Below are 144,179 nucleotides of genomic sequence, written 5' to 3'. Positions count from 1 at the left end.
TTTGCGCATGCAGAAATCATTTGATGGTCACCGAATATTGAATGATTTACGCGCTGGACGGCTGCATGTGAGGGGATGTGTTCTTGTATGCATCTCCTCGCAAGTTAGCAAGGGAATCTGAATGGGCATTCATATCTATGTATCTCGTGTATACAGATACAAGATAGATGATAGATAGTGGTCGGCCTGGCACTCACATAAATAGGTGTAGCTGCTACAATGCATATATATATATATGTATGTGTGTGTGTGTGTGTATATGTATATATGTGTATGTGTGTGTGTATGTACATATATATTATAACCTATAGTGTCCAAGCCTGCTGGCACTCACAAAAAAGTATATATATATATATATATATATATATATATATATATATATATAATCTCTATATTTCTATACTTTTTTGTGAGTGCCAGCAGGCTTGGACGATATATATATATATATATATATATATAATATTTAGAGCCACGTGAAGGTCCCCAACAACCAACCCGTCACCCCTATAATGACCTTTTAACAAGGTGGTCACTCACACGTAGTGGCGCCATCCCACTGTTTCACTGCTGCCGGAGGATGGGGTCCAGGAACCTCTCCATATCCAGGCCAGGCAGCAGCTAACATGCTGGCTGTCCCCTGCCTGTGCCGCAGCAGCGCTGTGTGACACCCACGAGGACACGCGCTGTCATCAGTAACTAGCAGTCAGACGCTGTGACTGCAGTGCTGTCTGCCGGGAGGGGACTGGCAGCTCGGAGACCGGACCCCGCTTTTAGTGCACTCACTGCACTGACACAGTCGGTCGCTGCAACGCAGCAGCCCTTTGGGAGACGGGGATGGGCTGGCAGGGGGGCGTGCTCACTGCTCCCTCTTACCCGTCCGGCACTGGCTGCCTGCGACTTCTCCCGCCCGACTCCTGCTGCTGGCTCCGAGTAGTGAGTACAGCAACAGGCGCAGCCAGGTGACAGAGAGGAGGGGGAGAGGGTACCGCCAGGCAGTTATTATAATGCAGGTCTGGACTATCAGAGGCAATGGAGCCAGTGTCCCCTGTAAGGCTGACGCCCGGCGGCAGATGACTCCATTGCCTCCGGGAGTTCCGCCACTGCTTATTACCAGTTATGTATATAGCGCACACATATTCTGCAGCGCTTTACAGAGAATATTTGAACACTCGCATCAGTTCCTGCCCCAGTGGAGCTTACAATCTATATTCCCTACCACATGTACAGGTACTCTTTACCTAGAAGGGCGCCAGCGATTGAAATCGCGGTCGTCGGGGGTAAAAATCGCGGTCATCGCGGGCATCGCGGGTAAATCGGGATGGCCGCGATGCCCGCGATGACCGCGATTTTCCCATAGGGAACAATGTTAAAAAGGCTGATTGACCGCGATTTCACTGTTAAATGCCTCAATGGACCCGATTTGGCCCTAGGAATCAATGTTAAATGGGCCACAGAGCCCAAATAAGCACAATTAACCCTTAAATGTCCCCCCCAATTTTTAACGCCACCCCACGATCCACGCGAACCCGAAGCGTGGCGAGCGCAGCGAGCCCGCGAGGGGCGGCGGTACGCGTCCTCCGACCTTTTCATGCCCTACTATCCACTAGGGCGTGGAGTGAGAATATAATAGTGTGGCGAGCGCAGCGAGCCACCGAGCCCGAAGCGTGGCGAGCGCAGCGAGCCCCGCGAGGGGACGCGGATACCTTCACAGGTAGACGCGTCCCCTCGCGGTCTTCACAGGTGTCGGCGTTGCCACGGACACCTGTGAAGCCCGCGAGGGGACGCGTATAACTGTGAAGGTATCCGCGTCCCCTCGCGGGGCGCGCTGCGCTCGCCACGCTTCCGGCTCGGTGGCTCGCTGCGCTCGCCACACTATTATATTCTCACTCCACGCCCTAGTGGATAGTAGGGCATGAAAAGGTCGGAGGACGCGTACCGCCGCCCCTCGCGGGCTCGCTGCGCTCGCCACGCTTCGGGTTCGCGTGGATCGTGGGGTGGCGTTAAAAATTGGGGGGGACATTTAAGGGTTAATGGGCTCTGTGGCCCATTTAACATTGATTTCTATGGCCAAATCGGGTCAATTGAGCTATTTAACAGTAAAATCGGGTCCATCGCGCCTTTTAACATTGATTCCTATGGGAAATCGTGAGCATCGCGTCGCGGGCATCGCGGGTACATTTATGGCCGGCCGCGACGCGACCGACACGATTTCCATGTTTAACATGGGTTTCAATGGGAAATCGCGGGCATCGCGTCGGTCGCGTCGCGGCCACACATAAATGTACCCGCGATGCCCGCGACGGGCGCCCTTCTAGGTAAAGAGTACCCATGTACATGCACACACACAGACATTCTAGGGTTAATTTTGTTGAGAGACAATTAACCTACCAGTATGTGTTTGGAATGTGGGAGGAAACCGGAGTACCTGGAGGTAACCCACGCAAGCACGGGGAGAATATACAAACTCGGCACAGTTAGGGCCATGGTGGGAATCGAACCCATGACCTCAGAGCTGTGAGGCAGTAGTGCAAAAAATGCAGTTAAAAAAAACTTTTTTTTTTTACCACATTACCATTGTGCCCAGTGTGTGTGAGGAACGATGATGTGATGATTGCTTGGTGGAAAATCACTTATTGCATACAGACTGAGCAGTTTTCACCTGTCCCAATGATTTTCATAGGTGGTGAACCACTTTCCACAGTAGGAGACTGTGGAAAGTGGTTCACTCAGTTGCTAAAACTGGCTGCTCGATGACAACGGCTGGCGATGATGTGGTAGCGCGCATCAGTGCTCATCGTTCATCGTTGGGCCATACACACTGGGGGATTTTTACATAAAAGTTGCGCAAAACACCAACACTGAGCTACTTTCAGCTCAAAATCGCCCAATGTGTATGGGCCTTTACAGTACAAGGCAATCTAGGACAAGTACATGGTAAACATGGTTGCATCAGGAGACAAGACACCGAAGTAATTATGAAGGTGGCAGAGACCTAGGGATAGGTGCTGTTGAATTGAATAAGGTTAGTACATTTAGGAGAGATTTTCTTTATGATATATTAATCTAATAAAATACTAAAATACTGTAGCATATTGTTCAAGAAGATTATTATTACATTGCTTACTAAGAGATTTTGCTCCGATATCAGGTACTCTGAGTCAAGGAGCCCTTTTTATATCCACACAACAGTAATTATAGATGGACATTTGGAAGACTTTAAACAAGTCTGTATGAAAAGTGCTACCTAAAGGAGACACTCTCTCTGGAAGGTTACTGGTATTGTCAGTGGGCATTGCTAAGGCCCCGATTCAGTCACTATGCCTACAACCTCTAGACACTAAACCATAACCTAGTATTTGTCCCTCTGATACTTTGTGCCTACCACACATTTTTACAACAATGGATTTTTAACTTTTAGGCTATAGCCACATATAGTGGCCAAGCGGATCCCATTCAACGGTGGGGCTGCAGCCACTGGGTCCTACTGCAGCAAGATGCAGTAGTTCAGGACAACGGAAAGCACACATACATTGGAATGGCTGTGCCGCACTGTGTGCCTCTTGAAATCCAGTCATCAGTGGCCGGATCCTGACCTGCAGAATCTGGCCATAACGCTGTGCGTGGACCCACACAGCCCCCTTCTGGCCAAGCGGGTCCCGCTAAATGGGACAGAACTTCATGTGGCAGCTTTTGTTAAACAAACTTTAAAGTAATGTGACCCAATAAACATAATCAGAGTTATCATTAGCGACCTACATAGGTGTAGCACTCACCATTATCTACTGAAAATTCTTGAATAAATCATATACAATGTAAAGTAAGGAGAATTTACGGAATAGGATGATCAAAGAACATTGTGGTTGAGGCCTCCCCTGCGTCATGTCACGTACTTGCTTTAGGTATTTTGAAAAAACCTAATAATAAACTTGAAAACACTTGTAACCTTTAAACCTAACAGGGTGAGTAAAAGTGGCCACAGACAGTGTTTTTGCCCAGGGATTGTGAGGATGACAAAGGTTGCAGCCACAGGGTTGACACCCAGCAGGGGCTTCTGATTATGGCCTACTCGGACATTCCAGAAATAGCTCTGGTGATCCCTCGGAGTTTAGAAAGAAGCAGGTTCAAAGAGCTAATTAACCCCTTAAGCAAAACTATCTGTAGACATGAATACAAGTACATCAAGAAAGGTTCGACATGAAGACAGCAACATCTTTCAATAAATAAATATAGACCTTTATGTACATGTATATATGGGAAGAATGAAAATAAATCTCACATGTCCTCAAACGTGAGATAACAGACTTATTAGATTCCTTAAGTACTGATAACTGTTGTTTATTTATTTTTTTGGGCATATCAGAGTTTGTAGATAAAAATGTAATCCTTAAGTAAATATTGATTTGTTAATGAGTTCTCTAATCATCTCTATTCTTCTTCACCTTTATCTTCTTATTATTATTATTATTAGTAGTAGTAGTAGTAGTAGTAGTAGTAGTAGTAGTAGTAGTATTTAACCCGTTGAGTGCCAACATCTTTTTAAAAGATGTGCAAAATATCTGTTAAAAATGACAGCATCGCTAACATTTGTTATATAAATTCAAATAAAAAATGTGTGACTAATGATTATATTTCCTATAAAAGTTAAACATTATAGGTCATTATGGTGAATAAAAATGTTTGCTTGCCAATTTTCACACCTATTTTGACAAATTCACTTGGCACGCAAAGCGTTAAAAATCTTCAGACATACTTTTGAGCAATAATGTAGATGTTGCCAGACTTGTTCCTCAAGGCACTCTAACAGTTCAGGTTTTAATGATTTTCGTCGTGGTTAAATCAAATTGACTGAGGTACTAACTAAGTCACCTGCAGCCAAACATGGATATACTTAATACCTGGACCATTAGAATGTCTTCAGAACTGATTTTAGGAACCTCTGCACTGTTGTATATTCTGGGCCAAATAGGATTGTGTTGGATTTCGTAATATATATCATACCACACTTTTTTTTTGTTAAATGTGAGCAGAAACTATAAAGGCTGTGTTTAAGAAAATAAAACTGTCCTGATACAGATTGGTAATACCCAAAAAATATAAATCCTTTGTATTTTCATTTACATAAATCAGTCAAACAGATTATATTGGCCAAATTGGATATTTTGATCAGTCTTTGGACAGTAGTGAACAGCTATGGAATTCCTGTAAACTGAGATTATTGTCACAAGGAAAAAAAGGGATGTTATACAGTGGGGCAAAAAAGTATTTGGACAGCTACTGATTGTGCAAGTTGACCCTCTTAGAAAAATGAGAGAGGTCTGTAATTTCCATCATAAGTACACTTCAACTGTGGGAGACAGAATGTGGGGGTAAAAAAAAATCAGGAAATCACATAATTTAAAAAAAAAAAATTATTTGTATATTCTTGTGGAAATAAATATTTGGACAATTAAAAAGTTATCGATACTCAATACTTTGTAATATAACCTCGGTTTGCAATATAGAAGTCAATCGTTTCCTGTAGTTCTTGACCAGGTTTGCACACACTGTAGCAGGTATTTTGGCCCACTCTTCCATGCAGATCTTCTCTAGATCTGTCATGTTTTGGGGCTGTCGCTGGGCAACACAGACTTTCAACTCCCTCCACAGATTTTCGATTGGGTTGAGGGCTGGAGACTGGCTAGGCCACTCCAGGACCTTGACATGCTTCTTACAGAGACTTTGTCATGCTGGAAGACCCAGCCACGTTCCATCTTAAATGCTCTTACTGAGGGAAGGAGGTTTTTGGCCAAAATCTCACTATACATGGCCCCATTAATCCTCTCCTTAATAAAGATCAGTCGTCCTGTCCCCTTTGCAGAAAAGCAGCCCCAAAGCATAATGTTTCCACCCCCATGTTTCACAGTGGGTATGGTTTTGTTTGGGATGCCACTTATCATTCTTTTCCCTCCAAACACGGCGAGTGGAGTTTATACAATAAAGTTCTATTTTGCTCTCATCTGACCACATGACATTCACCCGATCCTCATGATCACTGGCAAACTTTAGATGGGCCTGGACATGTGCTGGTTTAAGCAGTGGACCTTTTAGTCACTGCAGGATTAGTGTGTTACTAATGGTAACATTTCTGAGTGTGGTCCCAGCTCTCTTGAGGTCATTGACCATGTCCCCCGTGTAGTTCTGGGATGTTTCCTCACTGTTTTCCAAATCATTGATACCCCACGAGGTGAGATCTTGCATAGAGCCCCAGGTCAAGGGAGATTGTCAGTGATCTTGTATTTCTTCCATTTTTTAATAATTGCACCAACAGTTGATCTCTTCTCACCAAGCTGCTTGCATATTGTCAAGTAGCTCATCCCAGCCTTGTGCAGCTCTACAATTTTGGCCCTGGTGTTCTTAGACAGCTTTCTGGTCTTGGCCATGGTGGAGAGGTTGCACTCTGACTGTTTGAGGGCACGGACAGGTGTCTTTTATACAGATAACCAGTTCAAACAGGTGCAATTAATACAGGTAATGAGTGGAGGATGGAAGAGCTTCTTCAAGAAGAAGTAACAGATCTGTGAGAGACAGAAATCTTGCTGGTTGGTAGATGTCCAAATATTTATTTTCCAAAAGAAAATGCAAATCATTTTTAAAAAATCATACAATGTAATTTCCTGTTTTTTTCCCCCCACATTCTCTGTCTCTCACAGTTCAAGTGTACCTATAATGGAAATTACAGACCTTTCTCATCTTTTTAAGTGGGTCAACTTGCACAATTGATTGTCCAAATACTTTTTTGCCCTTTTTTGCCCAAATACTGTTCTACAATAGGTATAACATTTGCCCACTTCTCTTCGGGATGGGTCCCATCTTCCCCTTATTAGATACCTAGAGCACAGAAAAAGATAGAGGTGGCGCTGAATGAGATGAATGTCTGTAAGTAAGTGTGAGACTTATTACATATACTTACGCTTATACTAATTGAATATGCATGCATGAAAGTTATTTAAATTTACACACAAATCTACGTATTCCCAAATGGGAAATGAATAGGTGCAACTGGGCAGCAATGTGGTGTATTTTATTTATTTATTAACAGTTTCGTATATAGCGCACACATATTCCGCAGCGCTTTACAGAGAATATTTGAACATTCATATCTGTCCTTGCCCCAGTGGAGCTTACAATCTATATTCCCAACCACATGTACACGCACACACATACATTCTAGAGTTAATTTTGCTGTGGGCCAATTAACCTACCAGTATATTTTTGGATTGTGGGAGGAAACCGGAGCACCCGGAGGAAACCCATGCAAGCACGGGGAGAATATACAAACTGTGCACAGTTAGGGCCATGGTGGGAATTGAACCCATGACATCAGCGCTGTGAGGTAGTAATGCTAACCATTACATCATGTAGTTCCAACTCCCTAATAATATATTTAATGTAAGAAATACATCGACTAGATGAATATGCGTCGTACAATGTACTGTAAGTAATAATTTGTATGATTATATTGGTGCAGCCTATCACAACAACTCATTCAGTACCATGGACAGGTCATAGGCAGGGCCAGTTAACAAAAAATGTAGACAATGGAATTACAGCTCCAGGCCCCCACATAAAAAACAGGCCCATCATCATGACAATGGCCCTTATTCTGGTTGGTGCGGTAATATCCGCGTGCGTTCGTCCCGCCGATGTTTTGTGTCTGCGCATGTGCAGAGGCGTCTCTGCGCATGTGCGAGCGGGGCGTACGGCCAAATCCCGCATGAAATGTGAACACTCCGAACAGGGGGTGGAGAGGGGCGTGAAGGGCTATTTGGGCTCATTACCATATGCATACGCCCCGCGTTTCATGGGCGTTCCCATGCAAACGCTGGGCGTACGTATGGTAATGTGGCCGTGACGCACGTGTAGGTGGCGGACATATGACATCGCCGGACCATCGAATGTTGGGGGATGTTCCCTGAGATGGAGGAGGCGTATTCCGTGAAAAATACACGTGCGGTCCGTTCGGCCAGCTTCTTACCGCGTACGGACGGAGTTGGCGATCCGTATGGAAGGCGGGGTTTCGCACGCACGGTCCTGGCCGCATATTCGGATCCGGCCGCACCGATCAGAATAAGGCCCAATATGAGGAAGACCAGCTGACTAGATGGCCACATATAAATAATAATTATTGGTACTTGTGAGTTATCCGGGCGTCCGATTTTTTGATTGTATGCCTTAAGTTAAGGCATACAATCAGATGCGATGCGATATCGCATCGCATCGCATCGCATGCGACCATCGGATGCGATGACCCGATTTTTCCATAGGAATCAATGTTAAAATGATTCCTATGGAAAAAGGGGTCCTTTTCATACCCCTACTATCCAAGTGGGCATGGAGTTGGATATAAACCTGTGGCGAGCGTAGCGAGCCACCGAGCCCGAAGCGTGGCGAGCGAAGCGAGCCCCGCGAGGGGACGGTATTCTGTGTCCCCTCGCGGGGCTCGCTACGCTCGCCACGCTTCGGGCTCGGTGGCTCGCTACGCTCGCCACAGGTTTATATCCAACTCCATGCCCACTTGGATAGTAGGGGTATGAAAAGAACCCTTTTTCCCATTGAATTCCATGTTAAAATGGACTCAGTCCATTTTAACATTGATTCCTATGGAAAAATCGGGTCATCGCATCGCATCGCATCGCATCCGATGGTCGCATGCGATGCGATGCGATGTCCCGATCCGACCCGATTTAAAAATCGGATGCCCGGATAACTCATAAGTACCTAATTATTAGTAACAGCTCCTTTCCTTCTCAGTATAGGCCTATGAACATCTAAGACACAGACTGACGAGGCCCATAAACTGGCCTGGCCCTGGTCATGGGTTATAAAAAATAAGGTTTCTTAATGTAGTGAGAGATGCAGTATAAAAAAATCTAAATGTTATTTCTTTTTATACTAAATAAGTAAAACTGGGAAGGCAGTGTAATAGTAAAAAAATAGTGTTATTTAATGCATGGTAGCACATCTGTAAATATTGCTAGCAGCCAGGGACAACAGGGGAGGGAGGGGACGCAGTGCCTCCCCTGTCATAATAAAAAAAAAATACAAAGAAAACACTTATGACACATATTCTGTTGAACATTTACTAAGATGTGTATTCTACTTCACATGTGATGTTGCTATGGGCAACCAATCAGCATCTACTTCTTATTTATTTAGCACCCTCTAGAAGATCGTAGACAGGATCTGATTGGTTGCCCATAGCAACATAACATGTGAACTAGAATACATATCTTAGTAAATTTCCCCCTCTGTGTCATAAGTGTATGCTTTACATTATTTTAGTCATTTTAATCCATTTTTTTGGTGTCGGCTAAGTACAGTGCCTCTCTGTACACAGCCATCACTGCACATAGCAGCATATATGAAGAATTATGTTTTGCAGTACACAGCAAAAACTTTGCTTCAACCTGTTTGCTGCAATGTGCTGCTCAGCATGTTATTTATCTCAGCCAATGTTACCACTAGAATTAACGGTACTTGTGTAGTATCACGGCTCCCACGATGGGCATCGTATATGAAAAAATGGCATCGCATCGCATGCCATCGCATGCGATGCGATGCCATTTTTCACAGAAATCATTGACGTGTTAAAATCATGTTAAATGCACCGCAAAGGGCATTTGTTACTGTAGCACCCCCACTAGGAACGCACTATGTACGCGTCCTACAACCTTTTCATACCCCCACTATCCACGTCGGCGTGGAGTTGAGAATAGAAAGTGTGGCGAGCACAGCGAGCCACCTTCCCCTCGTGGGCTTCACAGGTATCCGTGTCCCCTCACGGTGCTCGCTATGCTCGCCACGCTTCGGGCTCGGTGGCTCGCTGCACTCGCCACACTTTCTATTCTCAACTCCACGCCGACGTGGATAGTGGGGGTATGAAAAGGTCATAGGACGCGTACCGCCGCCCCTCGCGGGCTCGCTGCGCTCGCCACGCTTCGGGTTGGCGTTGATAGTGGGGGTGGTACATTGTGAAAAAAGACATTTGGGGGCCATTGAACATGTTTGCTACTAATTTAAATGCATTTGGATGCATTTGTGATCAAAATCGCATGCCATCGCATCGCATGGCATCGCATGGCATGCGATACGATGGCATGGCATGCGATGGCATGCGATTTTTACAACAAATTCATAAAAACCCCGGGAAAATCGCATCACATCGCATGCCACTACATATGGCATGCGATGGCATGCGATGGGAGCCGTTATAGTATACAAGTACCGAATTAACTAACATCAGTATGTACTGAATAAGAAGAGAGCTGATGGGATTTATTTTTCAATGAATATTAAAGTTCTCAAGATGAAAGCTACAGGGTTTTTCCATCAGCTAATGCATCAGGAAACCACTTTCTCCAGTGTAACAACCCAGAGAAATACCTGTAACTATTACAAAACCAGCTATTTATATCCTGCCGGTAAATTCAATAGGACATATTATGTCTAGAACATAAAGTACATTGTAATCTACAGTATGTACGATGTGATAATAATAAAGAATAATGTGACTTGAAGAAACATATTTTGTAATTATATATCAGGGTTGCCTACCCTCCCGGGTCAAAATCGGGTCACCATCCCGGCAGGTAGGACTGTGCGTCTGATATAATCAAGCCCCAACCGCACCTCAACAAAATGCCTCAATGTGCAGGTCTGCGGGAGGGGCAGAGCTAAAATTATTAAGTGCATGGAATCAGATGTGTTTATTTTCTCATATTATATGGATTGTGATTGGCTCCCACCATTGGCCAATTGAAAAACAATGGGTTATAGTTAGTTACCATAGTCAGCTTGGTCAGTACTATCACCAGGTGTTCCCATTCCCACCGCCAGGGAGAGAACACAAAAAATATATACTTTTGTGCTGAAGGACCCTGACTACTCTCATGTTCTGATCTACAAGATGATTAGTGTAGGGCCATATTTAGCATATTTAGCATATTAATTACTGGCTGGACAACAGTGCCCTGGCATATACCAGAAGGTGAGCATTAGAACATAACATGTATCAAAGAGCAGAATACATGAAACAGCTCACTGCCAGGTCCAGGTTTATATTTGTATCCCAAGAACAACTTACAAATACAAAGCAATCCTTATCCTATTGTATTAAATGATTAGTAAATAGTGTGCTTATATTAATATAAGGAATATATTAAGGCATTCCACAACTGCGTAACACCTGCACAAATATATTACATAAACAGAGCAATTCTTAATATGAAAGTGATAATGGCCCTTAATCAGATCTGATCTCAGTACAAATTTGTTCTCAAAATGGGCAAAGCCTTGTGCGCTGCAGGTGGGGCGGATGTAACATGTATAGAGAGATTTAAATTTGTGTGAGTTATTTTGTTTCTGTGCAGGGTAAATACTGGCTGCATTATTTTTACACTGCATTTAGATTTCAGTTTCAACACACCCCGCCTAAATGTAACTCTCTCTGCACATGTTACATCTACCCCACCTGCAGTGAACATAGTTTTGCCCATTTTGAGAACAAATTTGTACTGCAATCAAATCTAAGGGCCAATATGTAAACATAGTGGGGGGGATATTATTTAATTAATTTAGTAATTTGCATCAAGGCAATAGTCAGTTACTCAATTACACTGAGATCCTAAGAATGTACAGTAAGTTATGTTGTTCACTATTGTTGCATACTAAGTAGCTACATTATTAAATTCCACCAGCAAATAATGTACAATTGTTACCATGACAGTTGACAACTCAGCAACTTCTTATATTAGTTCAGGTTAAGCATTGTGTATTTCAGCATTGTGCTAGTGCTATGCGGCCTGCGCCCTCCATGCATCAGAGGGGTGAAACTTACTTTTCATAGTCGTTCCTGCAGTAAAGCTTCTTGTTTCGGTAGAAGCAGCTACTCTCCAGTGGTTCCCTGCAGGCGCAGCACTGAGCGCACTGTTCATGCCAGAGGCTGTCACTTATCCGCAGGAGGAAGCGGTCACTAATGGCCCTCTCACAGCCCTCACACACCCATTTCTGCTCCACAGCTCGCCCTGAAAACCACAAGGATAGCAGCTTTAGATTCGGTCTCATTTCACATAGCATCAGTCATCACCACCTGGATAAATACATACTGCGCTCCAGAGACAGGTAACCAGTTGTGGTAGAACTACAAGTCCAAGCATAGTCAGACACTGGTACCTCCAACGTGACGAGTAGATGGCTTCACAGCTGGATAGCCACCATTAGATTAAGGCTGATGCAATGTGTGACTAATACACAGAGGTACATTTACTAAGATTGGAGTTCTATAGCAACCAATCAGATTCTATTTCTTATTTATTTAGCACCTTTTAGAAGATAATTGATAGAATCTAATTGGTTGCTATGGGCAACATTTTATCTTCAATCATCTTAGTAAATTTGCCCCACAGCGCTCTATCAGCAATAAAAGATTTCAACTAGCAATCCCAAGTAGTGTCAAATATTAATACTAATTATTATCATCATCATCATCAATATATGGCATCATCATTTGGTATTATGAATAATGGCAGACCGAAGATAAGAATTATAAGTAATTATACCCATGAGCTATTAAACCTTCCATAATCACTAATACATATAATAAGAAGTATGACCAGGACTAGGGAATGTATATGACAGATAGATAGATAGATAGATAGATAGATAGATAGATAGATAGATAGATAGATAGATAGATAGATAGATAGATAGATAGATAGATAGATAGATAGACTGTATATACAATAGGCTTTAATAAATGCCACTTAACTATCTTTGGTGCTCTCTGCTCACCTAGGGCCTGATTCAGGTTCATTCGCAAAGCACATTTGGTTTGCAAATGGACAAAGAGGATGTGCAGAGAGAATTAGATTTGGGTGAATTATTGTGTTTCTGTGCAGGGTAAATACTGGCTGCTTTATTTTTACACTGCAATATAGATATCAGTTTGAAGTACACACCCCACCCAAATCTAATTCTCTCTGCACATGTTACATCTGCCCACCTGCAGTGCACATGGTTTTGTCCATTAGCAAACCAAATGTGCTTTACGAACCCCCCCCCCCCTAATTCCACTCCTGACCGTGTTTCATTTAAATTATGGAAATAAATATCGCCATCATTGTTAAGCTAGCAAACTCTGATGAAGTCTTCCTCTGGCCAGACCCTGCACTGACAGAAATATTAGAATTGCTCTCCACTCTCTGCCACCAGGTATCATTCATATTATACACACAAACTGTGCTCTGTCCATGGGTGGTTTCTTTCGATAAATGTATTCAGCTCCTACATATATGGTACAGATTATTTTTCCACATAGTTTCTATAATTGTCTAAGTGCTCCAATAATACATCAAGACATCTACCCCCAAAAGAAATCAGTTTTAAGCACCAGAAGCCAGGACAGCTTGCTGAACTTCCACCCATGTGCTTCTTCAATGGTCCAAGGAGGAGGAAATCACTAGGGCCCTTATTCTGATCGGTGCGGATATTCCCGCATTCTTACGGAGCGGTCCGCACGCCACGGTGTTCTGCCGCATGCGGCCATCGTCCGTAGAAACGCCCACGGGTCCTCCGCATTCGGACGGACTCACTCTTTAAGAACAGGGCGTGTTTACGGACGACATACAAACCATGCGTGTGCGGGAGAAACACTCCGATTCTGCACGGTATTACAGAGTATTACAGAGTATGCTCGGAAATACCGCATCCGAACGGGAGCCAAGCGGTGCTACCGCCCGTAAGCGGAGTATTTACGCCAAACAACCCACTATTATGTCAATTCTGCAATACATCACATGACCCACTTATTCAATTACCTATCCTCTTAAAAAATTGCTTATTTGGAATTGGAATCAATTAGATGCCAATATATCCTTACAAGCATGCCTAACACATGCATTGCACACATTAACCCTTACAGCAATTGAAGCAGCAATGGTTTCAATTAAAGCACTGACAAGCGTCCTATTAGTGAGTAATGAGTAAAGGAGTCGATTTTATTGGGTTCAGGTGTTAATGCTTGTAGTCATTAGGCGGTCCGTTCGCCTCCCGCAGGAACGAGTGGTGTCCGCAAAGCAATAGTGGCCTTTTGGACACCGCACATTTCTTCCCTTTTTGTTCGCGTGCATTCGGAGTGCTATCCGAATGTACGCCCCCCAACATAAGTGTACTCCCCCGTGTCCGCCCATGTTTCCGCCCCGTTTTGCCCACTTTGAAACTACGCCCATGTGTCATTCCGCATGACGCCCATAATACGCCCATATTTCCCGAATGATTGCGGTGACCAGTTTTGTACGGGATTTGCCCGAACAGGTACGGAGTCAAGGCGTGGCACATGCGCGTAGCGTTCTCCACGCATGCGCAGACGCCGTAAAGACGCGATCCGAAAGTATGCGGTAAAGTACGCATCAATCAGAATAAGGGCCTAGGTTCTAGGTGAGGACTGTAAGGAGGAAGGTCCAGTAACTCCAAATGGTAGCGCTATAACAACTCATGTGTGCGGCTGACAGAGTGTGGCCTGATATTATCATGCAGCAACAAGATGCCTGTTCGTAGCAATCCAGGTCGTTTTGGACTAATTGCCCTCTGTGTCACAATAGCTCTGCATTCACAGTATCTCCCTTGTGAGGAAACCAACAAGATTCATGCCATTGTGTTCCCAAAACACAGTCACCATGACTGAATTGTCTGGAGTAATCTGAATTGCTTTGAAGGTGGGGACTTTGCGTGTTTCTATGTCATGAATCCTTGTTTCATCTCCAGTGTCACATGATGCATACACGTTTAATTTCCTGTAACAATACGGTGTAACTCTCCCTCCTCATTGTAGGGTGTCAAGTGCATGAGAGCATCAACACTTTTTCCTGTACCCTAGTTGCTCATGATTGATTTTGTGTACAGTACCCAATGAGATTTTCAGTTTGTCAGCAGTATCACTAGCACAAATGCAAACCTTCAATGCGGCACAAATATTCCTCTATGGTGGACATGGTTGGCCGGTTGGATCGCTGCTCGTCTTGTGTGCTCCAGTATGCAATGAGTGAAACAGGATGCACAGTAGATAATGGCATGTTGATGTTTCAGTCCCCTTATGGACCTTTGGGGGTTATTCTGGTTGATTTGGGGGTTATTCTGCGAATTCGCAGCCTTGTGAGTGCACCAATCCCCACCTTGCGAATGGTTGGCTGGCGCCACCTATTCGCAAGTGCAACTTGCTCCAAGGGGTTTGCGAATGCATGTTGCACGGTAGCATCCATTAGCAGGGCAGGGGGAACCGCCCACATCTTTCAATGGTCGGAGTCGAATACCCAACACTCAAAATGACAGATTAAGAGGGTGCTAAATCTCAACTACATTTTATCAGAACAAATGCAGCAATTGTTACAGTAACAATTCAGTATACACAGTATCTACATCAAACATTGGAAACTTAATTACTGATCATTTGGTTCTCCTTGAAGACAAGAACTGTGTATAATCAGATTTCCAACTGAATGTGTGAACAAGGCACTTTTAACACTTTTATTTCTACACATTTCATCCTTATGGACAGGGGTAAATCAAAACAATTACTGTTAGGTTAGGACCATTAGTGAAAATATTGCATCACTATTCGGGGCTCTAGAAAAAGAAAAAGTGTGTGTGTGTGTGTATATATATATATATATATATATATATATATATATATATATATATATATATATATATATATATATATATGTACTGTACATACATACATACATACATACATACATACATACATACATACAAACTCATACATAAACTATAGATAACACAAGCATAAATACTTAAGCACTCTTGATGCAGAAGGTGCTGCAAGCTGCTGCTGCTAGCCCCCTCCCTCCATTAGTAAGAATAAACAGAGCAATATTAAAATAAAATAAATAAATAGCTACATTATACTCTCCGGAGACAGGGGGGGGTTGTACATCTCACATCAGCCCTCAATGACTGGTGTCAGTTATTAGTACACTCCCTCCTTGGTCTTTCCAGTCCCGATAAGTTTGTGTCCTGGAGGAATACGCGCTATGCAGACTGGTGGGTTATAGCAGACAGCATAAGCAAGTGCAGCTCCATGGCAGCTTCATACCGACTGTGTTCCCCAGGATATACGGATGACAGCAGTATATGGCGTATATACAGCTGTCTCCTACTGTACCTGTCCCCAAGTATATAATACAGCATAGATAGATTGTATATTGGTAGCTTATTTCCTATTACTAGTATATGCTGTATGACAGGAGGTGGAATGTTTCTGCCTGATTTTTAAACAATACAGAATCTCCTTTAAAAAATGGAAACGAGATATAATACTCAACCAGACATTCATTACATAAATGTTTCTAGTTTAAATCACTTTTAACACATGGGGGATAGGGGAGAGAGAGAGAGAGAGAGAGAGAGAGAGAGAGAGAGAGAGAGAGAGAGAGAGAGAGAGAGAGAGAGAGAGAGAGAGAGAGAGAGAGAGAGAGAGAGAGAGAGAGAGAGAGAGAGAGAGAGAGAGAGAGTATGGGGGGGGGGGGGGACACGTACGTATTGCACCTGTCTTATTTTTGTTTATTTTTTTTTTGGTTGACGGTAAGTATTACTATGCACAGTACACAGTGCCCAGTACACCTTCAGTATCCGTTTTACATTGTCCAGAATTTAGTTAGGCAGTGATGCTTTTTCTTTCAGGAGTAACTTTCCATACACTAAATTTGTTTTGAAATTGTATAGAATTACCCTGCATCTTACACACTTGAATTAAATATTCTATTATAATTAAATATTCTATTATCTATCTATCTACAATACCTATCTATCTATCTATCTATCATCTATCTATCCATCTATCTATCTATCTATCTATCTATCTATCTATCTATCTATCTATCTATCTATCTACCTAATCAACGATGTATACACTTCTCCAAATGTATAATGCCTGCATATTTGTTTTTATCTTTATTTTAACTTGACTTAACGGCTGTTCTATAAATCATAGTAACACTACGGTTTCACTGACTTGGAAGTGATTACTTAAAACTGAAAAAGTAGTTGAGCACATTTATAGATCATACCGCATATACTATAACTATGGAGGCATTTATTATTTATTACAGAACTCACCAGCAGACTGAAATGATACAGTGTGATATAATTACATAACCACATGATCTGATGCACAAGCATTATAAGCATCTAACGTGTATATGGTTGTGTGCCTGTGTGTGTGTGTGTGTGTGTGTGTGTGTGTGTGTGTGTGTGTGTGTGTGTGTGTGTGTGTGTGTGTGTGTGTGTGTGTGTGTGTGTATGCGTGTGTGTGCATATATGTGTGTATGTATATATATATATATATATATATATATATATATATATATATATATATATATATATATATGCGTATTTGCTTGTTCTGCAGAGATTTGGTTTGAGCGAAAAATTTCATAAAAAAAGATAATGGATGTCACCCGTGGGCATGCGAGAGGAGAAGGGTTAATCTTTTTTTATTAAATGTGAGGGGCCCGAGGTGTGATTCGTGAACCCTAGTGCACAGCTTTATTACGGAGGGAGCAATAACCGGAGACCTGCGGAGGCACTTGATAATACCACGTCTGTCTGTCTATTTGTCTTTATATTTTTGTTCCTTTCATTTAAAGTCCATTCATATGAGAGCAGCTAGTTCCAATTAAGAACATTCGTATATTAGTATAGGTACTGTGAAAATTGTGAAAGAAGATGTAAAAATGTATAAATAGCGAAATATCACTAATATTGCTTCCAATTTACATGTGGATATACAAAAATTATGTAATGGACACAAGAAAAGTGTTGTCTGTAATTCTAAACGCTTTGGATCTCACAAATTATCTAATCTATCTATCTATCTATCTATCTATCCATCTATCCGTCTATCATCTCCTTTACAATGATTTAAATACAAACGTATTTTAGTTTATTTGCACAAATAATCTAACTCTGATTATGACTGTATTACTACTTAATAAAATAATATAAGTATCTCTCTTCTGTGTTATAACTGTGCCCTATTTAATTCGTTTAATTGCAGAATTTAGCTCATACACGCATGTGTAACTTATGTTGGATACATATTATTTCTTGATCTATCTGACTTTCAAATTAATACACAAGTACATTTTAATATGTATTTATATATATATATATATATATATATATATATATATATATATATATAGTGACATTATTTTATATATATATATATATAATGTGACATTATTTTATATATATATATATATATATATATATATATATATATATATATATATATATATATATATAAAATGTGACATTATTTTAGTTTTGGAGATTTTCTTGTTTTATTAAAATTAGACTGGTGTGATCACGTATTTGTAATTGACAATATTTTTAGCGCTTATGTAAATGTTGGTACTGTATTAGTAATTTGCTTTAGGACACACGCAAGTCTCCCCCGAGAAAAGGCACAAGCCACAGTTGATCCGTATCATCTAGTGCACACAATCTGGATCCAATACAGTAAATATACCTGAGTACAGGACACCGCTGACCCTTACCAAATAAGGTTGAGTTGTCAATGACATTTTGTATATTCTCCTCCATTTTCAGCCCATCAAGCATTGTGTCACACTGAGGGAACCAAGAATTATATTATTACATGTATAATAATACCTTATACTGTACGTATGTTATCTACAACAGTGTCGTTATAGCAAGTTATATACAATTCTATTTGTTTTTAATCTTATAAATATCATATTTAAATTACACAATACATATCTTTCTACTAGAAGATGTCGTATTATTTGTCCTGACAAGCGCACAAATTATATTTGAAAACAGTATACTGTATTAAACCCCATCCATGATAGATAGATAGATAGATAGATAGATAGATAGATAGATAGATAGATAGATAGATAGATATATTTGTACAGATAGATATATTGATGTTTAAAGATAGACAAATAGATAGATTTTTACAGATTGATAAAAATAGATAAATAAATAGATATTCATTTAGATAGAGATTTTTACAGATATATTGATTTTTTACATATAGATAGATTTGAGATAGAGATAGATTGCTAGATAGATTTTTACAGATAGATAGCTATAGATTCGTTTTTACAGATATATAGATAGATAGATTTGTACAGATAGATAGATAGATAGATAGATAGATAGATAGATAGATAGATAGATAGATAGATAGATAGATGATAAATAGATAGACAGATAGATTTGTACAGATAAATAGATAGATTGCTAGATAGATTTTTACAGATAGGTAGCTATAGATTCGTTTTTACAGATATATAGATAGATAGATTTGTACAGATAGATAGATAGATAGATAGATAGATAGATAGATAGATAGATAGATAGATAGATAGATTTTTACAGATATATAGCTATAGATTCGTTTTTACAGATATATAGATAGAGAGATAGATAGATAGATAGATAGATAGATAGATAGATAGATAGATAGATAGATAGATTTGTATAGATACATAGATTGTACGAATGTGCAGAATAATACAATACAGGTGCTATGTGATATAATAGCAGGTGGGATACTTGTGTAACCGATTGTCCCGATCAGTAATTACCATTCTACATAGCCAGATTTATATTAAACGTTCAGATTACTTTTTCCTTATAACATACAATGCTCATGTAACGCTCCCACGTGCTACACATACTGTACATGCTGAAGTTTTGTTTAAAACAATCGTCAGTCTAACCTGATAGAGCATGAGACTGATGCTAGATAATTGGTGATACACTCAAGGAGAGACAGAGTAAATGCTTGTATCCCTGAGCCACTTACCCAGATGATGTATATGCCAGGAGGAGGACAGCTAGGGATGTGATACTGCTAGAAGGAGCTGCCTCTGTCCTGAGACGTGTCTCCTCCTCCTCCTCCTCTTCCCGGGTGCAAGTTATACAGGAGCCCGGCCCCGCTGTGTCACCAGCCTCTGACACTGGTCACTGAGCCTGCTAGCCCCGGCTGTCATCTGCCTTATATACTGTATGTGCGCTTACATACTGCTGCCATACTTCTTCCACCCTCATTACTTACCTGCCGGCCACTTTCCTCTCGCGTCTCATCCTTCTGTGTTCATCATGTGCAGCCCATCGTCCGCACTACTCTCTCTGTCTCTCTCTCTCTCTCTCTTTCTCTCTCTCTCTCTCTCTCTCTCTCTCTCTCTCTCTCTCTCTCTCTCTCTTTCTCTCTCCCTCACTCTCTCACTCTCTCTTTCCTTCTATCTCTCTCTTCCCCCTCTCTTTTTTCCTCTCTGTCTTTCTCTCTCTTTCTCTCTCCAAACTTCCTGATGTTCCTTCCAGTCTTCCTTCTGTCTTTCCTCCTCTCGCACATCCACCCCGCCTCCCCTCCTATTTCAGCTGCAATCTTTCTTTTTCTATGCTCTTCCAACTCTCACCTTCCCTCCCTTCCCTTCTTCCTTCATCTCACACCTATTGTATACTGTACTTACTGTAGATCTGATGTTCCTCGGTATGTACAGTATGTCTCTTTCTTATTCATTCTATAATCTCTCTGCCTGTTTCCAGGAATGAATGCCAGTCACCTGCCAAGAGTTTAAACACTCGCTGTAACTCTGCTGAGACGGGAGCACAGTCACAGATACTATTATAACAGCATGGAATAAAAGAGGCATAGAAACTATTTACAGTTATACTGTATACACGGACTGCACACACAAGGTATACTGCTTGATTCATACACATACATGTGTGTGTGTTGGGGAGGGGGTAAAGACATGTAGGTATGGATGGATGGATAGATAGATAGATAGATAGATAGATAGATAGATAGATAGATAGATAGATTTAGTGGCGGAGCCGGACGCGCAGGGGGACCGTCGGAGATAGCCGGTGATGTACTCTGCATGGCAGAGCGGGTGGGCAGCGGCGGGTGACGACGAGCAGCACTGCCGCCGACATATGATGAATCATGTCATCGGCGCCGCCGCTTGTCACTTGCTGCTGCCCACCCGCTCTGCCATGCTGCTATTTAAAAGAACGTCAGCCTGCTGTGCCGCCCTTGATTGGTGCCGCCCTGAGGCCCGTGCCTCACGGGCCTAGGCACAAATCCGGCCCTGGGAAAGGCACACTCCCTCTCTAACCATATGCACTGCAGGTGGGGTTGATGTAACGTGCAAAGAGAGTTAAATTTTGGTGTTTTATTGTTTCTGTGCAGGGTAAATACTGGCTGCTTTATTTTTAAACTGAAAATTAGATATCAGTTTGAAGTACACTCCCACCCAAATCTTAAGGTGTGTACACACTTGTACAATTTACACTATATCACAATTTAGACTATGTATACAATTTAGACTATCTACATACACCTTAGACTATCTAGTGCAGATCTGCACTAGATAGTCTATGCAGCCAAGACTTTCTGGCTGCAATACGGGAGCGCGCATCGGGATCGCATCGGGATTGCAAGGGTTAAAACCCATAAAATCTGCATGAGATCCAGATGAGATTTTGACTATATAGTCAAAATCTCATCTGGATCTCATGCAGATTGTACAAATGTGTACACACCTTAAAGGCCCCCATACACTAGGGCGACTTGTCCTTAGGACAAGTCGCCCCCGACTTCCCCCTGAGCTTCCCCGGCTGCTCCCTGGGGGAGCTTGATTAGATTGGCACTTGATGTGCCATTTTTTACATGTGATAAATCGTCTCGATTTATCACATGTAAAAAACCCGGGGAGCAGGGGGGGCTGCTGGTGGGAGCAGGGGGGCTGGGGATGCTGCGGGGACACAGACGCTGTGGGGGACACAGACGCTGCGGGGGACACAGGCGGCATAGAGCCGGGCAGAGGGAGCCGGGAGCTGTCAGTGCTAGAAAAAAAAGCCTACTGTATACAATGAATGGGCAGCCTGTGATTGGCTGAGCGCTCTCTCAGCCAATTGCTGACTGGCTGAGAGAGCGCTCAGCCAATCACAGGCCGCCCATTCATTGTATGGGCTTTTTTTTTTAATTCAGTGCTGACAGCTCCCGGCTCCCCCCGCCCGACTTTATGCCGCCTGTGTCCCTCGCAGCGTCCCCAGCCCCCCCTGCTCCCTCCACCGCCGCACCGCCCCACTAGGTCCCAAGTCGGGTGGTCGGACGTGCAGCAGGTCCGACCACACGACGCAGATCCGATGCGCACGGGACCGTGCATCGGATCTGAGGGGACATCAAAACTAGCCGATTTTGGTCCGATTTAGGCCAGATCCGACTGATCTGGCCTAAATCTGACCAAAATCGGCTAGTGTATGGGGGCCTTTACTCTCTCTGCACATGTTACATTAGCCCCAGCTGCAGTGCATATGGTTTTATCCATTAGAGAGTGATTGTACCTTTCCGATTGAATCAGAATAACCTCCATAGTTTCACTCGCTGCCAGCAAATGGCAGTGTTTCGGTTACGCATGGACACTATTTATTAATTTATTTATTTACAGTTTCTAATGTGTACACCAGGGGTTCCCAAAGTTTTTGAATCACGGCACCCCAAAGCATCAGAAAATTTTTCGCGGCACCCCTAGGCTAAAGATTTCTCATTGAGAAAGTCAGTAACAAATATTAAGTTAAATAAATTGTGTTTATATCTCATCCTTAAGATCAGTTATGTGGTAATTGACAGGATTCACTTCTGTTTGTCCACAATTTGATTATTATAATGGACATAAAGGACTTGAATTGGTCCTGGACCACTAACCCAGGGCACCCCTGCAAGTCTCCCAAGGCACCCCAGGGTGCCACGGCACACAGTTTGGGAACCACTGGTGTACACACTTGTTCAGTCTGTGACAGGGCATGTACAGGCGCAAACTCATTCATATTAGGGAAAAGATTCAAATATACTTGGGAGAGACGTATTCAATTGTGAGTGACAGATAGCCAAATAGCACATAGCGATAATGGGTCACCTGCGCTGGCAATCCACCTGTGGTTGGCTTTTGCTGAAATTGGCATGTGCTTTCTTCATCTCATGGGCATAAAATGCAGTTTTTGTATATTTAAAAATAATTTTGTCTTCGTTTTGCTTATTCAGAATAGGGAGTTTCACAAGTTCTCTATGGGTGCGGATTGCTAGGTTTACAGAGTTTAGTGACTGTTACATCTGGAAGGAACCCCATCCCTTTAACAACTGGGACCGCTCGTTGGAGACCCCCATAAACTAGCACGAAGAAAGTGCTATCTTCCAGGGTGAGCATAATTTAAAACCTGTGACTGCATACTACTCTCTGTGATTTAATACACCGGTCAGTCCGTATACAGTAAAATCATATTCTGTATAAACCGGACCTTTTTCTTCTTCCCCCATTTGATACTGCAAACTACCATCATTTGCATATTTAAGTTATATTGCTGAAAATCCGCAAAAAGCTACTCTAGCTAATATAATTGGGATCCCGACTCTTGTTTTATTTTATACTGTTTTTATGTATTAAATGTATGTTTATGTACTACTATATATTTTTTTCATATAAAAATTTCAAAAGATTTTTTTGTGTAAGGCATTCATCTTTACTCAGCCAAATCAATGTGGTGTTATCAATAAAATATTCTTTAAATCAGCAGCGCAATTCACTTCAACCCCCCCCCCCCCAATTTACAGAGTTTAGGTCGACAGTCAATAGGTCAACATGCAATAGATTGACCCTGGAAAAAAGGTCGACATGCAATAGAAAATATCAACATGGACACAGGAAAGGGAGACACAAGTTTTTACATTTTGTTGGTGTCTACGCGGACATATATTGACATATATTGACATTGGTCCCCAAATAGTGTAACGCTTTGCTTGCCATGCTTCGGGTACGGTGCCTCACTGAACTTGGCACGCTATCATAATTTCAATCCATGCCAATATGGATCGTTAAGTAAGAACAGGTCGGATAAAAAAAAAAAAAAAACATGAATAACTCATGTCAACCTTTTTTGAGTCGACCATTGACACGTCAACTTCTTGTACGTGTCGACCTTTTAGCAGTGTCGACCTATTGCATTTCAACCTCTGTCATGTGTCGACCTATTTCCTGTCCACCAATAGTGGTCGAACCTAGTGTTTGTTGACCTATATTATTCTGTAGTTATTTTTAGTGAAACCACTAGAGATTAGAAGCTATTATACTGTATTCAAATTCACTGAATAGCATTTTATAGAGACAACATTCAATTAACATTGTAGAAACAGAGCACTGTGGAATAGAAGCTATGCTACACTGTTGCTGCTCTGTTACAGAAAGCACCATTTTGTTTCACTTTTAGGAGATACAGTATATTGGGCAGTATTCAATGAGGCTGATTTGCCATGTTCTATGGCGAATGTGTGCTATTTTCGTGCTATAAGGTGAATCTTTTTACTTAAAAAGTGATTCACCCTATTCAACGTGCACTATTCGCCGATGGTGAACAGTGAATGACGGACAATTCGCCGTCTGATAGTCTCTGCAATTCGCTGTGGTTTTTCAATGGGTTTTTCCATGTGATTCGCCGTGAGTGTATTCAATGATCAGATGGTGAATTGCTTTCTAAGTGATTTTCACTGTGTGTCACCATGTAGCAATCACCATCTTTTTATGGTGAGCTGGAATGTGAACTTTTAAAATATTTGTATTTTTTTAATTTGGTGTAAAAAAATCAGGAACTTTATTATGTGAAGGGGCATGCTATTTTTATTCATGTGCACATGAATATATATTACATTTTTAATTATTTTTATTAAATTATTTTTATTATTTTTTTTTTTACACATAACAGCCAGCAGGAGGCCGGGAGCCGAGAGCTGCTCATTACATATTCATATATTCACTTCACACTGCTCCTGATCATTACATATGCATGAGTGGGAGCAGTGCAAGCAGCTCCCTACCCCAGTCCCCTGCCAGCTCTCCCGGGAGCCCTGCTTCTGCCCCACAGTGTCCGGCTCATGCATGGAGGCTTCCATCTCCCTGCCTGCCGCCATCCCCCAGCTCCTCCGCCATCCCCACCGGTCCCCCTCGCCACCCCAACCCCCCCCCCCCCCCCCCACAGCGTCTCCTTGAAGTGAAGATGGGCATGGAGACGCTGCCCGGGTGCCGTGATACTGGGACGTGCATGCGCGTGAGACACACGCGTGTCCAAGTCCCTATCACTGGCGCTTGCCAGTGAAAGGAATCTGGCGGGCGCCAGGCAAAGATGTAGCATGCTACATCTGTATGTTTGGTCATGCATTCAGCATTAAAGCCATCTTCGCTTCACATTTCACTCACAGCTCTCCCATGCTCAAACATTCAGCAACCAACTTCGTCCACATACTTCATCTCCATCTTTGGCCACCAGCCCCTAGTAGCACATTGGTCACATACTCACTACTTACATTTATGCTGTAATGTGTATTAAACTTTGGCGTTCACTCTATTTTTGTTGTTAATTACTGTAATGTTAAGTTTGTCTCCATGTACTGTTCCTTTGTACACCACTGTGAAACACTTGTGGTGCCTTATCTATACCATCCGCCGGTCACAGTAGCATCTTCCTCCGACCAGCGAGCCCCCCCAGGGCTGGACGCGGGAGCCCCGTACACACAGGGATATAGTCACCAGCTACCATATCACCGGAAATAATGGCTGAAATCGCCCCATTGCACTAATGTAGATAGTGCGAATCTAATGTTTTCACTGCTGCATTGATTCAATCCAAATTCAATTTTAATCTCCTCTAAATCGAATAGCAAATCGAATGGAAAAAAGTGAAAATCGTGAAAGGAGTATAAAAAACTTCAGAACAGTTCGAATAGTCCAAATCTAATTTAAATCAAATTGAAAACGGAATCAAGCCGTGTGTATGCACTATTAGTCTATTTATCTATCCATCTATATCTCTTTCAGAAAGGTGGTGTGGTGGGGAAAAATTGTGCAAAAATTTTATTATAACGACCACCACCCCCACCCGACCCTGTGGCTACCGTACAGTCAATCTTTCCATGAAAATCAATGCATTTACCTGTTGTTTTAGCGGTCAGACCTATCTGAGTCTAGTAATTCATTTTTATAATGAGGGGTGGTTGGTTACCGTAATAAATTGGAGGGATGCTAAATCACCATACAATAACAAGAATTTAGAATTGCTGCTAAGTTCGGTTAGCTCATAGTTTGTTTTCTAATAGGAAAAATTTAACAGGTCATTCTAGGTCGCAAGGGGTTCTAGTGTAGAAATACCCATCAGTCTCTCACAATGTAGCTAATTCTCGCCACACACTAAGGCCCTTATTCTGGTTGGTGCGGTAATGTCCGCGTGCGTTCGTGCCGCCGATGTTTTGTGTCTGCGCATGTGCGAATGGAACGCACGTCCAAATTCCGCATGAAAAGTGTACACAGGGGGTGGAGAGGGGAGTGAAGGGCTGTTTGGGCTCATTACCATATGTTTACACCCCCGCATTTCATGGGCGTTCCCATGAAAACGCTGGGCGTACGTATGGTAATGCGGCCGTGACGCACGTGTAGGGGGCGGACATATGACATTGCCGGATGTCAGCTGCCCGCCCAGATCTCTGCTTTTGCACGGAGAAATGCCCGTGTGGTCTGAGGTTGCGGGAGCTGGCGGACCACTCGGTCCTGCATTCGATGGTCTGCGACCATCGAATGATGGGGGAGGTTCCCAGAGATGGAGGAGGTGTATCCGTGAGAAATCCACTCGTGCTCTGTGCGGTCAGCGGCTTACCGCATTCGGACGGAGTGAGCCATCCGTACGAAAGGCGGGGTTTAGGACGCACGTCCTGCCCGCATATTCGGCTCCATCCGCACCGACCAGAATAAGGCCCTAAGTAACCTGTTCAACCCCACGGGGCATACACGAGGCAATTACAGCCCCATTTCTACACAATCTGACTAGATTGCTTAGAATTGAAACACAGATTGCTCCATGTCTATGGCCACCAGCACAGCGGGTGAACACCGGCATGGAGCAGGGGAACACCCACCATTTTCTGAGCATCCCCATGAAAATGCTGGGTGTTCCCCTGGGGACGCAGGCAATGTGTTAGCGAACACATCCCCTCGCATGGCAGTGAAGGGATATGGGCATTGGATGGGGTGGCCTTTGGGCGTGGCGGCGTTAAGGTGCTTGCTAGCCAGCGAATATAGGCTGCCTAGCGAACCAATCCTGAACATAGGGTTCACTAAAGCATGTTAGCCCAGCATCATACTAAAACAGTATTGGGTTCACTTTACCACCATACAGTAATAGTGGTGGTCTGTGTTGACAACTATTGATAATATTAATTTTTTCATCAACACCTCTATGAAAAATAAAACACAAATTAATTAAAATATACAAAATAATTATACAATTATAGAGATAATTTACATTAATTATTTACAGACAAATTATAAAGTTTTAAAACTAACTTAAATGTTGCAAGAATAGAATCATTTAGGGAAGGTAACAAAAAAAGATTACCTCAAAATAATTGCTATGGTATCAGTAATACATTGGAGTCTTAAGGCCCATACACACTGGGTGATTTGGAGCTGAAAACAGGTCAGTTTTGCTGTTTGAGCTTTCAGCTCAAAAGTCGCCCAGTGTGTTCAGCCCGGCCATGAGCAGTGAGCGCTGATGCACACTCCCACATCATCACCGGTCGCAAGCCACCGCTCATCTGCTGCTATCTAGCTATGGAAAGCCACCCACCCCTGGAAAAATTTATTGGATGGGCAAAAATCGCTAAGTGTGTATGTACTGAGCGATTTTCAGCCCAGCGATTTTCCTCATCATCGCAAAAATGCCCAGTGTGTATGCACCTTTACTGAGTTCTAGTTTTACTTACTAAGGGATTAAGAAATATACACATTTTTAGTAATATATTTATAGACTGTTGGCAAGCCTACATTTTTACGTTATCTGGATGATAGGTACATCCTAACTAGGCTAACAGTCATACTGCACGTCATCCGCATATGGTCAAAAGGTGACCCCATATGTTAGACCTGAACTAGTTCGATATGGTCAAAAGGATGACATAGTCAGTAGATCAACTCATTGAGCCATACCCAAGTTTTCTTATGCCCCATATGAAGTTTAGATTTGGCTTCTAGTAAACCGAATCCTGTAAGTTATGACTTGTGATAATGATATTAAAGAAAAAATAAAATATCTCTCAGTAACTGCTCTTTTGGAATAAATATGCCTAATTGGTACTCTGGATACCTTTGTCCATATTTAATTTTCTCCCTTTTTTCTGTCTTATACATGAGCAATGATCAATGAACAATTTGAATTTAGCTGTATTGTGACATATTTATTTCAGAATATCAAATTGTGTTCATTTAAGCACCCTGCACCTTTCAAAATCCATGCAGTTCCTCTTTCCTGCCTGAGGTGTCACTGTCTGCTGTGGTGATTCTAGCAGTCTGATCTGTATCTCAATACAAACCAGACTGTACCAGAAGCAGCAAAGCAGTCAGCGACACCCAGGGGTTAAAGTGGGCCGGAACGCACCGGAACTGAGTTCCGGCAGTTCAAATTGAAGCCGGAACTCAGTTCCGCCTCCTTCGCCCACCCAGCCTGCTGCTGCTGCCGCCCTGCCGAGAATCCATATGGATCTCTCAATGCGCGGGGACGGGACACGCCGATGTGGGTGCTAGTGCTACTGCTGCGGCTGCCGTGACTGTGTCTATGTGCACCGCTTGGCGCTCACAGTCACAGCCGCCTGTCACAATAGAGACTCTATTGAGTGACAGGCGGCTGTGACTATGAGCGCCGAGCGGTACACAGCGCCGGGCGGGGACTGACCTGACTGCCTCCCCCTCCTGCTGTTCGGATTGGCCACCAAGGGGGGACAGAGGAGGGACCTGCGCTTATGCGCAGGCTGTCACGGCTGCAAGCTCGAGCGTAGTGGACGCTGTGTAGCCTCGGTTCCAGCGCTTACCACACGCTGCCTCCGCTACTAGTAGCCCCCGCCAGGAGACATCATACATGTTGGACAAGTTGTTCAACTATATTACCCCCCCAACAAGTAAGTCTGTGCTTTTGGCTTCTGTGGGGAGGTGGGTGGGGGACGCGGAGGGATTGAGTTAGGGAGGGGGGGGGGGGGTGGCGTTGGCGGGCCTTTTCTCTGGCCTCGGCGCCATTTTCCATTTTACTGCGCAGTGCGCACTCAGTCTGCTTCTCCTCCACCTCCTGCTCCAGCCTCAGGCTCTGTGACCATTACCATTTTGTTGGTGAGTTAGTGTACAGTACACTAACTCACCAACAAAATGGTAATGGTCACAGAGCCTGAGGCTGTGTACTACTGACTGCACAGCTGTTATCTCAATGATGTGGGGCCTGGGGGAGCAGCAGTATGTCCAGATCAGTGCAGGCCAAAGCAGCGGAGAGAGCAGGAAAAAGATCAAGGTGAGGGGCCCTGTGCTGGCCATGACATCATTGGTTTTATAATTCTGTCACTTTAACACATGTGCCAATGTTGTATATGATGTCCTTATTCTGCAAATGATGTCATGTTGGGGTGTGATGCAGGGTATGTGACATGCGGCATGATGTAGGGAACGGAACCTTGCAGCATGGTGTGGGGTTGTGCAGTGTGATTTAGGGGATGGAGATGTATTGCGTGATGCATGGGGTTGGAGATGTGTGGCGTGATGTACTGTAGGTGACAGGGACATGCAGTGTTATGTAGGCGGTGAGATGTAGAGTACATAGACTTGCAGTGTGATGTAGGGTACAGGGATGTGCAGCGTGATGTAGGGTACAGGAATGTGCAGCATGATGTAGGGAATGGGGATGGGCAGCGTGATGTGGGAGACTCGGACGTGCGGTGTTATGTAGGCGGTGTAATGTAGATGTGCAGTATGTAATGGCTATTACGGTGTGCATAATCCCCATGTTCCACAAAGCCATGCCCTAAATTTTTCAGCGCGCCTACGGCGCGCATTGTTATGGTTCTTACTTTTTTGGGGCTTGTTTGCCACTTTTCACCATAATTTCAATTAGAGGTGGCATTATGTGCCCCACATGATTCTATTCATGGGTGTGTGTATGATAGACCAGAAATGTAAAGCTTGTAGGGTGGCGCTAACACCCTAGCACCCATCCTGGCTGTGACATATATTGTTGGGGGGGCGCGAATGGCAGCAAAGGTGAGTTCCACCACCTCCCCTGGACCACTTTAAGCACTGGCGACACCCCAGGAAGGAGAGAGGAACTGTGTGGATTTTTAAAAGGTGCAGAGTGTTAAGGGCCCAATACACTACAATTATATGTCTGACCATGAAGTCGGATGCGATTTCCTTCCCGGGAGTGATTCCATACGATTTTGTACTTTTGTGCTATTTTTTCATAAGATATATCACATAAGAATCTAGCCATGAAAAATCGCATGCGATATATCTTATGGTATACAATTGTACCATAGATATATCTGATGGGCTAGATTAGGGCCTGGGGGATTAGAAATGCTAGTCAAACTTCCTGCGATACATCGCACGCACAAAAAAAACACTCCATTTTCCATCCGATTCCATGTGATTCTGATAAATTAATAGTGCAGCACTAGTGTTCTAGGGGCTCCTATCCAACACTCACTGAACCCTGCTTCGGATCGGATTGGATGGAAAATACATATGATTTGCCACTTTACAAAAAAAATATTGTCCTGAAAGATAGAAATCAAATTAAATTGTGCAATATAGTAGTAGTGTATGGGAGCCTTTATAATGAACACTATTAAAGGTTCTTTCTAGTAAAGTTTACTATGGGCCTGGTTCTGCAGAGAATAAAGCAGGCATGGACTGGGGCATTCATAGGACTTTTCGCGTGCTCCGGGCAGCTGAACAGAATGCTAAGTGGGAAAGCTACTCAGTTAGCGCCGGTCTCACTGTGGGTCCAGACCAGCTCATCATGCCATCGGCGATTGCCAGAAGAGACAAATGGCTATACAATTTTTTTTTGCATGCTGGGCAAATACTGCCTGTTTTTGCATGTAGCCCACAAATACTGGATAGCTTTATTTTTGCACTGTAATTTAGAGTTGAGTTTGGACAAGCCTCTTTCACATCTTAATATCTCTGCATAGTTTATATCTGCCCTACCTGCAGTGCAGCATAGCTTTACCAAGATGTACAGTTGCCCTTTCTTACTTTATTCCCAACTCAAATTCAGGCTGCTGCCAGGACCCCATGATTTTAGTGGCCTTTGAACAGGGGCGACCATTGATAATGAAACTGCTAGTGGCCATCGATGATCACCAACCATGCAATGGGAAACCATTGAAGGTTTTATCCATCAATGGTCATCCCTGTACTCTCAGTGAATAACCCGCGGGCCAAACACATCCTGGGGGCAGGGCTTCATGGGTGTCTGGAGCAGAGCTATGCTCCGTGTCCAGACACCTTGAAAAATAAAATATTTGTTTATTCTGTGCACTCGATGGAAGGAAACCATCTTGTACTCTCCCATTGATGGCAAAACATTTTGTCATCAGTCATAAACCATCAATGATTGAAAAATGATTAATGGCTGATGGCCATCCCTCTGTTTTTGTCTCTATTCATAACCCTGCCTGTATGTGTTTATATACATAAACATGTCTATATATATATATATATATATATATATATATATATATATATATATATATATATATATATGTCTCTATACAGTATGTGACCCTGTTTGTATATATTCAATTATTTTTACATATCCTCTCTGTCACCTATAGCCAGGTGCAAACACAGATAATAACTAAGCTGCACCCACTTGCAGCAAAATGCCTATATTGGGGTCGGGCCAAAATTACATCATTCTTCGAGGACAAAGCAAAGGAAAGTAAGAAACTTTATATCCAACGTGGGATGCAAATATACTTATTTTATAGCATGCAATGTATATACGGGCTGCTTTTGCATGTAGCCCACAAATGCTAGGCAGATTTATTTTTAAACTGCATTTTAGATATGAGTTTGCACAGGTTTCGGTCAATGGATAGACAGTCACTAAAGGTGCCCATACACGTTGCGATAGTACTGTGCGATGTGTTTTGTACTTTACAATGGTGCTGTGCAATTTTGCCACTTGTACTGTATGTGATGCGATGCGTAATTTGTTCCTTTGCGATGTGATTTTAACCCTTTTTTTTTTATAGTATATAGTCCCCTTTAGGAACATTGCATCGCATCGGAATGTACTACAAAAGTGATGCGATCTAGTACAAAAAGTTACAATATTGTACCACGGGGACGCGCATCGCAAGCACAACATAAATACGGTGCGATTAGAACTGCATGTGATGCGTTTTGAACTAAACACTTCAAAATGCATGCGATAATCGCAACGTGTACGGGCACCTTAACTCTATGGCTGAAGTAAATTGATAGCTCGTTAGTGGTAAAAGTACAGTTTATGGGAAATAGTAATTACCACATCCTTCACCATTGGAGGATAGTTCCAAGAGTCCTTGTGTAGACTATTTCTTTGATTGTTCTTCACTAGGGTTATGGTGGATATGATGGAACAAAAAGAAGTGAAACAGGAGTAAATAGTGTGATACCAATATTCCCAAGCTCAAAGTCCAGATATGGTCCAAGTATAGCATTCAAGTCTGTGGAAGGGTACACTTGACGTGTTCCTATCTTGTGAATGTAGTTTGGACCATGTGGCAGCAGCAAGGTTGGTGGAACACCAATTTTACTATCCACAGCACCACCAGTTGCCTTTAGTAACAAGGTGGCGACAGGGCCAGTGAAACCTGCTCAGTAAAGGATGCAGTACAGGGAGGTATCAGGCTGGAGAGGCACTCTCCCTGCTCTGCATCCCCTGCTGTGCTCTGTTTCTGCCGACCGGGTGTACTGGAGATGGGAGATCCTGAGATGGGCTTCAAGAGGCTGGTGCACTGCCTCTAATAATGTGGACATGCAGGGTGTGGGATCCTGACAGTCATTAGCCCGACGCCGGGATCCCAACTGGCCGGACTCAGACAGCGTGGCCAGCACAACAAAGCCCCTTGGGGGCTTGCTGCGCTCGCCATGCTGCGGGCACGGTGGCTCACTAAGCTCGCCACCTATCCTATTCTCCCTCTATGGGGGTCGTGGACCCCATGAGGGAGAATAGCCGACGGACGTCGGGCACCCGGCCATCAGTGTTTTAACAGTCGGGGCCAGGATGTCGGGTTAATGACTGTCGGGATTCCGACTGTCGGGACCCCGTCCGGCATCCGACATGCACAGCAGCGCCAGTGGCATGAATTCACTTATTACTAGCCTGCAGCCTCAGACAGAATTTCTTCAAATGTGCATGTGCTGTGAGCAAGCGGCTATGGCGAAAAGAGTGTTCGCCGGGCACTCGCAGACAATACTGCGGGTGAAGGGCATTGGGAGGAGGGCAGAGGGCTGTGACCATAGCAATGCCCAGCTTTTCATGGGTGTGACCATGGTAATGACCCAGTGATGCGGGTGCCGGGGGCGAGCAGCTGACATTACCAGATGTCAGCTGCCCACAATGTTCCCCTCCAAAACACCCGCAAAGCTAAGACACCTGAGAGTGTCTTAGTTTTGCGTGTATATTTCACATCATTTGATGGTCCGCGATCATTGAATGATGTGGGATTGTCCCCGTAGGCTGCGAATGGATGTTTATGCAAAACATCCATCCGCAACCGTGCGGGGATACCTGTGTGCGAGGGGGGGCGGACATTTCTGCAGACGGCGGGTGGGATTTAAAAGGCATACAGCGATGCGAGCTTCACAGCGCTGCGTGTCAACCAGAATCACCCCTATTGTGTTAGTTTCCTACAGAACCTCATGCTTCAGGAAAATACCTACAGATTTGTCCGTCCATTCTGTCTGGTGTAAAACAAAAATCTGGTAATGTATGGGAAGATGTGACAATCAACCATTCACTCCAAAACATAAAATTTCACAAAAAAGTAAGTTGCTGAATCAAATAGATTAATACAATTTGCATACCTCCCAACATTGTGTCCCTCCTAGCATGGGTTATGTTGGTGGTGAATTTGTCTGAGTGACCATTGTCTGTTTTCCAGAGTTTTGGAGCAAATGTTAAGGCCCCCATCCACTTGCCCGATTTTGCCTGTTTTCTTCAGATTCACATGGTTCTGTGAGACCAATCTTATGGCCAAATCGCAGTTCCCTCCGATCCGATGCGTGTCCCTGCTTCAGATGTCTGACAGATCCTTGGTGATACCCCACCCACAGACCGGCCGAATCCCCAGACCCGCCAAAGCTCCGCTCCCAGCAACAGAGAAGTCCTGCCTTCTTTGTTCCCGACACCTTAGAGAAGGCTCTCTGTCTTACAGCCACCACTTCAGCAGCAGTAGCCCCTGTAGCAGCTGCTCCCACACCGCTAAGCTCCTCCACTTGTGGGTGCATATCTAGGAGGTCACTAAGGGGGGTGGTGTGTTGGGGCTTTTCCCTATTTCTTTGACTGAGGAAATACAAGTTCCAGCAGCCTTTAATCCTTGCATGCTGGAACTTGTTGTTCACCAAGTGCCAGTAGGTAGGGGAGGCTTGCTGGGACTTGTTGTTCCATAGCCAAAGACAATATTATTTATTTAAACTGAATTGGCTATCAGCATAGCACCCACAGCCCCAGGCTTCATCCCTGGGCCTTGGGTGCCCTGAAGGGGGGGGGGGGCTTTATTGGGGGGCCCCCACTCCCTCAGGGACCCCGGCCAGGGATGACTAGCTTTGGGGGTGATGCTGCGGCCCCTAGGGTCAGTATAAACGTGTCCCTGGGCTGTGGCATTACCACCCTGGCTAATGGAGCCCGGGGATGGTTGTAAAAATACGGGGGAACCCCTGCATCTTTTGTCCCCCATATATTTGTAACCAGGACCGGTATTGGAGCACGGTGCTGGTTCCTTAAATACAGGGGAATCCTACACAATTTTGCCCTCATAATTTTAATTAAAGAGTCAGGTGCTGGTTATGCTGGGTGGATCCTGCGCATTTTTTTTTATAATTTAAGGTTCCCACAGTGATTTGGCCACTTTTCAACCAATTCCAACGGATCTGGTTAAAAGTGGCCAAATCGTATGTGGGTGTTCAACATCCGATCTAATGTGCGGTCCTGTGCACGTCTCCGTCCCGGACCCCCTCCTAGCAGCAGGGTAATGGAATCCTATGCGGTACGTCACATGCAGAAGGACCACATGTGATATATCGCATGGGGTGCAAGTACGGCGGTACGGGGTGATACGGCGTACCAGTAAAACATATTGTGCCAGTACCCCGTACCACCATAACAAATACCCCCCGAACTGTGTAATGCGCATGCACGCATATGTAAGTGGGGGGGGGGGCATGGCATCCGCAGCCCCGCCACAGCTGATTCCCTTCGGAGGGGAGCGCATCGCACATCTCTTCTTCCCTCTGGCACTGTGGGCATATGTGGGGCACTGTGGGGGCATATCTGGCACCGTGAGGGCATATGATATCTGGCACTGGGGGCATATGTGTGGCACTGTGGGGGCATATCTTGAACTGTGGGGGAATATGATATCTGGCACTGGGGGCATATGTGTGGCACTGTGGGGGCATATCTGGCACTGTGGGGGAATATTAGTAATGGGCATCAGTTGTGCGGCAGCGGTGCAATGAGCATTATGGCGTGGGGCATAATGTGTAACGGGCATTATGGCATGGGTCATATGTATTGGGTGTGTGACGCGTAACAGGCACTACTGTGTAAATTTTGGCCACGCGCCTTCGGCATGCAATATTCCTGTTTGTAGTTTATCTGGCTCCTACATTTTGTGTGCAGAATGTAAAAAATATAAAAATGTGCAATATCAGGGAGATAATTAATCAATAATATGGCATTTATTATTTGCCTACAGCAAATGACATAATAACATAAATCACATCAAACACACACATAAAATATTAAAAAAGGAAAAAGAAAAACAATTTTAATAAAAAGGGGGAATAAGCACAACCGGTTGTGACCATATAACACTTAAAATGACATGCTAGTTAAGAATTAGTTATGTTAATTAAGCATGGATTTTCCTTAAAGCTGGTAGTTATTGAGGGGATTAGAATGACTTAGCTTAGCTGTCGCTAACTTTTTGTGTGCAGGATGCAATGCACAAGCCCAAACAGAAATGTCATCCTGTTCTAAACTTTTGCCATGTGGCCACTCCATCTAGTGTCATATGACCATGCTCTGACCACGCCCATTTTTAAAGCGCGCCTTAGGCGTGCAGCACAGTACCACTACGTCCTTGTTTCTACTTGCACCACATTTTGCATGCTATCCTACTGCCCAGAAAAGTCTTGGCTAGCTCAAGGGGGAATGGATGCCCATACACTGCCCAGAGAAGTCAGAGCAGTGTATGGCCAATTTAACCCTTTACTGATATTTTACAGCTACCCCTGCTTCATATTTCCCCTATAGTAGCCCAGCCAATTGTATTTAAATATTGCATCAAATAGATCTGATTTAGCAAGTGTGCATCAGATTAGTCTGATGTGATCTGTCTGCATCAGGTAGATCTGTTCAGATCCATCTGAAATGAATAAAGTGAAAAATTAGCCCAGGGTCAGATAAGAGAGTTCAAGAGAAATCTGAAGTAGCTTCAGATTAAGCCCTGTACACATGCACCGATTTTTCCCGATTTTTGATTCGATTTTGCTTATAGAAGCAAAATCAAATCAAATCCCAAATGAAATAGAATGGTTTTTGTGTCACTTTCGATCTACATTCGATTCGATGCACGCTCCCGTTTTCACAAAATGAAACAGAAAAATCTACTGTGCAGCCACGGAAATATCTAATTCGATCTAGTAAATCGAATGTATACAATGTACCATGAATGTAAATCGAATTCGATATCTAATGCAAAAGTACAGATCTAATGCCAAATCGAATGGAAAGATATAATGCCAGATCTAATAGAGAATTGAATCTATAGCCCTGTACACACGCTTAGATTTGCTTTAGATTTGATGTTAGATTTGATTTTCTATTAGATCTGGCATTAGATCATCCCATTCGATTTGGCATTAGATCTGTACTTTTGCATTCAATTCGATTTCGATTTCACAATGTAGGCACAATGTACTCATTCGATTTACTGGATCAAATTTGAGATTTTCTTGGCTGCACAGTAGATTTTTCTATTCGATTTTGAGAAAACAGGAGCGCGCATCGAATCGAATGCAGATCGAAAGTGTCCTAAAAACCATTCGATGTGGATTCGATTTTGCTTCTATAAGCAAAATCGAATCGAAAACAGGGAAACATCTAAGCATGTATACACAGCTTAACATTGAATCAAAAGCAAATCGATGTGTGTGTACAGGGCTTATGTCTGCATAGCGGATGAGATTCTTTAGATTCTCATATGCATCCATCCCAGATTTTTGTTCCCACCAGATAGATTGGATAGATAAATCAGGGATGTAACCAGGGCTTAAGGCCCCCATACATTAGTCCGACTTGTCCTAGGGACAAGTCGGACCTGATTTCACCCTGCAGCTCTCCGGGAGGGGGAAGCACGATTAGGCACTTGATGTGCCAAGGTTTGCATATGATAAATCGCATGGATTTATCATATGCGGTCCCCGGGGAGCTGCAGGAGGAGGGAGCCGTGCAGGGTAGTCATCAGCGGGCGGGGGATGCCGGCTAATAGAGAGCCGAGCAGGGGGAGGCTGAATAGGGAGCCGGGCAGGAGGAGGGTGACAGCGGGAGCAGCGCGCTGGGCAGGGAGGATGACGCTGGCTGCCGGGCAGTGGCGGGAGCCGGGAGGAACACAGATAACTTGAAAAAAAAAAAGCCCATACAGAATGACTAGCAAGCTATTGATTGGCTGAGACCTCTCTCAGCCAATCGCTGATTGGCTGAGAGAGGTCTCAGCCAATCAATGGCTTGCTAGTCGTCTGTATGGTCTCAGCCAGCGTCATCCTCCCTGCCCAGCGCGCTGCTCCCGCTGTCACCCTCCTCCTGCCCGGCTCACTATGCAGCCTCACCCTGCTCGGCTCTCTATAGCTGTCATCCCCCGCCCGCTGTCATCCCCCGCACGGCTCCGGGGCTGGGCTGCACATAAGATTTAGCAAATCTTATGTGCAGCCCGTCCGACCTCCCGACCCCGATCCGATGCGCACGGGACCGCGCATCGGATCGGACGGGGTGTCTGCAAGTGCGATTTGGGCCGATTTCACGGCCCGATTCATCCGAATCGGGTGAAATCGTGCCCAAATCGCATAGTGTATGGGGGCGTTTACTGTATGTCCCATACACATACAGGGTGACCGAGCATCTGTGCTAAGTGATGCAGTTAAGCACAGATCGCTCAGCACACAGCGCTGCACCAGCACTGTGTACTGTGCGATCTGTCATCATCTGTCTCAATTGATAGAACACTGGTGATGACTAGATATATATAATGCGTGCAGTGTAAATCTAGTCAGGCGACAGCAACGAGCAGGATCGCGCCTCACTGTCGCCCATACACATGGAGTGATCCAGACTTAATTTCTAAGTGATCTAGTCAGGTCGTCCACAGCAGACAGTTATTGAGGATGCTAGAGGAGGCAGCGGCTTCCTCTAGCATCCTTAATAACTGTGTGCTGTGAAACGGCATCCATTTTGCAAGGGTATTTTTATGGTAGTAGTTATTAAAAAGGTGATATGCAGTGTGTACTTTAAAATAAAGCACAGCACACATATGTATTTAGTGGGGTTATCACGTCAGATTTAACTAACTTTACTGAACAACTGATTTCAATAGTTTCCTGGTGTTTTGGTGCAAATGGTCGATTGTCATGTATTCCTATACATTACCAGATTTTCATTCCTACCAGCACATTAACTGGCTGGTTAAAAGATAATGATTCCATGTGTAATCAACTGTAACATGATTTCAAATCAGAGCTAAAACAATTACATAAGAAACACTGACCTCCAGTGGTGGTTTTAGGATATAGCAATCCAACTGTTTATCATACTGTATTGTAGTATGAAGGAAACTGGAACTGCGCCCTCTGGCTGTTAACAGTGTAACTGGCTTGACAAAATGCAAAAACGTGTTACTCAATGGCATTTAAAATCATGTTTTTTATTAGTATTTTTTAACATTGTTACTCCAATGATCCACCACACATTTCTGTCTGTAGATGGCACAAAATCCTGTGGTTTTTTTTGCCACCCTGATAATTATTTAATTGTTGTCTGCTGATGCAGCTGTTTAGTTATCCTACTTGTCCTCTATTGTATTCCACTGTAAGTCACTGTTTCCCATTTTGCTTATTTGTTTCATACTTGCCTACTTCTGGAAACTAGTTTCAGGGAGATTATGGTTGGTAGTTTTGCACAGCGCCCCTATTGAGGGGGTGTGTCATGCTGGGAAATGGGTCTGATGATTCAGTGTAAATGTATCTATAGGGCCGTACACACGTTTGGATTTTTGGCCATTTTCGATTCGATTTTGCTTATAGGAGCAAAATCAGATCGAATCCTGTAAGAAATCGTTTCGGTTTGTTGTTCCTTTCGATCTAAATTCGATTCGATGCACGCTCCCGTTTTCGCCAAATCGAACAAAAAAATCGGTACTTGTTTCCTATCTGGGCGCCCACTAAGTTAATTGAGCACCATGCTATTCTCCGTAGTGAAATCTGATCGCATCGCATCGTACACATACACGATATTGAACGATGCGATGCGATGCGATGCGATCCGATTCGATTTCCCATAGGAAACAATGTTAAATGGCTCAATTTAGCCAAATTATCATAGGAACAATAGTAAATGGGCCAAAAACACCCCTGAACATTGAAATGTCCCCCCAAAAGTAGTTGACGCCACCCCGCCATCAACGTGAACCCGAAGCGTGGCGAGCGCAGCGAGCCCGCGAGGGGCGGCGGTACGCGTCCTCCGACCTTTTCATGCCCTACTATCCACTAGGGCGTGGAGTGAGAATAGAATAGTGTGGCGAGCGCAGCGAGCCACCGAGCCCGAAGCGTGGCGAGCGCAGCGAGCCCCGCGAGGGGACGCGGATACCTTCACAGGTAAACGCGTCCCTTTGCGGGCTTTCCAGGTGTCCGCGTCGCCATGGACACCTGGGAAGCCCGCGAGGGGACGCGTATAACTGTGAAGGTATCCGCGTCCCCTCGCGGGGCTCGCTGCGCTCGCCACGCTTCGGGCTCGGTGGCTCGCTGCGCTCGCCACACTATTCTATTCTCACTCCACGCCCTAGTGGATAGTAGGGCATGAAAAGGTCGGAGGACGCGTACCGCCGCCCCTCGCGGGCTCGCTGCGCTCGCCACGCTTCGGGTTCACGTTGATGGCGGGGTGGCGTCAACTACTTTTGGGGGGACATTTCAATGTTCAGGGGTGTTTTTGGCCCATTTACTATTGTTCCTATGATAATTTGGCTAAATTGAGCCATTTAACATTGTTTCCTATGGGAAATCGGATCGCATCGCATCGCATCGCATCGCATCGTTCAATATCGTGTATGTATACGATGCGATGCGATCCGATTTCAGTACGGTGCCGTACGTAGAAAACCTGGGCGCCCAGATAGGAAACAAGTACCAAAAAATCCTCTATGCAGCCAAGGAAATCTCGAAAGGGATCTAGTAAATCGAATGTGTACAATGTACCATGAATGTATATCAAATTCTATATCGAATTCGATATCTAATGCAAAAGTAGAGATCTAATGCCAAATCGAATGGAAAGATCTAATACCAGATCTAATAGAAAATCGAATCTAACATCAAATCAAAAGCAAATCGATGTGTGTGTACTGGGCTTATCTCTCATTTCTTTTTGAGATTGCTAGACTAATGAGGGAGAGACAGAGATTGCTGCTATTGCAGGGAGTCTCCTGCAGAATGCAGGAGGATAGGTAACTATGATTTTGTTTATGTACTCTGTAATTGGGCACTGCAGATTCTTTGTGGCACCATAAAAATAAAGGAAGATAATAATAGCATGTACTCCACCGTGTTCAGTACAAGTGAAAGCAAGGGATTAAATAGCATCTTACATCAGCACTCAATAGGGGAAATCATACCCATTTGATGTTAAAAATGGCCGGGCCCCGGCGTCCGGCTATTTACTATTTATGTAGGACAAGCTTTGTGGTTGAATCCGCCATAGACGCCCATGTTAAATTCAGAACATGCGCTTCTATAGAGCCTACAGCCTACCAGGTGCATTGCTCATTTACGAGAATGGCCGGACCAGGCCTTGTGTCTGGGTGAATTGAAGCCAGAATTATACCTGGATTTAATCAGTTACAGTGTAAATGATAGGTGCCCATGATTAAATGGATATTATGGCATGCCTACCCACGCTCCATCTGATTATAGGCCATTGATCATTTTCAGCCCCATGCCCATGTTTCTCCTTATATGGCCTTCCCAGTAAGATATAGCATTTGAGGAGCTATTATGGTGTAGACCTCTCTTTCCATTGGGGAGTCAGGACAAAGTAAGCATGCTGCAGTATACTAGAAGGGGAAGTGACCATGCCACAAGGGGTACAGCTACTGCATGTCTTATTATTATTATTATTAACAGTTTCTTATATAGCGCACACAGATTCCGCAGCGCTTTACAGAGCATAGTTATAATCAAAAACACATAACAAATTACATTACAAGACAGTTTAGGACAAGTACATGGTTAATATGGATAGTTGCATCAGGGGACAGGACACTGAAGCAATCATCAGGGTGGCAGTGGTTTATATATTCTAAGAAAGGCACATGAGGAGAGAGGGCCCTGCTTGTGAGAGCTTACATTCTAAAAGGGGAGGGTTAGACAGACAGGGGTGACACAGAAGGGGAAGAAGTGGGCATAAACAGTAGGTTAGGATGAGAGATGGTCAGGTTTTATGCAGGAGGGTGGGAAGATGACAGCTTAGTCTTTGATATTTTAAGTCTAAAGAAGCGCTGAGTCATCCAAGAGTAGACAGCAGAGAGACAGTTGGAGATATGAGTGAGGATAGAGGGAGAGAGATCAGGAGAGGAGAGGTAGATTTCAGTGTTATAAGCATAGATGTGATAGTGGAAGTCGAGTGAGCACATAAGCTCACCCAGAGAGGACGTATAGAGAAAGAGGACACCTACTATCAATGGAAGAGCAGGAGAGGTGAGGTCATTAGAGGTACAGCTGGTCATTTTCAAAACAGACAGTGCAAGTACAAGCTTTAACAGTGATAGTAAAAGTTGTTTGCAGATGTAAAATGCTGATGTTATGGTTGAATTGCCAGATTAAGCAGCCAGGAGTAGTATGTTGTGTGAATGAATTTAACACACTCAAAGCAGACTTTGGTTTTCTCCGTTGTTGTTTTGTCCTTCAGTTTCACTTCGGTTTAACGCTGGTATAACGCTGTAGTTATGAATCAGTTTTCCCACTTTAATAACGGCCCACTTCAATGTAGGCCCACAGATAAAATCTGCCCACAGCCTATCCGGCCACAGCCATATGCAATGACTACTTAAGTACTCTAACAATGCATGAGTTCCCAATTCCCAATAATTGGAATCCACTCGCTCAGTCCCCACCCCCTACAACACATAGCAATAAAAGTGGCTTAGAAAAACAAAACTAGCATTCCAGGATACTATATATCATCTAGAATACAAATAAATCCCCCCCTACACACAGGCTAGGTACTGTTGTGAATTACACAGAGGAGATGTTCAGTGTGGTACCTAGATATACAAATCAATCCCACACAATAGATGTAATGCTCTGCAGTACAGAGGAGATGTTCAGTGTGTTACCTAGATATACAAATCAATCCCACACAATAGATGTAATGCTCTGCAGTACAGAGGAGATGTTCAGTGTGTTACCTAGATATACAAATCAATCCCACACAATAGATGTAATGCTCTGCAGTACAGAGGAGATGTTCAGTGTGTTACCTAGATATACAAATCAATCCCACACAATAGATGTAATGCTCTGCAGTACAGAGGAGATGTTCAGTGTGTTACCTAGATATACAAATCAATCCCACACAATAGATGTAATGCTCTGCAGTACAGAGGAGATGTTCAGTGTGTTACCTAGATATACAAATCAATCCCACACAATAGATGTAATGCTCTGCAGTACAGAGGAGATGTTCAGTGTGTTACCTAGATATACAAATCAATCCCACACAATAGATGTAATGCTCTGCAGTACAGCATTCCATATCTCCAGATGCATATTCCTAACCTTTCTGATGTTTGAACGACTCACACAGACGGCAGTAACCTGCAGAGCGAAGTGTTTGGAGGTTTTGACACAGTATTTTATGAGCAAAATTACACCGGATTGGGAGTGATGCGCCACCACACTCCCTTATCATGCACAATATCCCTTCTCTCCCTCACTAATGTTGGGAGGTATGATGACAATTTATCTTCTAAAAAAAACAGGCGACTTTGGTGTTTACCTAGCTGCTACTTTATGAAAATGCCACTACAAAGTCTTTCCCTGGTGGACATATATGCTCACAAATGTGAAAACACAGAGACAGTTAGTGTCAGCGTCAAAATAAAAATAACAAACTTGAATGAATCGCAGTGTTTCGTGTACGAGCTACAAAGAATGCTTGGGTATGACTCATTGGGTTGTTAGTAATTAGGTTGACCCTAGAAGATCTATATGCACAAGGTCGATATGGGGAGAAATGATGACAAAGGCAAAAGGTCAACAGTCCACTACCACTGCGCTCCACTGCCACTGCGCTCCACTACCACTGCACCACTGCCACTGCGCACCACTTCCCATTCGGAATTCATGTTGATGGTGAAGTATAAAAGTAAAAAAATATATACTTTCAAAATCGTAAAAAACTCATGCTGACCTTTCCATATGTCAGCCATTACCATATAAACCTACTGTATTGTCCTTATCAATCTAATGCATATGTACCAATAGTGGTCAACCTCATACAAATGGACTTCTCTTCCCCCTCCTGCAGGAGGAGGATGCTTGGTTGGTGGCTTGCAGGAAGATGGGCTGGCCACGATCATGTCATTGCGGTTTGTTTAGTTTACCAGTGTCATCACTGGGATACACAGGAAAAATGCATAAAATGGACCATATCCGTACATGCACTAAGCCACCTCCCTGTCACCACCCAGAAATGGACAGTTTTCAACACATTTCCACTATGCTTCAATTGCACCTCTGGTTTTGGATGCATCCAAAGAATAGTAATGGCTCCACCATTGGCATTAACCTTTGAATCAGTGAGTGCCGTAAGACTCACCGGCAGTTGAGATTCAGACAGTCATTACCCCGACGTTGGAATCCATACTGCTAAAAGCGTGACACACGGGTAGCGGCTAATCTTCCTCATGACCCCCATAGAGGGGTAGCCATAGTGTGGTGAGCGAAGCGAGGCCACAAGGGGCTTTGTTGCACTCGCCCCACTGTCTGTTTCCCCGCAGTCTGGATTCCGACATTGGGTTAATGACTGTCGGAATCCCTACTGTCGGTGTGTTATACCACACCCACAGCAGTGGCTTCATGTCCAATGTGCTATAGCTCTCAGGCAATGTCTAGGTTGACAGTCAATATGTAAACATGCACAAGGTCGACGCTGGAAGAAAGGTTGACACAAGCAGAGGTCGACACGTGAAAAGGTTGGCGTGAGCTTTTCACTTTCTTTTGGTATGAATGTCAACACCTGAGCATGTGGACCCTGATTAGTGGCTTTGCTTACTATTATTCGGGCCCAGTGCCTCGCTGCAGTGCAGCACACTTTACCGTTTCCAATCGGAGTCCACATGGTAAACAACGTTGACATTTGGCATGTCGACCATATATTATTGACCTAGACATTGTCTGTTAGCCATCCAGATAGCCTTGCTTTTGTATACACCCAATTAGGAAGGCCAATACCAGGCCATTTTTTAAATCCCGGGATTGGGGATTAAAAAACTGTCAGTCCCGGGATTCCTGCATGCCAAACCATGTTCTCTCATGAGCGCTGTTGGTGCTCAACACATCCCAGCAGAAAGAGATCAAATTAGGGATGGCCATCAAAATCATCGATGGTTTATGGCCGATGGCAAATACTTTTGCCATCGATGGGGGAGAACCAGATGGTTTCCCTACATCAATAGCACAGCAAAACCGATTTTTTTTCTCTTTTTTCAGAATGCCGGGACACGGAGCACAGCTCCACCCCCAACACCCATGATGCCCCACCCATGTGTTTTGATTGGCCCACAGGTCAGTTGCAGTTGGAAAAGTCACCGATGGCTATCCCTAGATCAAATGCACATGTGCATTTCAATTCCAAACCCCCAGGATTGGAAGCTTCAATCCCGGGATCCAAATATCGACCAAAATCATACCTCCCAACATGTCCCTCTCCAGGAGGGACACATTGCTCTGCTTCTGCACTTCCCTCTTAATGTATGATTGCCATCACCTGTGTTGAAGTACCTTTCTTATTAATTAGCCTGTTCAACACAGATCATGGTAATCATACATTAAGAAGTCCAGAAGCAGAGCATTTTGGAGGTTATTTTGGTTCACTCTTTCTGACAAATTCCTTCTTAGATGGACAAAACCATGTGCTCTGCAGGTGGGGCAGATGTAACATGTGCAGAGAGAATTAGATTTGGGTGGGGTTTTACTTCACAGTGACATCTATATTGCAGTGTAAAAATAAAGCAGCCAGTATGTACCCTGCACAGAAACAAAATAACTCACCCAAATCTAATTCTCTCTGCACATTTTACTCCCTACAGTGCACATGGTTTTGTCCATCTAAGAAGGAGTTTGTCAGAAAGAGTGAACTAGAATAAGTCCCTTTGTCCCTCCTGGAGAGGGTCATGTTGGGAGGTATGCAAAATTGACCTAAACGACTAAATCGAGGGATCCCGCTGATTCCAGAATTGGCATCCCTACACTCACTGCTTGTACGGGGCAAGGTAGAAATGTGTATTCATCCCTGGGACTGCTCCCCCCAACTGCTCTGGAATGAGGAATCGAACAAAGGAAAAAGTATAATCCATGACATGGCAGTAGAAGTTCCCGCATTCTATGGCTGTCGCGCATGAATCACATACCCTCCAACTGTACCGATTTAGCCGGTACAGTACCGGTTTTTAACAGTCTGTACCAGCTAAATCAGAGTGTACCAATTGTACTGGTTTTCTGATGGGTTCAGGCGGTTCCTCCTTCTCTCTTTGGCCCTTATTCTGATTGACGCGGACTTTACCGCGTACTTACGGATCGCGTCTTTATGGCGTCTGCGCATGCGTGGAGAACGCTACGCGCATGTGCCACGCCTTGACTCGGTACCAGTTCGGCCAAATCCCGTCCAAAACTGTTCACCGCTATCTGTCGGGAAATAGGGGCGTATTATGGGCGTCATGCGGAATGACACATGGGCGTAGTTTCAAAGTGGGCAAAACGGGGCGGAAACATGGGCGGACACGGGGGAGTACACTTATGTTGGGGGGCGTACATTCGGAAACCACTCCGAATGCACGCGATCAAAAAGGGCAGAAATGTGCGGTGTCCACAAGTGTACTATTGCTTTGCGGACACCACTCGTTCATGCGCTAGGCGAACGTACGCCTAATGACTACAACCATTAACACCTGAACCCAATAGAATCTACTCCTTTACTCATTAATCACTAATAGGACGCTTGTCAGTGCTTTAATTGAAACCATTGCTGCTTCAAGGAAACCTTACTAGTCCCCCACATATGCTGTACTTGTCAGACACTTTAAAACTGCTAACAATGGACATGACAGAATATTAATACTAGCAATACACATGTGTATTCGACATGTTCCAAATAAGCAGTTTTTTATGAGGATAGGTAATTGAATAAGTGGGTCATGTGATGTATTGCAGAAGATACTTCATAGTGGGTTGTTTGGCGTAAATACTCCGCTTACGTGCGGTAGCACCGCTTGGCTCCCGTTCGGATGCGGTATTCCCGAGCATACCTGTAATACTCTGTAATACCGTGCCGAATCGGAGTGTTTCTCCCGCACACGCATGCTTTGTATGTCGTCCGTAAACACGCCCTGTTCTTAAAGAGTGAGTCCGTCCGAATGCGGAGGACACGTGGGCGTTTCGACGGACGATGGCCGCATGCGGCAAAACGCCGTGGCGTGCGGACCGCTCCGTAAGAATGCGGGAATTTCCGCACAGATCAGAATAAGGGCCTATGATTGGGCCTGGCAAGGAAGGAAATAATTAATTCTGCCGATCCTGGCCCCTCTCCGGCAAACTCTGTTCCCAGTAGTGCATTGTGGCGGGTCCCGACAGCATGCGCCATGACATCACACGTCCCGTGACCCCTCCCGCATTCAGGGGCTGGAGATGCTGCAGCTGAAAGCAGATGCAGCCTGAGCTGAATCTTCGTGAAAAGCTGTGCAGCATCCATGGCGGGAGGTTAGGGGAGCGTTAATTTGTACAGTAGTATGTAAGGGGAGTGTTAATTTTAATATATGGTACTTATATGTTAGTTGCACGACCAATTAGCATATAGACGGTAACGTAGGGAAATCGCATGTATTTTTTTTATATTTTATATTATATTTTATATTATATTTTATATTATATTTTATATTATATTTTTTAATATTTTATATTATATTTTATATTTTTTTATATTTTACACCACAATATTGCATCGCACCTCCCGCAAAATCGCATGCAATTTTATCGGGTGTGTGATGCCATTACATTAGGTATACAATAATATGATTGTATGTCCTGAAAATAGCTTTTACGTACCCCCCCACTATCCATGCCACCCCGAAGCGTGGCGAGAGAAACGAGCCCCGCGAGTGGCGGCGGAACGCGTCCTCCGACCTTTTCATACCCCCATTATCCACGTCGGCTTAGAGTGGATTTTATTAAGGGTGGTGAGCACAGCGAGCCACCAAGCCTGAAGCGTGGCGAGCGCAGCGAGCCCCAAGAGGGGACGCGGATTACTTTACATGTATTCCGCATCCGCTCGCCACGCTTCGGGCTCGGGGACTCGCTGCGCTCACCACAAAATGAACTCCACGCCGACGTGGATAGTGGGGTAATGAAAAAGTCAGAGGACACGCTTTGGGGTGGCGTGGATAGTGGGGGGGGGGGTGCGTTAAACCATTTTTCCGAGTGCTCCAGCATTAGGTGAATGCAACTTGTATAAATATTGGTGACCATCTACAGATCAAGTTGTACCTAAAGACAATTAAATATCGAAAAGTTGTATCACTACCTGGGTGAGAGGCGTATTATTTGATACCTCTAGCAATTGAAGGCCTGAGAGTGCCGCCCCGCACACCCAACATATCTACACCCAGATTTGGAGAGGGCACCCGGCAAGCTGATACCTATACCCAGATTCTTCAGAGTGCCGAGCACCCGAACTATATATATATATATACACAGGTCTCTGGTTTTGCAACCTCTTGTCCTTTTTCCTGCAGTACCTAGACCCACTCATCGTCTTGCACCCTGTTCCCAGACATCCCAGAGCTGTTTTTAATTTTGTCTGTCTTATGTTTCACTTTTATATTCTATCGTACTTGTCACCATTAATAAGTGTCTTTGCATTTCCATTGGATCAGGCACAAATTTGTACATATGTATATTCAATCTCACCAAAAAAACTTTATTTGTCTCCATAGTTACACTGCCCCCGGGTACCCATAACAACGGGAAGCACGCCGTCCGTATATCGGCGCAAAAAGGGATGAACACAAGGGAGCTTGGTGCCATCCAGCCTATCAGGTAAAAGTCGCGCCCCCAGGTGGGTGGACCTACACCCGTGGCTGAGACTGCAGCTCATTGTGACATCATCTGCACTGCGTGAGAATGGGCGTGCATGCTACGTGAATGGACAGGGAGTAATTCTAACTTTATCACATTAGGAGTGTATATACTGTATGTGGTGTATTGACACTGTAACACTTGTATGCAATAAGTTCTGGATAAAGGTCCCCCAGACCGAAACGTTGAACTCGAACCCAGAGTGGTCTGATTCTTTTGTAAATGCCCTGTGAGTGCCGCCAAAACAATCTGCATGTTTTCGGTCAGTTCGCTGCACCCTGGATGGCTCCGAGGCAAGTAATTTCTGCCACAAGAAGTGGAGTGCCGGCCGTCTTTGTGTATATATGGATGGATCGGCACTCACCCAGCTCAATCAGCTGCCCAGCGTGCCCTTGTGAAAAGGTAATACAGCAGATATGATCCACACCTCACCGGTAGAAGAATCCAAACACGGCACTGCCAGGACTTGGGTAAAAGGTTCTTTATTGTCCTCAACGTTTCGGGGGCCTGATACCCCATCATCAGGGTATGTCTTCCTCCTGACAACGGGGTATCAGTCCCCGAAATGTTGAGGACAATAAAGAACCTTTTACCCAAGTCCTGGCAGTGCTGTGTTTGGATTCTCCTACTGGTGAGGTGTGGATCCTATCTGCTATATGTATATATATATATATATATATATGTATATATATATATATATATATATATATATATATATATATATATATATATATAGACATGCCCTGTTTACCATTGGACATGCCCCTTTAAAAAACCTAGAGATGGGCAAAACGGGTCACAAAGAAGAACAGAAGAACAAGTGATCAATCCGTGCAAAGATCCGGATCTTTCAGATGGATCATCTCACTTTGAAAAAAGGGGTAATTTGATAATAATGAAGCATAATTTGTTTTACAATCATTTATTACCATTTTTTTTTACTTTTTTTTTTTTAAACAGTGAGCTGAACAAATACATACTTGCCTACCTGACCCTCTGCATGTGGGAGAAAATGCTCTGTTCCTGAACTATAACTCAAGTTGCAATACAGGCATCTTTCATACAATTCTAACCATATTTCTCACAATACAAACGTTCACAAATTAAGGGGGCGCAGCCCCTTACGACGGTGTGAAGAGAGCCCGTAGGGCGCGATGAATCACCTAGTAAACAAATAAGAACATACATGACCAAGTAAACGCCTGATCGATGGCTTGGTGCAGAATTGCCATCGATGGTGTCTGCACCGATGGCCATCCCTAGCAGCTAAGGATGCCAATCCCAGGGCATTTTTTCAATCCTGGGATTCCCGGGATTGGCATCTCTAAGCAGTTTAGGCCAAAAAACATGCTACAAAGAAGCACAGTCCCCCCCCCCCCCGGCCTGGCACATTCATTTACTAACACGGGCAGCCGGGCAGACATTCTGCAGACAGGAGCGGGTGGCGTCAGTAGCAGCAGCAGAGCCGCCCGGAGGGCGGGTGGCCGACGCCATACCTCCCAACAGTCCCGATTTTATCGGGACAGTCCCGATTGTCAGGGCCTGTCCCGCTGTCCCACCCGCGGGCGACAGTGTCCCGCGGTGTGGGGGGGCTGTTGGGAGTCCCCCCTGTCAGCTGCTAAGCAGCGGGGAATAAACGCTGTGCGCATGCGCACAGCGTCTATTCCCGCAGTCAGGGGGCTGGGGGCATGGCTAGAGGCTCACAGAGCCTCTGGGTCATGCCCCCATAGAGGCAAAATGGGGGCGTGGCCTCACGGGGAGCCACGAGTATAGGCCACGCCCCCAAATTAGCCCACGCCCCCAAAAATTTCAGGTCCGGACTCAATGGTAAGAGATGATTCTGGAGCGGGTATGGGCAGTCTGACCTGCGTAGCGTGATGGTCAGAGGTCACGCTGCGAAGGTCGGACTGCCCATACCTGCTCCAGACTGCAGTCTGGGGATTCGATCTCAGACGCTGCCCGGCATTAGATATGCGCATCTAATCCCGAAATCCCTGCGTTTTTTAGGCCAAATCCCGGGATCCCGCCGATCCTGATCCCGGGATTGGCCACTCTACTAGCAGCAGCAACCTTGTTATTCTTTCTTTCACTTGCAGTCGCAGCATTAATTTGTACTGTCTCCGGAGTTAGTACATCTCAGCTACCACAGGTGGCAGTGCTGAGCTCAGGCAAAACTGAAAGTAAATGACTGTTCACCTTTTTGGGATCGGCGACTCACTCACTCTTTTAGGGGATCCGACCAAGAGATCCGCTTCGTTCACGACCCATCTCTAATTTGTGTACAGATTTCTAACTTTTATTATATGTTGGAGGGTATGGAATCAGGGCAGCTGCGAGTCTGAGAGTGGAGAGACTCTGCTACATGCACGGAGGACGGCTGGGGGAGAGATGGAGCATCAGCGTTGAATTAGCTCATCAGAATGGCTGGGCGAGCCAAGAGCAGACAGAAACCAAGAAACGACTAGCATTGCATACTGTATTGTGAGAATACGTATACACACCACAGCATGACATATGACAAATGACAATGCCGGTCCTATATCCTGTCTCCGAGTCCTGTGTTAAACACTTCATAACGTTCTATGTTTGCTTCTTGCGACGTTTTAATAAAGTTGGATGATAAAAAAATTTGAATGAACTTTATTGTAAACGAAAAGAGAGACAGCAGCATTCGGGAGCAGGAGAGGTGACTGGAAGGTGAGTGCTGTGTATACAGTGTTTGTGTGTCATATGGAGGGTGTTCTGGAGGGGCGTGGTAACTGGTAAGCCATGCTCCCCGGCTCGCATTCATAATTGATTGTGTACTTAGAAGGACAATGGTTTACACTCACTTACGATAATGTCATCATTGATTATCATCATTATAGCATGGACCACAAAATCTTGGGTCTGATTTGTTTTTATTTGTAATAAGAAGTAATCATTTTGTACATGCGATCTGTGGACATGCTGTTGGTTAAATTTAGGTACTTCCTCATCTTTGCGCCACCGCCACGGCGTGCAGCACCATTATCCGCTTGCGTGGTCACTTCTTTCGCCACGCTTCGGGCTCGATGGCTTGCTTCACTTGCCACAACTTTACTAAAGGTAATATTTGGCAGCGTGGACCAGGACGATGGAGTACTTCCTCTCCTAAAATCCTTACATAGCGGTTAGGTAGCGGCTAACGTAACTGGCATAGCGGTGGCCGCAAAGGTGAGGAAGTACCAACATTTACTAACATGGGAGTTCTATTTCACATGGGATGTTGTTATGGGCAACCAATCAGATACTATCTATTATCTACAAGAAGGTGCTAAATAAATAAGAAGTGGATTCTGATTGGTTGCCCGTTGAAACATCTTATGTGAAATAGAACTCCCATCTTGGTAAATTTCCCTGTGTGTCTATGATGGGAGCGTCAGCGGTGTCATATGGCCGGGCTGAGTGTCTGTAATGGGAGTGTCAGCGGTGTTATATGGACAGAAAAAGGACAGAAAAGGATTGTCTTTTTGGCTGGCGCACTAAAGAAGAGAAATGAATTTCGTTTAAAATTTAACTTTTAATAATGTCAATAAAAGGAAAGCCATTTAAAGTGAAATATAAGTTACATACATGACTGACGAAAACATTGAACAATTAATAAAAATGCACGTGCTGTATGTGTGTCCTGTGTTTGTAAACAGTGGCGTGAGATTCTTGTTCTTGATTTTCACTACAACAATAATTGAATTGTGTCAAATCTTTATAGTATGTGTTACTATGTGGTATTGGATGGGTAGTCTGACCATGTGTATGTAATCAGATACCTCTATTAAGTTCCAATTTCTGTTAGATCGTATACCTCAGAGCCGTATCATATTCAGATTCACGTTGCTGTGGATATGATCATAGGGGGGGGGGGTTTTCTTTGGATGGGTAATTCGACCGTGTATATGCGGTCAGATGCCTCTATTATATTCCAATTAGCCCCAGACCATATGTCCTCACAATATGTCGCTGTTATGCACCTTTATTTAGAAAAGATAGTATGGTATCTGTACAGTATTCAGTTATACTGAATGGATACCTGGGCAGGCGTGCGTACCGTGCCTTCTGATGTAGTGAGCAACCGTGGTTTTGATGGTATGCACAAATATAATTATGTGCTGTATGGAAGTTGCTGATAGGGAAAATTGTCTGGGTGATCCAACAATATTGGTAGTTGGATCCCTCTATTCAATTTCCAACCCACAAATATCAGGGTGCGTGATGGTTGCAATATTTAGCAAGTTAGATGCTGGTGTATGTTTACTGCACGTTAATGCAACGCAGGGCATACAGCGATTTTTGTAATGTTTGTGATTTCACATAAACTGAATGATGAGGAAATTCTAGGAAAAAATTGCATGGGTGATCTGGCAGTGTGTACGGGCAGACCCCTCTATTTTATTGCAATATTGTCCTTTCGAACGGTGGATATTCTGATAGGCAACTGTTATATTATATTGGGTAGGCTCATATTGGTCTCAAATACATAATTGGCACAATTAATATAAAATTGTTAAAGTTAGTTGAAATATCACGCTATTATTAAAAGACTGTACCGGGCGAGTAAAGGTTTATTTGATTATCTATTTTGCATTTGTAATCCCTCGCTTATCTGGGGTACATATGAAAAGGTCTCAGGAGCAGTTTGTTTAATTAGGCTGCAGGTTTAATAATGGGAGCAGGGTTTTTAGATTGTAGTTCCAATAATAATTATACAGTGTCAAATACGTCCAGTACTCTATCTATCAGTACGCAAGTCTCTTTAGGTTGGGCACAGACAGAGAGATTATGTGTTGTCTCTGCTGTGTCGACCTTGTTCCCTGCTGATAGCAGGCAAATGTATACAGAACGTTCAGTACTCTATCTATCAGTACACAAGTCTCTTTAGGTCGGACACAGACAGAGAAATTATGTGTTGTCTCTGCTGTGTCGACCTCATTCCCTGTTGATAACAGGCAAATGTATACGGAGTATGATACGCTTATATTCGGAACACACACAATGTAATATTTGCGCTGAACAGTGTAGCCTTACTAATTGATATGTAAGCTACAGTGTTGCTTGGAGCACTCGCTGGCTATGTGTGCGGTCTATGCGTTGTCAAATTCAACTGACCGGCATATGCGATGTATGACACACGGACAGTATTTTGTTCTGTATAATGGTTATACCAACTATGATTTGTGTAATACACGTAGCAGGATGAGTGACCGTTAAGTCCTACTGAGCGGTATATTATATTATAATGTACAATAGCTGTGCTTGTGGCAGCTCATGTAATGTACGTCCAGGTAATACAATCACTTCAACTCTGCTAAGCGGTATCTATCACACTATGTATAATGGTTACACATTTATCAAAAAACATGCGATGCTCTGTCTGTCAGAGCTCAGATCTCCTTGGGTTGGGTACAGACAGGGAAATTATCCGTTGTTACCGCTGTATCGGTTGGTCTATTAAGTTTTCAGACTTTCGTTCCCTGCTAAGGGTAAGCAAGGTATAGCGTGTCCCAGTGGTTGCGTGTGTCTGGGACATATATTGTATTTTCACTGGGCAGTGTGGCTTTTTGCTGCGGGATATGTATATTTTACAGCATTGCTTCTGAAGGCTCACTGTATATATGTGCGTACCAATGTGCTATCATAGTCTGCTAACCAATGTACGCAGTGTGTGACAAACGGATAGTATTTAATAATAATACGCGTCCAGGTTATGCCATCAGTTTACACCTGCATCGCTAGTTACAAATATATATCAAATAGGGTAGCCGGCGGGGCTCCGCTGAGCGGTCGCTAGGCAGTTTGACTTTCCTGCATATCGTGCAGATTACAGCGTTACTCCTAGAGACTCACTATGTATGTATGTATGTGGTCTGGTGTGCTAACAAAGTCTGCTAACCGACATACGTAATGTATGGCAAACGGATAGCATTACACTGTGTAATGGTAATGCATATCCAAGTTATGCCATCAATAGGACCCTGCACCGCTAATTACAAATATATATCGTATTAGGCAGCCGTTGGGGCTCCGCTAAACAGTGTTTAGCTGTGCATAATAGTTATGCTATTCCAGCTTTCCTCCATGGGATTGCACGGACCCCCGTTCAGCGGTATAATGATGCTGCACGGTAATTGCGCTAATTAGTAATTACTGTTCCAAGAGACTGAACAATTCATGAGTTAATACATAATATTTACACACATTTTTTATATAACAGCACGTGCATACTGCCAACGCGCGTTTCACATATGGCTTTTTCAAGGCTGAACCCGAATAACATCATTGGTGGGTATAAATCAGATCAATTGGCCAATCAGGTACTCTGTGATGATCATCTGGTATGATGACGTCATTCAGTGTTGGTTTCACTGGAATTCTCCATGCCGTGTTAAGGTTGATAACATGTCTTGTCATTTATATTGTGTTTTTTGCTGCAATGATGGTCTAGTATTATATATCCGACAAGATGTGATATTCTTTAGTCTGCCTGTGTTATTAGTAGGTATACCAATGGCTCAAGGTAATTGGGGGATAACGGGATTACGACAGGTTGACATGATTTCTATTTGTGTCGACACTCCATACATATTGAGTAGTGTGTCTGGTTGCTGTTTTGAGCATTTATATTATTAATAAATTTTCCTATGGGGTTAATTGTTATTATTTTATTTTTTATTTTTAGGACAGGATCGTGAGACAACGGGGGTGAGAACATCACTACAAAACAACAGGTGAGTTATTTGAAAAAAACGTGATAAAAAAGGAGGAAAAAATTGTTTCTCCAATATAAGTGATGGAGAGAATGTGTTTAATGAGTATGGGTACCCAAATGGTGATTGGGTGTGAGTAAAAGGATTATTTGTATAAACATTGCGTCAATTTAGGTGAGTGACACATAGGTTAAAAAGTGATTGTAGGCTTAATAAGCTATAGTGCTTGTGGTGGTGGTTGAATGAAAAACATATTTTAGGGGGTGCTGGGAACGTACTGTGCTGGGACAGTGGGAGTAATTGGATATTAGATATTAGAAGATTTTTAAAGCAGGGGTATGCGGCGGTATAATATGGAGTGGACACAAAATTGTTTTAGATCCCTGGAATCTCACAGATAGGGTGAGAAACTGTTGGTTTCATTGAGTCCTGTGGGCTGCAGGCTGTTCATTAAGAATATCATTTTGGTTTCCTGCTGAAGAAGGATTTTGTCAATATCACCCCCTCGTGTGTTCATTTGGATGTGTTTCATACCAAATGCTCTTAAAAGTTTGGGGTCACTGTTGTGAGCTAGTAGGAAGTGGCTAGCTATTGGGGTAAGTGTTTTAAATTTGAGTCTATCCTGTTTGGCGTTTCTAATACTGCCAATATGTTCAAGGATTCTCACTTTGAGTTGTCTTTTTGTCTTGCCTATGTATATTTTGTTACACGGGCAGATTAGTTGATAGACCACTCCCACTGTAGTGCAATCTATGTAGCTGTCAATGGTCCATTTTTTGTTGTATTTGTCAGTAAACGTTGTCATGGGTACCATATATTGACAGGCCTTGCATAGTCTGCATTGGTATGAGCCTTTTTTGGCATACAATGCTTTTTTGGGGGATGCCAGGTGGCTCTGTACCATTCTGTCCTTCAAGTTCGGGCAGCGCCTCCAGCTTGTTTCAACCTTGGCAGGTAATAGTTCTTTCAGGTCTGGGTCTGTTTGTAGGACCCTCCAATGCTTTTGGAGTGTTGAAGTGACCTCACGCCATTTGCTGTTGAAGGTACCAATGTACCTGATTGGTTCTTCACGTATTTCCTTAGTTTTAGGGACCAGGAGGGATTCTCTCGAGTATCTCTTGGTTTCATTTTTGGCTTTTTTAATTATTTGGTTGCTATACCCCCTTTGTTTTAGTCTGTTACATAGCTGTGCTTCTCTTGTTTGAAAATCTGAGACTTGCGAGCAGTTGCGCTTGGTTCTCAGGAGTTCCCCTTTGGGGATGCCCTTTATGGTAGCAGGTAAGTGTGAGCTTGACGCGTGTAGGATGTTATTGGTGGCAGTCTTCTTGCGGAACATATCAGTTGTAATTTGTCCATCAGCTTCAATCCTAATAGTTAGGTCCAGGAAATTGACTTCTGTCTGGCTCTCTTCTCCAGTAAGTTTTAAATTCAGGTTGTTTTGGTTCAAGGTGGAGATAAATTTCCTGAGATCTTCTTGCTGGCCATCCCATAGGATCAATACATCGTCTATGTATCTTAGATACAGGAGCATATGTTTGGTGTATATTTCATATTGCTCAGAAAAGACCACCTCCTTCTCCCACCATCCCAGGTAGAGGTAGAGTGTTATATGGACATGCTGAGTGTCTGTGATGGGAGTGTCAGCGTTGTGTTGTATGGGCGGGCTGCTGGTCTGTGATGGGACTGTTAGCGGTGTCACAAAGATGTGCTGTGTGTCTATGATGGGAGTTTCAGCTGTGTCTTATGGACAGGCTGTGCGTGTGTCCTTTTAAAATGTAATGGGACAGATGCATTAAGCCTTAAAAAGAGATAAATGCACGGGTGATAAAGAGAGATAAACATCCGGCCAATTGGCTCCTTACTGACTTTTTTCAGACACAGCCTGTAACATGGCAGTAAGGAGTTGATTGGCTGGATGTTTATCTTTCCTTATCACCTTTGCATTTATCTCTTGTTAAGGCTTAATACATCTGCCCTAATCTGAGGGGATTCTGAGTGATGTTCAGCTCCCCGTAGTTACTGGCTGGCATAGTTACTGGCATAGTGTATGAGTCCCAAGGTCTCATATACTATGCAATTTGAGCCCGATTTCACCCGATTCAGATAAATCGGGCTGCGAAATCGGCAAAAATCGCATGTTCCTGTGCACATCGGAACATAGACGTGAAGTCGGACCGGCTGCACATAAGATTTCCTAAATCTTATGTGTAGCCTCCGGGTGGGGGACACTGCGATGGCAGTGACGGGCAGGGGGAGAGGCGGGCAGGGGACACCGTAGAGTCGGGCAGGGGCAGAGTCTTGTAAGGTCAGCAGGGCCGGCGACAGGGGGGGTCAAGGGGGATATGTGAGACGGGCCCCGGCGATCTGAAGGGCCCCAGAGCCCGGCCAGGGTCCGTCTGCGTTACCCCCTCGACTGTGGCAGTCTTCACTTGTGCACGCCGCCCCCGAGTCTCCACCCTCTCCTTCCGCAGAGCTGTCACTCAGTGTCCGGCGCACATAGTCAGTGCCAGGTCGCAGCCGTTCAGCGCTCAGAGGCTGTCTCCTGGCTGCACTGCGCATGGACATTTCTGCACATGCACGGTAACACAATCTGTGTTCCACACTCTGTGCTGCCTGGAGGCTGTGACTGCCCCGAGTCCTGCCCTGCTGGCTGCTGCGAATCTCCTCCAGCTAAGATAAGTGTATGGATTTGGATGGGGGGCTTCATGCACACCAGCTGGGGTTCAGGTACCAGGTCTCTGCCACCCAAGCTGAGAGATTTCATGTTGCCATTGCTCAGCAGGTGCCCCAACACTGCCCCCCCCCCCCCCCCAAACCCACTCTGTAAAAGTTGCTGAGAAAAGTAGAGTGGTATATCCCCCAGCCCCTCTCATCCTTCCTCCCAGCTGCACCAAGACACCCGGGGGGCCTCAATAATATCAGTGTATTCATGGCCCCAAGATTTCTGTTGCCGGCCCTGAAGGGCAGCGCATGCGATTTATCATATGCAAAACTTGGCACATTAATTGCCTAATTGTGTGGGACCCCTCCCGGGGAGCTGTAGGGGAAATAAGGTCCAACTTGTCCCTAGGACAAGTCGGACTAATGTATGGGGACCTTTACAGGACAGTCACCTATGAAAATAACACATAGAAAAAGAAAGAGGGGAGCACAGTGCAATGCGAAGTAGGCTATGGCTTTGATAAAAAAACCAGCAACTTTATTTGTTGTTTAGTAACATTTTATTTAGTAACATAATTTATACACAAAAACTCAAACATGATGTATATTTTGAAGAATTATGAAAAACAGTTGTTAGAAAAAAAAGAAATAAATAATAACACTGACAATGTAGCGGAGCATAGCGGGGGAAAGGGCATGAACTTTATTGCATATGGCGGTAGAGAAAGACAACAAGGATGGCAGAACGGATTGGAAGTAAGGGGGTCCTGAAGAGATGCCATGGTAGAGTTTTAGGGGTAAATGTATTAAGCTTGGAGGAGTGATATCTACCCCCATAAAGAATGTTATGTGCAAGGTGATAATGCACCAGCCAATCAGCTCTTAACTGGCAATTTACATATTGAAGCTGATTGACTGGTGCATTACCAGCTTGCACATAATGTTCTTTATGGGGGTAGATATCACTTCTCCAAGCTTCATACATTTACCCCTGAGGGGTAGATGTAAGAAGCAGTGATAAGGGAAGAGTAGTGATAAAGTGCCTGATACTTTATCACCGGCCAATCAGCTCCTGACTGTTAAGTTACAGGCTGGGTTTAAAAAGGGACAGTTAGGAGCAGATTGGCTGGTGATAAAATACTAGGCACTTTTTCACTTGATATAGGATAGGAGAAATACTGCAGATATTTAATATTTTCATGTTTATTTGTGATGAAGTGAATATTTTGTTTTGCCATAAATCACAATGTCCAAGACATCTTTGGATACTATTGAAATGAAAAAAAAAAAAAAGATTAAATGGGGAACTCAGTTAGATGTGTTAAATTACCATGGGTAAAAACAGGTGGTAGCCTGGGCCATTAAGACCTGGGGATATTCAATTAGAGCCCCCTTTTCTTGCCAGGTACATTACCATGTTAATCAGTCATTAATCGTGATATCCGGGAAAAGCGACTTCGGGGATATAGTATATCCCCCAGAATCTGATTGGTTGCTATAGGCATTACCTCTTTTCATTTTTTGAAGATTTAGTAAATCCACCACTAATGGTAGTGCTAAAGATCCATACACGCTGGGCGACTATGCCCAGCGTGTATGGACAGCGATGATCGCTATCATCACTGGGGAAAAGCATCTCAGTGAATACACACTGAGCGGTTTCCCCCTGCCCACGCCGACAGCGGGGGGAGGATGGCTTTGCATAGCGCAGAGCTATGCAAAGCTGTCCTCAAAGCCGCTCATCTGCTTTTAATGCCAGCAGATGAGCGGCTTCCCCAACGATGATGCAGCAGTGCTCATCGCCAGGCCAAACACACTGGGCGGTTTTGAGGTAAAAGTCACCCAGTGTGTATGGGCATTAAATCTGCATTTCCCTGCACTTGCAAAAGACATGACCAAAGCTTGCCTATGCAATAGTAGTAATATGATACTGTATATGAGTTATAGCCAGCCTTTTCTAATGTAGAGCAACATTTGTACTACCCTTCATTCAGTGGCGTAAGTTTGTCCCAGTTGCCCGGAGGCAAGATAAATATTGGTGCCCTCCCACACACACATAAACCACCTTAAATAAATACATGTTATATATATTATGTTTAAAATTAAGTGAGTGTGACATTTATGGTCCTGCTAGGAGTGGGAGTCAGCCACTTAAACATTATAAATGACTTTCAATTAAGTGATTCAAATGTGCAGGGGAAGAGAGGTGCCCCCTTGGGAGCAGGAGCCCAGCAGCAGATGACTCAATTGCCTCCCAGAGTTCTGCCTTCATTTGTTAATGCATCATTGTCCCACTTTGCTGCATACTAACAAATCCAGCAGTGAATTACTGTGGATAATAGAACTCCCCCAAACCTGAAAATAATTATTTCAATAATTGTATGAAAATCATGTAGTTAGTAACAGTCACCAAAATAACAATATATCAACATTTGTGTAATTTTGTCCTTTTTAAACTAAAGATGTATACAGTTACACCCCAAAAATTTCTAGGATGAATGAAAAAAAAACAGTAAAAAAAAAAAAAAAAGTTCTTCTTTTAAGCTGAAAACATTATAGTAACCGGGACATTTTATTGCAAAAACTGATCTTTTATTGTAGTTTTTTTACCTGCCTCAAACAGGTGAAAAAAAATCCTGCTGGCTTTCTGGGCTATTTGGATAGCCCCTGGGGGAATCCCTTATGCAGCCCACACACGCACCGATTCCAGCGTGCGTTGTGGGCTTAACTAGCACACACAGCATCGCATCGTATGCCTTGTGCATACGATGTGCATGCGATGCGATGCTGTGCTAGAAAAAGCTAGTACAAAAAGTATGTGCTGCACATACTTTTTGTACTGTACGATGAGGTGCCGCGGGAGTGCGCACCCCATCGTACAGCATCGCACCGCCGGCATCGGCGCGTGTGTGGGCTGCATTAGCCACAAATTATCAGGCTAGGGGGCATTTATGAAGGATCATATATCTCTGCAGTCGAGCTGTATGAACCTCAGTGTATACATAAAGTGCTGCTGTTTAAAAATATTCTTACGCTTTGCTTCAATACCTATAGCACACACAATTATACAGCCTCAAGGATTATGCAGTTATAGAATGTTATTTTACATGTGGTAATTGCTTCTTTATAATGTTAAACTGTCTTCACCCTGAGATAGTTTCTGATTGAGGCGTTGTTGGGACCCGCATCTGTACAGGGAGTACAGGCAGAGACAAAGGAAAAAGAGATACACGGACCATGTCACAATAATCTGCCTCAGGTCATCTGTAGAAAATGACAACTTTATTAGTACAGTATACCTGTCATTAACACATAAAGCTACATTGGATATAATGACATCAATCTTTCCCACAACCCATGGTTCAGTGACATAGTTTAGAACCATTTTTTATGGTACTTGGCCATTAGTCACAATGCACTTAAAGACAGCAGGTATAGACCAGGCATGTCCAAACGATGACCCTCCAGCTGTTGTGAAACTACACATGCCTTGTAATAGTTTTAGCATTCCCTGATAACAATACTTTAGCAAGGCATCATGGGACTTGTAGGTTCACAACAGCTGGAGGGCCATAGTTTGGACATGCCTGGTATAGACCCTTGGTTATGCCTTCGACACAACCCATTGCAACTCTTTCATGACCATTATTCGGCAGATATATTTTAAACAAGGCAATATTAGAGAGGGGCGTTGAAATAGTGTAGTACATTACCAGCTTCTGATAAATGGGGCCTCCACATCAGGATTTAAGGGCATTTTCTAAGCGATCTGGCTAGATCGCTTTAGAAAAAGCTCCTACATTGCTCCGTGTGTAGGTGCCATAGCTATTGTGATGCGCAGCCCCGCACGTCGCTATTGGACAGCTAATAATACCCAGCATGCAGGATAAATCTAGTGATATCGCCGGAGATCACCGATCGCTCAGCACACAACGCTGACACATCACTGTATGCTAAGCGAACATGCAGAGTGTTCTGAGCAATCTATCAAAATGCTCAGCAAATCTCCCGTGTGTAGGCCCTTTTAGACTTTACACCAGTACTCCAGATAAGCTCTTTACATTTAGGTCCATATATACTTTACAATGACACAATTTCCTAATTTTGGCTCTGCAATCCATCACAAGTTATTTGAAATTAAATCAGGGTTGCCTACCCTCCCAGAATGGCCGGGAGGCTCCAAAAATCGTGTCCCCCACCCGGCACCCCGGAAAGGTGGGCAACCCCCAAGGATACTGCCCCCCCCCCCCCCCCAGTATCTCCCACACGGCAGTGTTAATTTCCGGGATTTGCGGTACTGGGGATGTCTACATCAGACCCCGCCCCCCGAAATGCTGCTGCAGGGCTTCTCCCAAAGAGGAGTCTTTAAAAGTAGGCAACTCTGAATTAAACCATGGAGATGCACTCAAAGTGCAGACTTGGTCTTTGTAGAATATTTCCCTTCTTTGCCTTAAAAAAACTTCTGGGTAGTTTTGCCGGTTATGGTATAGATAAAAGACAGTATCTAGGTCGACCACTAAGAATGATCGACATACCTTAGGCCAGTAATGGCTAACCTTGACACTCCAGCATCCCAGCATGCCCCACATCAGTTTTGCTATTTGGCCATGCTAAAACTGATGCAGGGTCTGCTGAGATGTGTAGTTCAACAACAGCTGGATTCGCAATTCTTTGGGCACGGTGCCTTGATACGCTCGGCACACTATTTTATTCTCCCACCACGCCCTAGTGGATGAAGGACATGAAATACCGCCTGTCGGCACATGTCGGCTCGAAAAACAGTGAAAAACCCCATGTCGACCTTTTGACTGTCGACCTAGCCTATGATGACCTAATGCGTGTGTCGACCTTGATCCATGTCGACCTTGATCCATGTCGACCTTGACCCATGTCGACCTTGCTGCATGTCGACCTAGTGGTGTCGACCTAATGACCATATCCCGTTTTGGGCCATTGTCCATCTGTACTGTGCGACTAAATCTAAGGAGACTGTATATCTCTACACACTTCCGAATTCATTTGTTTACTTCGATCTTCTGTCATATCATTAATAAACACTAGTGACCAGTGCCACTGTAAGCCATGTATTTCCATGCCACCACACTACCTCCACCGTAGATTACAAAAGTGGAGGCAGTGTGATGGCATGGAAGGTCAACGAGTAAAGGTCAACAGGCATTAAGACAACACAGACAAAAGGTCAACATGGCTAAGGTCGGCAGGGTCATAAGGTCGTCACATGCACATGGTGTCCATGTGGATCGTAAGGGATGAAAAAGTCCAAGAAAAAAAAAGTGAAAAATTCATGTCCACCATTGACATGGCGACCTTTTTTATTTTTGATTGCTAATTAAAACTATTGAGGGGAATTTACTAAGATGGGAGTTCTATTTCACATGGGATTTTGCTATGGGCAACAAATCAGATCCTGTCTATTATCCTCTGCTGCTCTGGAACTACATATCCCAGCATGCCATATCAAGGTTTTCCTATCAGGGCATGCTAAAACTGTAGTTAAGCATGCTGGAATTTGTAGTTCCATAAAAGCTGGAGGGCCGCATGTTGCATAGTGTTTTTGGTACTTGTGTAGTTTCACGGCGGCACTTCCCAGCGGATCGTATGCAAATTTTATTAAAATCGCATGCAAATTTTGCATACGATTTGCATATGATTTGGTCTGCGATGCGATTTAGCACACCCCCGCTATCCACATCACCACGCAGTACACGTCCTTCCGACCTGTTCATACCCCCACTATCCACGTCAGTGTGGAGTTGATTTTATAAAGAGTTGAGCCTGAAGCATGGCGAGCGGACGTGGAAAATGAGCCTTTGCGCTCACCACGCTTTGGGCTCGTTTTCGCGGCCCCTCGTGGGGCTCGCTGCTCTCACCACACTTCGGGCTCGGTGTGCTCGCCACACTTTGTAAACTCATCTCCACACCAACATGGATAGTGGGGGTATGAACAGATCGGGAGGACGCGTACTGTGTCCCCTCGCTGGGCTCACTTAGTTCGCCATGCTTCGGACTGACGTGGATAGTGGGGGTGTTCTAAATCGCATCGCAGATCGAATCGTATGCAAATGTATTGCAAATCGCATGCGATATTTGCATACGATGCGATCCACAGGGAAGTGCCACCGTGAAACTACACAAGTACCGTGTTTTTATTTGTAGTTTAGTCTGTACTTTTTTCCTAGCAGGGCGCCCACTAAGCTATTTGCTTAGTGGGCTGTTCTGCGTTGTGAAATCGCATCGCATGGCTTTTTGTGCCTTGCGATGTGTGCGATGCGATCTCAGTAGTTAATTTAGTAAATTTATTCACTGCACCCTGAGTGAAATCGCATCGCAGATCAGATGAGATCTCAGTAGTTCATATGATAAAACACCTAAAACAGCACCAATCTCCACGTCACCCCGAAGCGTGGTGAGCCCCGCATCCTCCAACCTTTGCATACCCCCACTATCCACGTCAGCGTGGAGTTGACATTATATAGTGTGGTGAGCACAGCAAACCACCGAGCCCGAAGTGTGGCGAGCATACACGGATTACTTTACATGTATTCCGCGTCCCCTCGTGGGGCTCGCTGCGCTCGCCACGCTTCGGGCTCGGCGAGCTATGCTCGCCGCACTATATAAAATCCACTCCATGCTGACGTGGATAGTGGGGGTGTGAAAAGGTCGGAGGATGCGTTACGCCGCCCCACGTGGGGCACGCCACGCTTCAGGGTGACGTGGAGAGTTGTGCTGTTTTAGGTGTTTTACCATATGAACTACTGAGATCTCATTTCACATCTCACGCCACAAAAAGGGCCATGCGATTTCACTCGGGGTGACGTGGAGAGTGGTGCTGTTTTAGGTGTTTTACCATATGAACTACTGAGATCTCATCTGATCTGCGATGCGATTTCACTCAGGGTGCAGTGAATAAATTAACTACTGAGCGTACGTAAGAAATCTGGGCGCCCTGCTAGGAAACAAGTACCGTTTAGTCTTCAAAATCTAATCAAGTGTCCTCACCTCTCCATTCCTGCTCCACATTCAGCCTTATGGTACAGCACTTGTAGGAATATTTTGGACCTTTTCGCAACCATTTAATACAGCAGCTGTACTGGCCTGCATCACTCTGGTTAATCCTATCCATCTCCAGTGTAATATCTTTGTGCTGTAACCAATTGTTGTATGTTGTAGTCCTGCCATTACAGGCATCACTGTTGTTATCCCAGTCTTGGAAGTGCACTGGAAGTTCTGATGCTTCACTCTTCTTCCGCCATACCACCTTAAGGTTTTCAGGTTTCCCAGATAGGTCAAAGGAACAGGACAACACAGTGGTGCCTCCTACAGGGGCAGTGACTTCAGGTTTGGAATTGCATCTAGGCATAATACCTGGGCAATAGAAAGGGAGAATGGTGCGTTGTACTCATGTACAAAGAGATATACTTACATTGTAATACAAATCCAGAAACCCCCCACATATTTCCTCGCTACATAATCAACACATAACGTAAATAACATAAATATAGCCTACCATGATCCTTTGCAATATTATTATTAGATTTTATTTCTAAGGCCCCACAAGTGGTTCGCAGTGCCGTACATGGGTCACATAGAACAATACAGGGTACACAGGACTAAACATCACAGTAACTGTAGAACAAAAGCAGAGCACAGGTAACAATTAGCAGCACAGTTCTTAGTACACAATACTGCTGCGATGTAGGGAAGCAGAGGAGCAGTCTGCAGGTTAAGGTAAGTAGTCAGCGATAGAAATGAATGAACACGAGTGAGAAGAGATGGGGTATAAATCATGGCCGGATTAAGAACGGGGCGACAGGGGTGGTTGCCCCGGGGACCCAACATTGGCACTGCTGCAGCAATGGTGGGCGTGCAGGGGTTCCCTGCGGCAGCTGGGCGCTGCAGTCAGTGGCGGGGTCTCCGCGGTGGATGGGAAGTCAGTGGCGAGGTCCCTGCGGCAGATGGGAACTAGTAGCGTGAATAGATCCTATCCACTGCAGGGACCCCTCCACTGACTGCTCATCCACCGCAGGGACCCTACTGCGGAGCAGCACGGATCCCTGCTGCCCAGGTACCACCTGCCTCCATGGGGGGACTGGCTATTAGGGGACTCCCCTCAAGTTGGTTTGCAGATGTCACCCCAGTAAAGAGGGCGAGCTCTGCCAGAGTGTCAGTACTGCTTGTGTCTGTCTGTATCCCCTCTATAACCTGTCAGCCTGTCTTCTATCACTGTCACACTGTGCATGCATCCCGCTGTGTATGGCAAAGTGGGGGGGGGCGGCACCGGAATTTTGTTGTCCAAGGATCTCACAGACCTTAATCCGGCTCTGGGATAGATGGTAGTGGGCAAGAGCTGCAATTAATGCACAAGATAAGAGGGCTGTGAGAACAGGAGGTACCCTGCTCCCTATAGATTCTTAAGCTGACCATACCCCAGTGCAATTTGGCCACTTTTCAACCGATTCCGATGGATTGGGGTGCAAAAGTGGACAAATCTCATGTGTTTGACGTCTGATTCAATGCGATGCGCGGTCCTATGCGCATCAGATCGGAGATCAGACGTGCTGCAGTCTGACCTCCAACTCAACAGCCTCCTGGCACCGGGGAATGGGAAAGCATACAATATATAGTATACAAAAGGGCCTTTTACAATATTATTGTATGCGATCCTGCTGCCTGGGAAACTCCCAGGTGGTTTAAGGGGCATCACATGCGACTTCTCCCCTTGGAGAAGTTGCATAGTGTATGGGGGCTTTAGGTTGTAAGCTGTACCCTCTAGAATTTGTTATTTTGTACAGTCTTGTTTTTTTAATGTTGCCTTACCAATTGTAAAACTCAATGTTCTAGGCAGGCACTATATACTGTACATGTACAAATAATGGTATTGCTGTTCTGAGGAGTGCACACATTCAGTTAATAACATTCTTAAAGTACAGTAAGTGTCCCTTACCTGCTGAGCCTGCTGTGAGGATGACCATGAAGAGACTAGTTATGTAGGGGTGGATTGTCATTCTGTTTGATAACTGTGACAGCCTTGAGCCTTTCTGTCAGGAGTGATCTGTTCTAGTTTCTGTTGTGCGTTTCTTAGACCCTGATCATTTTAATTAAACAGAACTTGTACTTGATTATTTTCACTTTCCTTTTTAGCATCATTTCTCATGCTGTCTCAGAACTGCCATGTGACAAACAAAAATATCACATGCACAGGGATTAATCATCACAAACCACATTGTGTACTATTTACTGACTGTCCGCATACCCATTACAGGAAGTTACAAATACTGTAACACAAGTGTTATATAGATATAAGATGTAACCAACAAGGGCATATATAACGTTTTTGCTCTTTATTGACTCCTTATGTACTAAATCATTTTTGACAGTAAGTATGAGGTCCTGTTGTAACCTTGCACAATGTGCTTTTGTACACATATTGGCCCTTCTGGTTCACTCAAGGCAAATTCCTTCTCAAATGGACAAAACCATGTGCACTGCAGGGGGGGCAGATGTAACATGTGCATAGAGATTTAGGGCAGTATTCAATGAGAAAAATTCTCCGTGTTTTATGGAGAATTTTTGCTTTTTTCGCCCTGGACGGAGCATTTTGCTCTCCAAAAGTGAACCACCCTATTCAATGTGAAATATTCGCCGTCTTTCTAAGTGATTTTCGCCGTCTCTCTCCGTGTAGAAATTCTCCATCTTTTGATGGAGAGCTGGAATGTGAACTTTTAATCTAAAAGTTTTTTTTTTTTAATTTTGGTGTAAAAAAATCAGGTTTTTTTTTTCTGTGAAGGGGCATGTTATTTTTATTCATGTGCTTATAGCACATGAATATATATTTAATAAAAAAAAAAAAATTAATTTTTTTTTTTTTACACAGTGCAGCCAGCAGGGGGCCGGAGCGCTCGAGCCGCTCATTAGATATTCATATATTCACTGCACCCGATGCACGTTCGGGTGCAGTGAATACTGGGTCCCCCGCTGGCTATAGGGGGGGGCAGCCTGTGCTGCCTGGGTCCCGGGGGGGGGGCCCTACCCTCCACATATGTTCTGGGGCATCCAGGGAGACTTTAATCTCCCTGGATGCCACCGTCCCACGGCTCCCTGTCAGCTCCCTGCCGCGGACGCTCGCCCGCTGCAGGGGTTAAGACTCGCCGCGAGTGGCGGCGAGTCTTAAATACGTTGAATAGTGGGAGCAGGAGGCTCCGGAACAAGGCGAGTGCATGGCGAGAGAAAAAATCTCTCGCCATGCACAGAGAATTTTCTACATTGAATACTGCCCTTAGATTTTGGTGAGTTATTTTTTTCTGTGCAGGGAAAATACTGAGTGCTGTATGTTTACACTGCAATATAGATCTCACTTTGAAGTAAAACCCACCCAAATCTAATTCTCTTTGCACATGTTACATCTGGCCCCCCTGTAGTGCACATGGCTTTGTCCATTTGAGAAGGAATTTGCCTATACATGTGAACCAGAATAAGGGCCATGATATTAGAGAAAACGGCAATTTTTACCACACAGCATTGAAGTGATGGATTTGATTTCCACCTAAAACCACACCAATGGTTGTGTATGTTTCCTCCAGGTACTGCAGTTTCTTCCTGCAATAAAAAAAATATATACTGGCAGGTTAATTGGCTATTGACAAAACAATAACCCTAGTGTGTAAGCAGGTGTATATCTTCATAACAGACTAGATAGGCCAAGAGGTTCTTATCTGCCTCCAAATTCTGTTTTCTATATACGTCCTTTTGCTAAATTGAAATGGCTTTATGCTAGTCATAATAATCTCAATGGGCAAGGAGAATTTTTGTATTTGCACTTGTAGACTTGTGTGGAGTATTGTCAGTTTGCGCAGCTTCAATTGGCAATTTATCAGAGTATTCCTTACATAGTATTCTACAGTTCTCAACAACATTGAGTTTACCACGGTTTTATTGCTGGAATAAATGTTGCTTCTTCAACAGCGTAGATCACTTGAGCTAGTCAAATGGAGTGGAGCAGCAAAGCAAAGTCACCGCTATCCCCCTTTGAACCACCCAGGAGCTTCCTGGGTGGTATGATCACATACAATATATTGTATGCGGCTCTTTTGCATACGATATATCATATGTGTTGCCCTTCCCCGCTGTTGAGTCAAAGGTCGGATGTGTTGCATGATCTGATGTGCACGGGAATATGCATCGACTCAGAGGTCAAACACATGCGATTTGGACACTTTTCATCCGATTTCTCAGCCTGATCTGTGGGAATCTAGTAAAAAGTGGCCAAATCACACAAGTGTATGGCCAGCTTAACCGTCCAGTTTTTTGTATACATGGCCATACACTGATGCATAGATCAAAATAACCAAGGTACTAATTAAGAGATTTGGGCTCAATGAGGCTATCCTTATAACCTGGCATGTTAGTGTTCCCCTAGGGACATGGTTTGGAACCCCTGCACTAAGACGTAATATATGTAGTTGCAAGCAGCTCTTTTCTGCACGTTTCAGCAAGAAAGTCTAAATGGCAATACTATTCACCTTAATAGTATATCTGCCCACTGTCTACCTTTCTTCTATTCTGCTACTGCTGGGCACAAGGCCACGTCTTGTGCACCAATTGTTATAGCAGGATCTTTGCTTTAGTGATCTGTGGCTTTATCCATGTTGGTTTGACCTGTGTTTATGTAGACCCCTTTCAATATTTATGGTAAATGTAATATACAAAACCAGTGCTGTTGGATCCACTTAATTTTATATATTTTTTTTGGACCTAGGGATGCAGTGAAAAAAATCTGATACTCCAATCTGGTTCTGCAATTCACAACAGTTTGGGAACCACTGCACGAGAGGATATAGTAAAATATATTGCTCAGAAAGGGCTTTCTCATAGCGGCATCTTTTATATCTTCTAGAGCAGTGGTCGCCAACCCATCACTTGCACGCTACGGGTAATCCGTCTGGCTCCACCACTGCTCTTTGCCCACCCGCTGCCGAAGCCTTCCCCAGCACTCCACCATTGGTCCCCGCAAGCAGCGCTGTGTAGCTGCATCCTGAGGCTCAGCCCTTGGGAATGGGGAGAAGGTAACAGCCATTCCAGTGGTTGCAGCAGGACACTGGGTGCCAGAGGAGGGGGGAGTAACATCTAACACCCACCGGCGAAGGTCGACAGCCAGCCCACCAGAGGAGGGGGCACGCACAGCACTGGGAAAGGGGGGTTACATCCAGTCAACCAAAAATATTACAACCCCCATAGAGGGAGAATAGAATAGGTGGCTCGTGTAGCGAGCCACCGTGCCCGCGGCGTGGCGAGCGCAGCGAGCCCGCAAGGGGCTTTTTTGTGCCCGCCATGCTGTCTGATTACGGGCAGTCAGGATCATGATGTCGGGCTAATGACTGTCGGGATCCCGACTGCCTGAGCCCCATACCACACCCGTCATCGGGTGCCAGATTCCGACAGTCATTTACCCGACGTCGGGATCCCGACGTCGGGATCCCGACTGTCAAAACGCCGACAGCTGGGTGCCCGATGGCCACCTACTATTTTCCCTCGTGGGTGTCCACGACCCCATAGAGGGAGAATAGAATAGGTGGCTCGCGTAGCGAGTGCAGCAAGCCCAATAGGGGCTTTTTTGTGCTTGCCATGTTGTCTGAGTACAGGCAGTCGGATCCCAACGTCGGGCTAATGACTGTCGGGATCCCGACTGTCGGAGCCCCATACCACACCCGTTGTCATCCTTGCCTGAATGATAACACTGCAGGAAAGGTATTTTTGCACCCCAGATACTTGTTCACATACTGTAAAGACACATTTAAATCTTAATCCTTTTCAAAAGCTTCTCAGTCTTGTAGAGAGCAAAAGGCAGGAGAGCTGCTGCTGTGTCAGTTACTTATGTACAGCTTTGGTACTGAGTGACACAAAGTCATTTTTAGGCAGAATATGCATCAAAAATGTAATTTAAATATATATATATTTTTAAGTAGGTTGAAAACAGTAGATAATACTTTTATCTGGCAAGGCAATAAGCCATGACTGAATGTGAGATTACACTAACCAGATTTACACTATTTAGTGGATAATCTAAATACTGGTTTGGTTTCATCATAGTAAGCAAAAAGTATAGATCCCTTTTGGTATTTACATTGACAAGGCGACATCTAAACAGTGCTCCATGGTTAAAAAACATAGGGTAAAATTCATGTTAAACAAAAATGAAAAGTGAATTGTTACTTATCACTATAGATTGCATCAGATCGATGCGATATACGGTTCCGATAACTAGCAATTTATGTATACTTATTCTTACACTCCCGGCAATGTGATCCGGTATCCAGGGCTCCAGTGGTGATGTCTTCTCCAGCAGGTCCTCTGTGAAATGCAGAGCATCAGAGAGGTCCTGTCAGATGGCGGAGGTTAGAGGGTGGAGCTTGTGCCTGGTGCCCAGCTAATAACAGGGAAGCATTGAGCTTCGTTCCCTGCAGATTTCACTTTGCAGTATAGATTCTGGGATAGATGTATGAATCAGTGATCAGGGAAGAGAAGGGAGCCAAAGGAGAAGTGTCCCATGGTAATCAGGGCAGCTGAGAGGTATGCTGGGCCCCGGTAAAATGTTGGGAGTGTGGCCTAATCATGGGAGGCGTGGCCACCTCCCATGATTAGGCCACACCCATAAAATGTTTATAGGGGGTTGAAAGTCGAGGGGGTGTGTGTGTTATTGTCCCCCCCCCCCCCCCCTCAGTAACAGCAGCACACAACTACAGCATGTGCTGTGCTGACAGCAGGCTCAGCATGAGCTCTCATGCTGTCAGTGAGATGCTCATGCTGAGCCTGCTGTCAGCACACCACATGCTGTAGAGGTGTGTGCTGCTGCTGCCCGGAAGGGAGGGGGGGGTCGGACCAGGGCCCCCGTGGGCCTTTCCAGCAAGCCCGGGTAATTAGTAGCCGCCCCCCCCCCCCCCCCCCCCCTCTCGGCTGCCCTGATGGTAACCTACATCTACCCCTCTGTACTCAACTGCGGAGGGGAAAGCAGAGCTTTATGTGATTCAGACATGGGGCCCCATTTATCATATAATATTTGTGGTTAGCCACAAATATTAATTGTGTACTAGCACGGCGCCCATCGCATCGCAGACCATAAGGCATGCGATGGTATGCGATGCGATGGTATACAATTTTAAATTGTATACCATCGAATTGTATGCCATTCTATCGCATATACAATGGTATGCGATTTAAAAATGTATAAGTACCCTAATGGGTTTTCCCATGTTAAAAGTGGCCCCTATAAGTTAATTAAATGTGTTGGGTGCTTAATATGTTAAAAGCACCCCCAACGGCACCCCCACTATCAACGCCAACCCGAAGCGTGGCGAGCGCAGGAAGCCCGCGAGGGGCGGCGGAACGCGTCCTACGACCTTTTCATACCCCCACTATCCACGTCGGCGTGGAGTTGACTTTATATAGTGCGGCGAACGCAGCGAGCCACCAAGCCTGAAGCGTGGCGAGGGGACGCGGAATACATGTAAAGTAACACGCGTCCCCTCGCGGGGCTCGCCACGCTTCGGGCTTGGTGGCTCGCTGCGCTCGCCACACTATATAATATCAACTCTAGACCTATGTGGATAGTGGGGGTATGAAAAGGTCATAGGACGCGTTCCTGCCCCCCTCACGGGCTCGCCACGCTTCGGGTTCACGTTCATAGTGGGGGTGGCGTGGGGGTGCATTTTAACATTGTAAGCCCCCATTAGGGTACTTATACAATTAAACATCGTATAGGGGGCTTATACAATTTTAAATCACATCGCATCGCAGTGCATAAGGTGTATGCCATGCGATGCGATTATATGTCATGCGACCAAATATCGTGGGCGCCGTGCTAGTACACAAGTACCAATATTAATACCCCGGAATGTAAATGGAGGTACCGCAGCAGGAATCTCCAATGTTTGCGGCAATCCCTCCTGCTCTGTCAGCAGCCGCTTCCCAGATCTGTTTCTATGGGGGGATGCAATGCTGCCGGTTTTATCAATATTGGATAGCATTGCCTCGGGTTCCTGGGCTCCTTCCATTCTGAGATGGCAGTAGCCCATTGTGGCCTATGGGGGCAGCACTGACCACGCATGTACAGTTTCCCTGGCACTCCAGGAAGCAGATCACATGGGATGGGCTCCTTTGGGAGATACATCCCATTGATAGGATCAGATATTCAATGATCCTGCGTGCCAAGCTTCAGCCCAGATCACATTGTGTTGGCGATCTTACATAAACTGGCCCCATGGAGCAGGGATGCCGCTGGAGAAGGCAGGAAATTCTCCATTATAACTAGAGATGTGCAGACTCGGATTCCAGAGATCCAAGCCCCCACGGACGTCATCATTCCTAGCCCGGTTCCGAACAGTGCTCGGAGATTCCCGCCTGACTCGGGTCCGTCCGTGTGGTCAGAACGTCATCTCCCGGCGCCGGATTTCACGAGGCTTTAAATAGCGGCTGCTGCGCCCGCCATCTTCACTCCAGTCTAGTAGTGGGTTGGGAGAGGGTGTGTTGGTGCTGCTGCTGGGGCCTAAACTTGAGCTTGACCTTGAACGCAATGGGTGAGATTTAATAGGATGAGAGATTCAGAAAGTGAGAGATTTGGTAAGAAATCTCCAGTTTTTTTACAGCAGCAATCATTTACACTGCAAAACCAGTTTGATTTTGCAGTGTAAATGATAAACAAACTGGAGATTTCTTACCAAATCTCTCACTTTCTGAATCTCTCATCCTATTAAATCTCACCCAATATTTTTTATTCGCTGGGGCTGTCTCTCAGTGCTGCTGTGTAGTCTAACTGTGTACTTGTAGTACTACTGTCTCCTCTGTGCGGTCTACCTCTGCTGTGCTGTAATTATTTTATTCGCTGGGGCTGTCTCCCTCAGTGCTGCTGTGTACTCTGTTCTCCTCTCTGCTTAGGGTGGGCTCTCCCTAGCAAGGAGGATAGTCTAACTGTGTACTTGTAGTACTACTGTCTCCTCTGTGCTGGGGCCTACCTCTGGTGCTGTTGGGAGTCCCCCCTGTCGGCTGCTAAGCAGCGGGGAATAAACGCTGTGCGCATGCGCACAGCATCTATTCCCGCAGCCAGGGGGGAAAATGGGGGCGTGGCCTCGCGGGAGAGCCGTGAGTATAGGCCACGCCCCGAAATTAGCCCCCCCCCCCACACAATTTTTTTTTTCCTTCGGCGCGCATCACCAGTGTCCCGGGTCCGGCGAGCAGAAAGTTGGGAGGTATGCTGGTGCACTGACGTGTGCCACTGAGTGCCACTGCCAAGCAGTACCTAATAATAAAATTAATTATTATAAATTCTGCTGGTGCACTGCATAAAGCTACTGGTGATGTGTAACTACCTTTTGTGGTGATCACTGGCAGTGCTACTGCCTACCTACCTAGTAGTTTATTTTCTCTACCTACTAGGCTGCTATATTATTAATACTTAATTATTGAATTATATATAGTCCACTGGTGCTGCCTGCACCGAATACTGTGAATAGAGGTTGCCAGTATTATTTACTCAGTCCACTGTTGCCACTGGCAGTGTTACTGCCTAAGTGTACCTATCTAGTAGTACAACTACATACTAGGCTTCTATATCTAATTTAATTAAAAAATAATACTTGTGCTGTGTGGGACTGTAAAAAATAATTCCATGCTGCTGGTGCACAGACGTGTGCCACTGCCAAGCAGTACCTAATAATAAAATTAATTATTAGAAATTCTGCTGGTGCACAATACTAGTATTGCTGACGTATCTACCTGTCTGGTGCCTAGTACTGCTGTATCAACCGTCTGGTCTGGGGATCACTGCCTAATACTGGCGTATCTACCGTCTGGTCTGGGGCTCACTGCCTAATACTGCCGTATCTACCGTCTGTTTTGGGGCTCACTGCCTAATACTGGTGTATCTACCGTCTGGTCTGGGGCTTACTGCCTAATACTGCCGTATCTACCTGTCTGGTCTGGGGCTCACTGCCTAATACTGCTGTATCTACTGCTGCAGTGCCACTCTTACATGAGCCACGTGTTTGTGCCGCACACTTGTGTGGCTTAGCATAGTTATCCAGCTACCTCGGTGCAACCTTTTTCCCTAAAAACAATATTGTGAGGTGTTCAGAATAGACTGGAAATGAGTGGAAATTAATGTTATTGAGGTTAATATAGCGTAGGAGCAAAAAAATAAATGCCTTTTTAACAAAAAAAATCAGAACCCAAAACCCAAGAAATCCAAACACAAAACACTTAGGAGGTGTTTTGGCAAAACCCATTAAAACCCAAAACCTCAAGGTAATCAGAACCCGAAACCCGAAAAGTGTCCGGTGCACATCCCTAATGATAACCCACTCTGGGAACAGAAAAAACACATGTTTACTGCAAAATAGCTCTTCCTCACCTATCGCCTATCACAAATACATAGATAGTTATTCGGCTAACTATCTGCCTGATTCATGTTTATATGGAATTGTGCAGCCGCAAGGAAGCAGAAGTGCAGTTTTGTCTAATTAGAATTATAATGCAGCATAAGGCGTCTGTAGGAGATTGCCACCTCCTGTTAGCATTCGCAAAGATCCAAGTACTGCCACTGACGATGCAGCGATGGATCACCATGACCATTGATTCTGATTTACAGACTACAGGCACCAGCCAGTCTGCATAATCTACAGCGTACTCAGGCTGACCATAGGCTCCAGTGTGTTTACCTCAAAATATCTGTTAAAAATGCCAGCGCTGCTCACAGCGACTGATCTTTTTTTGGGTGCAATATTTAACTAAACTTCAACTAATTGACTTGGTTGTATTGAAGTTTATACTAAAAGAACAGTCGCTGTGAGCGACGCTGGCAGTTTTAGCAAATATTTTGAGGATCTGTCACAGCAACATTGGCACTCAAAGGGTACGTATCACCCTAATTCAGTGGTTCCCAGCACCCTAGAGCAGGCATGTCCAAACTCCAAACTATGGCCCTCCAGCCGTTGTAAAGCTATTCCAGCATGCCTTGCAATAGTTTTAGCATTCCCTAATAGCAAAACTGTTGCAAGGCATGATGGGAATTGTAGTTTCACAACAGCTGGAGGGCCATAGTTTGGACATGCCTGCCCTAGAGTATCAGATTTTTTTCATGGCACCATATCGAGAAATGTGGTAAAACAAATTAACTTAAAGTAAATTGTGTTTTGATGTCATCCTCAGGGTTAGTTATGTGGGGAGGCAAAGGATTCACTTCCATTTGTCCACATATTTTATAATGGGAGGCCACAAGCGCTAGTTCTGCCTATTATTCTGACCAATTTGGACCACCAACCAGAGGCACCCCTGCAAGTGTCAAAAGAAACAATGGAATAGAGAAAAAAATGTTTGGCTCTGCTGATTCTTGTTTTGTTAAAATGTAACTTGTATTTCTCCTGTAATTTCAATCAATTGTTTTTTTTGCACATTTTTTTTATTTTATTTAAAGATAAGACCAGTAATATAGTAAAGAAAAGGTGGCTTAGAACCGTGGGTTGGTGTGTCTGTTCTTGTTTATTTTCTATTTGAATAGCACATTTAATTCCCTTTTATGTTAATGTTATTCAGGGTTTCCTATTTGGAATGTGCCAAGAAATATGTTTACCCTGGGGAGGTATGAGACTTGTTTGCTTCTATGAGATTATCACATTGTATCAATGTTATATTAAGCTAGTAGAATTACTACATTGTATCAGTGTTCTGCTGCTTTGCCTCCTGGATCCTCCAGGTATAAAGTATGCAAGTGACCCAAGGCACCCCAGGGTGCCAAGACACACAGTTTGGGAACCACTGCCCTAATGTATGATGAAGCCACAGCCCCAATTGTTTCTATGGAGGAGGCGATACTGTCAGATTTACCAAGCGTCGGAATGCCAAGCACCCCAAGTTTGGCCCCAGCAGCTAACACCATCTGTAGATGGCTTTTGTGCTGCTGTAGCCAATGGACAACAATGTGCAGAAATATCACTGGGACAGTCAAAAGCCTTTCTCAGTGATATTTCATAGGACACATGTGTGGCCCAATTACCACCGCAGGCGTGGTAAGTGGGCCACACATATGTCCCTACACAGTAATAATCAGCATCTCAGGAACAGGGTCCTTTCAGAGCCCCTGGATTTGTGTGTGTGTTCATTCATATGTTCCGGCAGTATAATTGCATGTTGCAGTGTGATTTTAGCTGTTGATATCGCACCTACATTGCAAATGCAGTTATTAATAAATGGTCTCAAAATCACAACTGAAGATTGTTCTCTTGAATTGTTCACATGTTTATAGAATTAGTTGGTGGCATTGGTAAATGAGACATTGCACCAACTAACTGCAGGATCCCCCCCAATGCCCAGATTTATCGATTAAATCTGGGCACGTTGATCCATCGGCGCAGATGACTGATTTTTATCTATTTTTAATGCAGCCTCAGGCAGGCTGTGCGGCTGCCAGCAGCTTCATCTAAAGAGGGAGAGTGAGGGCCGGATGTATCAAGTTCAAAGAGTGATAAAATGGAGAGTGATAAACAGCCAGCCGATCAGCTTCTAACTGCCAGGCTACAGGCTCGGTTTGAAAAATGACAGGTAGGTGCTGATTGGCGGGCTGTTTATCACTCTCCACTTTATCTCTTTTTGAAACTTGATACATCTGACCCAGAGAGGTGTTATATACTAGCCGACCCCCGCCGATGTCAATATTGGCGGTGGAAGGGACCCAGCAGGGGCGCAGTCATTAGCAGGTGTGTGTGTGTGTGTGGGGGGGTCATCAGGGGTGGGGGGGGATGTAACGTCCATGATGCAGCATTGCCATTGTTAAAGAGAACCTCCCTCGTCTGAACATGCAAGGGGTCCTTTTAAAATGTGCTGGATTAATGCTATTTACACACAAGGCCCTTCTGAGCGATATTGTTCAAAAATTTCTTATTATGGTGACAATGTGAGGCACTTGCTCTCCTGATGTTTTCTTGAGAGGGGAGTATGTATGTGTGTATGTATGCCATGTGTGTGTCTGTCAGTGTGTATATGATGTGTGTATATATTCTATGTGTGTATATATGCTGTGTTTGTGTGTATGTATATGCTGTGTCTATGAAATGCTATATGTGTGTTTGTGTGTATGTAAGCTATGTGTGTATATGTTGTTTGTATGTATGTATGGGTATATGTATGGCACTCACTACAATATAAAACGTCTCTCAGCCACACCATAATCTCCTGCCTATTTTAGTTTTAATCATCTAATTGTGTAACAGTAGATGCAAATAAAGTAAATAATATATTTATGGATGGTGCAGGTATGTAGTGATATGACAATGGTCTAGTACAAGTAACAATGCAAAACAAATAATTGAACAATGCTTCTTTAAATGGAATATAGTTCTAAAAAACAAATGTCTTTGGAAAATTATTGCTAGCAGCAGGGAGGTGTTCATTAGGGTGTGCACAGCATTAGGGGGTGCCTGTGCACCCCTAACACTCAATGTGCGCACGTCTATGTCTGTATGTGTGTGTGTGTGTGTATATATATTTATGTTATGTGTGTGTATATGCTATGTTTATATACACTATGGACCTTATTCTGGTTGATTGGCCTTGCGAGTCCACCAGACGCCTCCCTGCGAATGCCGATACACACGTGCCCCACTCACATGCCAGATTCGTATGCACGGGCTGCGAATTTATGCTTAACATAAACATCCATTTGCAGACTGTGGGGGAACACCCACATCATTTGATGGTCACCAACCATTGAATGATGTGGAAGGCCCACGCACATCTAAGGTTACTCTGAGGTAACCTTAGATGTGCGTGGGCATTCAAAAGGAAGTGGCCGGGCAGCTGACATCCGGTGATGGGAACGCATTCCCATGGGCGCGACTATCCGCCGCCGCCCCATACCCCCTGGCCCGCAGCCATTGCTGCATGCACCCAGAGAACAGTCTGTTAGCTGTGGCCGCACACACCCGGGGTATGCACATGCGCAGAAATGCAAAACATTGGTCCCCGTGCGAGCATAAGATCCTTTTAAACGCACCAAAATAATTCCCTATGTGTGTGTATATGCAGTGCATATGTACTTGTATGCCTGTATGTGTGTGTTTGTGTAAATATGTATATATGTATACTGTGTGTGTGTATATATACTCGGGACCACGAGCATTCCGGATAAGGGATTTTTCCGGTTTTTGGAATAATTTTTTTTTAGGCATACTTACCTGTCCCCTGGTGGTGCCCCGATGGTCCCTCGGCTCCCACGTTGTCCCCCGGCGTCCACGGCAGGCCTTTAGCACCGTCTCTGGCATCTCCAGCGGTCCCAGGAGTGCATTGCGCGAGTTCCCAGGCGCTCTGGTGACGTCACCGGTACGCAATGCACTCCTGGGACCACTAGAGACGCCGGAGAGGATGCTGAAGGCCTGCTGTGGACGCCGGGGGACTTGGTAATTATTAAAAAATGTGTGTGTTTATGTATGATATGTTTTTGTAAGTATACTTTGAATGTATGTACAGTATGTATGCTGTATGTATGTATACATACATACAAAAGTGCGTTTGTGTGTGTGTTTATTATATATATATTGAATGTATGTACAGTATGTATGCTGTATGTATGTATATGTATATATACAAAAGTGCGATTGTGTGTTTATTATATATGATGTACTTAAAATACATGTACAGGAACCCCACCCCCCAGCAAAGTGCTGCATTTACCCCTACGGGTTATAAGAAGGGTTAAACCTGGGTCAGCCCGATGTGAAAGGGGTAAATAAGGCTATGTACTGGCACTAAAGGTTAGTCAATATGTATTAACAGTTTCTTATGTAGCGCAGCATATTCCTTTGTGCTTTACAATTGGAAACAACAGTTATTAAACAAACTGGGTAGAAACAAACCGACATAGAGGAAGGAGGGCCCTGCTCGCAAGCTTACAATCTGAAATATATGTTCATTTCCCAGGACAAATTTCTTAAACCTGGGACAAGCAATTATTGGGTGTTCTGCATAATTTATATCCTCTGCTACACAATTGAGAGCCCCCGGAGTAATCACTACACAGTCTGTGTGCTACAGAATGTTTAGTACGGTCCAGTAGTTGCAGACAGATAAATGCATTATAAGGTGGATGTGCTGTCAGTGGGAGAGGATGAGGAGGTGTTAACACTACACCAGCAGTAAGAGAACTGGGCTGTTTGTGTGTATCTTCCTGCAAGCAGTGGGAGGGCCTGCTAGCCTAGGCTGTGAATGTGTGTTTATTACTGGCCAGGCATGTCATAGGAAGGCTGAGATGTGCTAAGTAAGTACAGAGGGAGGTCCCTTTCTCTTTGCTGTGCACCGAATCTACTGTATGTCTCTCTGCACGTACTGCATTCTCCCAGAGTCTCAGGGACATTTGGAGGGTCTTTGAAGGGGGTGTATGTGACAAGGAGGTGAGATCCAAATATATTTAGATTGTTTGCTGGATAACAAGGATTATTTGGATGCCAACATGATGTTCTGAGTGCTTCCTGTGTATCAGGCACACTGTATCTGACTGGCAGTGTCTGTGCATGGCAACAAATCTCCCACACTGATCTGTGTTATACAGCCTCCAGCCTAGTGCATCCTTGTACATTACCCAGGGACAGCCGGACAGTTTCCCTCATTACTTTTATTAGGCTTCAACAATGTAAGAGTGCAGCTTTATCCATGACGCATCAGGGTTGCCTGTCATGCATTCAATGTCTTTTTTTGCTTTCTTTTCTTGCAGGGGTCACTTGTATTTCCATGTCACATCTGCCCATGGTCTGAGGAGTATACCAGAATCCAGAAATCACAATGGAGCTCTCTAAGCAGGTTCGGGTGCTGCTGCTCAATCACATGGAGAAGCTGGATAAAAAGCTCTTCAGGCTCGAACAGGGTAAGTAACTAGCCAGGGGTTCCCAAACTTTTTTGAATCACGGCACCCTAAAGCATCAAAATATTTTCAAGGCACCCCTAGGCCAATTTTTTATCGAGAAATTCAGAAAAAAAAATTAAATGAAGTGCATTGTGTGTATATGTCACAGTTATCTGGTGAAGGGCAGGATTTGCTTCTGTTTGTCCGCATATATTATGATTGGCAGCCACCAGCACTGGTTTTGCCTGGTACATTGACGATAAATAATATGAATTGATCTTGGTCCACCAACCCAAGGCACCCCTGCAAGTGTCCTGAGGCACCCCAGGGTGCCTAGGCACACAGTTTGGGATCCACTGAACTAAGCAATACCTCATATACGAGCAATGCACTCACAATGTGTGGTTATGCTGAGTAGGTGATTCGCTGCCACTGGTCACATCAGGCTATTACCACACATATACAACTATTTCTCAAAGCAATTGCAAAAGACTGAGCTGTTATCAGTAGTTATTTAATGTTTGCAGATGATCCAAAGAACATTTACTCTCCTAAATAATAAATTACAGACTCTCAACCTCTTACCTTTGACATAGGAGAAGGAGGGAGTTATAAGAAGAAATAAATGTTTATTGTCTTTAATTTTGGATTATATTAGAATATATATATTTTTTTTACCCATAGTACCTATAGCTTCAATAGCTTGATATATTATTGGGGCATATGCATCACACTTTGAGAATGATAAAGTGAAGAGTGAGAAGCTACCAACCAATCGGCTCCTGTCATGTGTTTGAAAAATTACAGGAGCCCCTTGGTTGGTACTTTGTCTCTCTCCACTTTATCATTTTGCAAGAATTGATGTATCCCGCCCACTGTGAGACAATGAGGGTTAGTACCTCATACTGTACATCTTGCCTCAATATGCCATGTAGCGGGAAATGCCTGGCGTGAGTGAGCTATTCAATTAGTGTTAGGCATATTTTATTGCTGAATTGCATTTTATTCATTAAAAAATGGGGTGTTTTTTCACTGCGCTGGAGTGGGGTGAAAAAAAGCAGCTCAATACGTTTTTGCAGGTAATAAAGTAAGGGGGGATGAGCGCTAATTATAAAATAATAGATATTAAGAAAAAGGAAAATAAGTGAGAAAACACCTGAAAGTAAAAAGCGGGTTAGTTGTAATGCTTACAGCTCTTCTGAGCCGGTGTAAAAGTCCGTGGAGTGTGCTGTACTAACTTTCCCTACCTCTAGTGCCGGGACCGAGTGTGGCGGGTTGGGAGGTTGGCGTGCTGCGGCCGGTGGAGACGCCGCATGTCCTTTCTCTTCTTCCGTCAGCACGAACGGTGCACCTGATGCGGCGGGTGCCGCTGGGCTCCGATGGAATGGAGCTTGCTTCCAGAGGTGGGGCGCCTAACCGTCCTCTGGAAATTATGGATATCCTCCTGAATCTGGCTGTGTTATTAATATAGCATCACAATTGCCGATATTTGATATATATAGCTTCAATTGAGGCACACATCAGCAGTGGTGTGTGATCAGAGGAATTACAGGTGTCCACTGTTTATAGGGTGACCAACTCATCCCTTTAATTCGGGACACATGTGTCATATGACACTCCCCAAGGCTTTATTCAAACCTATTATTTAAATTGAGAGATTTGAAATCTCTCGTGCTGAATCTCCCATTATGTATCTCTGGCACAAATCTCTCTGTGTGTAGGGCCCTTTAAAGAAGCAGTGTATGATAAAAGTAACCTTTAAGCGGCCATTATGTGTGTGGTACCTCAGCAGGGGAGGGCTCATAAATTGGGCAAATGCTGCATCAGGGAGCAGACTCGAAAAGTGACAGGCTGCGTAGTAAGCTGACTGAAGGTAGCATCTACATGCAAAATGGCTGCTTTAAATCGTCCCTTTCATCCTGTATACTACAGCTCACACTGCTGCTTTACTGTCACTTACCTAATCAATTAGCTATATAATTGATACCTTGCTATATGTTTATACAGATGTATCCTCATACTATCCATCTTGCCTCAATATGCCATGCAGCGGGAAATGCCTGGCGTGAGTGAGCTATTAGTTAGTGTTAAGCATATTTTATTGCTGAATTGCATTTTATTCATATTGTACATAGGATGCACAAGCAGGCTCTGCTGACTAAAATGATATGTGGTATGCCTGCATTTTTTTTCCATTTAGTATGCAGATACAGCCACGGTCGCACACCTAGGGGCTGGAATGTCAAATCCACAGCCATTTTCCTCAATCCACTACCATTCCGACTGCTGAAAGGTTTTGACAGTCGGAAAATTGAATTCCTACTGTTGACTTGACATCAGAACTCCTACTCACAGACACACTGGAATTGCTTAACCTTCACAGGAAGCACACACACGGGAGTATTGCTGGGCTACTGGCAGCTTTGTGCCCACCACCACTGCCCTAGTGGCTAAAAGTTTTGCTGAAAGTGTTGTTCCTGTTTCATTTCATATGCTGTCTATGTATCTATATATCAACACGGCATAACATTATGAGAATATATTCATTGGGCTATCACTAAGCAATAAGCGATCCTGAATTGGCCCCTAAATCTAAAGTACAGTTTGTGTCCTACAGAACCACTGCATATTGGTTGGAATCATCATATTGTAGCATTGCGTTTGCTGTCCGCCTGAGTACTAGACATTATTTTCTGTCATCAGTCATCTCAATCATACAGTGGACAGTACCTACAGTTTCCTCAGTGGGATCGCTGACAGGAAGTTTCCCATATGGGGGATTTGTTTCCTTTCTTAATCACACATTCTTTTTAAATATATTTAATAATCTCCTGAAATTTTTACATACATTTGCCATTTTGGGAGATTAATTTATACATAGTGGGCAGAGAATTGCAGTGTATCAGTAATGATTTCAATTAGTTTATGTTTTAACATCCACCAACAATCTCGTTCATTAGGAGAGATTAACATGAATAAAGCAGAGCTCTATTTTTTCTTCTGTGCCCATTTTTCTGGGATAGGTCGCTAGGTCGACCGTATCAAGATCGAAATACATTAGGTCAACATGAGTTTTTTGTGTTTTTTTTTATTTCTGTAAAAACAGGCAGTATTTCATACCCTACCATCCACTAGGGCAGAGGTGGGCAATAAGCAGACCCCCAGCTGTCGATAAACTACACATCCCAGCATGCCCTGCATCAGTTTCAGCACGGACAAATCGCAAGTCATGCTAGGATGTGTAGTTCATCAACACCTGAAGGGCCGCTTATTGGCCACGGTGTGGAGGGAGAATATAATTGTGTGCTGGGCGCATCGAGGCACCGTGTCCGAAGCATGGTGAGTGCAGCGGTACACTCATACGGTGTCCATGTCGAGTTATGTCGTCATTTGGGACAAAAAAAGGTGAAAAACTAATGTTGACCTTTTCACTGTCGACCTTCCCATTGTCAACCTAATGCTTGTGTCGGCTTTCCGATCCTGTTGACCTTGGACCTGTTGACCTATTTCATTTGTCAACCTAAGCCCTTTTGACCTTTACTGGTCAACCTAAGTATGTCGACCTTCATGCTGTCGACCCGTTTTCCTTGTAACAGTTATTACGTGGACCTGTGATCTTTGGCCGAGACATTATACACACTCTCTCTTATGTAGGGTTGTAGGTATCTGTGCAGCGTAATGCCTGTCTGACCTTATCATGCATTACTACATTGCCGACGACCCTTGGCTGGTGAAGGCCAAGTTAATTTAAGACAAATATTCCTGGTGTCATCGCCCTCAGAAACAGGACACCAATGGCATATACTTCTGCAGAGAGGGCTAATATTAGCAGTCACTGTGGTGGGCTGCACAGGGGCCCCGAGTGACCTTTCAGTGTCATACAGACGTCTCATAATGACCTGTCTTAAAGTCAGTGTCATACTGTATAATGCAGATTTGTGAACATATGATATGAGATGATTTCTTACAAACAAATGTCCTTTTTTATACTGAATGGTATTTCCTGATGAAAACCACTGACCAGCTGTTTTTTTTTAATATATATATTAAATTGTATTTTTGATTACTATTAGTTAATGGATGTTTGCTACTATTTGATCTATTATTCGGGGCAGATGTATTAAGCCCGGTGAAGTCATAAAGTGTCCGGTGATAACGCAGCAGCCAATTGGCCCCTAACTGTCATTGTTCAACCCCAGCCTGTAACTTGTCAGTTGGAAGCTGATTTGATGCTGCCTTCACCATGCTTAATAAATGTGCCCTGCAGTTACAGGCAGTGTTAATTTGTACATGAAAAGTAGGACATCTATGCATGCCTCTGCCAGACAACAGAGAAGGGCACAAGGCCTACTAGCTCTCTTCAGGGATGTTGATGAGAACTTTTTATCCTGGCCTGTCCGGGCAACTCAGGCCAGCCATGGAGATGGAGGAACGCATCACCCCCTCAGTCTTAGGAAGCACAGTCTATGTATTACCCCTTTTTAGGAGCTGCTGTAGCGACCCCCCCCCCCCCTCCATCCTGGATAATGCTCCCTGTAGAACAGATCAGATCTTTTCACATCCCTAGCCTATTTATTCTCCCTGTTAATACCACACAAATAAATTCAAACAGCTTATCTTTAGCACTGCCCTGCATTGACAGATATGTCATTTATTTTACCATCATATACAAAACAGATAGCATTTATATATATTGTGCTGAGAGTGTTCAACTGACCTATATTCACTCAGTATAGTAAACAAATCATTCTATTGATTGTTATACAGTACAGAGAACATTTTGGTCCTCCCTTGCTTAATCACACCTTTTTTTATGATTCTCCAAAGGCTTCACATCTTAATTCCTGTAGGTCTAACCTCACTCTCTCATGTCTGTCCATCTTGTTTCCAACATCTATTCACATCTACTACTGTACTATGTCTTCCCTTCCCTCAGAGCATCCTGTGTCTTAACTGCCACCTTCACTCACCCTGACTATGCCTTATGTCCTCTCCTGCAGGTCTGGACTGCCAATTGGTTATGTGTGTATGTATCTGCCTAAGTGTTCCCAATAATTTTTCTTTTGGTACTTGTTTCCTAGCACGGCCACAATCGCGGGCATTTTTTAGTGGTATACGACGTGACCGACGCGATGCCCCCGATTTTCCCATTGAAATGCATTGAAAAAAGTCAATATTGCGTCGGTCGCGTCGTATGCGGCTAAAAAAGGCTTAAATGGTCCAGACGCGTTGCCCCCGATTTCCCCATAGGGAACAATGTTAAATGCCTCAATTTACTCGCGATGCCCCCGATTTCCCATAGGAATCAATGTTAAATGGCTCAATTGACCCAAATCATCATAGGGAACAATGGTAAATGGGCCAGAAAACCCAAAAAACACCCCTGAACAGTGAAATGTCCCCCCAAAAGTAGTTTACGCCACCCCACGATCAACGCCAACCCGAAGCGTGGCGAGCGCAGCGAGCCCGCGAGGGGTGGCGGTACGCGTCCTCCGACCTTTTCATACCCCCACTATCCACGTTGGCGTGGAGTTGAGAACAGATTAGTGTGGCGAGCGCAGCAAGCCACCGAGCCCGAAGCGTGGCGAGCGGACGCAGATACCTTCACAGGTAAACGCGTCCCTTCGGGCTCGCTGCGCTTGCCACGCTTCGGGTTCGCGTTGATCATGGGGTGGCGTCAACTACTTTTGGGGGGACATTTCAGTGTTCAGCTGTGTTTTTTTGGTTTTCTGGCCCATTTCCCATTGTTCCCTATGATGATTTGGGTAAATTGAGCCATTTAACATTGATTCCTATGGGAAATCGGGGGCATCGCGGCTAAATTGAGGTATTTAACATTGTTCCCTATGGGAAAATCGCGGGCATCGCGTCGGTACCATCGCACCCGATTTTTTAGTGCATGCGATGCCCCCGATTTTTCCTCACGATGCCCACGATCAAGATCTTTGTGGCCGTGCTAGGAAACAAGTACCTTTCTTTTTAATCTCTCTAGATGCATCCTTGTGTTTTACACTGTCTTCTATACTGTTATTGCTTGGTTATATATAGTGTGTCCACGTTTTCCTCATCTTCTTCATTGCAGGCATGGCCATACTGTGGTCCTCTGCTGTTGTGAAACTACACATCCCAGCATGCCTTGCCATAGTTTTAGCATACCCTAATAGCAAAACTGTGTGGAAGGCATGATGGGACTTGTAGTTTCACAACAGCTTGGCCATGCCTGCTCTATTGGCCCTCCAGTCTCATTTCCTCACTTATCTAATTGGTGCAAACATTTTTTCATTGGCCTCATCTTCAGGATACCACTGTTATGGAGATATACATTTTTTTTGTACAGAGCATTGTCACAGGGTTCCTGCAAGAAAAGTATGTGAACCCCTCAGATCTCCTGTTCTCGAGAGTTCAGGAGAGAAGCAGAATTGCTTAATGCTGCAATTTTCCATAATACAGTTCTTTTGCAATTTGTAACAGCCTAACACATTGTATAATTCAGTCTGCGACTATACTACAATTCCCAGTATTCTGTGCCATCTAGTTTGTTATAAGTCCAAGCTGCTACCAAAGCATTTTTGGATTTGTTACAACAGAAGGGGGCAAATGTACTGAGCTTGAAAATTAATAAAATGGGGAGTGATAAACCACCAGCCAATCAGCTCCTAACTGTCATTTTTCAAACACATTAGACATTTTATCACTTTTCTAGCTTAGTACATCTGGCCCTCAGAAAATGTTGCTGTGTCTAAGAACAGTCATAAGTAACCAAAGTAACATGTCTGAGTCTGGTGCAAGACTATCTAAATTTTATGTGAATTATTTTAGGCTTCGAGCTACAATTCAGATTGGGACCCACTTTGCAAGGAAAAGATGTAATCGTGTATTCCAACTACCCATCAAATGGTGGCGCCTTTGACCGTCAAACTTTCCACCCTCTGCAGTGGCACAACCCAAGTGGCCGGGAGGAAGATTCAGACAAGTTCTGTAAAGTGGATTTGAAGATTGCTGGCTCATACCAGTATCGATTTAACCTGTCGTAAGTAACCAACAATGTGATGTAATTGTTTGCATACTGTATGTTAGTATTAGTTGTCTGGGCAAAAACAAAACATTCATGATCTGGATAAAGATTGAACCTAGAATGTTATTATTGTGTTTGTGATTCCCCAAAAATACAGCTGGACGATGTCTGATATCTTACAGGTTATAAAGTTTGATCTCACTAGCTGTGCCCCTTAGGATACAGTGACAGATACATCCATTTGTGCTGTGCCCCTAAGGATCCAGTGACATACATCCATTTGTGCTGTGCCCCTTAGGATACAGTGACAAATACATCCATTTGTGCTGTGCCCCTAAGGATCCAGTGACATACATCCATTTGTGCTGTGCCCCTAAGGATCCAGTGACATACATCCATTTGTGCTGTGTGCCTTAGGACCCAGTGATATACATCCATTTGTGCAGTCTGCCTTAGGATCCAGTGACAAATACATCCATTTGTGCTGTGCCCCTAGGGATCCAGTGATATACATCCATTTGTGCTGTGTGCCTTAGGATCTAGTGACATACATCCATTTGTGCAGTGTGCCTTAGGATCCAGTGACATACATCCAGTTGTGCTGTGTGCCTTAGGATCTAGTGACATCCATCCATTTGTGCAGTGTGCCTTAGGATCCAGTGACATCCATCCATTTTTGCAGTGTGCCTTAGGATCCAGTGACAAATACATCCATTTGTGCTGTGTGCCTTAAGATCCAGTGGCAGATACATCCATTTGTGCAGTGTGCCTTAGGATCCAGTGACAGATACATCCATTTGTGCTGTGTGCCTTAAGATCCAGTGACATACATCCATTTGTGCTGTGTGCCTTAGGATCCAGTGACATCCACCCATTTGTGCAGTGTGCCTTAGGATCCAGTGGCAGATACATCCATTTGTGCAATGTGCTTTAGGATCCTGTGACAGATACATCCATTTGTGCAGTGTGCCTTAGGATCCTGTGACAGATACATCCATTTGTGCAGTGTGCCTTAGGATCCAGTGGCACATACATCCATTTGTGCAGTGTGCCTTAGGATCCAGTGGCACATACATCCATTTGTGCTGTGTGCCTTAGGATCCAGTGATATACATCCATTTGTGCAGTGTACCTTAGGATCCAGTGACAAATACATCCATTTGTGCTGTGCCCCTAGGGATCCAGTGATATACATCCATTTGTGCTGTGTGCCTTAGATCTAGTGACATACATCCATTTGTGCAGTGTGCCTTAGGATCCAGTGACATACATCCATTTGTGCTGTGTGCCTTAGGATCTAGTGACATCCATCCATTTGTGCAGTGTGCCTTAGGATCCAGTGACATCCATCCATTTTTGCAGTGTGCCTTAGGATCCAGTGACAAATACATCCATTTGTGCTGTGTGCCTTAAGATCCAGTGGCAGATACATCCATTTGTGCAGTGTGCCTTAGGATCCAGTGACAGATACATCCATTTGTGCAGTGTGCCTTAGGATCCTGTGACAGATACATCCATTTGTGCAGTGTGCCTTAGGATCCAGTGGCACATACATCCATTTGTGCAGTGTGCCTTAGGATCCAGTGGCACATACATCCATTTGTGCTGTGTGCCTTAGGATCCAGTGATATACATCCATTTGTGCAGTGTGCCTTAGGATCCAGTGACAAATACATCCATTTGTGCTGTGCCCCTAGGGATCCAGTGATATACATCCATTTGTGCTGTGTGCCTTAGATCTAGTGACATACATCCATTTGTGCAGTGTGCCTTAGGATCCAGTGACATACATCCATTTGTGCTGTGTGCCTTAGGATCTAGTGACATCCATCCATTTGTGCAGTGTGCCTTAGGATCCAGTGACATCCATCCATTTTTGCAGTGTGCCTTAGGATCCAGTGACAAATACATCCATTTGTGCTGTGTGCCTTAAGATCCAGTGGCAGATACATCCATTTGTGCAGTGTGCCTTAGGATCCAGTGACAGATACATCCATTTGTGCTGTGTGCCTTAAGATCCAGTGACATACATCCATTTGTGCTGTGTGCCTTTAGGATCCAGTGACATCCATCCATTTGTGCAGTGTGCCTTAGGATCCAGTGGCAGATACATCCATTTGTGCAGTGTGCCTTAGGATCCAGTGACAGATACATCCATTTGTGCTGTGTGCCTTAAGATCCAGTGACATACATCCATTTGTGCTGTGTGCCTTAGGATCCAGTGACATCCACCCATTTGTGCAGTGTGCCTTAGGATCCAGTGGCAGATACATCCATTTGTGCAATGTGCTTTAGGATCCTGTGACAGATACATCCATTTGTGCAGTGTGCCTTAGGATCCTGTGACAGATACATCCATTTGTGCAGTGTGCCTTAGGATCCAGTGGCACATACATCCATTTGTGCAGTGTGCCTTAGGATCCAGTGGCACATACATCCATTTGTGCTGTGTGCCTTAGGATCCAGTGATATACATCCATTTGTGCAGTGTGCCTTAGGATCCAGTGACAAATACATCCATTTGTGCTGTGCCCCTAGGGATCCAGTGATATACATCCATTTGTGCTGTGTGCCTTAGATCTAGTGACATACATCCATTTGTGCAGTGTGCCTTAGGATCCAGTGACATACATCCATTTGTGCTGTGTGCCTTAGGATCTAGTGACATCCATCCATTTGTGCAGTGTGCCTTAGGATCCAGTGACATCCATCCATTTTTGCAGTGTGCCTTAGGATCCAGTGACAAATACATCCATTTGTGCTGTGTGCCTTAAGATCCAGTGGCAGATACATCCATTTGTGCAGTGTGCCTTAGGATCCAGTGACAGATACATCCATTTGTGCTGTGTGCCTTAAGATCCAGTGACATCCATCCATTTGTGCTGTGTGCCTTTAGGATCCAGTGACATCCATCCATTTGTGCAGTGTGCCTTAGGATCCAGTGGCAGATACATCCATTTGTGCAGTGTGCCTTAGGATCCTGTGACAGATACATCCATTTGTGCAGTGTGCCTTAGGATCCAGTGGCACATACATCCATTTGTGCAGTGTGCCTTAGGATCCAGTGGCACATACATCCATTTGTGCAGTGTGCCTTAGGATCCAGTGGCACATACATCCATTTGTGCAATGTGCTTTAGGATCCAGTGACAGATACATCCATTTGTGCAGTGTGCCTTAGGATCCAGGGGCAGACATCCATTTGTGCAGTGTGCCTTAGGATCCAGGGGCAGACATCCATTTGTGCAGTGTGCCTTAGGATCCAGTGGCAGATACATCCATTTGTGCAGTGTGCCTTAGGATCCTGTGACAGATACATCCATTTGTGCAGTGTGCCTTAGGATCCAGTGGCACATACATCTATTTGTGCAGTGTGCCTTAGGATCCAGTGGCACATACATCCATTTGTGCAGTGTGCCTTAGGATCCAGTGGCACATACATCCATTTGTGCAATGTGCTTTAGGATCCAGTGACAGATACATCCATTTGTGCTGTGTGCCTTAGGATCCAGGGGCAGATACATCCATTTGTGCAGTGTGCCTTAGGATCCAGGGGCAGATACATCCATTTGTGCAGTGTGCCTTAGGATCCAGGGGCAGATACATCCATTTGTGCAATGTGCTTTAGGATCCAGTGACAGATACATCCATTTGTGCAGTGTGCCTTAGGATCCAGGGGCAGACATCCATTTGTGCAGTGTGCCTTAGGATCCAGGGGCAGACATCCATTTGTGCAGTGTGCCTTAGGATCCAGTGGCAGATACATCCATTTGTGCAGTGTGCCTTAGGATCCAGTGGCAGATACATCCATTTGTGCAGTGTGCCTTAGTATCCAGTGACAAATACATCCATTTGTGCTGTGTGCCTTAGGATCCAGTGGCACATACATCTATTTGTGCAGTGTGCCTTAGGATCCAGTGGCACATACATCCATTTGTGCAGTGTGCCTTAGGATCCAGTGGCACATACATCCATTTGTGCAATGTGCTTTAGGATCCAGTGACAGATACATCCATTTGTGCTGTGTGCCTTAGGATCCAGGGGCAGATACATCCATTTGTGCTGTGTGCCTTAGGATCCAGGGGCAGATACATCCATTTGTGCAGTGTGCCTTAGGATCCAGGGGCAGACATCCATTTGTACTTTGTGTCATTTGTGATGGTTTATAGTACAGAAATAAAATGATCTCTACTTTGTTTTACTCTAAAATAGTTTAAAGCATTTGCTATTTTTTGTACTGTTTATATAGTTTTCTAATAGTCAATTGCTGTTGAATATTTTATTACTTGGTATTTCATATGCTCTCAGCTTTTCCGTTATAGCTTGTGCGGCATTAGCTTTATACCTATAATACATCATTTGGTTGTCCATGGAATTCTGTTACTTGTACCTCAGTCTATTTATGGGTGTTTCTTTCTCATCACCATGACCTTCGAGTGAAGATACACACTAGGCTGGAAAGGTGTACATGCATCTGAGTCTTTGCAGATTTTACATTTGGATAAATGTTCTGGTCCTTTTCCTGATACAATGAACATGAGTTCTATAGTAAATTACCATAGTAAACAATGGCACTGGAAGCCAAAGGTGTTGTTACTATAAATAAAGCAACCATTTTTTTCCTAGTCATATATCCCAAATCAATGACCATTGTAAACCGATTCTGCCCCATTATTCCAATGGTATTATGGACAGCTGGCTGAGTGCTGAATACTGTTCATTTGCCAATAGGTGACACAATGTGTGTGGAAGATTAGGAACAGATGTGGGGAAGGCAGGCCTTCAGATGGTTGCAGTAAATAGGTGTTTTCATTGACTGTGGAAACAATGCTCAACCTTCATCTACTGTAGATACAAAATAATACACAAATACAAACAGCAACCTGCGACTGAATTGTATGCTGAGACAGCATATACAGATGTATCTTCATTGTGAGCAACCACTCCTCTTTTTTTTTTTGGCCGTGAATCTGCAATTTAATTGCAAAACGCTTTCTAAGACGTACGTATATATGTGAACCCTGTTACAGTATGTTTAAAAAAATAAAAATAAAGAATTTATTAAAAAAAAAAATAGTCTCAGTAACACACAGATATAGGAGGACAACAAATCAGAGTCTACTTCTCATTCATCCACTCACATCTTACAGATTTGCCCTCATACATCTTTGCTCCTCTTGGCACGGCAGGTCATGTGATAATCTTCTAGCGTTGCAGAAACTTTTTGCTCCCCCCCCCCTCCCCAAGATGGATCTTACTTTAGTTAGCACCAATGTGACTGTAGGATGCACAAGATACTGATTGATTTTATACTAGTAAGCCCGCTCGAAGTCAATGCTTCGAAAGCTAGTAGATGTAGTTTCACTTACTGCCAACAGATGGCAGTGTAAGGCCGCTAGAAGCAAATGCTTCCAAAGCTAGTAGATGTAGTTTTGCTTGCTGCCAACAGATGGCAGTGCTTCAGAGTCACATGGGTATATAGATGATATGACACCTGTATATCTGTGTGTGCCGGAGTCTCTGAATCTACATATGTGTATAAGTGTTACAATGTATCACCCACAGCTTTTTCCAATACAAGTTCTGTTCTCTGTACACAGAATCAGTCACACCCAATATACAAGTAATATTTATCAAATGAATGAGCACAGTCTCTTTCAGCAAATAAAGTTGCCCGATGTTAGCAGAGTTGCACATGACCTGGTGCTCACTCCTGCCAGGCATCTGCATGGGGAGCTAGGGTATTTCCATTATATCTACAGTGGGAGGAGCAGTACATAATCCACCACCCAGAGACTGCAGTGCGGGACTGCAGATATGACCATACAAACATGTCGATGCTGTTCTGATAGTTTAATTTGTAGAAATAAACATGGCAGAGGACCTACAGTAGCTCTTGTAAAATCTAGCCACAAGGATTGATATCTTAGTTGACCGGGTGATTGGTGATTTGCCTAGTCCTACTCTAACTAATATTTTGTAAGTATGTTTGAGAACAGAAATAAGCAACTTATTAAAATCTTTAACCTGCTCATGATCAGCTACAGAATAGTTTACTTACATAGTGCTGATGGCTCAAAGTACTGACACATTGTTATAGGTGGATTTGGTCTCTCAGTTATCTATTAGATGTAAATAACACTGAATCTAATTTTACATCTAAACTCTTTTTGTTTTCCTTTCTAGAGAACAGAAGAATGGGGAAGGTTACATTGTGGTGGATCCGGTACTGAGAGTTGGAGCAGATAACCATGCACTTCCTTTGGATTGCATCAACTGTCAGACCTTTCTCTCAAAGTGCTTGGGGCCTTTTGATGAATGGGAGGACAGGCTGAGAGTAGCCAAGGAGTCAGGTACTGTAACTGTGCTACTGATAAATGGAAGACACAATGTGTTGTGTTTTCCTTATGGGAAATAATGCTAAACTTTCTAGTCAACAGCGGTTTTATTCTAGTTGCTAGTATAAGTTGCTTCTTGTTACTTAGTAGGAGATAAAAAATAGACTTGTGTGTTGGTTGATTTCCAAGACTGTTAAAGGTACATTTTCTTTATTGTTTTATTTACCCTGTTGTTTTTCATTGCTGATACATCAGTTTACCTAGAAAATCGACCTACTGTACAAAGGATCTTCTCATTCCTCAGCTAGTAAAGGAGAGACACACACATAGGAGAGTTTATTTGTCTGGTCGCCCCTAGGCACAACATTATTATCCGCCTTCCCAACCCCCCAAAAAATAGTAATACTTTTGTTACCTTTGCGTTGCTGAGCACACAGAGCTAACAGCCCACACACAGAGCGAGCTGTCAGCTCTGTGCGCAGGCGACCAGCGAGATTGATGGATACTACCCATCAATCTTGGCCAGCAACAGCACCACGCCTTGCTGTCGCTACAGCCCCTACACACACACAGACACCGATGTAGGGGCATTTTCTAAGCAACTTTGCCAAATGAAGCAATGCCTTAATATCGGCATGTGTGTAGGCCCTATAAGTGAAAATGAAATAGGAAGAGAGACATAAGAAAGCACATGAATACATGTATAGTTAAGTTTCAAAAGTTATTTTTTTTCTATTGAAAAGGTAGAAGCACTTCTAACACACATGCACACACATATTGTAATTAAATATGTATACATTTATTATTATTAGACTTGAACAGACTATTTGTAAAATACTTGGCATAACTGAATGTATCTTATGCCTATTGTGTTATCCTTCACTTCTCTGAACCATGATATAAGGAAGGAGACTTATCTCTGCAGGCAGACTGACTGATGGCTTGCAGGTCTGTTGTTTAGAAATCTTAGCAAATGAGATTAATACACAGTGGAAGGACCAGTAATGTCACAGTAGCTGTGTGCTAGAGATGTGTAAGCAGCTACAACCACCTGCAATGTGTAGGAAATGTTATTTTAACAGGGCTTCAGTGACAAATTAGATTATCTATGTACAATATAGAATAAAGTTTTATTTTATTAATAACCCTTTGAGTGCCAACATCTCTATGAGAGATGCACAAAACATCCACTAAAAGTGGGGCAGTACGGATGGTGTAATGGTTAGCATTACTGCCTCACAGCACTGAGGTCATGGGTTCGATTCCTACCGTGGCACTAACTGTGCGGAGTTTGTATATTCTCCCCGTACTTGCGTGGGTTTCCTCCAGGTACTCCGGTTTCCTCCCACAATCCAAAAATATACTGGTAGGCTAATTGGCTCCCAACAAATTAACTTTCGAAGGTCTGTGTGTGTACATGTGGTCGGGAATATAGATTGTAAGCTCCTCTGAAGCAGGGACTGATGTGAATGTTCAAATATTCTCTCTGTAAAACGCTGTGGAATATGTGTGCGCTATATAAATAACTGTTAATAAATAAATAAAATAATAAATAAAAATGCCAGCGTCGCTCACATTTGTTACATAAATTTAAATAGAAAATGTTGTGTAAAAAACATAACAGGTCATTATGATGAATAGAAATATTTGCTTGGCAATTTTTTTTACCAGTTTTGACAAATTCACTTGCCACTCAAAGGGTTAATGAATGCATTTTATGTCTGTTAACCTGGGCATAGATGCATTCCCATTTAGCATCAGCCCCGTTGTGGATGCTGCAAGGTTTGGTTACACCAATGGTTCCCAAACTTATTTGAGCCACGGCGCCCTAGGGAATCAGAATTTGTAGGCCAAACCTTTCTTATTGAGAAATTCAGAAATACATAATAGGTATATAGTGTTCATTCTAGCACCCGCCATATTTGACAACCCATGCAGTTCCTTTTCCCTGCCTGGGGTGTCGCTGTATGCTGTGGTATTTCTAGCACAGGTCTGGTTTGAATTTCAGTGCTGATATACAGATGACACTGTGCTAGAAGCACTACAGCAGACAGCGACACCCCAGGCAGGGAAGAGGAACTGCATGGGTTGTCAAATATGGCAGGTGCTAGAATGAACACTAGTATATTGTGCTTATATGTCATCCTTACTGTAGGTGCTGAGCGACAGGATTCGCTTCTAGTTTTCCACATGTTTTATAATTGGAAGCCACAAGCCCTGGTTTTACCTATTATATGGATCATAAATAGTTTGATATTGTCTTTGACCTCCAACCTTAGGCACCCCTGCAAGTGTCCCAAGGAACTCCAGGGTGCCTAGCATACAGTGTGGGAACCACTGGTTTACACACAACATTTTTACTGGTGTAATGTTCAATCCACATGAGAAAACTACATTAGTCCAATTCATTTTTAGTACAATGACCTCCAAAATTAATTATGATTCTAAAAAGAGGATTACAGCGAAAGATGATTCCTTTCATTACTTTCCTTGCTCACTTTTCCCCCATTTTAGGCTACAACATGATTCACTTTACACCGCTGCAGACACTGGGGAAATCTCGCTCTTGTTATTCTTTGGCTAACCAGTTACAGCTAAACCCTGACTTCTCTAGGCCGGGGCGGACATATGACTGGAGTGATGTTGGGAAGCTGGTGGAGAAGATGAGGACTGAGTGGGGAGTGTTGAGCATCACTGACGTTGTGTATAATCACACAGGTGAGGACGGAGTCTCCGATCTGTTTGGGACCATGATACAGCAACATGAAAAATGTTTCCTACAGCCACAGAAATAAAAACTAAATGTTTTACAGGTGATACATTTGATTTAATGCATATTCATAAATACTAAGGCGTGAATTTGCTACAGGAAAGGTGATGTTGCATAGCAACCAATCAGATTTTGTCTATCATTTTCTAGGATGCAATGAAAGACAGAATCTGATTGGTTGCTATGGGCAACATCACTTCTTTTAAATAAATCTACACCTAAGTGTTAGATATCGTCACATCAGTACTATTAGTACTACAGGTTGAGTATCCCTTATCTCAAATCCTCGGGACCACGAGCATTCCGAAAAAGGGATTTTTCAGTTTTTTTGCAATAAATTCTTTATTACATACTTACCTGTCCCCTGGTGGGTCCCCGATGGTCCCTTGGCGTCCTTGGAGTCCTCCGGCGTCCATGGCAGGCCTTCAGCTTCATCTCCGGCGTCTCCAGTGGTCCCAGGAGTGCATTGCACGCAATGCACTCCTGGGTCCGCTGGAGATGCCGGAGATGAAGCTGAAGGCCTGCCGTGGACGCCGGAGGACTAGGTTAGTATAAAAAAGGGTCGGGGGGGGGGGGGGGGGGGATTGAACTGTTCAAAAAAAGAACACGGTTTTTGGAATAATTGGGATAATGGTTATCCGGATACCGGATACTCAACCTGTATTAGTATTTTCTGCAGTACTCCAAGTAAATATATTTGCAAAAAGCAATAAAAGCCTTCTAAAGTATATCACTAGAATTACCATCACTAAACACAAAAAAACTTAACATTCACCCCACCCCTGGTTTGAAGGTATCTGGTTGAAGGAAGAAAGTAACCATTTCAACATTCTTAATGTTGTCACCACAGTGTATAATGCCGACATGGTTCAACTGTTGGCAGGCACCATGTTGATATCTTTAAAATGTCATCATGTTCACAACGTCGGCATCCGAGGGGGGGGGGGGGGGGGTGGGGCTAGGCTGCATGGAAGAGGAGGGGCTAATGTTAGGCTATGGGGGTTATGGTGGGATGGGATGGGGGCATTAGGGGAGAGGTAGGGATTAGGGTTAAGCATAGTGGGGAAAATACTCACCAGGATATAGCTGCAGAGACATTGTTCCCGTAACTTATCCACACATGATCGCCTGGATCTGGAAGAAGGAGCTGGTGCAGCCTCCAGGACAAGGTACAACATTGCTAGACAACCAGGGACTGTGTGGTAAGCATTCATCATGTCAACATAGCATCCATATAGACAACTGTCATCCAATCATACTTAACCTGGTGTGAGTGGGTTCCTACCAGACTTCATACCAGAGAGTACTTACAAAGTCCTCCCTCAGGTAATTCCGGAGAGAAGGATAAAAAGCCCTCCAGTATAGCAGGACCTGACATCATAGTTTTCCACACACTGTCTTCTTCAAGGCACCACTCATACCCCAGGTCGGGGATATATGCATTTATGTCATTTTTTCTTTGTTTTTAGTGGGGTTTAATAAAACGTAATACTCTATAGAAGCCTTTTTATTAAAAATTTTAATTTTCGTCTATTTGGAATACTGCATCTGTTCCTAACTTTTTCTGTAAAATATTAATAGTACTGATGTGAGGAGATGGATCTGATAAGCCATTTATACAGTTGTGCCATTGAGTAATGGGATGCTGAGACGCAGATGAGATGAGACTAATGCCGGCCACACACCCTGAGAAATGGGACAGTTGGCTCAGTTTTGCCGTGTGTTTGGTCCCAGAGCGATCTCAGTGACAAGTAATGATCTTATCCTAGCAGTCCCCAGTGGAAGTGGCAGAACGCTGAATAGCTGCATCGCCTGCTTATGTTGCCAAACTGGATCGCTTGTCATTTGGGACAACAGGATTAGCCTTTGGTATCTTCAGGCAGACCTGTATACATTGTGTGGTTATGGATGTTACAGCATGTGTACTGCTACACATTAGCTCTGCTGTGATGGGGTGGGACAGTTGTGTTTTACTGTGTTGTATACCACATACATAATGCTCTGTTTTTGCACAGCTTCTAATAGCAAGTGGATTCAGGAGCACCCGGAGTGTGGGTACAACCTGCTGAACTCCCCACACCTGAAGCCAGCCTGGCTCCTGGACAGGGCTTTATGGCACCTGACGTGTAAAGTTATGGATGGAAAGTACGCTGCACGGGGACTTCCAGCATTGATTCAGAATGACCAGCAGCTTAATGTGAGTTACAAAGAAAGAATTAAGGGCCTAATTCATTAGTGATTGGAACGGGGAGAATTCGGCCCAGTTCCGCAAGTGCATATTTCCGCATGTGCAGACCCCGGCAACTAATGGGTTTGGTGATTTATATACTTGCCAGGCCGTTCATTGCAGGGAGGTTGGGCTGAGGAATGCCCATCATTTTTTAGGCCTCTCCATGAAAACACCCAGCGTTCTCATGGGAACGCAGGCAGGCGGCTGACGTCACAGGACGCTCTTCCGTGGACACTGAAGGAAATAAAAGTCAGTTGCGACTGACTTTTATTTCTGAAGGCAGGAGAAATCATTCGATAGTTGGCGACCATCGAATGATTTCTCCTGCTAGCGTACACGTGCAAGGGGATGGTCGGCATTTCAGTGCTCGGTAAGCAGTGGTTTTCGCTACTTACTGAGGTCCTATGGGAGTGATTCATGTTGACACGTAAGCTGCAGAAATCGCTGATTACTGAGCGCTAGAACGCTGCCCCGCCGCTGAATCCCCTCGGGACCATGCGAGGTGATGTGTTAGCTAACACATCCCCTCACACGCATCCGCTAGTAGGAGAAATTATTCAATGCTCGACAACCATCAAATGATTTCCCTTGCCTTCGGAAATAAAAGTCAGTCTGTACTGACCTTTATTTCCTTCGGTGTCCGCCGAAGAGGGGGCTGGGGCTGACATCCTGTGATGTCATCCACCCGCCTCCGACAGGCATCGGCCTACCTGCGTTCCCATGGGAACGCCCAGCAATTTCATGGTGACACCCATAAAACGCTAGGCGTTCCCATGGGTGAGCCCCAATTTCCGCCCTCGGCCCTCCCTCCCTGCAACGAACGGCCCGGCGAGTGTAACTTAACCAAACACCTCAAATTGATATTGAGCGCTGATTGTATATTCCGTACTGCTGCTGGACCTGAAGGGGGATTACCAAACCACTTAGATTCAAAAGCCCAAGAAAGAAAGATAGGAACAGCGCTGTACTGAATATATAAAATTTATTATATAAAATACATTAAACACATTATTATGGCCAATATGGACAAACAAGACACACAAACACAGAACACAAGAACTCCCCCTCAATACTGGTGCTGGTTAGTTTTATGGTTAGGCATGCAATTGCGGACTTTTGCTCATAAACAGAGCCAGTCAGCAGGATTAGTGTCTGAGTTCAAGTCCCCACAAATATGTGCACATTTATTGTGGTATACTTATTGTAATCCAGGGGTCATGTGAGCGGCTTGCAGACAGCGGCGAGTTTCTCCGACCGTTAGCACTCGGTCATATCCGAGAATGGTTCGTCAGCTAGATGGTTTGGGCAGCCTTTGTGTCCTCACTCAACGCGTTTCTCCGCCTTAGCGTCCCTCAGAGGCTTCCTCAGGAGAAGTATGTGTGTAACTTGCAGAAGAAGTGTGTAACTTGCCATAGCCATTCAGTATCAAGGTCCGCACATGCACAAATACAGACCCCGCCACCATTGGAATGTTAAAGAATCACCCCCTAAATGTGCAGTACAGGACAAACGTTTCAGATCCTCTCAAGGTGGAGAACTCCTTTAATTGCTTTGTGGGATTATATATATCTGGTGCACTTAATATAATGTAATTGAAATGCAATACTGTCCAGATGATCCTTCAACAGCATTGGTTTATTGGAGCGCAGCACAGACATGTGTTCTAGGCATGGCTCCTTGTATAAAAGTAACATAAGGATGTCTATGTGACCAGTGTAGTTGGAATGTTGGCATGGCTAAAAGCGGCAGGTAAACTAAACCGCAGCTGTTCTGCACAAGAGACAAATTAACAAATTACTAACGCAGTCTTCAGATTAGGTGAACAAAGCAGCTACTGTAGGTTTTAATTCAACAAATAATGAGGAAATACAAAAACAGCAGAGTCATCTTATTGTCATAATCAAAAAAAAATTGTCGGAGCAGTGGAAATGTAGGACTGGGTTTTCATGCAGGACTGTAAAGCACAATGTTCTGTCAGTCTGCATTCATGTCATTTATTGTCTCTGCAGAACGTCCGGGGCATCATGTGGGAGGACATATTCCCCAAACTTAAACTCTGGGAGTTTTACCAAGTCAATGTTGCTAAAGCCGTGGAACAGTTCAGAACCCTGCTCACATCTGGTAAGCAACACAACCTATCTTTGGCAACAAGCGGACATATTGTAAACTCCGCTATGGATACTTAGGGTGTAAATTCACTTAAGCTTGTAAAACAGACAAGTGGCGATGTTTCCATGATAGCTAGTAATTGGTTACTATGGGCAACACCATCACTTGTCTGCTTTGGAAGCTTTAATATATCTACCTATTGGAGGGCTTAGTAACTTAATTGAGCTGCAAAATGTTTACACTAACTTTTTGGGTTCTGTATGTTTTCATAGATTCATAGTTCATAATGTCAACATGGTCCTTATGTCGACGCACTGTGTCAACACTGAGGAAATTACATGCTCAGAATGACGACAAAACAGTGTTGTACTCAAGCGCAATGGTTTGGATGCAACACTGATGGCGTGAAGACTGTGCATGTGCAGAAACTGGTCTGCACATGTGCAGAACACTTCCTGCATCATTGCTCGCAGTGCGCCCAAGCTACAGCATGGATTACATGATGTGGTAATTTGGGGGGACACAGTTTTGGGAAGGGAACTGTTCTACAAAACAACTCGGTTTTGTAATCGTTCCGTGTATTACAGTGAAGGTATCCTAGCCTTGCAAAAATGCGGGCTGGTTTCACTCCTTGCGGTGAATCTTTTTCACTGAAAATCTGATTCACCCTATTCAATGTTCGCCGAAAGCGAACAGTGAATGCGGCCAGTTCTCCGTTTCATGCTCGCTGCAATTCGCTGGTGTATTTCAATGGGGTTTTCACTGTGATTCACCAAGTGTATTCAATGCTAGGATGGAGAACTGCTTTCAGCATGATTTTTGCCATGATTCACCATTTTGCATTCGACATCTTCTTAGGTGAACTGGAAAGTGATCTTTTAAAATAAAGTTGTTGTTTTTTTTGGTGTAAAAAAAAAATCTGAATTTTTTTTCTGTGAAGGGGCATGCTATTATATATTTAATTTAAAAATGTTTTTTTTTACACATTTGCCAGCAGGGGGCCGGGAGCCACTCGTTAAATATTCACTTCACACTGGTACCGCTCATTACATATGCTTGAGCGGGACCAGTGAAGCGGCTCCCTACCCGTGTTCCCTGCCAGCTCTCCAGAGGGGCAGCTTCTGCTGCCTGTGTTCCTGGGAGCCCTCCTTCTCCCCCACAAATTCTGGGGCATACAGGGAGGCTTACATCTCCCTGCCTGCCGCCGTCCCCTGGCATATTTATATATGAAGGGCCCAGGCAGCTTATGGGGGCATTGCATGTGAGGGGAGAAGTCATCATGTATGGGGACTGGTGACTGCATCTTTATTTTGGAACTTTGTTTTTGAATCTAGCACAACATTAAATAGCAATGTTGGTTTTTATTCTAGGTGGTCAGAAAAAAGGTTCAAAAGCTGATTCGAAGCACCTTGTGATCATTCAGGACCCACAATACAGGCGCTTTGGGTGCACCGTAGATATGGATACAGCTCTCAGCACTTTCATACCACACAGGTACCAGACAGACATGTTTAACACAGTGCTGTTATTGTTGCTTTATCGGATTCAATTTCCTCTACCACTTATATGTGGCTCTGCACTTTTGGTTATCAAAATGTATCATATCTTTTGTTACAGTAATGGCCCCTCTTCCATCGAGGAATGTTGCACCTGGTTCCGCAAACGTCTGGAAGAGTTGAATGCTGAGAAGCACAAACAAATGAACTTTCATCATGAACAGGTGCAAATCTCCTAATTTAAGAATTGCATTGTGCTTGAAGCTATAAGACTTTGCACACAGGGATACAGTGATGACACATTTGTACGTATGGTGAGGTGTAGCTCAAAAAAGTGTTACAGAATGGAAAAATTTTCAAGACAATCCTCATCAGTGCTTTCTAATAGGTGATACGTTACATGTAAGGTCATGGACAGGTATACATTAAAAAGAGTTACCAATGCAGCATACTGTACTCACTAATGCTGCATGGCAATATGCCTTGATTTTCTGCATCAGTTATCTAACTACTTATCTTCTAGTTCTCAGCCTTGTGAGATTTTGGCATGCCGGGGATCATGGGAATTATCGTTGGTCAATAGTTGGAGAACAAAAGACCTACAGAAATCTGTGGTTCATAAACACTCAGGCTGATGTGGCCAATGGCTGGATTTGTTTGTTGCATTTTGTCAGAACTGACTGGTTCAATTAGATTTTTATGTGAGCAGTGATAGCGTGCCAACTAATTACAAATTGGACAACAACTCTTGTAGCTTTAGGGCAGGTTATGACAGGTCAAAGGCAATGTACATGTCTAGTTATTCTACATTCAAAGACACTTCTTACACATGAGTTGTCTTAGCTAATGCAGTTCAGATCAGTGCACAAGGATGAAATAAACACATTGCATTATTAGTTCTATTACAGGTTAACCAACTGTCATTTTGCATACATGTCACATATCTGTTCTTTTATTCAGGCAGTGAATTGCACTTTAGGTACCCTGACATATGAACGACTGGCAAATCATGGTCCAAAGCTTGGCATCATTACAAAGAAAGATCCCATAGTTACAAGGTAACATTGCTGTTCTATTATGTGTATTCTTTTATTTTAGATGATAAAATATTTGTTAAATTCTTAACAATGTTGGATCAATAAGCAGTGTTAAATCCAGGTGTGGTATGCCACTAAGACGGTCAGATGTGGAACTAATGACCATCAGAATCCCGTCATCCGGTACCCGTTAAATCTAGACCTGTGGGCTGAAGAGGGAGAATTCAGTGTAGGAGGGATGTTTGTAAACTCAGGGCTATTTTTGTGCCGGCTCCAGCAGGATTCTAGTTCACTCTTTCTGACAAAATATTTCTTAGATGGACAAAACCATTTGCACTGCAGGTGAGGCAGGTGTAAAACCCCACCCAAATCTAATTATCTCTGCACAAGTAACACCTGCCTCACTGCAGTGCACATGGTTTTGTCCATCTAAGAAATACTTTGTCAGAAAGAGTGAACTAGAATAAGGACCTCAGTTCCTGCTGGAGCCTGCACAAAAATAGCCCTGTGTAAACTGTTCAGTTTTAAATGCTTAATTTTTATTCTAATAACATGTTTATTCGCCCTGCATGCATTTAAGGGCAATGTAGTCTTTTCTTTTCATAATAACTGTTAGTATATCTTTTTCTTCCTAGTTTTGATAACATTGAAAAAGGTGCATTCAATGCATTGACTGACCCATAGTGACCCATTATTTACCTGACCCATGTATTTTATAGCCCTGGGGATCTGCCTGTATATGTTGCATGCAATGGTAAATGTCACCAAGAAAGTATCTTATAAATGTTAGGATAATGGTGTTGATATATTTATAGTTCAGTAAAGAAATTGGGGTTGGCCCTTAAGGCTGCATCTACACATTGCGTTTAAGGCTGCATCTACACATTTCGTTTAGGCTGCGTCTACACATTTCGTTTTTAAGGCTGCATTTACACATTGCGTTTGAGGCTGCGTCTACACATTGCGTTTAAGGCTGCATTTACACATTGCGTTTAAGGCTGCATTTACACATTGCGTTTAAGGCTGCGTCTACACATTGCGTTTAAGGCTGCGTCTACACATTGCGTTTAAGGCTGCGTCTACACATTGCGTTTAAGGCTGCGTCTACACATTGCATTTAAGGCTGCGTCTACACATTGCGTTTGAGGCTGCATCTACACATTGCGTTTAAGGCTGCGTCTACACATTGCGTTTGAGGCTGCGTCTACACATTGCGTTTGAGGCTGCATCTACACATTGCGTTTAAGGCTGCGTCTACACATTGCGTTTAAGGCTGCGTCTACACATTGCGTTTAAGGCTGCATCTACACATTGCGTTTAAGGCTGCGTCTACACATTGCGTTTGCGTTTAAGGCTGCGTCTACACATTGCGTTTAAGGCTGCGTCTACACATTGCGTTTAAGGCTGCGTCTACACATTGCGTTTAAGGCTGCGTCTACACATTGCGTTTAAGGCTGCGTCTACACATTGTGTTTGAGCAGGATGCAGTCAAACAGGATCCTGTTTAGCAGGATGCATTTTCTTGTGTTTACACATTGCTTTTAGCAGGATGCAGCAGGCTTGTGTATATAATACAGGTTGAGTATCCCGTATCCGAGTATCCATTATCCGAATTATTCCAAAAACCATACATTTCAGAAAGTGGGAAAAATTTTTTTTGCTAAAAACTTACTGGGGACATCTGTAACAGCACTACTGAGGACATGATATGTAACAACACTACTGAGGATATGATATGTAATTGGCACTAAATATGTGCAAGAAAATGATTGCTTGGCATTCAAATTCAGTGCCTGAGATACTACACAAATTTTGTTTCATGTTTTGAAACCATGTTTTTTGAACAAATAAAATATATTTGTGTGCATTTCATGTAGTTGATGTGTTTATACAGCATACATGCAAGATACTTCAAAATACATAATTTAAAATAAAATATTCCGAAATACGGAATAATCCGTTATCCAAAATTCTGCTGGTCCCGAGCATTTTGGATAAGGGATACTCAACCTGTATATCCTCTTGAGTAAGCCTCCCACTAAACATCTCCGGTTTGACAGCATCCTGACAAAATGCAATGTGTATATGCAGCCATAGATTTAAATGTCCTTCCAGCCAAACGGGTCCCTTTAAAAGGAACCTGTCAAAAAGCAATGTGTAGACGAAGTGTAAAGGCCCCCATACACTATACGATTTTGGGACGATTTCATCCGATTTCGGCACTTTGGGCCGATAACCAGATGAAATCGCCCCAAAATCGCAGGTGTGTGATGTATGATCCGATCCGATGCGCGGTCCCGTGCGCATCGGACCGGATCAGGGAGGTCGGACGGTCAGCACATAAGATCATCCGACCTCCCTGTATGCTATGCATATGCCTGCCCACCTGTCAGGCATATGCATGCAGACGGCGGGGGGGCGGGGGAGCACGGCGGGCAGACACACTGACCTGGCCGGCTGTGATCACAGATAGCAGCGGCAGTAGTGGGGGCGGGCGGCGGCAGTAGTGGGGGCGGGCGGCAGCTCACAAAAGTTCCCGGCGGGTGATGCTGACCTGGCCGGCATGCTGTGGTCTCAAATACAGTAGTAGCGCTGCCGCTGCGGGACGCACAGCGGCGGCTATTAGATTTTCAAAATAGCTGTCAAATGACCGGCCGTTCTGTGATTGGCTGAGAGCTCTCTCAGCCAATCACAGAACGGCCGGTCATTTGACAGCTATTTTGAAAATCTAATAGCCGCCGCTGTGCGTCCCGCAGCGGCAGCGCTACTACTGTATTTGAGACCACAGCATGCCGGCCAGGTCAGCATCACCCGCCGGGAACTTTTGTGAGCTGCCGCCCGCCCCCACTACTGCCGCCGCCCGTCCCCACTACTGCCGACGCCCGCCCCCACTACTGCCGACGCCCGCCCCCACTACTGCCGCTGCCCGCCCCACTGCTCCTCACCGCCCTGCAGCTCCCCATTTGTTTTACATGTGATAAATCGCATGCGATTTATCACATGTAAAATCTGGCTCATCAAGTGCCAAATTTTATGTGAGCCTCCCGGGGAGCTGCCGGGCGGCTCACAGGAGAATTGGGTCCGACTTGTCCTAAGGACAAGTCGGCCTAATGTATGGGGGCCTTAAGTAGGATCCATGTATGATCATACTGTGAGCCATTCCCAACCTGTCCAGTCTATGCTATAGAGCTTTGCAGATGTGAAGTTCTAAAAAGGACAGGACAGATTGTAACACATCTGTTGCACTCTTCTAATGTGGAACAGTTGTTGATCAACCCTATACTTGCTATTCTGACATTTGAGCACCTAGAATAAAGCTAATGGTTTAAAATTGGCTTATCTATCAGTTTTTTTTCTAGTTGTTATTTTATCCTTCATACTCTTTGTAGATACTTCACTTTCCCATTTGGAGCCATGTCTCTGGAAGAAGAGGAGCCGCTAATGCACCAGCCAGAGAAAGCGTGCTATTTCATGGCTCACAATGGCTGGGTCATGGGGGATGACCCTCTACGGAACTTTGCTGATTCAGGTAGTCACTCATTCTGTAGATTAATACCGACCATGTGCTGCATATATCCATGTTTACAGATCTTTATTTTACAGTACATACCTATTATGTTTTAAAAGATTTTTTTATTAAAACATAATTTCCAGTAACTGGAGAATAGTGATGCTCTATATGGAAATATGTTAATAGAAGTAAGTTAAAAATGTAATAATATCTAAATGATACATACATGCAATTAGACTATGCAATATTTAGAATTAGGAGGACAATTAAAGATGCTTGGGAATCTGGACTGAGCATTTCCTGCACTATGTGACATTACTGGAGATGTTGGGTAATTAACTCTTGTACAATTTTATGGCACTTTTCATGTCTTTGATTTTTAATCAATGTTAAAGTAACATTGGCATCAGGTTTTTCTTGAGCCTCCAGCCTTGCAAAATAGTTCTGAACAAAAAACATACTGCTACTACTACTTACTAGTTACTAATTAGTAACAAGTAGACCATTACGGCCCAGTTTTCTAAGCTTTTATTTCAATTTCGAAGGAGAAAGTTTAAAGTGGCATCTCGAGTTTTGCTTAAAATGTGGCATACAATATTAAAAGTAGGCTAGCCTATCCTTCATAAATGTTTTGCAGCAGGTACCAGAAGATAAAATGTGTTGGGAAGTATTGTTCCCGTAGTATGACAGTAAAGGCATATGTGACCCTGATAAGAAGGATATTTATAATAATTAGAAAGATTGTTTGGTACTCTTTACTTAGTTGGGCGCCAGCGATTGAAATCGCGGGCGTCGGGGGTAAAAATCGCGGCCATCGCGGGTAAATCGGGATGGCCGCGATGCCCGCGATGACCGCGATTTTCCCATAGGGAACAATGTTAAAACGGCTGATTGACCGCGATTTTACTGTTAAATGCCTCAATGGACCCGATTTGGGGCCAAATAGGTCAAATTAACCCTTAAATGTCCCCCCAAATTTTTAACGCCACCCCACGATCCACGCCAACCCGAAGCATGGCGAGCGCAGCGAGCCCGCGAGGGACGGCGGTACGCGTCCTCCGACCTTTTCATGCCCTACTATCCACTAGGGCGTGGTGTGAGAATATAATAGTGTGGCGAGCGCAGCGAGCCACCGAGCCCGAAGCGTGGCGAGCGCAGCGAGCCCCGCGAGGGGACGCGGATACCTTCACAGGTAGACGCGTCCCCTCGCGGGCTTCACAGGTGTCCGCCTCGCCACGGACACCTGTGAAGCCCGCGAGGGGACGCGCATAACTGTGAAGGTATCCGCGTCCCCTCGCGGGGCTCGCTGCGCTCGCCACGCTTCGGGCTCGGTGGCTCGCTGCGCTCGCCACACTATTATATTCTCACACCACGCCCTAGTGGATAGTAGGGCATGAAAAGGTCGGAGGACGCGTACCGACGCCCCTCGCGGGCTCGCTGCGCTCGCCACGCTTCGGGTTGGCGTGGATCGTGGGGTGGCGTTAAAAATTTGGGGGGACATTTAAGGGTTAATGGGCTCTGTGGCCCATTTAACATTGATTCCTATGGCCAAATCGGGTGGATTGAGCCATTTAACAGTAAAATCGGGTCCATCGTGCGTTTTAACATTGATTCCTATGGTAAATCGTGAGCATCGCGTCGCGGGCATCGCGGGTACATTTATAGCCGGCCGCGACGCGACCGACACGATTTCCATGTTTAACATTGGTTTCAATGGGAAATCGCGGGCATCGCGTCGGTCGCGTCGCGGCCAGACATAAATGTACCCGCGATGCCCGCGACGGGCGCCCATCTAGGTAAAGAGTACCGATTGTTTAATATAAATAATGACGGTAAAGTCCCATACACACTGGGTGACCTAGGCTGACGCTGATATAGTCAATAGCATTGTTCGTGGATGGCCAATATTGAGTGTGCACCCTAAATCATATCGGTAAACGATATTGTTCAGTGACATCACCGGGACACGCTGAACATGCGGGTCATTGGTATACGGTATAGCCAAATTGACCTTCATGTTCTTCTGACAGTAGAGGTCATTCATGATGCACAGAAGTGCGCGTTGTTAACAGTATTGAGTGGCCCGACCACCAATTACTACACCAACTACTGTTATTCTGAAACCTTATGTATCCACACCTGCCTGCTCTTCAAGAGATTCATGCATTTCATGGCATTGTCCCACACTACCTGGAGTGTAGGCCACCCTACTTTATCCCTCCCAGAGACTGTGACGTGGTTCACCTCATTGGGGCTCTACCACACAATGTAAATAAACCACTTCTGTCCACTGCCATGTTTTGGTTTGGGTTCTGGTAGTTAGGATATATTTTCTTTCTGCTTCGGTAAGTAACTCACGACAGCCCTATACTGGAAACTGATTTTACCAGACAGTAATATTCTGTTGCTCTTTCCAGACTCCAATGTGTACCTGCGCAGAGAGCTGATCTGCTGGGGGGACAGTGTGAAGCTACGTTACGGTGACAAGCCATCAGACTGTCCCTACCTTTGGGATCACATGAGGAAATACACTGAAATCAGCGCCACCCACTTTCATGGTGTGCGTCTTGACAACTGCCATTCCACCCCCATTCACGTGGCTGAGGTAAGCAGCTCTGCAGGACATGGAGGGATGTTATGATAGAGGCAGAAGCCTAAATATGGCAGTGCAATGATTCCCAGTCATTACATAAAAGCGTCATGTAGAGCTTAATTTAATGCACTAGGATGAATGTCCGTGGCATGTCACATCACAGTAATGACAGCCACCAGTAATACATATTGCTTATTGAATAATGGGTCGGGATCATTGGGTCAACCATAAGATGGTCAACCGCCATTAGGTCAACACCGTTAGGTCGACATACTGGAAGGTCGACAGGGGTCTAGGTCGACAAGTGTTGCATATCAGATTAATCAGTGTAGTCTGGTGAAGTGGGTTAGAGGCATCACAGTGCAATTAAGATGAATGTTCAGTTATAGAAGATGCTACAGGGCTTGGCACACTGTTCTGCATGGCGTATTAAGGCTAGGTTCATGAATATACATCTGGAATTGTTTACACGGAGTAGGACAGATAACTATTTGGAAAATTATGTTTTGTCATAGCAGTCAGTCTGGTGTTATTCTTTATTTTCTAATTGGTCCTGATGAGCAATTCCGTATTTTGCAAACAGTGAATAATAATTGTTGGAGTGTATGCCTGGTTGATTGTTATAACTTTATGCTGCATATGGGATTTACTAGATGATATTTATGTATTCCAGGAAGTGTCTTATGATTGTGTGTTATGTGGCCTACACACGGGGGCGGCTGTGCTGAGCGATGCTAGATCGCTCGGCAAGGTCACTTAGCACACAGCGATGCACAGCGATGTGTCAGCGCTGTGGGCTGAGCGATCTGTCTCTCCGGTGAAAACACCGGCCCTGACTGGTGATCTGACTAGCTTTATCCTGCATGCAGAATCTTAATCACCTGGCGATAGCGATGTGCGGTGCTGTGCATCGCTATAGCTATGGCCCCTACACACGGAGCCATGTAGGGGCATTTTCTAAGTGATCTCGTCAGATTGCTCAGAAAATGGGCTGAAATCGCCCCATGTGTAGGCCCCATTAGTTTGTTCTCTAGCTGTTCACTGTATGTTGCTTTGTGTGTATCTGTGTGACAAATCAGTATGAGTGGAATATGCACTGTTGTGAATGACAATTATCTGCTAGAAGAGTAGTAGTTTATGCTTCTGTTTGTGTGGTTAGGTTTATGTTTCATATCTGTTGGTCACTTTATAGAGCTTTGTTGTATGTTCTGGAGCTACAGAGTGTCACAATAAGTGAGAGAACAGTGAGTGAGGAGCCACATGCCTATATTTGTACATTGGACTCTGTATATTGACATAAAGCTTTCTAATAATTATGTTTCTACTTGTACTATGGTTAGTACACAGCTAATCAATTTGAAAAGCACATGAGATTTTGTGTATGTGTCATTGTATTACACGCAGTCCATAGTGTGTCTGTCTGTGACATGCGTGTCTCTATACAGTATGTAGATCAGAATCACACACAGCACTTTGTATCTGTAGGAAATGCTGGCCGCAGCCCGGTTAGTCAGACCCAATCTCTATGTGATTGCTGAGCTGTTCACAGGCAGTGAATATATCGACAATGTGTTTGTCAACCGCCTGGGGATAACCAGCCTCATTCGAGGTATCTGCTCTATGAAGCTGCTGCTCTAATAAGTATTAATGCTGCAGTCAAATACTAAATGTTGCTGTGTTTTTTTTTCTCCCCCTAACTCTGCATCCTCTATGTTTTCCATTCACGTCTCCCTTTCATTGCGCATGGACATTGGCTTCATTCTCTGCCCCAAACCCCTCTGTGCCTAGTGCTCACTCCCCTCCCTTCCTCTCCTCTACTTTCTATGTGCACTTCTACTATCATTGCTTTCCTCTGTTCACATGCTTTCCACTCACATCCTTCCTTTCTCTCCTCTCTATCATTCCTACTCTTACCTTTTCCTTTCTCTTCTTCAATACTCTCTTCTATCTTTCTTTTTTGTTCTTTCTCATCTCTTTTCTTTGCACTCTACTACTTTACCTTTTGTCTCTCTGCCCCCTCTTTGCTCCTCTTTTGCACTGTCTTGTCTCCCGTTCTGTTCTTTCTCTCCCTGCCGGCTGCGCTCTTTGTAGTACTTGTTGGACGCTGCCAGGAAGGTGTGTCCGGACTTGTATGTAGTGGCTGAGCTGTTCACTGGGAGTGAGGAGCTGGACAATGTGTTTGTCACCAGACTGGCCATTAACTCTCTCATACGAGGTAGGCCGGTTGGGTTTTGCATGAACTAACTGTGCTTTGACTTTTGCTTTTCTAACATTATACTTAGTGTATACAGTAGTTGCATGTTTATTGTGTACTCATCTCTTTTACAATACAACATGGATTTGTCACAAAAACAAGAGCAGAAATCACTTTGCAGATACATTTTATATTAACTTTCGCTTACCCAGTGTTCTGTGACACAAGCACATACTAGAGTAAGCAGTATTGTCTAGAAGAAATACATCATTTTCAATTGAGGTGTTCATGATATATTTATATACACATCGGTAGGTGTTCCCTCCACAGGGATCTGAGCACTATTCATCCCTCCAATCCAGTCTCACTAGTTAAGCTCAATTTTCATGTATGAAGCAGTGATAAGGGAGGAGAAAGGAGCCAGAGGAAAAGTGGCCCATGCAACCAATCAGCTGCTCTGTATAATTTTATATTATGCAAATTATAGATGGTACTTCAGTGCTGATTGGTTGCCATGGGCCACTCCTCCTTTATCACTGCTTCATACATCTACCCCTGAATGTGGAAATGGGTGACAATGAGCTGTCGTACCATTGTATCAAATTGCTTATCTGTACACCACAATATGCATATCTCACATGAATGCACACAGACACTCACACTCTCCTACATTCTGACCATGTAGTATAACACTCATATCTTCATTGCTTAATAAAGTAAATATGTCACATATCACTGTGAAATGTAATTACTACTGCAGCTTATTGCAATATTTCTGTTTTACCAAATATCGGTTTCCATCACACAACTCCCAACTGTGCTTTTACTATAGGTGAGAGAAGAGATGTGAATAAATGTTAATCTTTCCTTAACAGAGGCCATGAGTGCGTACAATAGCCATGAGGAAGGCCGGCTTGTATATCGCTATGGTGGGGAGCCTGTGGGTTCCTTCGTGCAGCCCTGTCTGAGACCACTGGTTCCTGCAATTGCTCACGCTCTCTTCATGGACATCACACATGACAATGAGAGTCCAATAGAAGTAAGAGGATGCTCCCTTGTCTGATATCAGGGGTGGTTGAGAACAGTTTGGGGGTCTATTTATTGAATGAAAGTGTCATCACATCCCAGAAATGTTTTTGAGCCTATCCTAATCACCCCCAACTGGCATCATTGTCCACTTGCTGACATCTGAGAACTCACCATCTATCACTAGACATTGCATATGGGACACCTGCTTTGCCCCTAGTTAACCAGTAGATCAAGCTGCAGTTCTCAAAAACACCAGAAATCCTGGTCATTTAAATTGCGCGTCATAGGAGTATAGAGGGGACATGTCTGCAGACGTGGGTCCATCCACCCCCATCTCCCTCAGCTTTCACAAATCCAGTTACCATCATGGGACAATTCTATCAGCATGCAGTACTTCTACAATCGTGGACTGGTAATATAACCTTGCAAGCTTGCATCCAGTTGGTATTGTGACCTCTTAGCAAACATAGATCCAGATAATCAAACCTACATTGATTAATTATATATCATTATTTTTTTATTTTTCATATTATTTAGTAAAAGGTGTATTGTGATACATTTTAAGAAGAACATTTGTTCTTTTAGTATTAATGAAAAATATCTGTTTTAAGTACACCATCTAGTAAATTATTCAGCCAGCCCTGGCACGTCTCTTTCTTTTTTGAATAATATATTACCAGGGGAGTGATTAGCCCGTGCCAGCTGCTGCTAATTGCGCAACACACAAAACAAATCTTTTCTTGTTCTACACTTACCAATCAGCTGCCCCATATGTTTGACCAGTCATCACAACTGGGCAGGCATTTAAATATGCCCGCATTGTTGTGATTGTGTCTGGTTCATGTAAACAGCATATTGGTTGGATGGTATATGCTACACAAATGTACAATAAATTATAGGTCTTTTAGATCTATCCAAAGGCGGATTTAGACCTCATGGGGCCCTAGGCAAGATACCTGTTTGGGGCCCTCCTCCCCCCAGCAATCCATAGCACTATATTTTTTCTGCTGATTGCAGGCGGCATCAATGGAGTACCTTGACGCATGCAGTCTACCAATAAATGCTCAGCTGCGTGTGCGTCAGCATTGTGTACAAATCTTAATCATGCTTTAGGTCTTTTGGAAATAGGATTAATACCTGTGTCACATTTAAAGTAAGCTGACAGCCCACTTTACTTGACTATTTTTTTTTAATCCTATCAAAGAACATTAAAGGGACTTTGGGAGTGTGGGCAGGTTCATGTAATGTCATGACATCACGTGGTAGTCATGCAATGCTCCTCTGGGAATGTTTTGGATGGTCATGATCTCTATATGGCGCTCCTTGGGACTTGCTGGGCCCTAGGCAGGCTCCTAGGTTGCCTTGTGGAAAATCCACCTCTGGATATATCATATATATCTTGCACTTCAGCAAATGTGATATGTCTTATGCTTATAAATGTGATATGTCTTATGCTTATAAATGTGATATGTCTTATGCTTATAAATGTGATATGTCTTATGCTTATAAATGTGATATGTCTTTGAGATATGTCCTCACGGATACTTTATGCTTATACTCGAGTCAAAGCTCTTACCGATCTATCTTTCAGCAGCTGTATGAACATTATAACCCATTATAACATTAAAAGATAAGGAGGGACGTAGGCATTATTGTGAACTAGCCTGTTGTTTGGAAAAATAAAACATAGAATTTGACGGCAGATAAGAACCACTTGGCCCATCTAGTCTGCCGCTTTTTTAAACATGTTACCTCAAACCATATTTGATACTTATTTTTTTGTAAGGATATCAATATGCCTATCCCAAGTATTTTTAAATTGTTCTACTGTATTTGCCTCTACCACCTCTGATGGGAGGCTATTCCAGAGGTTATATATACACCGGTAGTTCTATATAGTTATATTTCAGAAACCAAGTTGGTATTTTTAGCATCTTGAAAGAGAAAAACAGTATGAGAGTTTGATTTTTCATTTTTAACAATGTTTCTTTATTATCTGTTGTCATTATTACGTATGTAACACATGTAGAACACTGACATGTTTTCCAGAAAGCTAATTGCACATTCTTATATTGCCAGCATCGATCCGCATACGATTCGTTGCCTAGCTCTGCCATTGTATCTATGGCATGCTGTGCTACAGGGAGTACCCGAGGGTATGATGAGATGGTGCCACATCAGGTTTGTTCTGAACTTATACAGCATTTTACAGCACTGCTAAGCACAATGCAGTAATACCGTATAGAGCATCCAACTTTTGGGTATTTTTTAATGTATTCAAATAAAGGTGTGGTCAGAATAATAATGAGGTTGCACAGCTAACAGACCCTGCTCCTTCCCGGCAGATTTCTGTGGTGACAGAAGAGCGCTTTTACACTAAGTGGAACCCAAATGTGACTCTTCCCAGTGCTGGAGAGGTCAACGCACAGACTGGTATTATTGCAGGAAAGAAGGCTCTAAACAAACTGCACCAAGAACTGGCCTACAGTGGATTCATTCAAGTAATTCATCCCTTGCTATTGTATGAGAACTGTGCGATGTCTCCATAACATCCATGTGTCCCTGCATCCCAAAAACGGAGATCACCACCTCCTTAACTTTCATGTCCGTTACATGTTTCTCACTACCTCCTTTCTCTTCTTACCAGGTTTACGTGGATCAAGTAGATGAGGATATAGTAGCAGTTACACGGCACTGCCCCCATACACATCAATCAGTTGTTGCGGTGTCCAGGACGGCCTTTAAAGACCCCAAAACCTCTTTCTACAGCAAGGAAGTCCCACAAATGTGCATTCCAGGTACAGAGATTTGGTCCAGTTGGGTCCACATTGATATGTGACAATAATAAAGATGTAATAGTGAATGTGTTGTTGCCAAACAAATAAGATACAAGATATTGCATCTGTCAGTATTGGCTATATTGTCCAGCAAGATTTGATGCCTGTGATAAATGTTAACTGGGGATTGCTTATCAGAAAAAAGGGACGGGAAGCTCATGCAGTGGTATAACAATTTGTCAGAAAAACAAGTGGGAGAAGAAAAAGGTGATGAAAAAGTTGTGACAGCGGATGTAGTTAGGACATCATTTTTCTAGGAATAATGGGGGTGATTCTGGTTGGTATGCAAAAGCAAACTCCTTTAATGGACAAAATCATGTGCACTGGAGGTAAGGCTAATGTAACGTGCAGAGAGAGTGGGGTGTGTTCAAATTGAAATCTAAATTGCAGAATAAAGCAGCCAGTATTTACTCTGCACCGAAACAAAATAACTCACCCAAATCTAACTCTCTCTGCACATGTTACATCTGCCCCACCTGCAGTGCACATGGTTTTGTCCAATAAATGCTTTTGCAAACCAACCAGAATAACCCCTATGTCCTTTATTTCCTACCAACAAGCTGTTGCGTACACTCTTCTCCAGGGACCAGCTCTAATGATGTCTCATCATTCACCCTGCGTTCACGTGAGGCACACTGGATTAGTACTTTTGGGCAATTACATAAAAATATGGACATAGAGCCAGAAATATCAACACAGGTACCAGATGTTGGCACTATTAATCAGCTAAAGTGCTCTCTATTTAGAGGAAAATTATTTTTATGTGTGATCTGCTACTTTATATTGGGGTTATTTAAGCTGGGTTCACGTTAGCCGGTGTGCACCCAGCGCAACGTTGCCACCAAAAGGCCCAGCAGGAGGTCCAGCATCGGGAAGTGCATGCTCACTTTCAGATTCCGGGAGTGACGAAATGCTGTCTGCGGCCATATTGCATTCGGCATTATGGTTCTCGCTAGCATTGTCCCCCTCATCCTGCATGTATAGACTACGGAGGATGTCGCTGACAAAGCACGGGTGCCTGCATTTCTCCTGATTCAGACCTGCTCGCTGCAGGTTAACGCTGCCCCTCCGAATGCACGGCCATCGCTTCCCCTCGCTACACTGCAAGCGGATGTGTACGCTTACACATCTCATCGAATGTGCTCACACAGAGGAGAAATCATTTGATGGTTGCTCACCAGCAGAAAAGTAAGCCAGGGCTTATTATTGTGCTTCCTGGTGTTCTGCGAATTGGGGGCGGGTGCTGACGTCATGTCATGTGATGTGACATCATCTGCCTGCCCCAAGCAGGCAGGGAACACCTTTGTTCGCAGGGGCACGCCCAACGTTTCTATGCGTGTGCCCACCTTTTTTGTGGGCACGCCCATGAAACGCTATATGTCCACTCCAGAACACCCCTGCCTGTCAGTCAGGCGCTCGCTGCGGGGGTACGCACATGCGCATCAACAGCTATGCACGTCCACAGACTCCCACCATTGGGAACAGGGCTGATTTCGTATCTGGTGCCTTAGTTGATGCACAACTTCAACAGGTTGTCATTCTGAACCGTCGGAATGTGCCAAATCATTACAAATATTGTCTAGTGTTTGCCCAGCTTTAAACTATCATTGCTTGCAAAATAAAACAATATTATGGACAGGCTTTCATTCGTTTCCATATAAAGCAATGCAAATGTACTTGTTAGATTCAGTTATCACCTAATATCTAAATATCAGACTTGATGTATTGGAAATAAGGCAGTTTTACAGCCGTAAATAATTGTTACTCCATGATCTGTAAAGTTTGAGTCTATATCACCACACCGGTCAGTGTGGTGATCTAGAATGCCAAATGAAATATCGGGGATTTTGGTTAAGAAGTCGATTCCCATCTGAACCACGGATTTCTCATTGAATAGAGGACCAACAGATACTGTAGGACAGCAGTTTATGTGTTTAATTTTTTGTGAAGGGTCAAAAGCTCAACAATGAAAAGGTCGTCAAGGGTCCACATGAGTTTTTGTGGACCCCAACGAGGGAAAATAGCCCATGTAAGTCGCAATTTTGACTGTCGGCTCCTGACAGTCGGGATTCCGATGTTGGAGAAATGACCGTCGGAATCCCAACTGACGGTGAGTCATCCGGCACCCATGCCATTACTGGTGCTATTGGCCGTTTGAAGAAAAGGAATTTGGTTTATTTCAACTATCTTTCTTCCAGATGTGTGAACCATTGAGTGTCTAAGTTCAAACATTTTGTAATACAATTTTGTTTTCATTTGATAATGTGGGATGATAACAATTGGATATTGTGGTTGCTCTGTGTGAAGGAACAATTGAGGAGGTAATACTAGAAGCCAGTACGGTGGAGTGGAAAACCGAGCCATACAAAAAGGATGAGCATTTCATTAACGGCTTGCCGCAGTACACGGTGGAGATCAGGGAACACATTCAGGTAATGGACCTCTACGCTACACTACTTTCCGATCTCTGTCACATCAAACTTTTCATTTCAGTCATTAATGATATTTACTTGCAGCTCAAAGACAGTAAAATTGTCAGGCAAGCTGGAGCCACCACAAAAGGACCCAATGAATATGTTCAAGAAATAGATTTAGAGAATTTGACTCCAGGAAGTGTGATCATATTCAGGTATTTTTTACTCGGATGTCATTATATTTAACTTTTTTTGTAAATTAGTATTTGTTAAAATACTGGTGCAAACATCGATGGTCAGGACATTATGACCATTGCAACTTCACATTTTACCATTAATCTATTGCTGCTAATGTGGGGGAGAAAGGGGTGCTGCCAGGCTGTGTCCGAATAGCAGGGAACATGGGGAAGGGAGCCAGGAAGCATAGGGACCATGAGGTCCCTCTGGTAGCGGCAGTTGTTGGAAGATTCTCTTCCTGCAACTGCATAGCGGCTTCCTGACTGATTGCATCAGATTGAACCATGTAAGAAGAGACAGCCTGGCCCGGTGTGGTTGCATCTGAGGTGACCACACCAGAAAAGTGGATAAACATTGTGACACCACCTTGTAGTCCTTGGGAGTTCTGTATTCTGCCCTTTGTTGTCTCTAACCTATTAGTTTAGTTTATATGGGAGATATGATTTGTCTTTAATCTGACAGAGCAGAATATGAACCATTAACAATTAAATATTAATGTTCAATTGTCAGGACCCTTCCACGTTACAAAATCAACACAGCTCTGCTTCCTGGTGTATCAGCAAGTCAGCCAGTCCAGGAGGGGGCAACACCAGTGTCATTTTAAATGTAATCATTGTTCAATGCAGGGTGGGTGTGGAGTTGTTTCATCTCAATGTTCCCTATAATTTTCTTGAATAAAGGGACTTGTCTGCATTGATAATCCTGCAATGCACAGGTTCTCAAACCTGATCCTCAGGACCCAACGCAGTGCATGTTTTGCAGGTCTCCTCACAGAATCACAAGTGAAATAATTAGCTCCAGCTGTGGATTTTTTTAAATGTGTCAGTGAGTAATAAATGCACCTGGGCACCTGCCAGGTGACCTGGAAAATGTTGAACTGTGTGGGGTCCTGAGGACCGAGTTAGAGAACCCCTGCTGTAATGTATAAAATGTCACTGAACAAACAGCCTCGGCAGACTAATTATTTGCAGTCTGCACCTGCTAATATGTATTAATGTTTTAAATTGTCTTGTCTACTACAACAGGATGTAGTAAATATTAGTGTTCATTCGAGCATCCGTCATCTTTGAAAACCCATGCAGTTCCTCTTCCCTACATGGGGTGTCGCTGTCTGCTGTGGTGTTTCTAGCACAGCTCTGGTTTGCATATCAGTGCTTATATACAGACCACACTGTGCTAGAAGCACTACAGCAGACAGTGACAAGCCAGGCATTGAAGAGGAACTGCATGGGTTTTCAAAGATGGTGGGTGCTAGAATGAACACTAAATATATAAGAAAGGGGCTTATGGATGGTATATCACAGAACAGCTAGTTTTGGAGGAGGGAAGGGTCTGGCTGTAATTTGAAGCACAGTATATTACTGGAAAAGTATTGATTTTTGTTTTTGACCTGCAGCCATATTATGCTATGTATTTACTATTTCATTGGTTTGTGCTATTGACAGGGTGGGCTTAGATCCCAATGCACATAAGGCTGTGGGCATCTTGCGTAATCATCTGATCCAGTTTACTCCTCAATTCAAGTCAGGCAGTCTGCAAGATGACGAGCTTTATCCAATCCTGAAAGTGCCTTTTACAACGTGAGTAATATACATTGTCGTTTCTGTGCCATTCTCCCATTTAGTTTGAGACTTTTTAGGTTGAGCATTAAGTAAGATTTTATTATTATTATTATTATTATTATAATTTTATTTATAGGGCGCCACAAGTGTTTCGCAGCACTGTACAAAGGAACAGTACAGGGAGACAAAACTTAGCATTACATTGAATAAATAACAAAAATAGAGTACAGGTAAAGAGCACCACAGTTCAATCCACATTACAGCTTAAATATAAGTAGTGAGGACTTGACCAATGTACTACTAGAGGCTTGTGGCCAATGATGGAGATGAGTATGTGTGTTTGAGTATGGGAGAGCTGTGAGTGAAATGTGAAAAGAAGAGGGCTTTGACAACAGGAGGGAAGAGGGTCCTGCTCTGAGGAGTTTACAATCTAGTAGGAAGGGGAGACAGACAGATTACATGAGGTGCAAGCAAGTGGGAGGTGGCTTGATCGCAGGATGTAAGCAGGAAGGGGGTCGGAGAACCAGCCTCAGGACTAGTTTATGCAGTGGAAGGGTACGCTTTGATGAGTTATAGCATCTCAATTACAGTGGCAGATGCAGAAAATTCTAGCACCTTCAACTTTGTTTAACTCCATCAATACTAGAATGAGGATGACTCATTTGTCCTTAGCACTGTTCAAATACGTTAAAATTGTACTTGCCAGTCCCCAACCAGCAATCACTGCTACAGAAATAGTGCAGTGCCAGTGATTGGGGCTTTCACCATCAAATCAGCTGCAAACTTGGGGGAGGTGGTACCGTATTTGAAAAGAGGGGTATCGCCTTAGCATGAATTAATTAGAGAAAGGAACCACAGGCAGGGCCAAAGCTGCTGTACAGGGAGTGTGTAAATCTCCCAAAATTGTATAACAGAAAAGAGAATGGATGTACAGCGCTAGGTTTATGCTGAAGGAGTATACACTACCACAAAAGATTTTTTATGCATTTAATAAGTCCTATTAAAATATACAATTTAATGAGAATTCTCATAATACAATGAATAAATATAAAAAAACACAGTGTTGTAGACAAAAGGGTATATATTTTGCTCCACAAAATTATTGCACCAGCATATAATAGTTACCAGTTGTACTGGAAGATATTGGGGGGGTACCCTTGCTAATGTTGCTGCATAGATTGTCCAATCCGGATAATTCCCCAGTAAGTCCAGGTTATTCAGAGCAAATTGTGTGGGGCAGTCCTTTTGGTATGTGCATACCTTGCATGACACTGCTTGTAGCTGCTGAACAGAGGAAAGGGGTCCTGGAGGTAAACAGAAGACTGGTCCGGAATAAAGCGCAGAGTATGGTGCAGTCTGATGTGCAAAGGAGCAAATTGGGGTGCGGTGGAGATGGTGCTCAACGCGTTTCAACGCTAACTCGCATCTTCATCAGGAGCTGGGGTATAGGGTCTGTCCAGGGACCCTGTATTTATACCCTGGATTGATTGTTCCCATAATTGCAGGTGTGGGAATTCATTGTTTGTTATATTAAAAACATATTGAAATTAAAATACCTAAACTTCATATATGTGGTAGATATGCACAGGAGGGTTATAAGTATAATCATTTTTATTTTTAATTAACATAAAAAACATAAAAGGCAAGTTTGTAAAGATCAATTCAAAGGTCACATGACCCCATCATGTGATCGGAATGGATCATGTGACCATAAGAGTGTTTAGTTAAATGTTGTTGGGGTATAATCATAGACCATAAGTAATGCTGATTAAACATATGTGCTGATAGGGCATATTTCGAGGGGGACATGATAGTAAAGAGCGCTTTTTATAGCGTGGTATATACCTTTTGTCTACAACACTGTGTTTTTTAATATTTATTCATTGTATTATGAGAATTCTCATTAAATTGTATATTTTAATATGACTTATTAAATGTATAAAACATCTTTTGTGGTAGTGTATACTCCTTCAGCATAAATCTAGCGCTGTACATCCATTCTCGTATCGCCTCTGGCGATCCAGACATTACTACAAAAATCTTTATGAAGTTCAGGAATCGGGGAGGATCTCCTCGATCCTGGTTTTAATAAACTCAGAGGCCCTCCTCATTTTAAATATAATGTGGGAAATCTATGGAAAACAAAAAACTTTCGTAGTGCTTGGTGTAATTGTTTTGTGATCCCCAGACAATAGGCGCTGTGCAAGTGCACAGCATTTGAAAGAGAATGTGCTCCCTTCTTTATTATTAGAAGTGAGGTTGGGGGAGACCTAAGACCTTCCCATATCCTTGGACCCCATGATTTTTCTAAAGATCAAGCGGTTAATATCCAGTGATTCCATTGATCGACAGACATCAGCTTTTAGTTGGGGGGGTGTCTTAAAGTACATACAGAAGTCTGCTCATCCTCTGCAATGGAAGAGGGGTATTCAATCCCGGATCAGACTGTCGATCCGTCCCGACTGCCGTTCCTCTGGCCCGTTTTCGTTTTGTTCGACCGCAGATCGCCAGGCACGATTCAATGTCCCGCTTCGGAACTGTCCAAAAAGGCTTTGTGTCCGCGTAAACGGCTGTGGATTGTCGATATTCGCCCGCGATCGCGACAATTCACGGCCAAAATCAACAAAACGGGCCTGAGTGCTTTTAAAGTCAGGCCCATTCTGTTGATCTGCCTCTTCAATGCTGTCGGGAAAGATGGCATTGAATAGGCGTTCACCGCTATTTCCCCCGTCACAAATAGTGGCTGGGGTTGAATACCCCCCAAAGTGTTTCGTTTAATTCTATTCTTTATGATCATTTTGCTTTTTGATATCTGCCAAAAGTATTAGACAGAGTTTTTTTAGAATTTAGATATTGCTTCCTTTATTGCAAATTCGTAATGTTATAACCATTAACTTCATCTGAAACAACACTATCTTTCACTACCAAGCACCACATGTAGACTGAGGGGAAATATCAAAACATTATCTGTAAATATTGGTGTGATATGCCAGTAATATATAAAGATTATTCGTTTAATGCTGTAGTGCAGAAATACTGTGGCGCTTAGGATATTGCTACATTGTAGTCTTACAACTGTTGTATCCTCCATCTCTTGCAGCATTGCCCATAAACTGTCTTTAGCTGACCTCAACCAAGTATTGTATCGATGTGATGCAGAGGAACAGGAAGATGGGGGTGGTTGTTACAACATCCCAAACTGGACTCCTTTGAAGTATGCTGGTCTGCAAGGTAAGAGAGTTGCAGCATTGTGTGTACACAGGCCCTGGGCACATCATTGTTACATACTCTTGCCTGTATCTCTTGCAATGAAATATATCATTTGTAAACTTTCCATACAAAAAATATATACAGTATTGTGTGAAGGTTTAAAGCAGGTCTATAAAAGCTGCAAATGAAAATGCTTTAAAAAAAATAGAAGTGATAATAGTTTATTTTTATCAGTTAACAAAATGCATAGACTATTAAACTACTATTCTTTAAAGCATTTTTTCATACTTGCCTATTACTTTTGCAGAGTATTGTTTACTGTACACAATACTGTAAGGTGAGATCTAAACACAATTATACTTCATTCAAATTTTTCATTTGATTATATCACTGAGAAGCTTTTGGCCTAGGGGTGTCGTGAAAAAACTTCTGGTACTCAGGGGTGCCTTGATTCAATAAAGTTTGGGAACCACTGGATTCCAATTTTTTTAAAAGACAAGTTGAACAAAGGTATTCAGAGCTATGCAACTGAAGCCGGAGGTAAGACCGCATGCTGCCCTTACTGCGGGTTCCTGCTCCCATACTCCTGAGTAGCAAACCAAAATTTCTGGTAATGCTTTTTGCCCTTACCACATCTTCCACAAATGCGATAACCCATAGCTTTGGGCACCTAACCCGGAACCTATAGGTGGACTTTCATTATTCCTAGGTTCGCTACAGAAGAAAATTGGCTTAAAATTGCAAAGCTCAGAGCATTAGAGCTTGAGGCTATACTCCTGTTGTAAGCCCCTCTATTATTAAAGGATTATTCTCACTCCTGCTGAGCCCTTCCTTTTTCAGACAACCAGTGTGTTCTCTGTCCACAGCACTCTGCCATATGTTACTAGGTTTGCAGAGCAGTGGCGGAGGCACGCTGAATAGCCTGTACCAGGTAGCTTCTATGACTATGTTTTACTTAAAGCAGGCATGTCCAAACTGTGGCCCTCCAGCTGTTGTGAAACTGCACATCCCAGCATGCCTTGCCATAGTTTTAGCATTCCCTAATAACAAAATGTGGCAAGGCATGATGGGACTTGTAGTTTCACAACAGCTGGTGGGCCATAGTTTGGACATGCCTGACTTAAAGGATCAATGCAAAAGTGATTATTTGGGGGAAGGGATTTGTATTTTAATATTTAAATTGGATAAAGTTGACGTCTCTTCTTTTTGTTACTGCATAGTTATACAAAACCAAACCTTCTTATTCTTGTATTTTGACAATTTCTTATTACATCAATTTCTTATTTTTATTATTCACCATTTTATTATAGTCACATTGGGGGAAATTTACTAAAGGAAATTTGTAAAAAATAGGTCTATTTGTATCCAGAAATACACTTATTTTTGACATTTACTATCCCGAAAATACGGCAATTCGTAGTCGTATTGATAGCACATCAATACGACTACGAATTGCCGTATTTTCGGGATAGTAAATGTCAAAAATAAGTGTATTTCTGGATACAAATACACCTATTTTTTTTACAAATTTCCTGTAGTAAATTTCCCCCATTTTGTCAGCTTTGTATCAAATGACATTTTCTTAATTTGGCAGGCTTACTCTCTGTCATGGTTGACATCAGGCCTAGGAATGACTTGGGACATCCATTTTGTGATAATCTGCGGTCTGGAGATTGGATGATTGATTATGTCAGTAACCGCCTCGTTACACGTGGAGGGGCGTGCGCAGACGTGAGTGACTGGTCACGGGTCCTGGGTGCCTATGCTAACTGAGAAATGTGCATGTAAATCTATAACGCAAGTGTTTTATAAATGTGCAGAACAGTTATGTGTATTTTAAATGTAGTGTGTTTACGGTATTACATATTTTATTACATTTGGTAATAAAGAGATGGATTTCATTGTTTTTAAGGTGGGAAAGTGGTTTGCAGCAATGTTCTCCTACATGAAGCAAATTCCACGGTACCTTATCCCATGTTATTTTGATGCCATTTTGGTTGGGGCATACACCACCCTCTTGGATGCTGCATGGAAGAAGATGTCCAGGTATGAATTGTAAAAAACTAAAAAAATATGTGCCTTTATTTTTAACCACTCCCTGGTTTGGATTTATAGCTATTTAGTACTGATATCTGACTTGTCACATAAAATGTATTGTACGATTATGCTTGTGAACAATTAAACAACTTTGATTGTAATTGTTATCACACACACGTTAGTGTGCATTATCATGTTTAATTTAGAATGTAATTGGTTCTGTATTTTTCACTGTTAGAAAGTACTGTACATGGGCATATAATATGAACCATTGCTGCTGTTTTCTGATTCTGTGTGTATATGGTTTTAGCTGGTAATTTTTTTGTCCAAGATTGTGAAGAGGTAAACTGTCTACCTGCACATTTGCAGTATTGACAAAGTTGGTCGGGGTTCACCATCTTGTACTGTCACCACTTCAGTTGCTGGATTTCATATTCCTGTGAAGAATCCATCTTGCACATTTTTTTCATCTTTGTGGTTTCACTTGTTCATAGAACCGGATTATTGTGTTAATATCATTTTTTAGGTGCTTTTAACTGTTTTTAGCATGAATATTGAATACATTTAATATTTTACTTCCAAGGATACAGGTTGAGTATCCCTTATCCAAATATCACTCATACAAATTATTTCGAAAACCATAGTCTCCAAAATGTACTTTTATTTTTTGCTAAAAACCTACTGGCTACATCTATAACTGGCACGAATGGGGAAATAACGTGTAACTGGCACTAAATATGTGCAAGGACATGATTGCTTGGCATTCAAATTGAGTGTCTGAGATTGTACACAAGCTTTGTTTCATGTTTTAAAACCTTGTTTTTGCACAAATAAAATATATTTGTGTGTATTTCATGTGCTTGATGTGCTTATACAACATAAATGCAAGATACCTCAAGATACCTCTTACAAAGATAAAAACATTCCAAAATACGGAATAATCCATTATCCAAAATTCTTCTGGTCCCGAGCATTTTGGATAAGGGATACTCAACCTGTACTTGCTTTGATAGTGACTGTGCGAAGCACTAATAATTAACATCTATCGCCTAGCACGTGTTGCCAATTTATAATAAAAAGTATATGTTCTAAAATTCAACCTTTATGCTGCCCATATACTTATATGATCAGATGCGATGCGACATCGAAGTGTGATGTCCATCGCATCTTATGGTGCAAAAAGTGCCCTCCACCAGCACCTGATGTCGCATGCCATCTCACGATGACACATTGGGTGCTTGAAGAGGGCAGGCAGAGGGCGGCGGAGTAGCGTAGTGCTGTGAAGGAGCGCTAGTGTGGCCAGGGGGCAGCACGGCGGCAGGATTTAAAAAAAAAAAAACACTGGGTGGCCCTCTGATTGGTTGAGTGAGCTATATTTGTATATTTATCAGCTTTTTTGTCTGATTACATTAGTGACGTAATAATGGCCACAGCTCGGCTATGCAATTGCACATACTGTGGTGTATTGATCATTCTCTTTTCTGCAGCTTTGTACAGAATGGATCTACCTTGGTGAAGCATTTGGCTCTGGGATCGGTGCAGATGTGTGGAGTCGGAAGATTTCCTACCCTGCCAGTTCTTTCACCATCTCTGCAGGATGTACCCTATCGTAGCAACAACATAACACAGGAGAAGGAGCAGTGCTGTCCGTCACTAGCAGCTGGTAATTATTAATACACTGGACGTTCAGGTAGATGTGGAAACATAGAAGAGTATAAGATCCCAGTGTCATTAACCATACATAATAACACAGACATGAGGTAGGAAGAGCAGTAAACAATTAGTATATACAGTATGATGTTCAGAAGTGGCTCAGTACTAAGACTGACTGCATCCAATGTTCAAATGGTGTCCTTGGCAATGAAATCCTAGCACACATGCATTATACATAGACCTTATATGATCCCTCTGTGTATTTGAGCTTGACAACATAAACAGCATAATGAAGAACAACTTGGCTATAAACAACGTATAAACAGCAACTAGATGGTGACAGCAGGAGGCTATACAGTAAGCACTGTGGAGCAGATATTAGGGTAGTTGGAGTGCTTTAAATCTATGGCTGCCCAAATGTACAAACCCAGTATGCAATACATACATTAAAAAAAGGCCTGGGTAAAAGGGACAGACTAGACGGGTAAAAGTGGTTCTTATCTGCCATCACATTCTATGTTTCTATCTTGTAGGTCCCACTTTTGTTTTGAAACCTATTGTACAAATCACAGAATATACAAAACAAATATAAAGAACCCCAAGAACTGGGATTATTTCTGATTCTACTTTGAACCATTTCATGCTTAGAATAGTTTATTGCAGAGGACAATAGCTTATGCCTAAACACATGTGAATGTTAACAGATGCCGTTTTAGTGGATCTATAAGTAAACTGCTGACTGTTTATAATACACCTATTTTTATTCTTAGGTTATATTATATATTACTTTTCTGACTTCTATATTTTGCTCATGTTAGTAATGTAGCCTCTGTGGTTTCCAGGAGTTGTGGTATTTAGAACCATTTTTATACCATGAGTGTTTTATTTACATATGTTCTTTTTCATTTATGTGGTGCAAACACTCGAGCTCCATGTTATTTTATTTTTTATCCTCAGGACTTCCCCATTTCTCTTCTGGGATTTTCCGCTGCTGGGGGAGAGACACGTTCATTTCTCTGAGGGGTTTGCTGCTCATCACTGGACGCAATATTGAGGCTAGGTTGGTAAATGCCTGATCTGAAAGATTTACTTATTTTTATAGAAATGCGGTATTACATTAACCGTGGATTTCACAGTGTAGGGGACCATGACAGTGCCTGCCGTATGCAACACCATCCTCAGAGAAGTTGACCATACATGTGATGAACAAAATTACTGTCCGATTTCCTGCATAACGCAAACCCACAAGTAGATTTTGTTTTTATTTTCAAAGTGCAATGACAGCACCAGACAATGGGGAAAACATAACACATACATTAGACATACAAGGTAGACACATTCAATTAATTGAGGTAACAGAGGGGTAGATGTATGAACCAGTGATAATGGAGAAGTGATAAAGTATCCTGCTACTTTATCACTGGCCAATCAGCTTCTGACTGTCCCTTTTTATACCCAGCCTGTAACTTAACAGCCAGGAGCTGATTGGCCCGTGATAAAGTACCAGGCACTTTATCACTTCTCCTCCCTTATCACTCCTTCATACATCTACCCCAGAGTATCCTGCTCATATAAGAAATTACAATATAAATGGAGAAGGGCTGAGCTGAGGAAAGGGGATACAGTGTGGTCCAGTCATCCGCACTCCTTGTGTGGTTGCTTCTGAGTTTGCAAACACCAGGCCATGTTTTTAACACACTTTGAAAGTTCAATATTTTATATAGTGCGAAACAGCATATCAACATGGCAAAATCCGTGATCATCACCAATGGTGTAATGGTTAGCATTACTGCCTCACAGCACTGAGCTCATGGGTTTAATTCCCACCTCGGCCCTAACTGTACAGAGTTTGTATATTCTCCCCGTACTTGCGTAGGTTTCTTCCAGGTACTCTGGTTCTCCTCCACAATCCAAATATATACTGGTAGGTTCATTTGCTCCAACCAAAATTAACCCCAGCGTGATTGTGTGTGTGTGTACATGTGGCAGGGAATATAGATTGTAAGCTCCACTGGGGCTGGGACTGATGTGAAAGACCAAATATTCTCTGTAAAGCGTTGCTATAAATAACTTCCAATAAATAAATAATAACAAAAATGGTGAGTAACCAATCAGATCAGATGGATGTCCTCTCAAAAATCCAATATTTATGTCGGAAAAGTCAGCATTGAATAGGCACCCGCCGCTATTTCCCCCGTCAGAAATAGCAACGGAGGATTGAATACCCACTTTATATACCCATGAAGCAGTATTCCCTAATTGGATGAATGAGAACATAGAAAACAAAGAGCATTATTCCCTGAATATTTTCACAGTGATGATTCACTTTTATCTTTTTGTCAAGATGTTTGTGTGTTATTCCTATTTCAGTGCTTCATGTTGTAGTTATGCCTTTAGGTTTTGATTGATAATTCTAACCATCATGTCTTCAGGAACATTATTCTTGCATTTGCCGGCACTCTGAGACATGGGCTGATCCCTAACCTTCTTGGCCAGGGCACATATGCCAGGTTTAACTGCCGTGATGCTGTGTGGTGGTGGCTGCAGTGTATACAAGACTACTGTAACATTGTGCCTAATGGTATATCCATCCTGAAGTGTCCGGTCTCCAGGATGTACCCCAAAGATGACTCTTCTGCAACATCTGCTGGAGAAGTTGTAAGTTTTTCTTTTCATTTCTCTCAAATGTTTACCGATCGCCTGATATGGGGATTGACCGCCCCCCTCCCTCCACCACTGATTTTCTTTAGTTAGTATTTTGTGGTTTTCTCCTACAGCATTGTTCAGGTTAGCCTAATTCATAGCTCTTATTAATCTTATGTGAGTAAGGGACCGTTACATTGGGCATATACTGTAGCATATAATGTAACTAAGAGGTGTAAAATGCATCCTGTTATCAGTTTATATGTCCGGGACATCAGAAGTGGTACTCTGTAAAAGAGAGGGGGCAGAGACTTGTAAATATACTATTTATGCCAAGAAGGACATCAATATTAACCCTTTGAGGGCCAAGGGAATTTGCCAAAATAGGAGTGAAACTTGTCAAGCAAACCGTCTCATTAAACCCTTTGAGTGCCAACGTTGGTGTGAGAGATGCTCAAAATATCCGCATAAAAATGCCAGCGTCGCTCACAGCGATTGTTCTTTTTTGGGTGTAATATTTAACTAAACTTCAATTAATTGACTGTATTTGTAGATAAGTCGCTGTGAGCGATGCTGGCATTTTTAGCAGATATTTTTAGGATCTCTCACAGCAACGTTGGCACTCAAAGGGTTAACATGTGTCATTTTCTGCCACTCTACATAGTTGAGAATGTTATATCCCTCCTTTCGAACAGGACCAGCCCCTGTATGTTGTTATCCAGGAGGCTCTGCAGCGCCATGCACAAGGAATCAACTTCCGAGAGAGGAACGCTGGGCCCCAAATAGACCGGAACATGAGAGATGAAGGTGAGTCCTTCATATAATACCTTGCAACATCCTTGTATGTACCTTCAAACTGTGTGTCCGCATACATTACTCTGGTGATGTTTTACAGGCTTTAATATCAATGCTGGGGTGGATCCGGTGACTGGTTTTGTTTTTGGAGGGAACCGGCTAAATTGTGGCACTTGGATGGACAAAATGGGGGAAAGTGAAAGAGCTCGAAATAGAGGAATTCCAGCTACTCCAAGGTATGTAATCCTGCCCTGTGCAGAGTATGCAGTGAGCGGCTTAATATGTGTACAGAGCTTTCATTCCCATTCTTTTAATGGGATTCATGTTCGGGTTTGTACTTTGATAGTGTTAAGTCTTTGCCTTGCACTGTACCAAGATGCATGGTGACACCATAGGCATCTTTGGGTATATGATCTATCTATCTATCTATCTATCTATCTATCTATCTATCTATCTATCTATATATATATATATGCAAAAGAAGGGAGAAGCGCACAATGAGCAAGGTAAAACACAGTTCCTTTACTGATAATATATGCTCACATACATGTGGGTTAGGATATAACAGCTTGCCAAGCTTGTGGTGTGATGTAGAAACGGACCAGTTCACAGGACATGGGCGCAGGGGATACTCGGTCTCAGACAGCCTCTCACGCTGAAATATGCCGGTCTCCACGCTCCGTCTCAATCTCCGTCTCCAAACAAACACACAGAATGACGTTCTAGCGTCCACCGTATAGGCCACGCCCAACGCGTTTCAACCGAAGTCTTCGTCACCCCCTGACGAAGACTTCGGTTGAAACGCGTTGGGCGTGGCCTATACGGTGGACGCTAGCACATCATTCTGTGTGTTTGTTTGGAGACGAAGATCGAGACGGAGCGTGGAGACCGGCATATTTCAGCGTGAGAGGCTGTCTGAGACCGAGTATCCCCTGCGCCCATGTCCTGTGAACTGGTCCGTTCCTACATCACACCACAAGCTTGGTAAGATGTTATATCCTAACCCACATGTATGTGAGCATATATTATCAGTAAAGGAACTGTGTTTTACCTTGCTCATTGTGCGCTTCTCCCTTCTTTTGCATACTAACCTTCGCTGGACCCTGGTTGAGTCCTGGAGAATAGCTGCACACTACGTGGGAAGCATACAGATTTATTTTGAAGTTTTGCGCAGTGGTATTGTTTATATATATATATATATATATATATATATATATATATATATGGACCTTTTGCAAACAAAGTAAAGTGCAACTTACTGTTAGCTACATCCTGGGCAAATCAGTTGGAGTCCTCAACTGACCGGATTTTATATTCTGATAACTCGAGCATAACCTAAGGATTTTGAATAATTCAGAATGATCATTTTGGTGGCCATGTAAAGTACAATACCAAGCAGGGCCGTCTTAACAGCAATGTAGATGCTGGGCAAATCAAATGCACTGAGAAACCTACACACCCGTTCTAGGGAACAAATAAAGTAAATGATAACTTGCCCCTCTAGTGGTCCTGTGTCCTCTCGCCACATGTTTCCTTACTGATAGCTCCAGACATTCATCATTCAGCATGCTGGCAGCCATTCTCTGTCTGGCTGCAGGTTGGGAGGCAGGTAGAGAATTCTGGCTTGTTGCTCAGATTGTGTGACAACCCTCTGCCTCTGCTCGGAGGCCCCTATAACTGTGGGCCCCAGGACAGCTGCCCAGTGTGCCTATACAGTACATTAAGATGGTCCTGATTCCAAGTCATTTTGGTAGAAATGACATTAGTTCTTTCTGCCTGCGGCCATCCTGATTTTACACTAGGTGGCGATGCTTATGCCTTTTAAAACTTTTTTACACCTGCAATTCCTTATTGACAGGCCCTTTCTGATTGCACTGACTCTATTCATACAGTAGATGGCGATGTATTACTGTCTTTTAATTTCCTATTTAGGGATGGCTCTGCCGTGGAGATTGTCGGCCTCAGTAAATCTGCAGTCCGTTGGCTAAAGGAGTTAAGTGAGAAAAATATTTATCCATACAAAGGAGTTACAGTGCAGAGGAAAGGTGAGAAGTAGACAGAATTTATCACAAACAGTATACCCATGCATATTTTAGGTGATTAAGGTTAGTTTGCATTTTTTTTCTCAAAAATATTCTCAGCGCTCCCATACATATGGGATTCGGTATGAAATCCCGACGGTCAAAATCCCCACAGGGTCAAAATCCCGAATGGGTCTTAATACCGACAAGGACAAAATCCCGACATTAAAAATAGCGACAAGGACAAAATCCCGAAATTTAAAATCCCGACATGGTCAAATTACCGACATATAGAATGTGCAGGTTAAACTGTCAACATGACTTTGGGTCAACAGGTCGCGAGGTTGACATGGGTTTTTTCACTGTTTTTTGACCCGAATGTCGACACAGTCGACATGGACACAGTTGGAGGTGATCCGCAGCCCCTCGCTTCGCTCGCAATGCTTCGTGCACGGTGCCTCGCTGCGCTCAGCACACTATTTTATTCTCCCACCACGCCGTAGTGGATGGTAGGGCATGAAATACCGCCTGTCGGCACATGTCGGGTCCAAAAACAGTGAAAAAACCCATGTCGACCTTGCGACCTGTTGACCCAAAGTCATGTTGAGTTTCACCTGTACATTCTATATGTCAATATTTTGACCATGCTGGGATTTGAAATGTCGGGATTTTATCCTTGTCTGTATTTTAAATGTCGGGATTTTGTCCTTGTTGGGATTTTGTCCTTGTCGGTATTATGACCCATTCGGGATTTTGACCCTGTCGGGATTTTTACCGCATACCTACATATGACCTACACAAGCAGAATATATGTACAGAGAGTTTTGTTGCTTCACGCTGGACCTGAGTGCTTATTTTTTACATCGTGTTCATCCCCATACAAAACATGCTTATTTGACACCACTTAGTATAGTCATTTTGTGTATTTATTACTATCTAAAACTTTAACTGCAAAAGTCTTGTAGGAGAGGGATAGTATTTAAATTCTTCATCCTTCCCCATTAAGAAACTTGCTATGGGCTCTATGATATAATATGGTATGATATAATGGGGAAGATGTATTAAGCCTTAACAAGAGATAAATGCAAGGGTGATAAAGAGAGATAAACGTCCAGCCAATCACATCCTAACTGCCGTGTTACAGGCTGCGTTTGAAAAGTCAATATGGAGCTGATTGGCTGGACGTTTATCTCTCTTTCACTCTTTTCCACTCTTTCTCTCTTTCTTATCACCCTTGCATTTATCTCTTGTTAAGACTTAATACATCTGCCCCAATATGTCTGTGTAGCAGTTTAGCTTTGCTACAGTAGTACCATTAAAGTAGTTGGTGCTGAATCTGCTTCCTCACTTTTCCATTTACCATTGTTCTTCTGTCTCCCCCAGGGAAAGAGGTGCTGCTCACCTACTCGGAGTGGAACCAGTGCATACAGGATCACTTTGAGAGACATTTCTATGTCTCAGAGGACCCTTCTGATCCCAATGAACAACGCCCAGACCTGGTCCACAAGCGTTGCATTTACAAGGATAGCTGTGGGGCGTCAAGTCCCTGGTGTGATTACCAGCTGCGGCCAAACTTTGCTGTTGCCATGGTGGTGGTAAGTGTGTAATGGGGCTCTGCACAGCACTAAAACACAAACCCTTCCAGTTAAGACACGTGATCACTATGTTCATACATATATATTTAATACATATATATTTATTGCCATTATCAGAGTTGTGCTTCTCTCACAAAGGCCCTTATTCTGATCGGTGCGGATATTCCCGCATTCTTACGGAGCGGTCCGCACGCCACGGTGTTCTGCCGCGTGCGGCCATCGTCCGTAGAAACGCCCACGTGTCCTCCGCATTCGGACGGACTCACTCTTTAAGAACAGGGCGTGTTTACGGACGACATACAAACCATGCGTGTGCGGGAGAAACACTCAGATTCTGCACGGTATTACAGAGTATTACAGAGTATGCTCGGGAATACCGCATCCGAACGGGAGCCAAGCGGTGCTACCGCCCGTAAGCGGAGTATTTACGCCAAACAACCCACTAGGAGGTGCTGGAGTCCATCTGTGTGCAATTATATTTGTTTTGTATTATAATTTATTTTGGTACATTCCTGGCATGGTTTTTTTTGGTATTTTTATTTTTTTGTCATTGTATCACAGTGGCATTGACTGTGAAATGTATATAAATAAATTGCTTTACTTTACAACAATTGTGTGGTTTACTTAGTACATGTCGCATACACATGTGTATTGCTAGTATTAATATTCAGTCATGTCCATTGTTAGCAGGTTTAAAGTGTGTCAGAAGTACAGCATATGTGGGTGATTATTAAGGTTTCCTTGAAGCAGCAATGGTTTCAATTAAAGCACTGACAAGCGTCCTATTAGTGAGTAATGAGTAAAGGAGTCGATTCTATTGGGTTCAGGTGTTAATGCTTGTAGTCATTAGGCGGTCCGTTCGCCTCCCGCAGGAACGAGTGGTGTCCGCAAAGCAATAGTGGCCTTTTGGACACCGCACATTTCTTCCCTTTTTGTTCGCGTGCATTCGGAGTGCTATCCGAATGTACGCCCCCCAACATAAGTGTACTCCCCCGTGTCCGCCCATGTTTCCGCCCCGTTTTGCCCACTTTGAAACTACGCCCATGTGTCATTCCGCATGACGCCCATAATACGCCCATATTTCCCGACTGATTGCGGTGAACAGTTTTGTACGGGATTTGGCCGAACAGGTACGGAGTCAATGCGTGGCACATGCGCGTGGCGTTCGCCACGCATGCGCAGACGCCGTAAAGACGCGATCCGAAAGTATGCGGTAAAGTACGCGTCAATCAGAATAAGGGCCAAAATGAGGAACTATACAGGCTGTGTTATAAATATAGGACAAGTAGCAGCCCCTGTTCCTAGTACTTTCTGCAGGCTTATGTTCTATATGTGGAGCTGGTTTTATTCTATCCTAAGCCAATGATCTTAGTTAAAATGAAAGCAGTGGCACTGTGAGCTGAAGGATTAATCGCTGTTATTGGTTGTACTGCAAACCCCCATTCTCCCTGATTTTCCACAAGGGTTGTAAGAGGAATGAAGGGTGACTGCATGTACGAACACCATTTTTTTGTGTCAGTTCCATCTAATACTTTAATGTAACCAACTCTCTTTCCTTACTGCATGTTATTGCTATAAATGGCTCCTCCTGCCCACTGTACCCTATACAGTGTACCCTAGCTTGCTTCATTTCCATGTATTGGTTATTTGCACATTGTCAATGTAGTGCTTCCAACATGGCTGCCTTGCATGGTTCTCTGTGTGGAATGAAGAAAGCATGGCTCTCACCTAGGGTGGGATGTACTAAGCATCACATTTGCAATTTGGTACATCCCGACAATTACGGTAGATATACTAATCTCATATGCACTCATTGGATCCAATTGGATCCCTCTCAAAAGAAATCTGGAAAGAGGCCCAAAAGCTGTTGTAACCCTCCACATTCAAGCTTTAGAAGACAGCAAATTCTGGAGCATTTGGATGCATTTTTTCATTTAATACATCCCACTCTTAGTATCTCTCTCATTATTTGTCATCCGTTCCAAGCAATGCCTATCCAGCCTACGTAATCCTATGTAGTGCGGTTATAATGGCTGCCTCACCTGGATCCTTCATGGGTAGCATGGATAATCTTTGCCCCTGATAACCCAAATGGGGTGTACACACGGTTCGATCCCGGGGGCCGTCGATACAGATTCGATATCGACAGCCGGCAGTTTGCCGGAATCAAACGGGAGGAAGGGTGGCACGTGGGGGGAGGGGGGATGTTGCATAGAGCAGCATGTAACTGCATTTGATCTTCCAGATTGAAGCAGAAATAGACTTACCAGACAAGTCTATTTCTGCTTTTGATCCCGTTGCCGCACATCTGGATCGATTCTAGAAGCAAAATCAAATGTGTCCAAATCGAACCGTGTGTATGCCCCAAAAGTATAATCTCTATAGTCTCTATTTCATACCTCCCAACTGTCACGATTTTAGAGGGACAGTCCCGATTTTCGGGTCCTGTCCCGCTGTCCCACCCGCGGCAGGCATTGTCCCGCTGCGGGGGGGTGACAGTTGGGAGACCCCCAATCTAGTAGAATAGACGCTGTGCGCATGCGCACAGCGTCTATTCTCGTATGAAAATGAGGTCACGGCTAATTAGCATAAGCCGCGCCCTAATTTGCATACGCCCGCCCCCTTTTCGGACGCTCGCGCGGCTTAGCCGCGCGAGTGTCCCTATTTCATACGGACAGAAGTTGGGAGGTATGCTATTTCATGCTAGACTAATCCTTTTTATGTCTATACTGTAGTTTGTGTATTGTATTGTGTTTATACTATTTCAGCGCATTGAGTCCTTTTGGAGAAAGAGCGATATATAAATCAAATTATTATTATTATTTATAATTATGATGCATGGATCTTCAGTGTCAGCTTAGTCACCACTTGTGCAGTAATAAATGCAATTATTTTTAGGCCCCAGAGCTCTTCACTCCTCTTAAAGCCTGGAAAGCTCTTGATGTTGCAGAAAAGAAGCTGCTGGGACCTCTAGGAATGAAAACATTAGATCCAGAGTAAGTGGATTTCTGGTCTTGCCATTACTACGTTTGCAAACTGTTGTACCTTGATCCTCGTGTATTGTGCAACTTTCAGTTTCAGCAAAACCATAATTTTTTCACCTCATGCAACTTTATCGACAATGTATTTTTCATAAAGCATCCTCCCCCTTCAAGTAAGTTCATTGGCTTGTGCACGCTCTTCTGCAGACTTACACAATACATTTATTATACATTCCAGTTTCTACTGGTGCTTTTCATTGTTACAGTACATACAGTATAACTATACAGTATGAGGTGGAAATATTAAACTTGGCTGCTGTGCTTTCTGCATTAGAATGGTAGCAGGGGTTGTGGCATATGGCAAGGTAGCAAAGTGATATGATTCTTCCAATCATACATGGCAGAAAAGTATAGAAGGAAGCTAAGAAGAGCAATCAGTGTTTTTAATAAGAATTACAGAAGTGCAATTTCTGCTTTTAGCAATAAACACAAAACTTGTGTAATCTGGTTTCCGGATAAATCTTATTTTTTTTTATTTTTTTTGGCACAATGAAAAATACTGTGTATGAAAATATGTCAGCCATAATAATATGTCAGCGAATTTGTTCTAGATAAAGGAAATACAATTTGGGAACAGAGGGACATCTGATTGTGATACAATTTCTATAAGAACTGTTATGTCTTGCTGGAAGGCAGACCGCCAGCAGGGACCCTGAGTAAGCAAGTACTGTATTCATTCAAACAGCATTGATTTATCCTATACAATAAATAGAATTTAGTGGCCACAAGTGTCAAATCATCATTGAGAGTATAATCATAGAGAGTATTTAAGGAATATTTGGCTAAGGGCTATACGATTTGGGCAATATTCAAGTTAAGAGGAAGCAGCACAGTATTGCAATATTCATGGTTCCAAAGGAGGAAGAGGTCATTGCCAAAACAATAGGTTGGGGAAGTGATATAATGTAGTGGTTCCATGAAGAAATTTTCGAGAGAGGATCCATGACTTGAGTACTAATATGCGGTCAGGAGCATTTCTGCTTCAATAGTTAGCGTGAGTGGCATTTGTGTTTATGAATAGCATTGATCAAGTTAGTGGTTCGCCTGCTATTATCTGGACGTGTTGGCACAGGATGAAGCTTACAGATGTGTCCTCATACATTTTGCTTCAATACGCCATACTGTGTGAGTTGCCTAGCACGAGTGTGTCCTGTGCAACTCCATTAGAGTCAGGTGCATTTTTTTGTTGGAAATGCAGTTTATTTGCATGACTGTGCAAATAAGACACACAAGCAGCTTTAGCTGATTAAAATGACTAGCAACGTGCATCTGCATAAGAAGTTATACATTTCATCTGCAGATACAGCTGTGGTCGCACACAATATAAGCATGTCCATTATCATTTTAATCAGTTAAAACTGTGTGTGCTTCCTATTCCGTCGTTTTACAACTAAGATGCATTTTAATGGAAAGTTGCACAAAAAGATGATCACTTCTACCAAGTCATGCCTTGGTAAAAGGGCTGTTTAATAAACCAGGAGGCTACATGTAAGTGAACACATCTGTACTTGGTCCATATGAACCTAGATAGGGAAATATAGAGTTAATTTTATTTGCTAATAGTTTAACATAAATGTTAACATAATTTGCACAAAGTTGTTTACTCTTCCCATATTTTGAACCACAAGTGTTGAGTTTTGATGCTCCAAATATTGTAACTTAGATGATGATGCTATATTTCTGCCAGAAATGGAGCAAGCAAAGAACTAAATTTCTTAGAATTTTTGGGTGTCATTACCTCAGAGCCAAGGCAAGGGGTAGTTTTAAATCTTTAATGGCTTCCAATATCAACAATTCAAAGCTGGGTACACACCTAAAGATTTATCGTTACTTGTTTCCTAGCACGGCGCCACCGATTTATATTGTATGTTATCGGGTCGGAAAAATCGGTCGCATCGCATGCGACCAAATCGCATGAGATGCGATGTGACCGATTCAACACGATTTTTAATTGTACAGCCACCCTGATGGCTGATTACAATGTAAAATCGCATCCCCCCCCCAGACCCGATATTTAATTGTATACCAACCCTGGTAATTCCTATGTCAAATGCCCCCCCCCCATTGTTAACGCCACGAACAACGCCAACCCGAAGCGTGGCGAGCGCAGCGAACCCGCAAGGGGAGGCGGTACGCGTCCTCCGACATTTTCATACCCCCACTATCCACGTCGGCGTGGAGTTGATTTTATATAGTGTGACGAGCACAGCGAGCCACCAAGCCCGAAGCGAGCCACCAAGCTCGAAGAGCAGCGAGCCCCGTGAGGGGACGCGCATTACTTCACATGTAATTATTTGACATAATAATTAACCATCATGGTGGGTATACAATTTAAAAATCTGGTCTGGGGGGGGCATTTAACATTGGGTACAATGTAAAATCGGGTCGATGCGACCGATTTTAAAATTGTATGGGAAGGTCTTTAAAACCAGAAAATCGGGTCGGTCGGGTCTGATCGGGTCCCATCGCATACTGTACCTTAAGTTAAGGTATGCGATGGGACCCAACGGGAGCCGTGCTAGGAAACAAGTACCAATTTATCTAAGGAAAATAAATGGCACAGATCTGAACAAGTCTGAACTAAAAAGACATTATGAAACTGTAATTACTATTTATTAAAAAATAAATTTTCAACGTAATGACACGTGGCCACCTGTACGTATACATATAAAATACAGTGTAATCCGGCACTCCATAGTATAAATATTGCAACATGCCCTGGTACCTTTCTGGGACTAGTCCAGTCCAAAACATACAAACAGGTGAAGAAGGCGGCACTCACAGAACTTCTTAGCAGAAGAATGCTTTAGTGCATATAGGTCAACACCGACGTGAGACCGTGCTTCTGGGAAATATGTTGTAAACAGTGTAAAAGAGTTTGAGGAAATTCTAAATACCGGGTCCTTTTTATATGATGCTGCACCATCACGCCATCTTGGGGCTGTGACTCTTTTTCCTTGGCATCTGCCTCTGAGAGGCGTGTGCCCAGGTACTTTTGGAGTTGCTAATTCAGAGGTTTTCACATTCAGCATGGAAATGCCTTTTTTTTTTTTGCATTATTATGTTCAAATCTGTCATTTTGGCTCTCAAGTTGATGTACTGCTTTGTTAAAGTTTGATGCAACCACAAAAATAAGTGACCCTTATTGCTTCATTGATTGGTGCTCCATGATAACAATTTCTATAAAACATTATTTGTGTGTATGAAAGTATTCTCAGTTACAGAACATACATGATGGAATAGGAGTACTTGGAATTATCACATACTACACTGCTCCATGTGAAGACTAATTCCTTTCTCTTTTGTTCAGTGACATGGTATATTGTGGAATTTATGACAATGCTCTGGATAACGATAATTATAACCTCGCAAAGGGATTTAATTACCATCAAGGACCGGTAAGATTGCTTGTTCCTTTATTTTTTGTTAACTATGTCCCTGTCTGGCAGGATTTTTGGCAAAGTCTTTTCTTTTCCAGGAATGGCTCTGGCCCATTGGGTATTTCCTGCGTGCCAAGTTATACTTTGCAAAACTGATTGACCAGGATGCATACCAGAAAACAGTGGTGTTAGTGAAGAATGTATTGTCCCGTCACTACACACATCTGGAAAGGTGAGGAGAGGAACATCTAAATATTACATCTCCCAAATGTGTTTACTAATACAGGTACCTACAGAGAGTTTAAATGAACACTATATACCGGTAATTCCTTCATCAGCAAAAATGTTTTGTTTTTGGTTTCTGTACATCACTATTTACATTAAGGCAGACAAGTAACTACTTTAGGTTTTGTACAGAAGTGTGGAACATAAAAGTCATATTAGGACTTTGGATACCTTTTGTGTCCTCAATAGGAAATTCTCTTGTTTTGTGACCTACATGTCCACACCATACGTATGTAAGCAAGACAGTAAAAAAGAGTAAAAAAAAAACATCTTAGCTGTTGGTATTGTTCAGTTCTACACAGTACTAGGTTGGCATTGCTCCCAGTATTTGAGTACCGAAACTGTTTCTTCAAGTTTTTGCAAGAAGGCAAGAAAAAAAGACATAAACTTCCTTTTTCTGAGGCACGCTTTTATATTGAATTAAAAAACGTTTAATAAGTGATACTCTTAAAAAGGATTCTCAAGTTTGATGGTCAAATAAATACATTCAAGGTAATTAATAATATCACAATGAGGTGACAAATAGAATCATAATAAATCGGAATATGTGGTGAAGTAGGATTAATATATGAATGAGAATATTTTTTCTTCCCCAACACTACCATGTGATTAGTGGAAATATAAATAAACTATCTAATAGAATTCAGTCTCAGTGTAGGACAGTATGATGAGGGAATAAAAAGCTAATCTTTTTCTAGGCGATGCCATGTACAATATTCTAATCTATCAATCTTGCTATAATAATAATAATAATAATAATAATAATTATTTAAACACATCAAGGTTTATCCAAATCTCATTCTCTCAGCTGGAGTAATGTCTGTTAAGTGTTAAAGATTGTCATGGCATTTTGGCTTTAAATCAGACACATTTATACAGGATATCACCCATATAGTTTCTTAGTATATACTGTTTAGCAATATTTTATAACAACTCAAAATACATCTGCTGACTATTAAATGTCATGCATTTGGTTCAGTTAGAAACAGTATGAATCAGTAGTATTTTAGGGTGCCAGAAAACGGCCCCGAAAATCTGGTTCCCAACGGTCTTTATACCGACACTGGTATCCCGACTGTTCATGCAGTCGGGATGCCGACTGACAGGGGCTATTCTCCTTTGTGGTGGTCCATGACCCCCATAGAGGAAGAATACAACCTGTGGCAAGCGCATCAGCCCGCAGCGTAGAGAAGCAGCGAGCCCACAAGAGGCTTCTTTGCACTTGCCCCTCTGTCCGAGTACTGGCGGTCGGGAAAAATGACAGTTGGAGCTGATTGGTCGGTGATAAAGTACCAGCCACTTTATCGCTCTCAATGGTTTACTCATACTGTGGTTCAAGTAATCTAGATGTAACTTTATCAATCTACCAAAGCATCACCGGTATATTTAGTTTAATAATTGTGATTTTCCTGGTTACTTTAAGAACAGCTTAGTCACAGCTTCTTTTGATGATGATTTCTCTTCATCAGGTCTTCTTGGAAAGGTCTTCCTGAACTAACCAATGAGAATGGCCAATACTGTCCCTTCAGCTGTGAGACACAAGCCTGGTCTCTCTCTGTAGTGCTGGAGGTTCTACACGATCTGTAGATCACAATCATCAGGAAACCATTGCATTTGTGATTCTACTGAACAATTTCTCCTTCTAGAAGAAGCAGATGGTTGGATAGGGTAATAATACACCTTGTTGAAGAAACTGCGATGACTGCATTGTAATGTGATAAACCTTGTCACAACAATGTTAAATGTTAATACTTAATCACTGAAACCAATACCTTCCTTTTGAAATGCTTTGTTTACTTTGCACGTAACACAACAAAGTCATAAATAATTATGTTTGTACCATTTTACATGTTTTTCTTTTCTTAAAAATGTAAATAGATTCACTTAACCCTGTTAATTAAATTAAGTTGTTGCTGACACTCAAGTTATCAAGAGTAAATGGACAGTAATTGCTGGGAATAGCTGCAGTAAGACAGGGATCACATGTTCTTAGAATGTTCTATTTTAATGTAGATGGAGAGATACACAGGTACCTGTAGTTATGCAGCTGCAGTGGGGTTATGTCTGTTATTAATTAAGCAAACTGCAAAAGTTTGGAATCACAAATTATATTTAATTAAGTCTGTTACAAAGAGAACCATTATATATCAATGTCTTCATGAGTGGGTCATCATAGCAAATACATTTGGTCAGAGTATATAAACCCTTGTAAACTCATTTAGATGAGCTTGTTTGGATGATGTTTGTCTACCGTACATCTGTGCAATAAAGCATAAGATATCGCTATTGTGTTTTCCTTTGTTCAGTATCCATTATTTGTTTTCGTTAAGTTATTTTGTTATCATCCAACTGCGCTTTGTCTGCTATGCCTGCCTCCTTCCTCAGTCTGCTCTGAGATCGTCTGGAGTGCCTTGTGGGGAACTATTTGCAGCCCCATCTCATTGTGCTTGTGATGGAGCTTGCAGCCATCGCTCTACCACAGGCTTGTCCAACCTGCGGCCCTCCAGATGTGCTAAAACTACACATCCCAGCATGCCTTGCCACAATTTGGCTATTAGGGAATGCTAGAATGATGGCAATGCATGCTGGGATGTGTAGTTTTAGCACATCTGGAGGGCCGCAGGTTGGACAAGCCTGCTCTACCAGCTGCTCACTTCTGTCGGCTGAGGGTGTACTCCTCACTGGACACATTTGTAATGTTATCCTGTGGCAATAATTGCTGTGCTAGAATGTGTGCTAGGAGCTGCCTCTGTCCCCACACACAGCTCCTGTCTGCCTATCTTGCGTGTCGCATACACCATGTCCACCATGTTAAGGCCCCCATACATTATGCAATTCACCAGCCATTTGGGCTCTTTTCCTGCAATTGCAGTGATCAATCGCAGGAAAGAGTGCAAATTGCGTGTGAATGACAGGAGGACCGATTCAATGCACAGTCCTGTGCACAGCATTATTGCTTCAGAGCAGGCTTGGCTGGGGTCACATGCAATATAGTGCATGCAAAAGGATCGCATGTGATATATCA

At 43.5% G+C, this 144,179-nt stretch overlaps 3 protein-coding genes across 9 annotated transcripts in view; 1 reads left to right on the top strand and 2 right to left on the bottom strand.

The window, feature by feature from the left end:
- Positions 1 to 20,682, bottom strand: part of LMX1A (LIM homeobox transcription factor 1 alpha) — a 103,998-nt gene extending 83,316 nt beyond the window's left edge. Inside the window, exons 1-3 of one of the 3 annotated variants that reach the window (XM_083156962.1) lie at positions 20,562 to 20,682; positions 18,615 to 18,687; positions 11,876 to 12,062 (exon numbers count right to left, since the gene is read on the bottom strand). In XM_083156962.1, the coding sequence (XP_083013088.1) occupies positions 11,876 to 12,062; positions 18,615 to 18,678 (251 nt within the window). In that variant the 5' untranslated portion in view covers positions 18,679 to 18,687; positions 20,562 to 20,682. Of the gene's footprint in view, positions 1 to 11,875; positions 12,063 to 18,614; positions 18,688 to 19,894; positions 20,364 to 20,561 lie in introns of those variants that run through there. The other 2 variants (XM_083156963.1, XM_083156961.1) reach the window with 2 other exon arrangements.
- Positions 20,683 to 51,110: 30,428 nt separating this feature from the next.
- Positions 51,111 to 143,436, top strand: AGL (amylo-alpha-1,6-glucosidase and 4-alpha-glucanotransferase). Of its 5 annotated transcripts, XM_083156957.1 has the most exons (35): positions 51,111 to 51,539; positions 55,537 to 55,585; positions 80,994 to 81,143; positions 87,942 to 88,152; positions 94,324 to 94,490; positions 96,990 to 97,193; positions 99,261 to 99,442; positions 101,485 to 101,596; positions 102,955 to 103,078; positions 103,202 to 103,304; positions 104,041 to 104,138; positions 107,507 to 107,646; positions 110,046 to 110,233; positions 112,313 to 112,436; positions 113,291 to 113,454; positions 115,524 to 115,625; positions 115,790 to 115,945; positions 116,092 to 116,242; positions 118,589 to 118,713; positions 118,798 to 118,910; positions 120,378 to 120,512; positions 123,595 to 123,725; positions 125,299 to 125,435; positions 125,617 to 125,750; positions 127,229 to 127,404; positions 128,352 to 128,454; positions 129,827 to 130,052; positions 130,733 to 130,844; positions 130,933 to 131,068; positions 132,765 to 132,877; positions 134,237 to 134,448; positions 137,347 to 137,444; positions 140,800 to 140,887; positions 140,968 to 141,101; positions 142,624 to 143,436. In XM_083156957.1, the coding sequence occupies exons 3-35, from the start codon at positions 81,062 to 81,064 to the stop codon at positions 142,739 to 142,741; spliced, it is 4,599 nt and encodes a 1,532-aa protein (XP_083013083.1). In that variant the 5' UTR covers positions 51,111 to 51,539; positions 55,537 to 55,585; positions 80,994 to 81,061; the 3' UTR covers positions 142,742 to 143,436. The 5 variants fall into 5 exon arrangements, with proteins under 5 accessions (XP_083013083.1, XP_083013084.1, XP_083013085.1 ...); XM_083156958.1 differs by lacking the exon at positions 55,537 to 55,585 and having other exon boundaries at positions 51,438 to 51,539; XM_083156959.1 differs by lacking the exons at positions 51,111 to 51,539; positions 55,537 to 55,585 and adding an exon at positions 80,522 to 80,540.
- LOC146027069 (uncharacterized) lies at positions 59,229 to 67,379 on the bottom strand. Its single transcript, XM_083158070.1, has 3 exons — positions 67,191 to 67,379; positions 65,246 to 65,611; positions 59,229 to 61,489 (listed from the first exon to the last, which is right to left on the bottom strand). Exons 1-3 carry the CDS (start codon positions 67,249 to 67,251, stop codon positions 61,350 to 61,352), a joined length of 567 nt encoding a protein of 188 aa, XP_083014196.1. The 5' UTR covers positions 67,252 to 67,379; the 3' UTR covers positions 59,229 to 61,349.
- Positions 143,437 to 144,179: the final 743 nt, after the last annotated feature.

This window comes from Crinia signifera, chromosome 8 (assembly GCF_055691185.1).
Source record: "Crinia signifera chromosome 8, ASM5569118v1, whole genome shotgun sequence".
Taxonomy (NCBI): domain Eukaryota; kingdom Metazoa; phylum Chordata; class Amphibia; order Anura; family Myobatrachidae; genus Crinia; species Crinia signifera.
The sequence above is the reverse complement of the archived record's forward strand: the minus strand, read 5'-3'. Positions and strand labels throughout refer to the sequence as shown.

Excerpts from the sequence above, each read along its gene's own strand:
- LOC146027069 (XM_083158070.1), bottom strand. The coding sequence starts at position 67,251 with ATGACAATCCACCCCTACATAACTAGTCTCTTCATGGTCATCCTCACA. Across the intron at positions 65,612-67,190 it reads CCTCACAGCAGGCTCAGCAG|GTATTATGCCTAGATGCAAT; the intron begins GTAAGGGACACT and ends TCTATTGCCCAG. Across the intron at positions 61,490-65,245 it reads TGTGGAGCAGGAATGGAGAG|ATGACCTGAGGCAGATTATT; the intron begins GTGAGGACACTT and ends CATTTTCTACAG.
- AGL (XM_083156957.1), top strand. The coding sequence starts at position 81,062 with ATGGAGCTCTCTAAGCAGGTTCGGGTGCTGCTGCTCAATCACATGGAG. Across the intron at positions 81,144-87,941 it reads GCTCTTCAGGCTCGAACAGG|GCTTCGAGCTACAATTCAGA; the intron begins GTAAGTAACTAG and ends GAATTATTTTAG. Across the intron at positions 101,597-102,954 it reads CAGAACCCTGCTCACATCTG|GTGGTCAGAAAAAAGGTTCA; the intron begins GTAAGCAACACA and ends TTTTTATTCTAG.